Below are 121896 nucleotides of genomic sequence, written 5' to 3'. Positions count from 1 at the left end.
TATCCGAAGACAGAGGCCCTACCGCGAAAATAGAAAATCTAAATTTAATTATTTGCCTCTCAATCACACTGAGAAAAAAAATCGTTTAACAAAATTGAAATTGCATTAACGTTTAATGCTTTAAACAGTTCCATATGAGCCTATCGAACTAAGCAGTAAAGTTAACTGTTCGTACGTTACGTACGTACGTACATTAGTTGATATTGTATATAGCAGTTAATCTTAATGAAATCACTTTAATGTGTGCTCGATAGATCATATTTTTTTCAGTGCACTCAATAAGCTAGAGCTTTTCACGGTAGGCTCTCAGTCCCTTGGCTTTAACTTCTGGATCACTCGTCCCCAAATTAGCGAATTTATAAGTATGTATAAGTTAAAACTATCTTCTCTAAAAAAATTCCGGGGTGTTTCCTGATTTCAATAACAAACATACGTGTGATGAGTGGTTTGAATTTGAATTTGTGATGTATACCCCCAATTTTTTCATACACTGTTCGTCGGGTACTAGTTAAACAAATATCTGTTTATGTCATTTTGCTGGGACATCAGTTATACGCGAAGGAGACCAGCGTAATTCTGCGTCGAAAAGTTAGAAATAAATGTAAACAAAAACAATTCGCTATAGATCCGTAAAAAAATATGCATTTATTTATAATAACAAAATAACACAGATTAAACAAATACCTACATTGAACATAGGTGCAGGTAGCATCTAAAAATACCTTTTTACACATTGAGCTGAATAAAATTAAATCTATCAACATATCCGTGTGTGTCGCGGCCAATCACGCGTGTTCCAGTTCAAGCTAACCTCAAATGGCGCCCGAAAATTGTTTGTACCCTTTGTTTCGGCAAATTCATTCATACACATGCTACGATACGAGAATCCATCTTGTTAGGCAACAGCGTATCATCATTTGTTATGAAATAGCCATTCGAAGTAGGTAGGAACGTACGCTAAGATTGGAGATGAAACAAATTACTGTTTCGGTTTGCGCAGGTGTACAATGTAATCGGTTTTAGCAATCTTTCACTCATTTAGTGGTTAGCGTGATGTTTGGTACATTTCTGGGACTGTTTTTTATTTGTCGTGGTTCTAATGTACCATCTTTATTCTCGATATTAACCTATTTTAAAATGTCCAATAATTTTCTTTTAAAGATTGACTTTAAGTATACAGCGCTGCAAACTTATTGTTATACTCGTAGCACCCATAAAGGATGATTCACGTTAGAACGGGCCGCGTCCGGGCTGGAGCTTCCGACGCTTACTTTTCTATGACATGACAGGCGATCACGGGATACTTTCCATAGAAAACGATGCGCCGGAAGCTCCGGCCCGGACACGGCCCGGTCTAACGTGAGTCATCCTTATTATTTGGTTGAAAACTATAACATGATATCTGACGTCCAACCTAGATTTAGACTAATTTACGTCGTATATTGCGAGTATAAAGTAACGAGGTAGGTAAATCTCTTTCGCGAAGAAGTGTTTTCGATATTTTAATTTTAAAAAGGTTTTCGTAGTACTGCAGAGCGAGAAAACGTTCTGAAATTAATGTCAAATCAATGCCAGCAGCAGACTATAAAGGACACGTTAGACCGGGCCGTGTCCGGGCCGCAGCTTCCGGCGCATGTTTTTCTATGGAAACTATGGAAAGCATCACGTGATCGCCTGTCAAGTCAATAGAAAAGTAAGCCCCGGAAGCTCCGGCCCGGACACAGCCCGGTCTAACGTGAGTCATGCTTTAATCAAAATCCGCTTTCGTTTTAATTATTTAAATACCATTTTACCAGGCACATCCGTAAAAGCATTAAGTAGTAGTAGCCGTAGTGGCATTAAATCCGCCTTTTGTACTGTAAGGTTTTCTTTTGTTAACTAAAGGTTAAATAAATAAATAAATAAATAAAATGCTAAACTATGGATTCATTAAATAATCCCCAAAGACATTTGGCAACAGTTCAAAGATCAAGCAATTAATTTCCAATGACCAATGCCCAGATGGCAATCACTGTATCACGATACAACTAATTCTCTGGTAATTTCACAATGAAAATTGCCATAGAAACCACGGAGAAAATATTTGGGGACTCCGGAGCAACAGTTACGCAATCGGATTGGTTGGCGATGAAATTAACGTCTTGCAATATTAGCTTATTATTTCTTAACGACTGTTATTACGGCTTCCCTTGAGCAGTGTCATTATGTGTCTAAACAAGCTTCTATTTATTTACGTTCCTGATGATGTGCATTTGTCAAAGTTTTGCAACGAGCGTCTACTGTCTTTTGTTTTAATATCGTGAATATTTATTTTTGTAATATTACAATGCTACCAAGAAACAATTAACAATTTGTCATTATTATGCAAATATAGTTGAATGTAGATAAAGGGGTCTCATTATAATCTGTGCGGAAAGGGAAGAGTTGCAGAATGTATTTACATTCCACGACTCTTCTCTTTCCGCACAGACTCTACATACCTAATTGTGCATTTATTTTATATACTGTGTGTTATTGTTTCAGTTTTGAAACCCCGTCGCCAAGCTGTCTACCGCAAATGAGATTAAAGCCATTTACCACGTGGATGCGCTAATAGGTAAGATAATCTGATATCGCTTACTCACATGCATTTGATTGTAGGTACTTGAAGGAAAATTATTTTATACTTACGGCGCGATTCGGGAAATGAATTAGAGATTCACTATATATGAAATATATGTGACGTTCCACGGAAAAAGGTACCTTTATGGCGGTTGGCGCTTACGCTATTATTAACGCCGCTCCAATATTATTGCGGCCGCCATAAGGTACCTTTTGCCATGGAACGTCACATATCTTTACTATTTCATATCTAGTGAATCTCTAATTCATTTCTCGAATCGCGCCGTTAGTTTGATTCTTGAAAATCTTTTGTGTGAACGATAACGGCTCCAATTACAGCTGATTCTTACTTTCATTTTACTGGTACTCAATTCAAATCGTATTTCTTAGAAGAATAAAAGAGACTCACGACGTAATATACAGGGTGGAAAGGCACGACGATCCTTTCCGGAAATGGGAGAAGCTCTATATTTTCTCCATAGAAACTATGTTAATATGGGCAACCGTTTCTAAATTATGACCTTTTAAACATCCACGCAAAAAACTACTTTGTTCTAACCCTAACAGGTGACAGGGTCAATGAACTTACTTGTAAACAATCAGTATTCGACAGGAAATTATGCTAATTTGTTGCCATCTAACCATTTTTAGGTCTGCTTACAGCACGGTAAGAATCATTGCAGGATTTTCGCTTTCTTAGTGGTTCCACTTGTTCAATACTTGAATGAAATAGTTATGTTATTCCTTAATATTAATAATACTAACCACAACATTGTTTACAACGACAGTTCAAATGGTGACATTGACAACCACTCAAAAGTACGCAATCGTCTTATAAATATCTCTGGTTTCCTTGACTGATAAAAAGGTTTTAGTTTCTTAACACGTTTCACAAAATTATTTTCGAATAATTGGAAACTATCTAAAATAATTAAAAATAACAAGTAGGTTGTGTTAGTTGCACCAAATGAACTTGCAAAAATTAAATACTAAGAATAAATCAAGAATAAATACTTCTTCAATACCAAACTAACAAACCTTCTTGCGTGGTAGGAAATAGACAAGACGTCTGATGTTTGAAATTAAATTTTCATTGAACTATACTTATTGAATGTCATATTCTTCAAATAAAAATGTTAGATGCTCGTGGCTATTTAAATTTGTGGGGCTGCACATAGGGGTAAATTCACGATCTACGGGGCCAAAATTATTTTTGCGGTTTTTTGTATTTTTTAACGATTTACGAAGTTGAAACAACTGTTTTATGATATATTTTTTTTATTTATAGGGTGTTTTTTCAAAATTCTACTGATATGTAAAATTTCGACATATGCACAAAAGAGGAAAAAATGAAACATATAGTAAAATGTGTATAATAATTTATTACTTAAATAAAATCAGTTGCCATATTAAGCTACAGTCTCTGCTATGATGTTTTCTTCTTCGCTTCCAGAAGAGCACTCTGGGTTCGGATCGGCAGGCAATAGCAATTCTATCGTCTCTGGCAGGAAAGTACTGTGCTTCCTTTTTTTAACTTTTCTCCTGCAGCTCAGTAAGGGGTCGGAACTCAAAAGTAGGCGATTTAAAATATCCGTGTTGCAGCTTTCTCTCGTAAACTTCCTTGCGAAATCAAGCCGATATGATCGGAAATGCTTGTTACGCGCTTCTGCAGCTTCTTCAGTCAGCTGTCCAATGGGTAGTAATGCATTTTTTATAATAACAGCACCATGAACTAGTATCTTATGCATCGTGGGCGTCATGGGATGCCATCCGTATAATTTGACATATAGTTCTGCTGTTTCCTTTGCGTAACTGTCGTATTTTTCACAGTCAATTTTGTGGCCACTTGATATAGTCTCTAAAATTACTTTTAATCTATATATCAGCTCGTAACTGATTCCAGTTATATCTGATGCTACTTTTGGATCATCAAAAAACCTTCTGCTGGTGTTTCCATCATTCGTGTTGCCGAAATTTGCCTTTGGCATATCTACCAACAAGCCAGTTTCGTTATGAAATCTTGTCTGAATTTCTCGTTTTCTTTCCTCCTCGAGTTGTTTCTCAGCTTCGGTTTTTCTTTGCCTATATTTTTTTACTGGCAGTTTATACGCCAAATGCAGAATACTCTCAAATAATCTTATGCGGGCATGTAGTATAGAGAGGCCGAATTGAAGAGTCTGAACATTAACATCTTTTGTTTTGTCCAACTTGTTGAAATCAGGAGATTTTGCACCGCATATATAACATTGAGTTGTACATCTTGTTCCTGTTGCGGCATTGCAAACTTTTCCGTCAACCATAGCCATTATAAATTCATGTGTTACTCTAAACGTTTTACCACACAAATTAAAATCAGTTGGAATGAGTGAGCTTATACAAGTGTTCACATGATTAATTTCTTCTTGCGTAACATCAGTGGTTTCTTTTATAAATCGAAACCTTATAGGTCGACAAAACCTGGGAGAGGAGGGAGTAGGGTTTTCCCATATAGTTTTTTCATTGTTTTGGCCACATACTAATTTCAAAGGCACGAAGCAGCTCTGAAACAAACTCTTGTCACTTTCCGCATCATTCTCAAACTTTTGTTTGTACTGGGTTTGCTGGGACCCGTCACAGCCCCATTTGCAGATAAGCTTCAGAGATTGGCGTTCTTGTTCTTTTAGTCTTATCAGTACCTCTTCTAGGTGCTCTGATAGTCGCTTAACCGTGAGGTCCATTAAAGGCTGCAATTCAACTTCCGCGCTAGTGCTTGTTACAGTGCACACTTCCGATGGCGGGTAACACTTTTTCTTTTCTGTCTGTAGTTTATTGTAACTAGGAAAAAAAATCTTATTCGTGCTTCGTATAATATCATATTGTGCTCGCGATAAGTCTGCATCAATGAACATTTGCATTGCTTCCTGGGTAGTCAAAGGTCTTATTTTATCTTTCGAAGACTTGGTCCGATAGTATGCTTTTTTATATTTTGTTGCGCGAGTTGGCGAACTAATTATTTCTCTAAGTACATTAGAAGCGTCACGTTTCCCAGATTTTCTTAATTCTACTTGCGTAGCATGTACTATGACCTCCTTGTCAAAGTTAGACCGAAGATCCTCCGTTTTTCTTCTTTTACTTCTTTCGCTTAATTCTTCAAAATGTTTGCACGGCCGGCCTGGTCGGTTTGCTGACCTTTCAGCAACGGGAATCGCGAAAGTGCCTTCTAGCCAAGAATGATTGTTTTTTAGGAATCTGTCTTCTTTATACTGAGCCTTACTCCATCTAGTCTTAAATTCTGACTTGAAATAAGCAAAATTGCTTTTAAATAATTCTATTTGATCATTAGTACAGCCTTCACTAGAAAAAAGTTGATCTCTTAAGGAACACAGTTTTTCTTCCAATGTACGTAAATTATTACTTTTGAAGATATCAAATATGTGTTTTCTAGTCACGATCTTCATTCCTGACGTATTTGGTACATCTAAAACAAATGAACATGTCGATTAAACTCAATCCAAAAAAAAGTTTAAATTTGAGTAAAATGACGACTTATTTTTAAAGTATAAAAATTATGATTTGGCGGAAGCATGCGGAAAGTTTTTTTTTAAATTCTAATAGCCAAAACCATAGACTATAACATGCCATTAACAATTCTGCTCGATCTCACCCTATTGTATTACTTATTAACGAGTGAAGTTATTTTTTTGCGAAAAATAACGCTCAAAAACAGTCTCTCTTTCAGAGCATTAACCTAGCCTCAAAAACAAATAAATAAAGCATATTTTTATTTTTGCTTATAAATTACTAACCTGCTGTTCCAGAATCCATGATTTTTTTCACTCTAGATCACTTAAAAATAAAAAACCACAGTTTTAAAGTTTTGCTTTTATAAGAGCGCCGAGAACAAGTAACGTACACGAAGTGACACGATCAAATTCCGACTGACCTGAAACTAATTAGAAAGTGCATACGAGGGTGGGGGGGTTTGTTATCTAGCCGCTAAAGGGTCCTCTACCGCAGGTAGCTGTTATCGCAGAGGTATTTATTGTTTTGATAAATCGACTTTTGGCCGCGTAGATTGTGAATTTACCCCTTAGTGGGCTGTGTAAAAGATATGGTGTACCAAACCAAACGGAATGTGAAACTGCGGACGAAATGAGACAAAGGCTAATTGGTGCTTTCTGCGGAGGATAAATGACGAAGAGCATACACTATATCGCATGTGCATCGACATACTCGGGTACGGGCTGCGGCGGCGTTGTAATACACGGAGGTACATTTGAACACCGTATGTGAAAAGAAGATAGTATTAAATATTGGAAAAAAGTAATTATCTAAGAAAGTAATAAAATTGTTTGTAATATTTTTGCATGCATTTGATTTATTTGACATTTATGCGTCATTCATACATCATTGCGATACTGTCAACGATCGGAAAAAAGTGTAAAGTCCCGAGCTTTCCCGACGGAGATCCTTAATCTAGCCGTCATGTGCACATGCTATAGGGTTATCACCACAGTTAAAAAGTAGTATTTTTGCAATTTTTATTTTTTACTCAATTAACGATTCTTACCATTACCAATAGTCTCTGTATCACTTAAACGACCTAATACTTCCGGGAAGGATCGTCGTGCCTTTCCACCCTGTATAATGTAATGTTATTGATCTGGTACTATAAAGAAAGATTTTTATGATCAGGTGAAGTGAATTAATATTCGAAAATAAACTTAAAATATTTAGATCACAACGGTTACACCAATATCGCCAATAGCGACTTAAAATACAAGTGAGTGTAACCGTTGATTTTGAATCAATGTTCACTAACTAATGAAAATTAGTTACATCTTATAGGTACTCTTAGCGTTCTATTAACAGAACAGTTACGAGCGCCGATTCATTACCTAGTACCCATCAGCAAACCGTAACTATCGCCTTTCCCCGGTAAAATAAGTAAATCACGTTATATTGCCTTAATGCAACAGAAAATTAATGTGAAAATAATTCCATTATAATACGGTAACATGAGGCAACGTAAAGGGTGATCTTGTAAGTCTAAAAGGACTTAAAGCTGAGTTTATGCCGCTTGTAATAGGTACTAGGGCTTACTTATTATAATAAACGTGGTGGGCCGAGAGGCTTCTACACGGTTTGACCCCGGAGCGCCGATTAGTTGGCTACTAGCGGGGCAAGAGTTGTAATACCTAGTAACATGCTCTGCTACCAGATTGGGGCGCTGGATGTGACTCAGTCATGTTGATCTTGCAGTTTAGAAAGTAAGGAAGCGTCCTACTTTTATAATAATATCCTATACAACCCACCATGTTACAAATAACTCATTGTCACATTCTTCTTTGGGTATTCAACTTTATTCGAATGAATAAGTCAATAATTTAATAACGATCTCTCAGTTTCGTAATTAACTATGCTTGCAAATTTTACGAAGTTATGTTAAATAAGTTATCATGACGTGATTCAGAAAATTGAAAACCATGTTAATTACATTAGTAAATGTAAAGTAGGTATACATGTTCGATGCGTCGATTGACATAGAATTGACGTACAGTTTTATCTTAATATTTTGTTGCTTCTTATTGATTTATTACTGATATGTTATTACACGCACCTCACTGGCAACATTTATAAGTACGACTGTAATTATAAGCTTATGATATCCAAATGAGATCGAACCGACCTCCACCAAGAAGCCTATGTACCTAATCCTAATTGCCTTCTCACCAATTTGTTCAGTAAGATATTTGATACAAGAAATTCTGATCGCATTGCCGCCTCTATAGTAGCACGTCCCATCCAGTCTGCACGTAACGCGACACCATATACCGCGGCTACATGGAAGTGGACACGCATTACATGCCCCGTATCGTAAATGGCAGTGTGCAGACATTTAACAAAGAACGTCGTTTTAACGCTATCTAAAGTAAAGTAGCTTGAACAATGAACATCACAGTGGTACTAAAGTATTTGAACAAATTAAATTATTTCAGAAAAATATTTTAATTTGTTTTTATCAAGTAGAAACACTACTATATAAATTATAAACTGAAATAAATGTCATATACTAAGAAAAAGTGACCAAGGCCTCTAGTGCCCCAGGCTGGAATCGAACCAGCGTCCTCTGCCCGCTCTCTCTGTCTGTCTGCTGGTGGTGTTTTTCTTAGTATATGACATTTATTTCAGTTTATCACAGTGGTAGTTGGCAAGATTAAAGTGCATGTATTTTACCAAAAAATCTCATGTATTTTACCAATGTAGGCAAATCTTACAAGTCTTACAACCTATAAAGTTTTCAAGAATATCTGGCAAATACTAATCAAAGGGCAAAACTCATGCAAAATTTCAACGACTGACGCAGCTAGCTTATTAGATATACTTAAGTAGACATGATTTTTTGGCCGTACTACTGAGTATAATTAACGCCTTTTATGACTGAACTTTGTTAATATCGTGTAACAAATTGCATAAGATACAGTTCCCTATTGTTTTACTGAAAGATAGAATTGCTGAAAACAGGACTACTTAATATTATTTAAATGTACTAAAACTACGACAATTTAATTGTTGAACATAAACAACAACCACAAACATCGTAAACAAGGTATTTAATTATATATATTTATTATTAAATAAAATTATTTTAGGATCCTCCAGCTATTTGCAGAATCAGATGTTTATTCAATATTACATTATAGTGATTTTTGTATAAATAATGACATTAAGTACCTACACTGAGGATACATGGATGGGTTTTCGTATAAGTACCTAATGACATTAAGTACACTGAGGATACATGGATTCTTGAAACTAATTTGCAACTTCTGACCATTTTAATTATTTCGTCAGAATTTTTTAAGGCCATTGTTATGATTGTAATCAATTTTAATTTATTTTCGGTCGGTGTGGGGTCGGTTAATTCTTGACGGCGGTGCCATAATGATGGCGTGTCACGCGATCATAATAAATAATATATAGATTAAGTAGGTAATAAATGCAAACAAATAAGTTTATCTGAAACAAATTAATTAATTTTATAGTGTTTTGCAACAAAGTGCAATTAATCACCTGTTTAATTAACGACATTTTGTGAACCGGTTTAATACTTTTACAAATACACACAGAAACACCCAACACATTAAAATGCATCAGTGGATGTTATTAAATCAAAGTTCGATTATTCAAAAATTACTGATTAACGAGCACAGGAAATAGGTCGTTTTATATGCAATTTCCTCTGATCAATTTGAAATTATATTAATAACCAGTCTTTATCTAAGATATGTACAGGTTACTAACCAACCAGCACGTAAAGGGAATAAATTGAATACTATCCTAATACCAGAAAGTGACTAGTATTCTACCGGCAGTCTATAGAAATTAGCAATTAAAATTATTTTTGCGATTTGGAATTATATTTCATGATATCATATATAGACACATTACAACATCAGGTTTGTTGCTGGTACACTACCTATACCTCCTACAGGATCGCGGGGTTCGTCTGGCATCTTACTCCAAAAATTGTCGAAAGCTCTACTTTCTATGAAAGTGACTGCCGTTTGACCATAAACTGATTTAATTAGGATTATTCCAATTTCCTAATAAATAATAATAGTACATATTTCCTAATAATTTTGTTCTGTACTGAAGGTACTACCTGTACCTACCTGGATATTTTTGAACATAAGCCCATTTTATAAACGTTTGCATAGCGGTTTTTGAACACAGAGGTAGGTACCTAGACGACGTGTTAAAACACGCCATATTAGGTTTCCATATACCTAACCGCAATAATCGACTACTTGCTCAGTCTAACCTTAATTATTTTACTAACCGCCAGTCCTGTACAAAAGAAACAGGATAGCTTCAGGCGTGCCAGAAAGCATAAATTATAGACTCTACAGGCTGGTATTTTATTACGGACGCTAAGTGAAATCACCGAGTTTCACTGTTAAGCTTTGAATGCAAACGATAACATATTATCTTAGTTTATCCCAGCAATTGAATGTTTAGTTCTTAGGCAGGTAATACAAGAATACCTTACAAACTAATCCATTATACATTTTAACGCGATACGAGTACATTGACATTTCATTAATTAATTAATTCATTCATTCATTCATATAATTATTGTCAGGCGAAGTAAAAAATTGCTGGTCGTTACATATTTTACTATAGCGACTTCAATAAATGAACAAATTGACGACTTATTTATTTGGGATTTAACTCTTTTCTGACAAAAAATTGGTGGGCTAGATATAACCAAAAAAGCTTCTTTATTCTATGTTGCTTTGGATCACAAAACCTTTTGTAAGAATAAAACGGAATATCAATTTCCACGCTAAAACAACTATGAAGCGATAACATAAGATGGACACGCGACTAGAGCTTATCAAACAGCATTGTGAATCACTAGCCCACTTTCTTCAGCTAGCGGAGTCGATACATCGCGAAAGCAACGGATCCAAGGTATTTGCGGTTTCCTACAATTGAATATTATGCGGTTACCACACTATGCTGAGGAGCAGTAGTATTTGATGTAATGGAGATAGCAGTAATAGGAGGCACGTATATAGAAGTGAAAATTGAACAACAAATCCACTACTTTTAAAACGATGAGTTTTAGTTAACATAACTTCGTACGCTAAAAGGTTCAGGCTACTAAATACAAGTGTTTAAATAGTATTTGCATATGTTGAAGACGATTGAATAATTTGACACACAACAGCAGTCAATAAAATCACCACAAACATCAAAATCAATTAAATAGTGGAGGTACTAATTTTCACATATTAATATTGAATCTGCATATTTTAGATTCTTTATAAAGCCATTTGGTGTGTCAAAGATGTGGCCGTTTCAATAAAATATGTTGATATGCAAATTCATTAGATAAAGCGGGGTTATAACATGGGTACGTAACGAGGCGGGACGGCGCGCGCGCCGCTGTCGTCTCATAAACTCGTTTGTTAATGCAGTAGCCACGCTTTTCCGTCTCACTGCCAATAACTGGCCCGTTACAGATTACCTGAGCTGATACAGCTTGATGATGACACTATATGTGGCGATCCGAACCTGGCACTATGATCTTGTTTTCTATTTTATGGACCTACTCCTATCTACTATTTTGCTCGTGTTTAATATCGCTTGGATATCTTAAAAGGTTTATTTGCATATTTATTATGTTTTACCAGACCAGGTAGTAAAATGTTATTTCCTGATTTAAGAAGAAATGCGTAATTCTGGTAGAAATGTTACTTAGCTACAAAGCATCCTTATTGCAATAATAAACGTAAAATGCGACTGTAAACCTAACAATAAAACCATTCATTATGTACTTATTTCGTTCCAATTAATGTGTCCACGTGGTACTCGTATAATAAACAACACAGATATAGTTACCTAACTACCATTTGGAGTCTCTACGTGGCAAGTGCGTATCTGCATACATAGCGTTCATTATTTTTCGACGCAAACTGATAGAGATATCGAAAGCAACGGTCACACTTACGCTGATCCAAATTAGGTAGGTACCTCACATATAAGTAAGGTATGACAGAAATCGAGTGAATGACATTAAATAGTTACGACTACAACTTTGTATGGCGCACGATACGTATAGATTGGCTGTAAGTAATGGGCTTAAAGGATGATAGCACAAGTTAGTTCGTGTTTTTCAGAATCAAATAAATGATAAGTGCAGCTTTACCGCGGATCGCCAACATGTATGCAAAAACAAGCCGTTAGATGTTCACATAAACTAAGCTTAAACTATTTCATTTATTTATTGCATTCCATGGTATTTACAGATGGTATTTTAAATTGAATTGAACAGCATGGATCCTGAATAGGGTATGGCAAGTTAACCTTAATAGCTAAATACATACTTAAAGTTACCTTATAAAACATATTATGTATTGCTTAATATCTAGTTAGTTTCATCACAGTAAATAATAATTAAGGAATCTAATTAACACTAATAATAATCAATACGAATTTAAATGCTATACTTGTTTATATAATGCAATGATATCAAATATCAATAATCGAATTTAAGCTGTCGTGAGTCATACTAACACTAAGCGATACAATACCACTAATAATGTCAATTCTTATATAATAATAATAATGTCAATTTATTTATAATAATAATTATGTCAATTCATTTATAATAATGCTTCATTTAATCATTCCATTACATTGAGACAAAGTTATTGGTTTTAGTAAAATTAATAATTCTCAGTCTTCACTATATAGATCCAACCATCTTTAGCTTTTACTAATAAGTATGTTTTTCGTTTCTAAATTATAACATTTCTACGAACATCCAAATCCATTATATCGACAAGTGCCTGAGCACTTTACTTAGAGAAAATGCGCAGAACGGATGCGATTTCAATTATAGGCCGGAAATAAATATATCAGGGAAAACGTCAACGATTTCAATAGTTTTATAATCCAATTATTTCCAGACGCTTCTATAGTTTTCCTATGTTACGGGTACTAAAATAGTAAGACTTTAAACAGAACATAATTATTGAAAGTTGTATCTTCGCTAAATCTATGTTAAAAACATAAAAGGTGTATTATATTATTACGGTTCCTTTAATAAACAGAGTCATTCCAATGTGTCCATTAAGCATTCCAATTGAAAGAATATCACGGAATTCCATATAAATTTTCTAGTGAGTCACGTAAAACAAACAATCGAAAATGATCATTTCGTGAACGCGGGCGCAGCAGAAGCCTCACGACGTGGCGAGACGCTATCGAGATGCCTTAAATCACGAACCACTCACGCGTAAAGTGATTGGAAAAAAAACTTTATCAATTTTCGTTTTTATCGATTTGTTTTAATACAATTTACCGAAATCGCGTAAGACTTTTACCTCCATTTGCGCGAAAGCCGAAATAAACGTGGCCGATTGATTCCTCCGATACGCTACTTTACACGACGCTTTTAACATGATTGGTCGCTCCCGACTACGCGCTCACTTTCGTCAATTTAAATACTAACAAGGCAAGATGTATAAAGCTTTATAATTTTATGTTACTCTCTCTCTCTATCGGACAAGATTGGTCATTATGAGAAATACACGATTTGAGAGTCAGGTTTTAAATCCGTATCGAGCATATATATTAAATTTTATACTCTATACATACAGTCTGTTGACTTGTACAAAACATTTGATAAAACTATTTATGCAGTTCTGGGAAACTGGTAAAATAATCTCTTTCATAGGATGGCACTTGGCACTTTTGTGGGTTTAAGCCTCAAGTGTATGGATATAGGAAGTGTATTTACTGGGCAGGAGTAAGTAATCTCTGTTACGCAAGCTATAAATTAAAGGATTTTACTGAACAATGAATCACATTTACACTGCAAGAGGCTCAGCACCGTTTCTACGGCACGTGCGGCTAATGCCTCGTCTACATCACATTACCTATGTGGAGTACTGACACGAAGATAAGGGGTCTGAACTCGAGACCTTTTCGATCTAGCATTTTACAATTGCGCCACTGTGCCGTGGCGGCCAGATTAAAGATATTATAGACGGGCCGAAAAATTGCAATACTGTTTTATTACGATAGCTGAATTGATACGAGTATACCTATAGTTACTTACTTGCTTAAATCATTCCTTTTTTGCAGCTCATGGACAATTGGTTCTAATTTTTCGACCTTAAATATTATTATACAGTAGGTATATACTGAGTCATCGCCTAAATAAATCGATTACCTAGAATTTTGTTATAGTTTAGTAGTTTAGACTTTACGATTACGAAACACATGTTACTAACCTGACACATAGAACCTTTGTCGTAACTAATTATAAAACATGCATTATTTAGGCAAAATACTTCGACACAACTCTCTTCTACTCATCTCCGGATATAATTTGGTATGTGATACTATTTGTTATCAATACGGCACAGTTGACGTGAAACCATTCATTCTATTACATTTGGTATTAGGAATCGCGTCTACTTTCCTTTAATCTCGCAATGGCGTGTGCTGGGCAGTTTTATTTATATTGGCTGTAGCGCGGGAGCGCTCACGACGCAATAATTGATGCGCGAGCGCGCGTGCCGCGGCGGCGGTGGCGGCAGCGGGCGCGGGCGCCGCGAACCCGTTAGAGCTTTGACGAGTGATACTGTAACGTGCTACTCGTAAATTGGGTGTCGGTGAAAACTAGCACAGGGTGTTGCGGTTTTTTGTAGTAATACATTCTTAAAGCTTAAATGTCAAATTAAAAATGTACCTTTCTGTACGTGATTGGAGTGGCAGTCTATTTTATAATAATCGTTTACATTATTTGACTTTTATGTGATGTCAGTAAAAACAAGTATGAGATGTTGCGAAAAAAAACTCGATATTTATATATTTTTTTAAATATCTCCAAAAAAATTGTCGTGTAATAAAAAGTAGGCCAATCAAATTAGATTTTTTCCAGGAATTAATTCCCAGCAAGCTGGAAATCGTCTCAATACCTTCATTTGGTTCTAAATTAGCGTAATCCGATTCCGTTCCGTCAATGTGCGGCAATGTGCAGTATAAGCATTTTGTGCTGAATATGCTTATGCCGCACACTGGTGGATTCGGGATTCCTCCAGTGTGCGGCACGGCGGCGTCCTTTTAAGTGACTAATACTGAAACATACTATCCTCAAACTCTATTCTCACATTAGTCACAACATAAATAACGTAAGTTTATCTATGTAAGTGTTTAAGTTTCTAACATTATATTTTTTATATTTTTCTGAAAGCTGTTCAACGTACGTATGTAATAACAAAATAATAATATATAACTTTTTGTAGGTATATATAAAAGTAAAACACATATTAGAAAGCTAACTAGTAAAAATTAAATTTATTTAATCTTAGTGTATGTCAATACTTTCGCCCTTCATAGGACGTGATTATCCTTTCGCTTTAAAGCTTATCTGCATTTAATGATCACTGGCAGTATTTATTGAAGTAAAAGCCAATCCTACAAACTATATAGAAATAATAAAATATTCGAATATTAAGTATTTCAAAATCATTGCATACAAACCCATTTTGTAACAGCCAAATCTTTCCTGTCTAGAAAACCGGGCAGAAATGTTCGTTATTTCTCAAACCGATTGCTCAAATGGTCGCGTGCTCCATCGTAAGCCAATTACACAGTAAAAGCAAATTAGCCGATGCTTTTAAATAAATTTATACAATTCGATGACCACGTTTACTGTAGTGCAGTCGTGACTGAATGACGTGTTACTGGCTTGCGGCTTAAAAAACTTAACTGCCTGTATCTAGGTGAAATTTCATAGGTGAAATAGACCCGAGTGACTACGACTACCAATTTGAAAACAATGGTAAAGTTGGAACTCATGTTACTCATGTATAAGTAACATTTTATGAATAAGGTAACAAGTACCTATTTTTTTTCATGTAAGCACTAGTAATCAAATTTTCGTCAGTTAGCAAGTGGCCCAACGGTTAGAGCGTGCGATTAGCAATCCGGAGGTCGCGGGTTCAAACCCCGGCTCGTACCAATGAGTTTTTCGGAACTTATGTACGGAATATCATTTAATATTTACCGGTCGCTTTTTGGTGAAGGAAAACATCGTGAGGAAACCGGACCAATCCCAATAAGGCCTAGTTTACCCTCTGGGTTGGAAGGTCAGATGGCAGTCGCTTTCGTAATAACTAGTGCCTACGCCAATTCATGGGATTGGTTGCCAAGCGGACCCCTGGCTCCCATGAGCCGTGACAAAATGGCGGGACAACTCGTGGAAAATGATGAAGATGATGATAACAAATTAATCTAATTGAGCTTAATTGTTAACTAATTGGTTTAATAAAAACACGTGAAATTAACTAAAAAACTAACAGGTAGAACAAATCATCATACAGTCAAGCGAAACAAGTTTTCCTTTCGGGGCCATTCGGCCACATCCAAAAAAACTCAATGAAGCGCAGCGCCTATTCTTAAATTTTTCGTGTCGGCTATGTCCTATTTTCGCTTTCCTAAGAATGGCCTCGGTCACGCACTGTGTCGATAAAGCGATGCGATTGATTCGCTTTCGCTTCCTCGGAGCCGGTAGCGTGGCGAGATGACGACACGTCGGCCCTTGTGGTCGCCGTCGGTGTGAAATCAGCCTTAAAGTGCTGTGTTTTGGAACGGCAAACAATAGAAAGCCATGGTAGTTGACGGTGTCGCCGGTTGCACTGCGCAAGCACTTGATTCTAGGGCTTCAGATCAATTAGGAAACAAAAGAAGACCGTAAAGGCTTTCAATTTCAAGTTGGCCAGCCGGAAGAGCTCAGTAACGGCATCAACATTATGACGTTCAAAAATAAAACGACGCATTTAAAAAAACAAAATTGAAATGACATTTTACCAATCAAAGTACAGTTATATTTTCTCTCATATTATTATTTGTTTTACTTTTTCTTATCGAAGGTTATCAACTCGACATGTCTGACATTTTGTTACAGAAACGAAGCAAGATAACGATTGTGGGAATTGTTTTCAAAATGTATCATTACATTCATTACATGGATATTTTTTTTTACACTCATAATCTGCAAATTGGTTACTTTAATATGGCAAATTGGATATAATTTGTCACATTGCATAAAAAAGCTTGCAAATGCCACTTCCTTTCTGGCCATTAACACGATGTTTGCATAGATACTACAAACATCAATTAATCATGTTGTAAGGCAGTAAATCATTCGAACTGAAGGCTCAAAAGAGCTTACAAGTGTAAAGATGTGAATTAAAGACGGAGAAACGTCAAACATTTTTTTAATGTGATCGTCGGTCATAACTCGTAAACAACGGTTCTCAAGGCCCAAGAGCCAAACGTGCGATGCATCCATACCGAGCCTAATGAGGCTTCTGCCATCTCATTATTTCAACGTTGATTAAGTAAAGTAACTTGAAAATACCAAATATGAAAGACTTATTAAAGATAATAAAATTTTAACTACCATCGTGGACATTTTTGATCCCATTTTTATGTCGTGTGACACGTTCATATTTTTCTTTCTGTTTTAAAATATCAAAGTAGTACAAAACAATAATATACATGTATGTTTACCGACCTACACTAAATTAATATAGCTATAGGCCATCGATAATAATAATATGTCGACGACGAGTGAAGCGTTTTACTAATAGGTCGTAAGACCTTTAGACAGCACAAAGAGTCTAATCACCGTACCATCCATCTAACCTTCATCGTCGATTAGTTCGGTGCAAGCGCGCCTCTTGCGTTATCTTCGGAACAAACAAATTCAATTAGGATTAAGAAATTAAACTGCCCCTCAAAGGAACCGCTGAACGCTTCCGAACTCGCCCGAATGGGGTCGATGACGTGTTTATCGTATTTCGCATAAAACTGCTTTCATTACGCTACCGCTTTTTCGATAACATTTTTCACGTTCAATCCCAATAGATTATCGTTTCGATGCTTTTATGAACGGCACTTTATACTTTTCTTTACTGTTATATACAACGGAATGTTTATTTAGGCACGTATGAAACACAGTTTTTTATTATGTGAAACGCCGGTAGACCGTTAGTTTCATCCGCATTTCAGAGCTTCCGTGCGTTGAGAACATGTGTGAAATAGTGTTCGGAGTACGTGAGAGCCTCGTTTGTAGACCTTTGACTTGGTCACGCGGAACGGCTGCGTTAATTCGTGATACGGCTAATTAATGCGGCAGTTTACCGGAATCCGGCCGGCCGCGGCGTTATGTTATGGTATAGTTTCACACCGTTAAGAAGCGCGCGGAGTTCAAGTGGCGGCGCGTTGATGTCTAGTGTAGAGTTTTATGGCGGTGCGGTAACTCATCTCCGTGTGTCGGCAGATGCGCGCTTACCGTGTGAATTTATATGATTTATGTCATTGCGTATACATTTTTCTTCATGCCGGTTATACTAGTAGTAAAATGAGTGTAGTTTAAAATGCCAACGTATTTAAACTGGTTTTAACTACTAACAACCAAAATAGTTAAAACCTTTTTAGTTTGTATTTTATTTATATTCACCGATAAGTATTCGGTCCTATTTAATAATTGTTAAAAGATTTATAATTTATAATAAGTAGATAGTATTTTTTTTATAAGCAGACAAACGCCGACCACTCCGCACTAGGTGCCAACATAACACTGTATAGATATATACTCGTACTCGAATTTGTATTGAAATTATGTGTATGGGTAGGTACTAGACACCTGGTCCATAAACTACGCGCAAAGTCATCATCCGTCCATTTACAACATGCATCTCGTCGCCAGCTCCAAATATAGAAACTCACTAAAGACAGGCTAGCCATCCTTACCGATCAATGTCCATTACACGTGCTTTCCATCTATTCGCGTTTAATTGCGACCAGTCGATATAAATACTAATTAGAAGGCTATTCTAAAAGGGGTTGGTTTTCCTCTCGCCGGCTCTCGCGACCGGTCCGGTTGGCGGAAACTGTCGCTTTCAATCGAGAACCGGAGCGATGATTCTTCTTATCAAATTATGGGTTTGGTCTAGGGTTGGCATCATTAGGAACTAGTTCGAGATAAGTATACCTCTGTGTTGTTAGTTGATTATTACATAATGGTGCATTGTCATTTAAGGGTTCTGTATGTGCTTAGTTGCTTTTGTCGGTATAAATATATAACTGACTATCCCAAAGGCTAAAATGGTAGTATAGTGTAGTAACTTTCAGGCCAATTCGAATGTGTACCGCATCAAACCGATATTAGAATGATATTGGAATGACCGCTAACTGATATGATTCCAATATCATTCTTATATCGGTTTGATGTCAGGTGCAAGTTCGAATTGGCATATCCGATTGAAAAATCATGTATACCTTTTCTCTTTTTCTTATTATTACGACTAGCAACATAAAATCGATATAGGTACATCTAGTGACATCGAAAATGAATGTCAAACATGTATAATTCATATCTGAAATATCTAGATATTTCAGGTACGTAGGTACCTAATACCTGCAACCACTGCAATATTCGCGGTGTACGAAATGAAGGATATACCTGAAGATAAGCCGAAGTATATTTCCTGTTCAATGGAAAACTCAACAGACAACCCTACGAGGCGGATAGTGAAAATGTTCCCACATTTTCTCGCGGACCGAATGATATAAATCAGGGTGATTGCAGGCTGCGCGGACGCCGCTGGCCGCTAATGCGCCGTTTCACTGACGTTACGCGCCGGGCGGACCCCGAGGATATATGACCGAAGATGAATTTGATGGCCGCCTGATAACTTGCGAAACTTTTCCCGTCAAACGTGATGTGCGATATATAACCTCTTTCGGAGTCGACAATAGATAGTCAAATACTACAAAAAACTACGTCCATAATATCATGATAAACTTAGACAATATGAAATGAAAACCAGTTCGAATATTGAGTGTAAAAAACGAGTAAATAATTGATAAAATAACTTCCAACCTTACTCAACTAACCTTAATATTTAATAGCATCATGAGTTAATATTATAGCAATAACAGTTACAATAAAACATTTTTACCGCCTATTTATAACTTGAATGTGAGTTTTTTCTCGCATAGTTGGAATCATGCTGTTAATTAATTAAAAATCGATAAAGATCTTCACTCGATCCATCGCTACATCGCGCTTAGCCGGCACTTAAGTTTTTTAAATGACATAAAATGGAAGTATGAATCATATTTCCTTACAATAAAGTAAATTTTGTATTGCCTGGTTCGATTCGATTATATTACTAGTTAATATGTGTAGATAGAAATGTATGTCTATTTATTAATTAATGCTGGATGAGAAACAATTTGATTACTTTTGCAGATTCTTTGACCATCATTTGGCGTCAACTAATGTAAAATATCCCAACTAGCAAATCTATGTGCTATAAAAGTTGAGAGCACGTTTTTATTTTCGCTTTTTGGTGCTATAAAAGGTGTAAAAACAGTCGAATAAAAGTCCTGTAAGCGTTTACTCAACGCGAAAAGGCGCACTTATACAGACTAAAAGTGTTATAAAAATCGAGTAAGCGCTGTATAAGAAGCAAATCGATGCTGCAAGAGTTGAGTAAAAGTGGATAAAAGCGCTTCTAGTGTTTTAATAGCAACGATAGTGCTTTTATTCGACTATTTGTTCTATAAACATTAGCAATTTACTATTACTCAGTGAAAGTGTTCTATAAAAGCAGCCGCACTGCTTTTTCTCAGCAAAAATGTTTCGTAAAAGTAGCCGAATTGCTTTTACTCGGCATTTTAAATGTGTAAGAGTGCAGTAAATGCTTTTATTCAACTAATATGTGCTAAAAACGATCTCAGGTAAGCGATTATATTACAATTATTTTATTATGTTTGAGGCCTAATCGTCTTCACGTGTCTAATAAAACAAAAAGGTACTTAAGTATTTTTTTACTGCTGTCATCCATGACATTTATTTTTACCGTGATTGTGTACATAAGTTTTTACTGTCTGTAAGTACACGTAATACAGTAAAACCTAGCGCGAAAAATACTTTATTGATAAAACCAAAGGCACTGGTTCATATATATTCATGGGCCGTCTATTTTCTTAAATTTCAATAAAAAAATATTAATTAAAATAAGTAAAAATTTGCTTACACGATCTAGTTTCTCTTATATCTCATTAATTCGACTATAAGTCGAGTAACTGCGTTTACTGCTACACTTATAGCACATGATGTCGCCATGTTTATGGATTTATAGTCCGGTGGCCGACTGCATGAAACCCTACCTGATAAAATAATAGAAAAATCCTACTCTGTAGGGGTAGCTGACTTTTAGCAGCTTCAACTGCTCTTGGACGGCCGTGGCTTAACTTGGCAAATTTTGCGCAAGTGGCAAAAAAGTGGTACAAATATTCATCAAAAAACAAAAGTGGTCAGCTACATCCTGTGTTGGCTGGTTCCTGTGTCCGACCGAATTTGTGGTACCAAGTGAGCTACAATTTACCTCATCGAAAAATAGAATGTCACTTGTATGGTAGGATAGCTGCCATTGACATTTTTTTTAATGCGGACGGACTGCAAAAGCTGCCAGGCTAAGGTGAGACCGACCAAGACATACGTCAACAAATTTAATGTAGGTATTACAATCAGTTTTTTTCATTCTATTTTTCGATGAGGTAAATTGTAGCTGTCACGTTGTACCACAAATTCGGTAGGACACAGGAACCTGCCAACACAGGATGTAGCTGACCACTTTTGTTTTGCTGTCCTCAATTCTATTATACGATGGGGTTTTTTTGCCATTTGCGCAAAATTTGCCAAATTAAGCCGCGGCCGACCAAGAGCAGTTGATGCTACTAAAAGTCAGCTACCCCTACAGAGTAGGATTTTTCTATTTTTTTATCAGGTAGGGTTTCATGCAGTTGGCCACCGGACTATATTGAAACGACAACATTGCTGACTTGTGCTGTTAATGTAGTTCAAAACTCTTTAAAAGTACTCTAAGCTGAATACATTTTGAATAAAACCTGTAAATACACTTCAGCTCCTATAACAGCGGATTGAACCCCATTACCCGAATTATGATATAAGCGCGCTGTTACAGCAGCATTGTTGCCAAATGGTTATTGGATTGCTTTTAATAAGCTTTTATAGCAACAGAGAAGAGAATTGAGTAACAGTTGTATTAAAGCGCCTTATTCAGACAATTAGCTATTCTATAGCTGTTATATGATTTTAATAGAACAATTCTGGTGAATAAAAGTGAGTTAGTAGCGCTAACTCAGCATTTATTAAAAGGTGGAATAAAAGTGCTAAAAGATAGTGCTATAAACGTTTATACGACATGATTATAGCACTAATTAGCGAAAATTGCTAAATAGTCGAGTTAACCGCTATTATACGATATATTGGTGTTTCAACAACCGTAACTCGGCTGTTATACGATTACAGGCTGAGTAAATCAATTCTTATACGACTATTTTGCTAGTTGGGATGAAGCCGATGGTCCCGGGTTCGAATCCTGGTAAGGGCATTTATTTGTATGATGATACAGATATTTGTTCCTGAGTCATGGTTGTTTCTATGTATTTAAGTATTTATATATTATATATATCGTTGTCTGAGTACCCACAACACAAGCTTTCTTGAGCTTACCGTGGGACTTAGTCAATTTGTGCAAGAATGTCCCTATAATATTTATTATTTGTATGTCTTTCCCATCACGGAACAATGGTGTTCCGGACCTTTGGGAGGCGTGCGCGGAGCCGAAGCCAACACGTAGAGGCCCTTTTGACACTTTAATGAAATGTAAGGGATACACCGAGCGGAGGCTGCCCTTGCCCGTGTCATGGGACGCACGCAGAGGCAGCACCCGCCAGGGTGTAAGGACTATTGAGAGTTGATGGAATCTAAAATGAACTAGGTTATTGGGTGAAAGCGATGGACTAAGAACTGAGCTATGGGGTAAAAAACCGGACGCCTGCCTAATAAAACGGTATGCAATTTTATTTCCGGCAGACGGTGACTCGCCCTCACAAGATGGGCCCCCACAAAAAGCGACATCTAGGATGGCTCAAGGGCAACACCGGTGTGAGCGGCTCAGGGGTGTCGAGAGGTGTGCGCCGCTTTCTACCCAGTGGCTGTTAACAGCCACTGTGCCAACTCGCGTCTTATGCATATTTCACTTCCACCCCTGGAGCTTATAGCTCTAACGACTCCACTCTGGCCGGCCGGCTAAGGCAAGCCAGAGGCAGAGAATCCTGTCCCACCCACCCTCCTTGCGGGTAACAGAACTCTCCAGGAGCACTCGGGTACGTGAGGTCGCTAATCCCCAACAGCTCGCCACAAGCTGCCCTGCGTTGACTGATTGCACTGGTAAAACCAGCGGGCGATGGGGTCGTCACATCCCTACGCCTTATATTTATTATTATTATATTTTCTTATTTATTTCTCCTCTTAAGTTAGGTAATTTATAATATGAATATAAAAGTAAAATATAAAAACATTTACAAAACAATATAAAATACATATAAACACATTATAAAAAACCTAACCTAGATTGCCGCCGGCAGCGGGGCTTGGCCCAAGCTGCCGGTGGTCAGGGCCGCAGAGTGAGGAACCGACGTACTATACGCGCCGTGTCCAAAATTACCGCCTTCTGCATCTGACCCTTGATCCAACCACCCAGCGAGAGTCTCTAGGTGTTGGTCGAGACTCTTCGCTATTAGACCGTTCACTGAAACGACTATCGGGACAATGATCGTCGAATCAACATCCCACATGGCGGTTATCTCGTGAGCCAAGTCTAGGTACTTACTGGACTTGTCCTTCTCGGCCTTCACGAGATTCTCATCATGGGGGATGGTGACGTCGGCGAGCACGGCCCGGCGCTGCAATCGGTCTATCAGCACGATGTCAGGCTTATTGGCGACAATAGTCCTGTCAGTGATGATAGATCGATCCCAATAGAGCGTGGCACGACCATTCTCGAGAACAGGCGCAGGTAAGTACTTGTAGTACGGTACTTCGCGGTCCACAAGGCCATACAGAAGAGCAAGTTGCTGGTGAATAATCCTGGCTACGAGATTATGTCTGTGCAAGTACTCGCCGTTAGCAAGATGAGAACAACCGGAAATGATATGCCTGAGTGACTCTCCGGGACGGCGGCATGCCCGACAAATGTCGACCGTACCGTCCTTCAGGATATATTTCCGATAGTTGTTCGTCATCATCACTTCGTCCGCAATTGCACAGGCAAAACCCTCGGTTTCTCCGAAGAGGTCCCCGAATCGTAACCAGTTCACCGACGCGAGCAGGTCCACATCGGGTCCCGTGAGGGCCTTGTAGAACCGCCCGTGTAGCACCTTACTCTCCCATGCCGCCTTGCGATCCGCAGTACTTAGTACTACAGGTTTGCGCCAGTTCTCATTTGCCAAGGAGAGCGGCGTGAGGTTCCTGTCTATTGCCACCACATCACGATGCATCCCACACTCGTTGTTAAGGAAATAATTCCTGAGATTGTACACCTCGCGGTTGTGGAGATCCTTGGCGTTTAGGAAGCCTCGGCCTCCACACTTCCGTGGGATGTACAATCTCATAACTGACGAGCGTGGGTGTAGCATGCGATGTGTGGTGAGCAGTGACCGGACCCTCCGATCCAGGGCGTCCAGCTCGGTCTGAGTCCACCTTAGTATGCCAAAGGAGTAAGTGAGTACGGGCATTACCCAGGCGTTGAAGGCGCGCACTTTGTTGCCTCCTGACAAAAGACTGTTAAGGACTTTTGTGAGCCGACTGAAAAAGCGCTCCTTCACCGAACGTCTAATACCCTCGTCCTCAATACCCAACGACTGTGACATACCAAGGTATTTATAGGTTTCTGATTCAGAGATAGATCTGAAAGACATTGTTTCAGAAAGTTGTAAATTTGTTGAATTTACAACCCTCCCCCGCTGTACATGCATAACCGCACATTTATCGACACCAAACTCCATGTGGATGGCACTACTGAAGACTTCGGTGGTTTTCAGTAGCTCCAACAAGTCTTGGCTATTTGGTGCAAATAATTTGAGGTCATCCATGTACAGAAGGTGAGAAATGACTTCACCCTCTCTCCGAAGCCGGTAACCTAGTCCCAAATCCTTCAGCAGGGTGCTGAGGGGATTCAGAGCTAGGCAGAACCATAGGGGACTCAGACTGTCGCCCTGAAAGATTCCTCGTTCAATCCTTATAAAATCCTGCGGACCAGGTCGGTCATCCCCGCCTCCTGGTTGACGAAGGACTGTGGTCCACTACCCCATACACGCGCTTAGGAAGGCTCTCAAAGCTGCATCAACTTTATACAGCTCTAAGACCCTCCCCAGCCATGAATGAGGCACCGAATCATAGGCCTTCTTGTAGTCAATCCAAGCGGCTGAGAGGGCCCCCTTGTTCCGCCGGATTTGTTGGCAGATGGTCATGTCAATGAGGAGGAGCTCTTTAGTACCACGGGACCCAACCCTACATCCATTTTGAGCAGAGGCCAAAATATTGTTTGCGACAATGTGCGCGTTGATTTTTGCTCTCAAAATGGATGTAAGGAGCTTGTAGAGTGTAGGCAAGCATGTGATTGGTCTGTAGTTCTTTGCTTCCGTGGTACTACCGGACTTATAGAGCAGGAAGGTGACACCAGTTGTTAAGGAAGGTGGGAGAGAACCAAGCTCGAGAGCTTGTTGAAATTGTGCAGCCAAGCAGGAGTGCGAGCATCGGAACCATTTTAGCCAGAAGTTGTGCAATCCATCCGGCCCAGGACTTTTCCAGTTCTGGGCCGTTCGGATGGCACAACTTACGTCATCGGGGCTGATGGTGACTGCCCCCATAGGTTCGATGGACTCGCACTCACGCTCGACAACACTCATCCAACTCCCCTCAGTGTGTCCGACAGGCACCGACCAGATGCTACGCCAGAAGTCATTCATGACAGTAGCATCCGGTGGCCGTGAGTCGGACGCACGAAGGTTGGTTAAAGTTATTATTATTCTCTTTATTTATTTTTCGTCTTACGTTAGGGTTTTTATAATATGAATATAAAAGTAAAATATAAAAACACTTACAAAACGATAAAAAATACATATAAACACATTATAAAAAACCTAACCTAGGGTGCCGCCAGCAGCGGGGCAAGGCCCAAGCTACCGGTGGTCAGGGCTGCAGAGAGAGGAACCGGCGGACTATCCGCGCCGTGTCCAAGATCACCGCCTTCTGCATCTGACCCTTGATCCAACCACCTAGCGAGAGTCTCTCAAGATGTTGGTCGAGACTCTTCGCTATTAGACCGTTCACTGAAACGACTATCGGGACAATGATCGTCGAATCAACATCCCACATGGCGGTTATCTCGTGAGCCAAGTCTAGGTACTTACTGGACTTGTCCTTCTCGGCCTTCACGAGATTCTCATCATGGGGGATGGTGATGTCAACGAGCACGGCCCGACGTTGCGATCGATCTATTATCACAATGTCAGGCTTATTGGCTACAATAGTCCTGTCTGTGATGATAGATCGATCCCAATAGAGCGTGGCACGACCATTCTCGAGAACAGGCGCAGGTAAGTACTTGTAGTACGGTACTTCGCGGTCCACAAGGCCATATAGAAGAGCAAGTTGCTGGTGAATAATTCTGGCTACGAGATTATGTCTGTGCAAGTACTCGCCGTTAGCAAGATGAGAACAACCGGAAATGATATGCCTGAGTGACTCTCCGGGACGGCGGCATGCCCGACAAATGTCGACCGTACCGTCCTTCAGGATATATTTCCGATAGTTGTTCGTCATCATCACTTCGTCCGCAATTGCACAGGCAAAACCCTCGGTTTCTCCGAAGAGGTCCCCGAATCGTAACCAGTTATTATTATTATTAAAATATGATTTAAAATGTTATTGCTGAAATTATTTCCTCTAAGTTCCTATGATGTGATTAACGGTGTAAAATTATATAATTTTCATCACACTCGCTCACTAAATGTGGAATTGCACGCAGGTTTAGCGGGAGTTATAGTAAAAGCGTTCTCCCTAGGGAGTTATGAAGTTTCTAGTGCCATAATTAACAGTTTTTTGTCTTTATACTTAATTTTTGTATCGCAAGTGTGATGAAAAACATTGTGGGTAACTCGGGGCGTAATAATATTGCAAACTCGAGTCTATAAATCGCTCCGGCAAGCCGTCGCGATTTAACTTACTCTCGTTTGCAATATTCAACTTACGCCCCATGTTGCACAATGTACTATAAGTTTGCAGAAAGTAATTATGTACCTATTAAAACACCAATTACCATTCAAACTCCAAAGTTTATTATTTACAACTTAGGTACACACTCAAACATTTACTTATATTATTCGCGTTTCATTGTATCCTTACGCTACAATAAATTACCAATTATGGCTTAAATTTCATTGAATGGTCTGATTAATTTAATTTGTAATGTGGATACAACTATACAAAGGTTGAACAAATAAAATTGACAAATGTCTCCAGTATTCCCAGAGGGTTCAGCCCTATGGCTAGGGCTGCAAAGGCTATTCCAATCAGTTACAGTGTTCGTAATGACAGGACCGGGACTTGAACCCATTACGCGAGGGCACGACCGCCGCCGGCTGTGCCAGTCCGGCGACTGAGTGTTGCCAGCACTGAACAAACTGTTGTTTTGATCTAGTTAAATCTTTTCTACCATTCTTGTGCTGGTATTATTTTAACACGTAACGTTAATATGAATATGTAAACAATACCGGAAATTAGGTAAAATGACACAGCAAACATTGTACCTATAGGGGCAAACAAAACAAACCAATAAAATAGAGATTTAAAATGAAAGTCCATGCTCATTTCGTTTACAACATCTAAGCAAATAGGTACTAATGACTCGAGTTAGTTCTACGATTTTTGTTTTGAAACGCATGTATATCTACACCACATGTCATTAGTGCTCTATAATGCGTTCAGAAACCGTAGGAAATGACAAGCTTTATTACAAACAATTTTACTATGAGAACTTTCTTATCTGTGATAGTAGGAAAATTTGTACTTTAATGTACAGTCACCTGCAATAATATGTTACTCTTCGAAGGCCGCAAAAATATGTGACACGCTCTTATGGCTCTACAAATAAGATCGTGTCAGATATTTTTGCTGCCTTCGTTGTGTAACATATTATTGTAGGTGACTGTACATAACGTTATAGATTTTTGTAGGTTATGAGTTTAAATTTGGAACAGCAGTCAAAACTCAAGTAGGTCTCTATTCTAGTATCCAAAGATGTTTTTTAAATATAAACCGCACGATATTTGATCTCGAGTGACATGAGAATAGGGACTTCATTCTTTTGTCTAGGAATTTAAAAAAACTACGGATGTGTGACATGCGTGAAAAAAGTTTTCATTCACCGCCATTTGACGTTCAGTTTATCTTTTAGTCATTGATTTATTTATATTTATTATTTTATTATTTAAATACTGCACTATCAACTATCTTTTAGTTCGTTTTAAATATGTGTTTAGATAAAGTAGTGTATGTAATTGTACATAATTAGGCATTAAAACACTCGTGTGATCCTATTAAGAAACTCACTAACGTTCGTTTCTTAAACCCACACTCGTATTTTAATGCCTCACATTATGTAGCAGTCACATAAACTACTATTCACTGATCTTTTATTATGTAGTGTTAGACCAAGAAAAGTCTGCAGAGATTTTGACAGCACACATAGTGCCAGTGTTTTTTATACGTCATAAGTCGTAATTTCATAGAAGTATGACGTTTAAAATAACACCTGCATTGCGTGGGCTGTCAAAATCTCTGCAGACTTTTCTTGGTTTAACTCTATAACCCTTGTACTTTTGCAAATGTCAAAAGTTTCAAAACATCATATCGAAAGTGATATCAATAAACATAACCTCTTAAAGTCGAAACTGATAATTAACCTGACTCATTATTGTACAACTGATAAAGCCCTTATAACCGTCAGCTGAAGAAATTAAAATCATTAATAAGCTTCCCAATCAAAACTTACGATGTCGCTCTTGACATTTCGTAAATTTGATTTTAATTGTATAATCCTTAATGCTTCTTGATCAATGCGGACGAAGTTTGGTCAAACAGGTCGAGGGTACGCAGCTTGGCAGTCATTAACGGGAACTTTTACAACATTTTCGTCGTAAAGTTATGACAAACACCTCATTTCATTACATTGCCCAATTTCATACGGGTAAGTACGAAGAAAAGTATGAAAACACAAATAGGTACATTAAATTGAAAATCACTTATGATTAGCATTACATTAGACGTATCGCTGAAATGGAAATGATAATAAAGTTATTCATTGATTTCTTTCAATTGTCATATAAAACGACGATAAGGGTAAGAAGAACGTAAATATGTAGTAGTACATATAAGTAGGTAATTTTGTCACGGTATTACCAGAAAATACTAAAATGTCAACAAAATTTAACCAAATAAAATAATGTCTGTTTATTTAACCGTGCTAAAACTACAACCGTAAAATATTTAGAATACAAACGTACAACTGACTCGAAATATATATTCAGATTTGCTTCGCACAAGATCTGTGGCGGCCGCAGCACGGATGATCCACGCAGTGCCCAGTCGCCCATGGGCGCGCTCACGAATCTAGTATTTGCACAGGCCTGCGCCCGCGCCGCCCCCGGCGACGGTCTCTCTGCGGGTTAACATTAGTCGCGCATCATGACGAAACCAATTTCGTCAAATATAAACAATGATATTAAACCGTATGATTGGATCGTTTTGAAGTTAGGATTTTGGTCTGTGCTACAGTGCTTTTACGCAAACGGGACCGTAACGAAAAATCAGCAACTTATAACACATAGATAAATATGTTTTAGGAATTAACTACTTACATGGGCGATTTTAGATACATACGGGTACAGAACTATGGATTATTATATTTTTATGTTTGTTTCGACATAAAAATGAAAATGAGATGATATAAGCCATTGGCCATAAAGTTCATTTCATGTTCAATGGAACGATCCTTTACACATTACTTTTCCTTTTATTGCAAAGAAAACATAACGCTTATAAACAATATGGGTGTATACATTCGTAAATATTCCAATATTACACATTTCACAACGTACCTGGTAGGAATTTTCGATGACCAAGTTGCCATCAATAAAGCATACTCGAACAACCTCAAATTGCTACAGAAGTTAACAATCTAAGATCTCGATCAGATCGCAATATAACGACAATCTTGACTTCGAAATCAAGTATTCAATTTATGCGGCAAACAACTTGCTAACAAATATTTTGCTGCATAGTTTCGCAGTCGGTTATCATAAAATATGCAATTAAACTTTCTTAGTTTAATTATTTGATTTCGCATAAAAGCGACTAAAATCAAGATAATTAATCGATGTTTAAACATATGATCTTTACGTTTATATTATTAAACGTTCATGCCGCATAAAAACAAATATTTTGTAACAAAAGTAAGCATAATTTTAAAACAATAGGAAAAGGTAACTTTTTTGAGTAAGTACCCATACCATATGTAAGAAATGAACCTACAAAATTGCGGACATTGCTCACCTAGGTAATGCACCTTATAATTTATCAATCATTTAAAGCAACAAGTTCCCTAGTTGCTGGAAATTATGCCGTAATATGATGTTAATATTCTCTTAAGTTTCCAATCTGTTGAAACGACATTTATCACTCCTCAGACGCCTCGAAATGCCTCGGACACCATGAATATGAAATGAACCGACTGAATGAACATCATTCAATGTTTTAACGCCAAAACATTAGACACTTTTGGCGGTAAATTTCACAAATATCTGAATTGCTTACTAGCAAAAAAATATTTTCAATTTTAGAATGAAGACAATGTATAGGTGTTTGCATGTTTAAATAGTTCACAATCCTTACTCTGGAATCAAAAGTAGATTTGGGGCTTATAGTTAGCGATAGCGTAATCGAAGTGCATATACATATGTATAGCCAAAGGGTTAGGTGTACATAATACCTTCATACTTACTCTGGTCACATCGATATTCGATGGATTTTTTTCGGAGTTATGTATAATGTAATGGACCTCTTTTCTTGTGGACTGTTTAGCTACAGGAAAAAAGGTTAGTTATTTCTTTTTTTATTATACGTTTAAGGTAAAAATGGAAAAGCAATCAGTCGATAATAGTGATGAAGATATTTATGAACAGCAATTCCGCTGATAGTATAATCTTGTAAATGCGTTAAAGGTGAATGCAAAACAGCTATCCGTGCGTTCCACCCGCCTGCGTTACGCCGGTTGGGTGCGGGTGCGCAATAACGCATTAAACGCTCCGCATTAAAATGTGCGCGTGGGCTGATCCGTCCACATTTCTATGATGAATCGGTCGCCGGCGCCGGCGAGTTACGAAAATTCGCTTCCATTTGCATAATGTACAACGCTCCGTACAGATATGATCCCGGTACACACATTCGAACTGTCGATGGCTCAGTATTGCATTGTTACTAGGCTTATTTATTGGCTATTTTGCCAACAACTGATACAGTGGTAAGTATTATGGGACGTAGTTCGTGGGCATGAACGTCGATTGCTCAAATTTGGCCAGATCCGTTTGGATATATACTTAATTTATGGTTTTATCATAAATTAGGTATCTGAATAGGTAGGGCCAATAAAGTGCATTGAGCGGCATACTCTATTCAGGGATTTACATGAAGTATACTGTAGATTAATATACCTATACTATAAACGTGAAATTGATAGTTAAATAATCCACTGAACAGTATAAAGTACATTTCACAACATGTTGAATATCGTATTATCATCTGAACTCATTGTTTTGTATAGTTAATGAAAGCTGCCTAATCACAGTAACTAGATTGCTCACTTATTTAATTAAAGCGTGACCTCACAGCGCGTCCAGACGGTCAAATGCGATCTTATTGAGCAAGCATATTAGTGTGTCGTGACGGTAACGAACGCCGATGATTGATGGAGGCGCGTGGGCGGAGCGGCGCGCGCGCTGAAAACACCACTAAATTACCACTACACTATTGTGATTGAATAATATTAGCTTGGATTGGTTCTAGTGGTAAAAAAATAATGCAAATCGTGCTATCTTATAAAAATATTAACCTCTTCTAAATTTAAATACCTACGCACTAAAAGCACCTTCATTAAAAGTGTAAAAAAGTATAGGTACTTTAAGGAAAATTGTAACACTCCTGATCTGTCGACCTGAACCATTGGATAACCATTATTTATAAAATTATGTCCAAATCGGTCAATCCGTGTAAAAGCAATCAATAATACGGGTAACGAACGCTCCTCTTTCCACATAAATGTTCAACTAATTTTTTTTTGTTTGTAGATATTTAATAATGTTACCTATTCCAATGAATTTGCATTTGCAACAGTTATATGAAATGCAATCCCCATACATAATTGTTTAATGTTTATGTAACTCTTGATGAGCCCTCTTTGCATTTAAAACTTAATTATAGTATGTAGTTAAAACTTTAATAGCAAGACGCTCGATCAACTTAAAATTCGATTAAATCTTGCAATTAAACCATTATTTATCACTATTTTACGGGCCAGCATTCCTACTATTTTATAGTGTAGGTATATTTGCTTAATTGCCCAGAACCATCTCGAATTGTTTTAGTTCCGTTTAAATTGATCCGTTAACCGTTTCTTGGAGGACGAAGATTGTATTTATTAGTGTTTTTTTTTAACTTATTTGTAACCGTTCGAGCATTATGTAGATATTATACTATATACCTACAGAAAACTCAAAAAAACTTACCTGTTTGTATGGCCTGTTTGTAATAAGTTTGTTTTAGAGCGCAAAATAGTTAAATCAATCATACAATTACAATAAAAAACTCTCGTCGCTTGAATAAAAGTACTCGTAGATAAATCGTGAATTCGTAACTGATGTTATACATATTACTAATACATTGTATTATCTCGATTCACGGCACTATTAAATTGCGTCTATTGTTTGACAAAGACGCCAATTCTGATTTACAATTTGTAAAGTCTACATCTTGTTTCGATACGACCTTGACTCGTGTCTTCAGACATGTACATACAATTGTACACGCGTACCAAAGAGAATAGATAGTATAGATATAGAGGATTATACATAAATACTCAAATGTCTCATATCAACGCAAATCGTGAAATCACGAAATCTGGCGTCACGTGCAACATTCGATGTGTTATAAGATATACATTCGATCGGATTCGCTATTCTACTTAATGCACTACAGATTTAAAGACGTCTAGTCGTGGAACGTAAATTTAATAGCGGATCGTCGCACGCGCACCGCACGCGCCGCTAATGATCGGGCCATTCTGCAATATTCCGGTTATATTGCAATATTTTATTTATTTCACGACCTACATACAGTTTTTATGTAACAGACAAATTCACTTTAGTATTATTATACGAGTTTGCATGCTTTTAGGGGTAATTTGACAGTTTGGGCCTTTGATGTTCTTATATAAGCTAAACTCAACTAGGTACTTGATTCCTGTCCTAAGTGAAATACTATACAGCTAAATAAAAGCCGGATAATAAAAACGAACCTTATTTTTTACAAATCCATGGACACTTTAATTTAGCTACTTTGTTTAGCTTTGCTTTAGCTTTAAGGATTATTGTATCATTATCTGGCATAATTTTTAATGAAAAAAATACGTAAACCGACTTTATTTCAAGACAGTAAATCGCACATCGTTTAAAACCACCCAAGTGCGTGTAGGTCCACGCTTAATAGAAAGTTCCTTCATACAATACAAATAGCCATACAAACAAAAGGGCGTATCATCGCACCACTAACGTCGTTTTAATAAGATTTTTTTCGGAAATCAACACATTAATGTCTCAACCAATCATAATAATTCTCGTGAGAAGTCTATTATATTTTATTCTCTGATTATTATTACTTTTTCTTGTTTTTACAAGCCCGGTACGAACAGATGGACGGAAGGACAGACGGACATAACGAAACTAGGAGGATTCCATTTTTGCCATTTTGGCTACGGAACCCTAAATACATACCTAATATAATTTTACTTAAACTTTGCAGAATAGTTCCAAGTCATATTGTCATATAAGTCTCACCCAAGACAGTAATTTTTCCGCAGACGTTTCTGCTTGTGAAAAATTAAAATTAATGTTTAGTTAGCCATTCAGCATATCAATCAATACTTAACAAGGATTTATTGAAAGTAAAAGTTTTATATGACCTTAGAATAAATTAATTGATTTAATCATTAGTGCTTTAAGTGATGTTAAGTGTTTGTTACAAGGCTAACCTTGCCATGTTCGCAGTATTGACTTTATTCTTATCTATAAAGCCATTAATTGTAATATTCTTTTACAGTACATATGGTCCTATTTTCCCGCACTAGTGCGTAAAATAGCATTTAGCATTTAGCTTTTCGTGCGTATGTCAAAAGTTTAAAGGGCCATATGTACTGTAAAACGTTGCACGATACACGTGCGAATAGGTAATTCGCAACTCGTATCGATTTAAAACACTCCCGAAACTAAAATAATGTTGATGAAATTTGAAGACACAAATGTCTTAGATAGATCGACAAATAATACAAATCGCTTAAAAACCCATCTTTAGTAGGTAGCATTAAATTATCTACGCAGATAATTAAATTTAACTATCAATTCATTCGGTCTGGTGACCTCAAAGCAATAAATCACGGGTCTCATCTCGACGCCGCGGGCCCGGCTCCCAACTTCATCTACGACTAAACACACTGCACGCCGATTTGGACCCACTGTGGTGATGAGATATATAAATGACTATCATTAGGTTTTTATTATACTTAGTCATTTGATATGGTTTCTACGAAACTATGTTAGACGGTAAATTAATGAGATCAACAATGGCATATTGCTCTTTAGATCAAACTCATCAATTTGAGTTTGTCACTAAATTGTCTTCCAGAAACATGAAAGAAAAATTAGGAAACTTGCCTGCTCTCTCAAGGCGTTAGACTCGTAAAAGCTGCAACTCGGACGCCGTCAGAATAGTTGTAGGTAAACAAAATCAAAATTCAATGACAAATATAATTAGGTATAAACCGTGTTTCTTAAAAAAATATTTAGAAAACTCTGACAATGCTCTCATAATATGTTTACAAAATAGTTAGGTACGTACTATTATAGCTTTTCTTGAACAATGTAAGAACCTAACATGACACTATCGGCTTTCTCGTCGGATTTCTACTAGACTTCAACAAGTTACGATACGGATAATTTAAAGATATTTGTAAGGTAGATATGTCAAATTTGACGTTTCCGCGATTCTGGAGGTCCTCTTGAACGATTTCGACAAGTTATGACTTAGATAGCCAAGTCACATCTAGTCGATATCTAATGTAGATCTAGTTGATCTCTAAATCGTTTCAAGATCTTGTGATTATCTCGAAATCCGAATAGGCCTGTAAGTCCTATTAGTTAACTTTATGCACTTTGAATACTAAGTTGACGGTTTTCAACTAAATCTGCTTTAGATTAGACGCAGCAAACAACACATCCTAGAATACTACATATTAGCAACTATGTTTATGAGTTATGAGTTACAAATGTTACAATGGGATAAGTTTATCTTCTTCGAAAGCAAATACTGGGCAATTTTATATATTGTAGAGTAATTTAAAACCGCTAACAAACTAGAATGTTGCGTAGTCCATCTGTAGTGGCCGGAGGCTAAACGCTCAATTACTGCCAACTAATTCACAAAACCTTTTTGTCTCAGCTAGCTTGTATGTAGCATAACTTGCCCTCGTGATTTGTAACAACCATGCGTAAACAGGGGTCTCATTTATATTGGTTAGATTGAGATGAAGCGTATCGCTGTAAGTAAGCGATGAAAAATGCCCTGCGCTTCTTCAGAGTGCACGGAATGTTTATATATGTAACGCTATTTGTTTAACTTCTACAGACACTCTTTAGCCGGATTGCTTTATTACCGGAGGCTTTACCTACATACTGCCATTCCTTCATGTCTGTACGTCGTATTTTGTTCGTTTAGTCAGAATATAAGGCTGTATGAGTTCTTTCAGGATCATTTACTAATTAACTAGGTAAATACTCTGGACACGATTCATCTGGAATAAACTTACAACGTCAATTCTTCTGGAATAAAATGGGCAGTTTATGTACCTATGTATAACCGCCCAGAGCCTAATAAAAAAAGCGTACCATTCCATTGTCAGTATTTTGAATCTTTTTTTTACTAATCGAAATCGCACATTCTGCATATCTTGGGAAATTTTGCGATTTCAATTTGATATAAAACTTAGGTCAAAAATCTAGAGAGAATAGGTATCTGATGGTATGAGTCACATATTAACTCATAGCTCATGTTAACTCATAACTAATTCCAGCCAATTTGTTAACCCTAACAAAACCCATAAAACGAGACAGTTGACTAAAGTTTACCACGTTGATGTAGTGCGCATCAGTTTCAGCTTTCAAACAAAGATTTATTACAAGAAAGCGCCTACACAATCTTTAGAAGCGCTAAAGTTGAAACCATAGACTTATGTTCTTACTTAAAGTTCCAGCTTTGAATACCTGGTTTATCTGGGTCGCTGCACAAATGCGTCTGCTATTGATACCGGTCGTAGAGCGCATTATTTTATACTTTAGACGCACCTCATAATTTCTAATCCGCAGTTCATAAAGTCACATCGGCACGACCAGTTCTTGCCAGTGCTTTGTAACCTAACACTTATTACCAGGCAGGACTGATTGGTATCGCCTCAAAATAGCGTCTGTCGTGTACGGAGAGACTTAAATCTTCACGTTTGTAGGCGTCTTAAACTTGATAGCTGTTCAAGCATTCCTTGGCAAAATATTCTGTTGAATATTTTGCTTTACTCACAAACATAGTTTAGGTATCTGAATTATAGTAGAATACTTTATAGGTGAATAAGCGTCAATTAAACCGGTAGTAATTAAAATAAAGTTTCTTTAAACAAAATTCCCCTACTCCGTAATTTAAAAGCCTGACTGTTTCATAGATTTTTTCTTTATTTTCTTCAGTAACAAAGTAAGAACAAGCCGTATATGACTCATATAAGTTTTTTCTCTCAACAAGATACTCCCTCGCCTTGACATTTAATAAGGAGTCTTTACTGTCTTTATAACGTATATTTATCTCGTTGCAGTTTGGGCATCTACGAATACGGCTGATTTAAAAAGTATTCATCCCAAATGCGTCGTTGAATAATTGTAGAGGCCGACAATGTACGAAAGTTGAATGTTGAATATTGTTTACCATCGTCCAAACTGTTAACTGGCAATTAGTCAACCTTATTGCATAGACCATAAGGTCTACCAATGGTCATTTAATTAGTACAAGTAACGATGAAGATGCGATGCGTGGGCATCGCTGGTGTTTTGGATGATGAACAACAACTCAATTTATTGTATAGGGCTGTCATTAGTTTTTATTGTAAATCACCAACGTAGGTATGTCATGAAAACATGACTAGTAAATACATTGTACGATGGTCTGAATATCTCCATTTCCAACGACAAGGCGAAGCAAAGCGGGATATTTTATATAACAATAAAATGATATTTTGCTATGCAGCTATTTATGTCTTGCCTAATTGGTAAACAAGCAACAAATCGGCAAGGAAAGAAATATATTAATGTAAGAAGAAATATATTTTTTTGGTAGGTACATGGACAGCCCTAGTGAAAACATACAAAGCTTATAAGCTCTTAATAATGCACTATAATTAAGTAATCGACACAGCCCTGGCACTCTCCAAGGCGGCTATCTCCGAAATTTCACGAACAATATTTCAACTAGACAGAATTTTTCTTACCAATGGTTGATTTATGAACGCATTCAATACGATGTCTTCATTGAGTGGCTCGGGGCAGGTCGTGAGTGGGAGTGTCTCAAATGACCCGAAAATATATTCAAAGAAGAACCAAGGTGCTTCCGATGAAGCAATAAATCAAATTCTTTGTGCACAAGCGCTTTAATACGGTCCTTTGTACGCATACACATCCATCATTCGCGATCAACACACGGTACCGAATGTTTTGCCGTGTTTTGACTTGATTGAGAAATAAGAAAGCGTGTAAAATAAATAAAAATCGGTAGTAAATGATTCAATGGAAATAAAACGGAGACCGTCAATTCCGGATTACTCAACAATGCCTCGATCCATTTTTTATTCATCCTTTTAATCACAGTTTTTATTCATCCTTTGCGGATATCAAAGTCCTTCTTTACCAGGAAAATGACTTGTCATCCTTTAATACATAGGCCACACTGAATGTTTTGCACTACTGGCCACTCGTAAACAATTAAATTACGAAATATAATTAAAAAAAATACAGGCATTTGTTTATGGAATGTGATAAATGCTGGCGACAAATCGATCATCTTTTGTTTAAATGTCTTGTCAAAGTAAATCACTTGCGTGAAACATAGCTTTGACGCGAAAAGATTTTAACGTATAAACAAATAACTAAATGTAAGTATAAAATTTCGATGACTATAGTATTTACCCTCATATTGATTACCTGGGTTTTACCTAGATTTCTAGTACCATTTGAAGCTACTAAATTGTAATTCGGCACCGCATTTGATTCCGCTGTCAATAACTAACCCTGATACAGTAATGCGGCTATAGTTGTTCATTAGCACGAGACCGTACATTTGAGTGCACTTGGGTGTAAACATCGGAGCTGAGCTCAGTGGAAAAACGACCTTAATACATATGAATCCCATACATACATATCTCATTATTGCTTCGTACGGAAGCGAGGGCATTCAGACCAGATCGAATTTCAACTAATGCCCGCCTGAAGAGAAATGTTAACTAGCCACTGACTATTTATTAGTGAAGTGTATTAAGTTAATGCGAAGCTAAATGTTCCACTAATTTTACGGAATTGAAAGCTAGTGGCTGTTTAGTGTCAATGAGTTTGCTTAACCCCTTGGCCGCTTTATTTATATGTTGTGTTCTATATGTGATTGTACATACCTACATATTAACTATACTCCAACATGCGTGATTTTAAAATTTGACCAGAGTTTCTACCTACTATAGTTAACAACCCTATAAATCAACCTTATCTTAGTACTAATACGACTATGGCTATGAACTTGTGGTGGTAATTAATGAGTTTTGGTTGTAAACTGACGATGTACAAAAATAAAAGCCAATAAATATATACAATTAGTGTTTACGTTACCTAAATAGGTGAGTAATTAGGTAAAAAAACCTATCTAAATGCTTTTAAACGTCATCGTCATTTTAATCACTTAGTTGCTTTTAACACATGGCTCCAATATGATTACATAAAATATATTTAATTACCGCTATACTACTGCCAAGTGAACAGCTTTACCGTCTCTATAAAATTATTAATTATGCATTTACACTAATTTATTGTATCAATCAATAGTTGATATGGCATAAGACCGCAACTACTTACGTATAATCCGAAAATGGAAATTGTACACTTTGTGAAATATAATTATGTAAATGACCGACGATACCGAACCATAAAATTAAAACTTAGAAAGCTGTATTGTATAATATAAAAAGTATGTTTAAAATCACAATTCTAAAGTACAATTCTTTTTTTTTATTTACTTTCCGGTGTCTGGCATTTATTTAATAGCAGTTGGTATGTCATAAATTGTAATAACTAAACAGTTAAATTTTCAATAATAATTCATCTTCATTAACACTAAAATTCGATTTAAAATTACAAGATCGTTATTTGTATTAATTGAAGATGGGTTCTTTTTTGCTGTTTATCTAGAACGCTAAATTAAATAGGTACATGGAGTTAAGAAAAAAAAACATACCTATTGTTAAAAAAATGTGTGATGGTACATACTAGAACGTAAACCCCCATTATAAAGTCACATTTTGTCTCTAACTTGGTCGTTTTTGTTTTTTTATGAGTATTTTCAGTAACCATTAAAAATATTTATATTTATACCTACCCGAATATAACCTTACACATGTAGAGTAGGTATTCGATATGTACCCATCTTTAACAAGCATCTACAACATCGTCTAAATCTAACAAAACATTAGACCTCATTATTGCCAACAATAGTCATCATTTAGGCACAACAAGGGACTCCAAACTGGTACTTTAAACTAGAGTCTAACTGTTTCTCTGCCTCTATTACTCTCACAATAGGTAACAGTTTCCTTTGTGCCAAAGTCTTTCGGTAGACAGAATGGTACTGGACAGAGGGCACTGTCACAGTGGTTGTCCATTGCATACTTTCACCCGATGCTTCGATAGGGCTCGTTTGAACGGGGCAGTGGGTGAGGCGAGTAGCTAAACCGTATTAATAGATAAGGGAATGGCTGGCGGATTTTCCACCTTACGAGTAATTAATCTGGAGGTGAAACAATATAGTAATTTATTTGAAACTCTCTCTTTAATATAAACGGAGGCAGAGTGTACATTGTTGGCTTAAATTACAAATTTGTTATTAGTTTTATCAAATGGGTCAGTAAAAGGCCACGATTTGTGCTCACCCGAAGTAGGTAGAAACCACTCATGTTAATTAGATCCTGGGAAAGAAAGCGAAAGAAATCTGTAAACTCTGACTAAACTATCGACAACCAAACACGTAGGTATAAGAGGAAAATTTCTATGCAGATTTTTAGTTACTCGAATACTCGTGCTATATAAATAATGAAGGTACTCGTACAAACACGTGAGTTAAACGGTAAAATTTGCTTAATGTTAGTATCACTCACGACAGTTTAAATAGGATTTTTTTTATCGGCAAACCTTTTGCGACCAAACTATTAGGATTATTTTACGAGAAATATGTTACATGGGTATTATCTTACATTAGTCCCATCTCGAGCTTGCTTAATTGCCCAGATGCTAAATCTAGTAAACTCTGGTTAATTAAAATTAAATTTAGTGCTTGCTGTCCATATAAATTGCTAGTGCGGTGAAAATGTATCATCGCCCGCGTTTTCTGTGTTCCACGAGTACTTACTTACATATACGACTAGCGGGAACAAATGCCCACGGGCGCTTTATTTACAGCCACTATTATACCTCCAAGACAAGGCCTGGAACCGAGATGTCCTCGGGATAAAGGTAATAATGTAATTTGCACCCGTCATGTGGGTACAACGCTGAGGGCTGCGTTGACTAGAATGCGGTAATGTAAAATATTGCTGTGCGGGTACCTTTACGTGAAAGATGTTTATAAGTATAGTAGATACTTATGTACTTACTTATCATGTATTGAAAAAAAATGCTACATCTATTCTTCTTGGATACCTACCTATTATTAAAGATCAGTGAAAACTCTGGCGATTATTTGCGTGCGTAAAAGATCACAATAAAAGTTATATTCGCATTTAAAAAAGGTTATTTTCCGCATGATTACGCGGTTTATTCGGGCAATAAAGACGATGTATCAGGACAGCTCGCGTTACGAAATCGGCGGAGTGAAGAGAACATTTCAACATGACACTTAAGTTCCAAAATAATTCCCCGGACCGCCGGTAAACCGCCCACTTAACGCGAGCTTCGCATTTTAGAGATCGCTGTATCAAAGGACGAGGACCGCGCAAGGTTAAATAAAAGGTTTTGTGGGCGAAGATGTGATATTTCCTCTTTAAGAAAGTTTAATTGTTGACGTTGTAAATTTAACATAAAATCGATGCAAAAGCTACAATAGAATTCAAATCCTAAACTGGATTGAGGAGACTGGAAACTGTCAAAAGCTAAGAAGAAAGAATATCGATAGATAATAAACTAAGAAATCCTTCGACTTACTAATTTACCTATGTAGATTTTTCATGATTTTTTCCTTTACCCGTGGAGCGCCCTAGTAGCACACGTGTGACACTTACTCAATTTTGGGTCGTAGCGACTCAGTATCAGACGTGTCCACAAATCAATATGGGTCAAATTGCTTTGCATCAATTTGTTGTATGGTGGACGTTCGACGGGTTAACCAAGTTTAATATTCCAAAAAAATTACTACAAGATATCTTTACGGAATCATATTTAAATCAGGAGATGAAGGAACCCATGTATACGCACACTATTCACTTGCTGATCAAACTGGCTCAAAAGCGGCTACCTCAAGTAAATTTAGAGTGCCGTTAAACTGTTCGCTACTTCTGCAATGTCGTGGGCAAGAGCATGCTAATCATTCCCTGGCGAAATTAATGCACATACATAATACTTATGCATGCAGGCGCTGTGAAGTCTTGGTCCAGATTTAAGGAAGCTTGGACAGTTTACTTGGTTGATAAGTCAAAAGTTTTATTTTGGCAAGATATGTACTTATTTATGTATGTACTTAATGATAAAATTGTAGGAACCAACGCTATGTAAAGACTACTTGTCCAGGATCGAGGAAATGGCCTAGATTCAGAGCATGCTCTTATTGCTTCTCTTTGCAATAGACTGTATATATCTTCTCAGAGTTATGCCCGAATCAGTGCGTGTGATAAGAGAAATAAAAGCTTTTGGAAAGAATACAAGCCGTGCAACGATCTCCGTGAAACGGATTATTCTGCTTAGAATACACAAATAAAGATCGGCCAAGTACGTGTATTGGGTAAGGTCTTGGTAGCTCAGATGGAAAAGCAACGGGCTAGCGATCCGGTGGTCGTGGGTTCAAGTCCCACCCAAAACAGTGAATTTTTCACTTTTAATATGTTTCTAAGCTTATTAGAAACTATAAGTGTTCCGTTTTTACCATTTTGGATTAGAAACCCTAAGAAGTGATGTGATAAAATGCTGAAATCAGAAATCATAAAGAAATTGTAGCACCACAAAGATATAAGTAAACTTAAAGAGCAAAATCAACACATTCAACGTAAATTCAGTATTTACCAAAACAGGTGAGCTATCTCTCGAGACCCAAATCGCACTTCGACATTTAAACGGCCGATAAGTTTTCGACCAATCAACGCGTGCTTTTAATTAAAGACATGCATTACGCTCCCCTTATCATGATGACGGCGACCTTTTCAAGTAAATACTTTATAACATTGCCAACAAAAACATTATATTTTTAAAGGATATCTATATCACTTATTGTTATCGCTCGAATGTTTGTTTTCGGCCAGTATCAATTTAAATAAGTAATTGTCTCCATAACTTTGAGCCGTAATTATTATGCAGTATATAAATTGCTTGACATAATAATTATGAGCGTCGAATATTAACACCGACCGAGATTAAAATGTGAAAGAAAACTCCCACAGTGCCCCAAATTACTTGCGGGTTGATTTACAGTAATCAGTCAATGTTAAGATCTTCATACGATACCGACGTGCGCAGACACTTGTTTTATTACTGGTCTGAGCACATAAGTACGAACATGTTTCTCTTAGCTTTAAAGAATATAAAAGATGACATCAATAAAGTAAATTTTACAGTAAAGTTCATTACAGTTATTTTTTGCAATTGCAACTAAATTATTTCCTTTTTTTTTAATTATTTACTTATACATATTCTTATTCCTTGTGCTGCTTTCATACAAATGTTAATGCAGTGTTGCTGCGAACAAAACTAACCAGACTCTTCCGTCACTTGATATTTAAGAGATGTTGTCGTAAAAGTTTACGATTTCATTTAGTACGGCGCTCTTTTCCGTTAATCTGGTTTTTAATTTATTATCCATAACTAGAACAAATGAGGAAACTAAATTTTATTGGTGTTATTTAAACTGGATTGGAAAGGCATACAACTCATTCGAACACGCTCTCTTTGTAATTAACTATTTGTTTGCATAGGCATAGAGAAAAAAATACATAGAGTGCTCACTCCATCAGTTTTAGTACCAAAACGACTATTATTTTCGTAGTCAACATCTAGCATCGAGTAGCGGAATTATTAGTAGGTACATACTGCTACTTGACAATAGATGTTGCAACGACCAAAAAGTCTAGAGATCAACAATTTTCTGCTAACATTAGGTATAACCGGATTAACCGGAACTCTATTTTCAACTCCTTCTGCTTTTAATATTAGGTGTAAATTGTTGTTCAATACAATTTTCTTGAGTCGCGACACTAGAGAATTCTAGTATCAAGTAGCGGTACCTACTATATTTCCGCTACTCGAAGCTAGATGTCGACTGCGAAAATGATAGTCTTGTTGGTACCAAAACTGATGTATGGAGTAAACACTCTATTCTTACTATATTTCTCTATGGCTTAGGTAAAGCATAGCCAATATACGAACAAAGGCAACACGTGCCAAGTTGGTTAATGAAGTATTGTGCCTGGTCCACACTCATCGCGATAAAATGTTGCTAATTATGTTGTTAAAGAAATGTATAGGTAGTTACGGGCGTTATTTAGATAAACACGGGTATAAATTGTCTTTATTTTTATTTGTTTTCTCGTAAATTCTGAGGCGGGACAATCGGGACCAGTTAATGAAGGAACATTTTGTTATAAACACTAGATATTGTTCCATAGGGGGATGATATTTAGTAATTTTAATGTCGCTAAAGTAATAAATAACTAACAATTGTTTAATAGCAATATAGGTACAAAACTTATGATAAATTATCTGAGTGTTTTAAATATATAAGTATTTAAAACAAGTTCATAAACTGAAAGTGGAAATTTAAAAATAAGTCAAATTAATTAGTTATAGTTTTGAATTAATTTTATTAACTTAATAAAAGCCTAGTAAGACTTGTTACACTTGATTATGTAATAGGCATATCTTTTAGCTATCGCTCGAAACCAACATTATGCGCCAGCGCAAGGCGGGAAGTGCCTTGCGCAAAATGTATATCACGCTTGAAACATTATTAATTTTAAATCGCGGCTGCCCTGCGCGCGTCGCCGGATGCGTGTCCAGCAATATTGATGGATCCACTTTGCGGACGGTTCCCGCATAGCAAATTTCATCTCCGCAACTCGACAACTTTTAATTGGTCCTTATAAATACCACTTCAATTACCAGCAATTACATATCGCACAATGAAAAAGCGAATAAATCGCAATCAAATTTATGCGGCCAATTAAATTAGAGCTGAAAAACAGCGTTCGTAATGAGGCAACCAATGAAAGGTATCTCATTTGCGGTGGCGAATTTCTTCGGAAACCTTTTCGATTTAAACGTTTTAGCTCAAATTAAAGTTTCGTTAAAATACCGCACTCTCAATATTCACGGGTCGCGACAAAGAGCTTAATGGTACATATAAATTTGACAGTGGTCCGTTTTTCTCGCAGTGCCGGGTGCCTTAACGAGACAACTGAATCAAAGACAATGGGTGGTCACTGTCAGTTAATTGATTTGTTTCAAAGTCCGCTGTCTCACGTCACACGGGGGAAATAAAATGTGCAGTGTTTATACTAATAGGCACTCAATATCCTTCGCACGAGGGAGGCAAAAAGTAGCCGCGCGACTCCGACCGCAGGCTTCAACGGCCACAAAAAGAATTGAAGCAAATGATATTTTAACAGGCGGCTCGGTTGCCATAAAATTATATGTTAAACACGGTAATTCATAGTGCATTAGTGCAATATAAATAGCTGGCGGAGTGAGTGCCGATGCCGCGGCGACGCGCGTCGTCGGACCAATTATGTTGTTATCCAGACTTACGTTTTACATCACCTACAATTTATCCTAGTTTCGACGTTTAAACGCCTTTGATTTATTTCGACGAATTTTGTTAAATGGATTAATTAAATTGCGAACGTGTTTCTAGCGCGTGAAACGAGTAGGTATTTCCTTACCTACCTCACTACTCCTGTACTCTTACATAGTAATGTTATAGCAAATTACGATAGATTGTCGTACTTGAAGTTAAGAGTGTGATCTAACAGAACTACATATTTCCACTTTCAGGCCGTTGTTTGTCACATCCTTAAACTTACAGCCTTCAAACTTTCATCTTTCAGTAGGCTATACAAATCTGCCCCATTCATCAATCTTGCCTACTCACAGATCTAGTATTCATTTTCTCTATTCTAGCTCTGGACTGTAGAGTCCACCGTAATCTAAATAGCTTGGTTAGAATATTTATTTAAGGTGAACACTGTGAACACTAACGGTAACGTAATGTACTTAAAAATTCTCATTATTTAAAAGGTTTTGTTTTATATATTTCGTTTATTACTAAAAACAAGTAGTATAACAAAAAGTTTTTTTTTATATTTTAAATCTACATACCCGACATATGTAAATCAAGTTCCTATATTTTTAATAAAGAGCCGTAACAATATCACATGTAGTTAGTTAGGAGCGTTAAGGAGTTTAAAGCTGTAAACATCGATGTAAGACTATTTTAGGTACTTACAATTTACTGTTCCAGACCTCAATAATAGTCCTATAAGGCTACATAAGAAAAAAAAATTAAAGTGTTTTAGGGTACTTAGTCATTTTTGCCTTACTATATAGATTGTGCCCTATGAAGGGTTAAAACCTCAAGCTACCCAAAATGAAAGTTTAACAACCGCTATTCGCCTTAAGCTAGGATATTCTGCAACACTTCGTCCAATTATGCATCTGTATCGCTGGGTTACGTGCGCATTCGCGAGTGAAAAGCGTCGCGCGCGCCGATGGGCCTCCGAGACATCTAACAAGAGCGAGTGTCCGCGGCGAACGACCGTGTGCGGAGAAATCACCGCGTTGTCACCAACCTTTCCAAACAATTATTATAATAAGCTAGTTTTTACTTAGTTTTTTTTATAAACATAGCTGCACTTGATAGTGTTTGGGTAATTACTAATTAGTAATTAGGCTCCAGTACCCTAAGTATATATTTTAAATAGGAAAAACTAAGTAGGTGTCGTGGCGATATCAGAGAATTTGCTCATTTCTTAATATACCATTTTAGAATTGATCACTTCATTCTTCTATTAGGTAGACGATTTATGATGTGGGCAATCGATCATTTCGTGAAATGATTTCCAAATCATTAAATACCATAAAAAACGCATAAGATTAAATATTTGTTGATGATTATAGTTATTACATATTTCTCGTTATTTTATTTCTTGTTAATGATCTCTTGTTACATTATATGTAGGATAATTACTTGAAGATTAATCATATTTTTTTTTATTTTTCAGGTAAATACAACCTCAACGATCACCATGCACGACATGCCTCAGAAAAGGTTATTATTATTACAAAAAATTAATATAACTCAATACATAAATTTAATATTGAAATATTGATTCGCTCCAAATGGTTGAGGAGCACTGGCCAGTTTCTCCGGTGGAACCAGTCCGGCGTCGAAGCATCGGTCCTCTAATCGTAATTAACCAGCCCGTGAAATCGAATTATGTCCACAAATCGCTTTGCAAACATTCCTCATATTGCCTACCATACATTCTACCGCGTTCTCACACATTAATAACTGTCGTAAGGTGCGATATATTCAGTCACTGCAATTTCAGATACATAGCAATATAATTAGTGACTTCTTGGTCCCAAATATTAGGTATGTACCTTTTAATATGTCTCTCTTAGGTGCCCTCTTTTTTTTCTAACAATTAAAAATTCTTAAAAAAAATGTTTTTTTGATTCTAAAAGTTTTGTACGATTTTGCACGATTAGTTATTAAGCCACGGTAGAGCGATCGGGAAAAAATCATGTTTTAATAAGTAATACATATTAGGTAAAACATAAATAGAATAAGGCACTCGTAAAGTATAATTAATGCGGGTCACTCACGGTTTTAAGTCGAGGACTGCTCGACATGTTTTGCTCCATATCGAGAAGCTTCAACAGCGAGGAGTTTTATTACGTCTGTGTCTCACGGAAGTATAGTTATTAAAATTGCTAATCTGTACGAGGTAAATACTACTCAAGCAAGTTACTCCACCTTCGAAAATATTTCAGCAACTCTTCTCTTCATAAAATGCAATATGGAACGAAGACGAAATCACGTTCGTGTAATTTAAGTATGTGTGGTAGGTCTGAGTTTATGATAAAGAAAGTTTCGCTTAAATTATTGAGTGCACGAATTTTTCGTATGCTTTCTGGGGTATTGTGCCCTTCTGAAATGAGATCGGAGCCATTCGGCGTTGAACCGCCACGCCCTCCGGTTCCTTCCTCGTAATGACACGCCGGAGCCACGGAGATGGCATGCCCAGGGCTCTGATTTCATCGGTTGGGTGTAATGATGTCTTCGCGAGTGTGGTCCGAAAGTCAGAAATATTTCCTAGTACAACTTCATGTTCAATTTCCCGGACGAATTATGTGTAAATTAATAAACAAACACGTTGATGCCAGTTTTTTTTTCTATAATAAAATTTTAATTAGTTAATTAGCGTGGTCGTGTAGAATTTTAACGCAGCCTCGCCAGGATGACATAAGGAGTATCTCCACAACTGAAACGCATTCATATTCCGAGCATGAAAGTTTAAAAAAAAAGCTTCTATGACTTAAATGATACATTAAAGACCGAGTAACTGCCGCAAAAAGAGCATTGGTGGTGATAAAATTTTAGTTGCACACATAAATTACCTTCGTTGACAACCTTGCACTATAAAAAAATGTTTAATATTACTTTATCGTAGATCTAGTTATTCTCGGTCGATCGTAAAACACTATATCGGTACGATACTAACAAAAAGCCGTATTACCGTTAATGGTTACTGACATCTTCGGCACATCGTCTGCACTCGACACTGGTTTGTGTAGGGATTGCCGATTTATCGACAGTCGATAACTGCGTGCAACGGAACTCAATATTCTTAGCGTCATAACTACTATCCGTGTAAGCCATTTCATCTTGGAAATCATAACATTAACTATTGCTCGTTTTATTTTATTACTTTTCCTACCGGTACAAAACACATGTAGGTACATATACATGTATAACACATGTGTCGTATCGTACGTGATTCATATAAAATTATAAGAAGGACCTATTAAGGACATTACGGCGATATTTATTACAATTGTTGTAGCGGTTCAATCTTTTTATTATTAGTCTCCCTGGAACCACAAAACAAAAAAAAACTGTTGTCTAAGTTATCCTTCCGCACTTAATGACATTGCATTTCGAATCATTATTGTTCGTATAAAAGAGAATAACGAAAAATTAAATAAGAATAATAACGTCAAATTTTTTAATAAGCACAATCTCTCCAAAAAGAACAGTCAATAAAATAGAACCAAATTATAAAATTCCTAGAATTGTTGCGTATAAACTACACAGCTAAAAATAAAGCATATCGATAGAATCGTCCATCTCTCGGAATTAGTGCACGCTTTCCGGATAGGCAAGATCAGTATGTAAAACAGGTGCGCTCCGCTAAAGGCATAATGGCGTCGGTCCTGGGGCTTCCTTCGGAGAAAGTCTTCCGTCGCTTCTGCTCGAATTGCGCGTGATTAACTTCACCATTTTGGGAACGTGACGCAATCTTGTTATGCGTTGTTTGGTGTCGTGCGATCTGTTTCAATTTAGGAGGTACAGACAGTAGAAGTCAGTTATATGAGAATATCTCGACACCGTGCTTTGTTCCACGCCGCGACATGCTAAGTATTTATAGAAATTGCTCATATATTTCGGTTTAAAGATTCTTTATTCTCATAAGAATTTATAATATTTTGATAATTTATTGTTATTTAATGACCTTATGAAAATGAAAATAAAAATGCAAAAACCGTTTTAAATATGTAGAACCATTTTACAACTGGTTAACTGATATTCATTCATGTTAGGGCCACCCCAAAGTAGCGTCTTTTGAGAGTCGTCGTCTAGTCAGCGCTATGAAAAATGGTGTCGCTGCGCAGTTGCGTCCACGTTGCGTCGAGCAGCAGCCATAGAGTTCACTGGACGCCGACGCTCGAGATGCTAGTGTGGGATGGCAGTGTAGGATTTAAAATTAACATCACAATGTAAGCAAAGCACCTGTAATTTTTACCTAATCATAAGCCACACAGCGAACGGCGATTTTTTCTTAAGTTTTTCCCCCAGACCTGTATGTGATGAAGTTACGATGAAGTAAATGAAATGACGGTTTTTGTTCACCGCCCTTCCAGATGAGTCGGTATTATTAAAAATTCAAACCAAGTTTACTGACAAAAAAAAGAACATATAACGGGGACACCTATAAAATGTTAATAGTCGTAAAAGCGCCAAATTCTTAATTCATCAATAATTTATTAGCCAAATACAGAAGTTCTTGTCGCGACAATTAAATGAAACCTTGAGTTTTAAATAAGTCATAACTCTTCACAGATAATTTACATCACACCTAACGAGTTATCAAGATTTAGAGTTTTAATTAATTGACACTGTTAATAATTCACTCATTTTCGCTCCTAAGTATATCCGTATCATGACATTTTTTTAATTGAAATGTGCCATTATTACTTAGTGGTAAATTAGCTACAAAGCCTTTTTTTATCAAACAGGAAGTAAACCGGTTCTTGCTTCACTGAGATTATTGATTAAACATATTATCGAAGATCACATGCTTGTTTTGACTTCTATGTACTCAACAAAAACGTTAATGCGCTTTAATACTATTATTTATAATAAGTACATATTTATTCGTAATTCATGTCTACATATATCATATATATATCGGTTATTAATAATAAAACTATATCTTTATTAAAAATATGTCAAGCAAACACATTACAATAAATACCTATAAACTAACTTATATACTAAAACTACAAATAAACACAGCACAATACATACATTATTAAATAATCTAAAATAAACCACCCTGAATCGTACCCGGCTCAAAGGTATCGGTTATTGTATTCCCATGTGTAAATATATCGCCAAATGGTACTTTGCACAACCAATTTTTTACAGCTCACAGTTCAGAGAACTATCAAAATTTCCATTTAAGCATCCATTAAGAGTAGCAAGAAACCCTTAAAAGTTCAATTTAATACAATGTACTAGTCGTGCATATATAGAATACACGGCTATAAATAAATACGTTACGACGGAATAGGTAACCTAACAAACAACTAACTAATTCAATTTCTTAATTAGCAAACCTCAATGGGAACCGTTCATAAATAGTAAGGAAAGTACAAACACGAATTTATCTGATATTCTCCCGGGTCGGTAGCAAATCAATAGGGTACGGTGCGCAGGAGCGCGCCGCCCCCACGCCATTGTGCGCCGTACATTACCGCCATCTGCCGGCGCGCTTTCCCGCACTTTACGGCATTTTATACTGTAATGCCCCATACAACGGATATTTACCGTCTTCCTATTTCTAATCGATATCTGTAAATATCAATTTAACCGATGCTTATTGCCCATTGTGTTTCGTTAATTGTGTCTGACAATGTTGGCGGTCAACAAAGCATTGTGTTGTTATCTTTTCAATTAAGTTTCAGAATGTATAGATAGGGTAGAGCGAAGTATGTTGAGCGGTCGGGTAAGTTGAGTCACTGAAAAAAATATTAATACGCAAAACAATAATTTTGTCTGATGGGGTTTTGTCCCAAAGAAATGTTCTATAGAAGTCAGTAGATTTGATCATTCTAAGACCCTGCACTGTTTAAGCATTACAAAGCGGTGAACTCAAATGTGCTCAACATGCCACGTTCTTCCCTACTTCAGGTTCTTAAGCTATTAAAATGACGTAAAGTTTACGATAAAGTTTAAATATCTAAAAATCATATTACTTAACTGCTGTTGAAATTTAGTTTCTAAATACCTATGCGCTCAATGTAACACATGTATGTTGCTAGTGTTGCTACGCCTTTGCTGAGCGCCATATGTAGGTATAACAATAAAATTTGATTCACTCACATGCCAATTGAGATGAAGCTCCTAATCCAGAAATTTTTGAATCCCTCTAACCTAATCTAGTAAGCTCTGAGTCTCTCTGCATAAACTACAGCTACAAATCGCTATATGGGTATTGTGGTTTTCAAGACCATGCGGCAGGATATATAGTGACAATGGTGTTATCATTGAAAGCCACTTATTAATTAAAAACGCATTCCTGTATTAACGCAAAAGGTAAACATACTACACTTTTTCTTTCCCTCTTAATGAGGCCCATACACGGTCCGACCATCCGTTTGATCCGTTCCAGAATTTGCATTGAAAGTAATTGCTTGTAAAATTGCCAGTTTAGTACTGATACCCAATTGGAACCGTCCTGATACACTTGTCAACGATTGAGAAATTGATAGTCTATTCAATGTCAAGGGATTTTTATGGGATGGGTAAAGATCGGGGAGGAGTTATTGTAACCGTTGTCAAATTGATCCTACGTATTATAAAACGATAAACAACATTACAAATTGTCTAATTAACATTACTAACTTATAAATCATTTTTCACCACACCAGCTCGGAAAGGCTTAGTTTGCTTCAAAAACTGATAAGAAAGTTGCATTTTATCCACATGAGGCAAAGTAATATTATGCAAATTTTGAGTTGTTTGCTCATGTTGCCTGATAGAATGGACTTTTAAATGATGGTTTTGGATGATAAATATTTAATAGCATTCATTTGGATTTGATTTGATTTCATTTTATTTGATGTTTTACAGTTGGTATTTTCCTTGCGTTGGTATGGTGAAAAATGTTGTGTTTCACTCGGTGGCAAATTTTGTTTAACCCTCGTCCCTTGAAACCCTCGCAACACTCAAGATTCCACTTCTCGAAACACTCGCTACGCTCCTGGTTCAATTTTGGAATCTTTCGCTTACTCGGGTATCAATATTAGCACGAGCAGTTAAACAACAATTTTGCCCCCTTGTAAAACAAATAACTATTACATCTAAGTAGCATTTCAAAGAAATTTAGGCACATACGTTACATAACTTTATCGATACAGTTCTTCAATCTTAACAAAGCCATAAAATATCACTCAATACAGACCTTTCTTACCTATTACGTTATGAAAAGGTCATCCAGAATTTGAGTAGCTATTTATTTTCGTTCGTTATCGTTAAAATAATTGACAAGCGCAATATTTCGCTTGACAAGCGGCTCGCTCCAACGATTTATTGTTCATCGATAGAAGTATCGTCTGTAGGAGCATTAGCACTTAACAATCGGCTGCCACATCCATATCATCCTCAGGAATCTGCCTGGCATTTGGAACTAATGCCAAGGCCTGCGGAAACCGAATGTGGGCAGCATTGTAAACATTTGTCATTGTTAATTTGCGTTTAGAAATATAGTGTGTCGCAACACGCTTTCAATAATAATTGTCGCCCATCCTCATTCTAACAATGTTTGTAAACCTTCCAACCGTTTGTTAACATTAATAAAAGTCTTAACGTGAACAAAGGCGCACTTTGTAACTATACTGAGGACAATGTCAATGTAGAAATTAAATAATTGATTTTATAAACAATAAGCGATGATTGATAGGAATTCAGATGGGTCCAATGACCCCACAAAGATACAGAAAGCAGATCAGATGGCGAAGCATTAGAAACGCTCATGCCCAGTAGGCGCCCGATGATATCCGATAACAAACTCAATTTGGCTATCCGCACACTCCATCTGCACAGTGCATGCAAATCAACGGCTACCGACATGAATACCTGAGCACCCATTACATTGCATGAAGATCTTGACCCGCATCGGGTCCAGCTATTATACCTGCTCTATTACAACCCTCCGAATGGCCGGCGATAGGGCCCGATAGGCCCTAATGACAGCCCGCGGGTGCCGCGGTGCTCATTGGCGCGCCATTGAACCCGAAGGTCGGCGGTAATGTGTCTGATCGACCGCTGGATTGCGATTCCTCCACTTAATTGTTCGCTACGATTGAGATTGAGACCGCAACTTTGCCTTCACTGCTTGTACCTAACCCTTGCTAACTTCAATCTCTGTCTTATTTGAAGTTTTATTATTATTACTACTTATATTATTTGGAGCCTGTTGTGTCCCACTGCTGGGCAAAGGCCTCCCCCAATTTCTCCACAAATCACTGTCTAGTGCTATGTCTGGCCACTCATTTAATCTCATGAATTGCTTGCCTAAGACCGATAATCACGATTTTCCAGTATCCTTCTGGAAGACCATTTAAAGGAGACATGCCTATATCAAGTTTTATGCCAAAATTTCTCTTTTCTTCCTTGCTGCATCAAGTATTTTTACCTCTGTAATTAAAATAATTGCTAGTACTTAGTATTCAAACTTTGCCAGGATGTTTCGCTTGTAATGCATACAAGCATAGTGTTCAATACCTTTTAAAATATGGATAGGGTTAAATATTTAATACGTTCTATTTCCTACGTTTTACATATTTATTATAATTACGTAATAATATTAAGTAGCGCCATACCATCACATTTATGATTGCACTCAAATCATCACCAGCTTAAGGATAATTGTCGAGTTTCACGTCAACATAAATCAGTCTATACATAGTTACGATATGTACAACACTGAATCTGGTCTCGTTATGGGCACAGATGTTCTAATGGCATACAATTATGATGGCCAAACGACCACTGATAACCCGGCTACTGGCCGATTTACATACTCGTACCTACGTGCTCGACTTACTGCCATAAACTAATATGTTAAAATATACCTACGCAATATAAGGACGTGACTATACATGAATATGGTACAACGCAGTCACTAGTTGCTTCCCGCGACTTGTATCACAAATATTATGGATCAATTCTGCAATTTAAAGCACTATAATTAACTGCATACAATAATAACATTGAGAGTTTTAAGAAGTTAACCGCCGCTATGACCATAGAGGTTTTGCGGGTATACCTCTTGGTATCATCTACTTCGCTCTATTTCCTTTGTAGGTATTACAATTTCTAACAACGTGAAGTTGTTTTGACAGTTAATCTATGTTGTAATGAACAGACATCGTAAATTTTATAGCATTTTTGGTGCAGCGGAGTGGTGTTAACAGAATTGGTATAGATAATTCCAACTGAAATGGTAAATTAAGGTTAATATTAACGTAATTAACGCTAATTAATCATTAGGGTTGAAATTGTTTATACCGATTCCGTTAAAACCACTCCGCTGCACCGAAAATGCTATAAAATTTACGATGTCTGGATATAACATAAGTTAATATGCCAAAATATACGATGTCTGGTAATGAATATTGTTATTTTTCACTTTTCTTGTTGTTATTTTCGTTTAGAACTCAGCATGTAGAAAAATATACAACACTACAAATGCTTAATAATGAATATAGGAATGTCTCCTTTAAATGATCTTCAGCAGGATACCAGAAAATCGTGATTATCGGTAAGGCAAGCAATTCATGAAATTAATTAGTTTGTAGCATACAATACATTGGTATGTATTGTATGTGTAATGATACCAAGCTTGATTAAAACATCTCAGCCATTGTGCACACATATTTTTTTACGTCAAGTAAAATTTAAACAAGTATTCATTATGTATGACTTTTTTACTGTCGATAACACAGTTATTATTTATAGTTATAAGTATTGTCACAATGACCAAATACCTACCTAGTCTATTAAAAGGCTAACATCATACTCAGATACTATAATAACACATGAGTCAAGAGGATATGTCTTGAAATTACAGGTACAACAGAGGTCATACCTATATCAATTTGCTTCTATATCATAACTGAACATATGTCATTACGCGTACATAAGTAATAGGCGATCAATAGATGTAACACGGCTTGCGACAGCAAGGGAGGAGACAGCCTTGCCCGCAATCTTGCCACGATAAACATTACTTGTTGAGATTTATAATGATACGAGCGAAGCATTAAACTGCGGTTTGAAAAATACGTACATTCGCTCAATTACTTTGGCCTGTCTAGCGCTGTTTTACTTGCAAATTAAACTAGTGCTGAGAATTGGGTAGTTACGGCTAGGTACACTAGTATTACTCTAGTATTCAAGCTCTTACGAGTATCTTACTGGTTAATCTATCCTTTATAGGGTTAATTTGCAACATTAACTTTTTATGTATTCGTTAAAATTGGAGTGTTTTTATCTACTCGGGAATGTTGTTACATTCATTTTGTATTCCCACGAACCTTGTAAAATTGCTAACGAAACTAAAAACATAACTTTTTAGCGCACCTGATACATTGACCTTTCGCAGTGAATATAATATATGTATGTATTACAAATGAGGTGATTTAGTGTTATGTTTAAACTATTTATACTACTTATACTACTTTTATAATTAATAATATGGCCTAAACGATATCGATATATAAATAGATAGCCTTATATTATCTAATAAAGTAATCAAAACGTGTAAGTAATGTATGTTTGTATATCCACATGACGTCACGTTTGTATGATAGGTAGCTCTATCTGAATCACCTACGTTGCTGTCATTTATTTGGCCATGGAGGTGTGATATGTAGAGTAGAACCATTACTTAGATCTAGCCTTTTCATAATATAAAAACCAAACAATTATTTAAGGTTCATTCAAAGAATTGGTGCTAGGAAAGGTGAATATCCTTTGCCTCACAACATTTAGTTCCCCAAAGCGACAACAAAACATACTTACACGCCCTTACGAGTATCATCCCAGCGATGAAAGTCACTTCAAATGTAGCCAATGTCACGTAGCCTAAACAATTCCCCGTTTGCTTAAAAGTCCCTCGTTCTGTTCCACCCGATATACCTACATAAATAAACTTACTGTTAAAATCATAAGTTAACTATTCCGTATAAACTCATATAAATAAAGAAGACAATTAGTTTTTTAGAGTTTCCATTAAATGTACACGTAACTTTATATTTTTAGTACTAACTAACGTAATTTAAGTTAATTTCAAGCTTGAAATCGGGATTTTCATGCTATGAACACATTACAAAATCAGGTCAATCATACAATATATAATAAGTTAGCTGACTGACAGACCGGTCGAAGAAGTTTAAAATAAGTTAGCCTTGTAAAACATGCCCAGCACACCTCTGCTCACATCACCGCCACATTTGCTACAATTACATCGCATATGAATTAATTTATGTGCACGCGCAGGGTCAGCTGTGATCCTCAGGAACAATGCTAACCGCTTCATTACCATCGGCTATAACTGGAGCACGTGGAAGGCCATATTGATGTGTGTCTATGGAAATCCTTGCTGTCATACTCATAATAGCGGAGGTTGTTGAGATAGGTTATGCCAATGGAAAGTTTATTAAGTATGAAGAATTTGACTTATTAAATAGGTAGTTTAAATGGTGGTAATTTATAAGTGAATTATTCAACTGATTTCCATGAGGACGCTATTGGACACAAAAATGATGGCCTTAATTAATTTACAAGCTTTCATATCGGTCCTTGTATCTACATATTTGTTTGTCGGTATATCTGTATGTAGGTAATAAAAATTTGCAAAGTAAATTTCACCTTACTTCCTGGAAAGATTGGGATGTATCGGTGATTGATTGAGCTTGTTATAATTGCTTTGTAGGATAACGATGCTTTGCTTACACCTAATACTTATCTCATAAGTATATAAATAATCATAAAAAATACATAAAAAACAAAGTTATTGTCACCCGGTTCAGATTGATAAATTGCAGGCTATATTTTTTTATGATATTAACATTACACACCTGGTATTTAATAACTTGTAATTAAAGTGTCAAATAACGATCGAACTACATAACATCAACCGACGCCGCGGGCGGAACATAATGCACAATATATGGTCAAGAATGGTCTCGGAACTTTAGTAGTACATACTAATAAAAATTTAACTGCTATAAATGATATCCGTTTTTACCCAATTAAGGAATAAAACTTTGCCTTGAAATCATTAAAATGTGGTATAACCATTTTATAGGGCGTTATGACATGATTTTATGATGGTAGCAAATAATTATAACGTCAAGATAAACTTGATGTTGACCTTTATCTTTGCAGTATGGTATGCTTTGCTCTACATATTTCTACTGCCTAATTGTATATTTCAATTTATTTGCTAAATTTATGTACTAACCTAAAATATTAACTACTTCTCATTTGAGCATTGCCAACCTACAATGTTGATAAATATTTGGGGACAATCTTACACAATTCGACCTAGCCCCAAACTAAGCAAAGCTTGTTCTATGGGTACTAGGCGACGCGATAAAGCCCGATCTACCTGTTATAGCTTTTGACTCCTACTAGACGTCACAATTTGACTGATCGATTGACTGTATAGTAAATAGACATCGATCTATTAGTGCGATAACCCCGTAAAATGATAGACGCATTTGACGTGACGACCGGTCTGGCCTAGTGGGTAGTGACCCTGCCTGTGAAGCCCATGGTCCTGGGTTCGATTCCCGGTGGGCATCTATTTTTGTGATGAACACAAATATAGGTCCTGAGTTAAGGGTGTTTTCTATGTATATAAGTATGTATTCTCTATCTGTATAACTAACTATGTAAATCGTCGCCTAGCAGCCATAGTACAAGCTTAGTTTGCGGCTAGGTTGATCTGTGTAAGATGTCCCCCGATATTAATTAATTTCTTTAACATTTGTGTGCTTTACATCAAAATTGTCAAAAACCAGTTCAAATACTCATTGACGGGTCTACCGCGATATAATTTCATTGTTTTACCTTTAATTCCGACGTTTCAGCTGAGTGGCACCAGCTGTGGTCACGGAAAGACTGACGTCCCAACAAATGTCAACGGAGATATAGCGGATGGTGCTGGGCCTAAAATACGGCGTTGCGTGAACAAGAGATTTCCTTTGGCAGGATTGGTCCTTAGGACCCAAGGATGGATTTAAGAAGTGGAGCCACCGAGATTTTTGATGATCTCTCAACTTGATCTTGATATCTACATCATTTAAGCTACTAGGCCAAGTTTAGTATCGTTTTCGTATAAATCGGGGATGCCGAATTCATTTCTGATATCATAATGACACCATTCAGAAGTAAAAACACATAAAATATGAAAAAAATACTTTTTTTAAATTCCTCTTCGCGCTTAAACTGCTAAACCAATTTAGTTAAAATTTGGTACAGAGATAGTTTGAGTTCCAGGGAATAACATAGCCTACTTTAAATCTCAAAAATCATCCTTTAAGGGTGTGAAAAGGGAGGTGGAAATTTTTATGGGGATTCAATAACCGCTGAACCGATTTAGATAAAATTTGGTATAGAAATATTTTGAGTCCCCGGGGAGGAACATAGGATAGTTTTTATAAAAAAAAAATATCTCTTAAAAGTGAAAAGGAAGGTGTAAGATTGTATGGGGAATCAATAAGCTGAACCGATTTAGATGAAATCTATGTCTACATCTTTGATTTACTTGAAAATGATACTAAACTTGACATAGAACCTAAACTTAAACAATTATTAACATCAGACGTCGCCGACGCTTAAAACCCCCCCACCCCCCACCTGCATCAAAAATCTGGGTGGCTCCACTTCTTAAATCCATCCTTGGGTCCTAAGGACCAATCCTGCCAAAGGAAATCTCTTGTTCATGCAACGCCGTGGTTGACCTTTTTATGCTCTGAGCACACTCAACTACCTAACATTAATAAAACACCACTAAACAATTAAGGTAAAAACAATGAAATTATATCGCGGTAGACCCGTTTGTGTAATAAAATATGTGTACAAAACGCGACAGTTTAAAGTGTTATAAATACTCATTGATCTCAATCAATCGGATGTGCAGAACAAAAAATCACTTAATCCTAAATCGGGAAGGCTACATAATCTGACAGCGTCACTTTCACTTGTCCAACGTATAATTTCACAGGCGTAAACTACATGTGGAGTACGTGATAATCTGTGACACATGCTGCATCCGGCAAGCCGCTCCGGCCCGAGGCGACTAATATATTGACCGATGGCTAACTATAAAGCTTAGAGCACATGGTCGCTATTACAGCTCGGCCACGACATTACGCGATTTGCGACGACGGCAGCGACAACCATAGGTGGGAACGAAAGGTCCGATCGCTGTATCTCGCTCCAATCTATGGTTACCGCTGCCGCCGTCGCAAGTCGCTCAATGTCGTAGCAGAGCCGTTGGTGTAGTGGTCGCTGTAAAAAAAACGATGAACATTTTGATTGATGATTGTGGATGATCAGGGTAAAAGCCCCATTTGACCGGAAAATATTAGTTTTATCGGTGTTTCTCAGTGTTTTTTTAATACATATAATGTAAACACACCTGCAAAAATGCATACCCACTTTATGAATAGATCCCTTTAAAAAGTTCATGCGCTTTTGCAGCTCGCTGTACGATGTGCCAATGTATGAGTTTGTAAAATATCTACATACTAACAAAACACATTACTTGTGAAGGTATCGTATGTTGTATTTTTTTGTTTATTATAACTGAGATGTATAGTCTGTCCGCTTTTCCAAGATCAAGTACGCCATAGTAAATCTATGGCGAACTTGATCTTAGGAATCGGACAAGAAATACTTAAGTATTTTTCGGGTAACATTATGCACTATGCCTTACAATTACGTTACACATACGACCCTAATTATTATTCAATTAAGCGTTATCAGTTTCATAACCAAATAATACAGAACGGTTAACGAGATTGCCCAAACCTGTTCCCCCGTGTAATTCACGGCGTACTAATCAGATCTAATTATCGTAATATTTGGAGACTGCGAACAGGTCATAAAGCTTGCTCAATTTATTTTTGCATATATTATTCCTGCGTAACAGTTCTGCGTATATACTTTTTATGCAGCTTAAGTGGGCTTATACATAACTTAACTGGCGAACGTTGGCAACAGAGACTCCAATTTTTTATTGTTATTTTGTTTTACAAGTCATCTCAATTCCTACATATAAAAAGCTAAATTTTATGAACCATTAAGTGTCTACATTAGAGCTTTTAGACATTTATTTGTTTGGCTTTAATAGAATCCCTAACATTGTACCTAACCAATGTAAGAAACATTTGTATCGACACTTCGACAGCGGATTTACACCTCAGCAAACGAATCGCTTATAAATAGGTACTTGGATTATTTGCATTATTTATGAAGGGGACGTCTAATAAAATTCAAGAAGGAGCGAATGGAGGGGAGATATAGGCATGACCAGTTGACCACCTACGTGTCGAAGGTGAGCATACCGAGATAATGTGTACCTGCTTACAATCTTGCAATGTTACACCGGTTACACGAACTAGACCACTACAAGTTTTCTTTAATATGAACAAACTGATAAATTAACTCTCCATGTTTACTTACTTGTTTAATCAATGGTTTCGTCTCTGAATAGATATACTTATTCGTCATAATGATGCAAAAATTTATTTGTGATTCCTAAATAACATTAAACTTTAAACCTAAATTCATTTTGCCTGCGAGTTATGAAAATAAGGTTTACCTACCTATAGTAGCTTTTAAAATTAAATGATTTTAAACAGATATTAAACGAATAGAGGTGGCACATATGTCTCTTTATGGTTCCAAGTTTTGGAAAGCAATTGGTATCCCCACTTATGGAAAGATGCCATCTCTGGCGACCCCTCGCGGCGCGGGCCCACAAGCCTACGTCGCCTGAGCCTAGCACGGCCGAGCCCACGCGCGCGCCTCTGCCCGCTGTAATCAAACCGCGATACATCATTTTAATACTGGACAAGTCGCCGCAAATCCCAATCTCCAATTCAAATGAAATGCCTTCACAGGCTATACGTGCCCTCTAATGGTGCACTATAAATTATCAGACAGCCAGTTTCGTTATCTCCGCTCGTGTATTGAATTTCATAGAGATTACGGCTGGGCAGAATATTTACACAATGCAAATGTTGTGCATATTGTATGGTACTCGTATAACTTTAAGCTAAAAGTCGAGTGCCGATAATGCCATTATTGGATATGTTTTCATTTATGTATATTCGATTTAAATGTAGTTATCGCTTTATCTTACTATCGCCCCATTCAATTTGTTTCATATGTACCTATGTAACTACTTACAGAGGTAGGTATAGTTTCGTCTGATGTATTCGATGATTAAGCTAAAAGACGATGAAACTATTTCAATTACCTGAAACAAAAAACGGCCTTCGTTTATTTCATTATGTTGTACGTCTTAAAATATATACGTTCTCATTCTAGATTTTTATTTATGTACATGTACACATTTAAATGGCCCACTGGGATTCCTTACACACCTTTTACGTACATCCGTCTTTCAACTTCTCGACGTTTTACTGATTCCCACAAAATATTACCATTTTAAGTGCAATTGATCTCGATTAAATTGCAATTACAATTTGAAGTGTTCAAGTTAAGTCCACCGGTGTTGAGCGACTTTATTAGTTCACTCGAGAGCATATTTCATATCTTACGAAACTGAGACGCGTCCGCGTAACAAGACGCGTGCGCTGCGCTGGTCCAACCCTTTAAACGCTACTGGAAAGTCAAATAAGGTCTAAAATAAGCTCCCATGTTTTACGTGTATCGCTTCTTCAAAATATGGCTAATAGATTCAAATAATTATTGGTATAGGTAATTTACAATTCTTATACGTAGTAAACAAATTACGGCCTCACGCCATGCTGATTTATATAGTTGAGTACTTATTTTGATTCTGCTTAGTTTCTACATTCTTCATTATTAAGCATTTACCAAATTGTACAGATCGCTCACTTTGCAATACAACCGCTTAATTAACTAGGTAATTACAGAAAACTAAGCTATAGATATCTAAGAAGAAAAAAGTCCTGATTTCGGGCGTTCCCACGTCAAGCATCGCCCTCGTTCCCACGTGGCAGCAATCAGCCATTTTATTCACAACATAGTAGTCATAAGTGCGCCTGCGCGTTAAACCAATACGCGATTGGTCAGATTCGGCCCGTCTCCTATAAACGTCCATTCTAAAATACATAGCATTCCGTTGTGATTGGCCCATAAAGGAAGTGAGAAATCGATTAGATTATTAATTATCAACGCAACGTTACATTTTATTGGCGATTTCAGAATACAAGACAGTTTAAAATTTAATAACGAGTTTAGCGACGTTTAAAGAGAATCGACTACGCTACAAGACGTAGATGGTCTCGAGCGTGCCGGCATTATGAGGTGAAAAACTATTATTTATTTAAGACAAGATGGGCAATAAAGCAAGAAAGATATAGTGCCAGTGTCGCAAGTCGGACCAGACGGTTGGTGCCTAATCAATCCATCTAAATAGTACAACCATTGAGCTCATATATCGGTGAGCAATTTCATATCTGGCCATAAGGTAGATGTCGGGCTCGTTTCCTAAAATAGTGATGTGAAATAAATCAAAGATCGTGGATGTCGATACTCGGCCGTCTAAAAAAGTCGCCGCCGTGTGAATCTGCTCCGGCCGCGATCGCGTGAGAGAATATGACACGGAATGCCTGCCAGTATGTGACTTACGAGATTGCTCGTACAGATTTTAGAACATGCTCGGCCTAACCTAATAAACCGCAAGTATGTTGTCCGACATCACTAATATGGGATTTTTCATTATAAATGCAAAGCTCATTACATTTGTCTGGCGATAAATTGCACAAACTTTTGTTTTTTGTTCCCTTACTCTGTCGTAACTACATACATATGTATTCGGACAAACCACGGAGTGTGAACGTATTTACAATCATTACAGCAAAATTGTGATAAATATGCAATATGTAATTAATGTACTTTTTTTGAATACCTAATACTCTATTGAGGAATATACTTAACCTATTGGACGACAATGACCGATATATCAGCACCGCAGGTCCAACGCCAAAGACCAATTAATCGGTCACAGACCGAAGAGCAACATAGACCTACGTGCATATGCATAAAGTTCAATTTCAGTTCTGACACTTCGGTGACGTGGCGTCCGAGTGACAGCTTTTGTGTTTGACACGGCATCGAAAAGGTTAATAGGTTATTTATACCTATTTATTGTTGTTTTATTTAAATTTTTAACAATGCATTTTTAATATAGTTTCGATGATACTGGGTATAACCTATCCTCAATATTTTAATAGGTAATGTTTAAAATCAACGTAAGTACCTAATTTAATTTTCTTTGCCTACATACATTTGCCACGCCCAGATATCGCACGCCGGTAATTAGAGATGGGTAGGGGTGAGTAAATACTGAGTATTTACTCGGTATTTACTCAAAGCACCCAATAAGTACCCGTATTTACTCATTTAGGTGGGTAAAAACGATTGCTTATAAAATATTCAAAAAGTGAGATTTAAGAACAAAATTGTCTTTTATTGAAGAGTGCTAACGTGTATTAACAATATCTATAAAATATAAAGCTTATAGGACGCTTAATTTAGGAATAAAAGGTAATTATTAGTGAGAGGCAAATTGTGATAATGCATAGTTAACAATTTTGTTTTAAATAAGAAGGTATTTACTTTAAAAATATGGTATTAAAATTCTATCGATGTTCTAGATAACCGCATGTCGCGCAAAAGTGCGTGTTTACGCGGTACTTACGACCTTTTATTAAGGGTTTTTTAAAGAAAACTCAAAAATGGCTCAACCATTGATGTTAAAAATATTGTTTTTTGTACTCTATTATACGGCTAATCTCCCGATATGTTTTCATATTTTTTCTGAACTTTGGTTCTAAAGTTATAGAGAGATAAACATTATTTTGGCCTTTCGAAACGGTTTTCTTCCAAAAATATTCAATTTATCCAAAAATGTTCTTAGAAACATTCCAGTTATTTTGAAAGACCCATTTAATGATGTGCAGCACGTTGGTGGTTTCTGAATTTTTTTTTGTGACAATTAGTTACATGTATACTGCCCCTCTTAAAAATACATTTCTTACAATTTTGAGTACTTAATCCAGTAGCGGCTTACAAAATACTCGTATATTTCAAATTTATATGCCCCTTTCAGCACTCTAAATAGTTTATACCCACCAATTTGGGTATAAACGAGTAAATACGGGTATATTGAGTAAATACTGAGTATTTACTCGGTATTTACCCGTGAGTATTTACTCACTACCCATCTCTACCGGTAATAAACCGTTTGAACATTTATGATGTGCAGCAGTGCATAAACTGAAACGCACCTCACTGGCCGGCCTGATAGCCATCTACATAAATTAACAACCATTTACATACCTACTACCACTTTACTCTAATTACATAGCACTTCATATATGTACTTACAACTTTAATGTTCATTTCGATATACTTACTTTGTTTCGATAACTATATTTTAAGAATAAGTCCGTTTACCGTAAAGGTATAATACTTTGCCCTTTTACATAACTTTGCCCACCGCGTTACAGTTCAGTAAAAGCGAAATAACTTAAAAATAGAGTTAAAGAAAGTGAATAAAGTGTATCTGTAACTACATTTAAGTTATTTCGGTTTTACTGAACTGTGACTCGGTGGGCAAAGTTATGTTAAAGGGCAAAGTTCTTTTACTTTTACGGTACCTTTATAATAGTATACAAGTAATTTTTATTGTACATCTCATATACAGAAAGGAAACGAAACAAAAACACGATGCTTTAAAAACAAAGGTAAAATAACAGGCAGTTTTATTGCTAAAGACGACCTCTTCAAGATGTTTCAAATTTTTAAGTAATAGAGGAAAACAAAATATAATGTAAATAAAGGTAATGCTAGGAGCTCAAAATGTGTACATAAAAAGTAGCTGGCCCATTTGTTTACTAAAAATAACAAATGTATTGGGTGATTGAAAAAAAAATGTTTGTGGTATAGTTATTAATATGTTAAGTGTTTAAGATGTTTACTTGTAAAACGATTTAGTGATGTAAAAAAACTCATATAACTGTTATTCTTATTGAAAAGATAATTTGTATTTAATCAACTCGTCCAGTTGGCAAATAAATTAGCTGTAAGTACTTAGGTACCTATATGTTTAACGACATACATTTAAATAATGATATACATATATGAACTCGGAAACTAAAGGTCGTCATCCTTGTAATTGGATCTACGGTGACCCCAAGTACATCCATTAGGTAGATACTTTAAGGTTGACTCACGCTAGACCAGGCCGGAGCCGGGCCGGAGCTTCCGGCGCTTCGTTTCCTATGGAAAATTGGAAAGACCCACGTGATCACCGATCAGCCATAATAGAAAATGACGTCGGACGCCTCGGCCCGGTCTAGCGTGACTCATCCTTTAGGCAAATTCACTTTATGTGCAAACTGCATGGAGATTAAACTTAAAAAGATGATCGCGCTCAGTATTTCAAATATAGACATTTTCGTGAGCTTACATTTTCCATGCCGTACCATATACATATCAATCAGCTGCTAATGCCACCAGCCAGTTCGTAGTCGTTATATTTCTTGTTTAACGCCACATCTTTTATAAATGCTACATACAACTGTTAATAGTGTTTAAGAGCCCATCAACGTGTGCAAAAAAGGGGGCCGCTACGTACTGTATTGTGTATTTAAGTACCTTTTGAATACATCAAACTAGTTTTTATGTTGTTGGATTCGTCAATATATGCGTCCAAAGCTAAAGCGGCCGTTTTTGTTTTGAGTTCATAGATCAACGAATCCAGCAACATAAAAACTAGTTTGATGTATTCAAAAGGTACTTATATACACAATACAGTACGTAGCGGCCCCCTTTTTTTAAATACCTGTCGTTAAATTTAAATAATCACGATTATTTAGTAGTGGCGCTAGTGTGCATATTGATGGGCTCTTAAGCAGTTTAGGCATGAACTATGGATGCGCTCGCGCCGCCCATACGTCACGCGGGCGCGCGCGCGGAACGCGCCTCATTGGTAGTTTACCGTACGCTCGCTTACTAAATTAACTCATACGCTCAATGTTTACCCAATCCAACGGCTCAAGTATATAAGCGGTATCTAACACGCTTGTTATGTTTACGTGTTGATAAGTACTGTACCAACCAATAATATCATGATCTTTGTACAATTTTAGAGCACTTTTTTAATATTAACGGGGATATTTCCAAAAATTAATAGTCAAACTAGACAAGGATGTTTGACCTACAAAAAGATTTTTAGTATTACCTAGATTAAAATTAAAAATCATTCTTATTAATTTTTTATCATATCTCAGACATTTATGGCAATTTAGATAAACAGATTCTATTTACCTATATTACCTACTAATTACTACAATCTATTTTTATAATACTATATACAGTATTTTTCGTATTACGTTACAAATTAATTAATCATTAATTGTACCTAGGTATGTAACTATTATATTTGATAAACTTGACTAAAACGGTTAACGACGGACTGGTTAAAAGCTTGGCTGTGTGAGAATGATTCTCATTGTTAAGTATAAATAGATATAAACAGCTTGATAATTTGTTAAGGATTTCGTCCCAAAATCAAGCTACATACTTACCTTCAACAAAAAACTATCGCTCAACTACATTATCAACCGCCCGGATTAGGTAGTTGGTAGACCCGCAGTTTGTAGTTACTTGGTTGGAATCACAATAACAACAAGTTTTACAACAGTAGGTTTACACCAGGGGTCGGCCTTAAGCCCGTATTTGTTCCTCCTGGTTATGGATGCTCTGACATCGAACATACAGGAGGAGGCACCTTGGTGTATGCTGTTTGCCGACGACATTGTTCTTGTCGGAGAAAATGCACTTGAGGTCCAGAGCAGGCTGGGAAAATGGCAAGAAAAGCTGGAAAGTGTGGGACTCAAAATAAGCAGAACCAAAACGGGGCACATGTTCTGCGATTTCGGTGGTCTATCCAGTTTTTCCCATATTGCCTTAGATGGTGTATCCCTACCAGTCTGCTCTGACTTCCGGTACCTTGGGTCATTGATCCAAAGTGACGGAAACATCGACCGAGACGTGAAATAGAATAAATGTGGGATGGATGAAATGGCGACAGGTCTCTGGAACAACTTGCGATCCACGAATGCCCCTTAAACTTAAGGGGAAAATATACAGAACGATCGTGAGACCTGTTGTAATGTATGGATCAGAATGCTGGGCGTCGAAAGTAGCGGATGAAAGAAGAGTGCACGCAGCGGAAATGAGAATGCTGAGATGGATGTGTGGAGTGACGAGAAAGGATCGTATTAAGAATGAGTATATAAGAGGAAGTTTGAAAGTAGCTCCAGTAACGGAGAAAATGAGGAGTACTAGGTTAGCGTGGTATGGGCATGTAATGAGGAGGGATGAATGCCATATAGGCAAAATAATGTTAGGGATGAATGTTGATGGACGGAGAGCGTATGGTAGACCCAAAAAACGATGGATGGATTGTGTGAAAGAGGATATGAGAAAGAAAGGAGTGAGTGCTGAGGAGACGAAAGACAGAGGAGAATGGAAGAGAAAAACATGTTGTGCCGACCCCACATAACGTGGGATAAGGGCAGGGGAAAGAATAAGAATCACAATAACAACAATGTTACCAACAACAGATTATGATCTTAAGATTCTTAAGACATGACCCTCAAAATAGGTAGGTAATCAATCAATCAATCAATCAATTTATTTTGCTATAAAAAAATAAGAATGTAATTTAATTTATTGCCAGTAGAATTACCTAACGTGCTACTACTAACCTATCACTATCGAAAATGAGAATACCTGTTTTAAGCAGTAGGTAGTAAAGAGTCAGACGGATTTGATGGCAGGTTCTAGTGACTCAAGTGTCTATTATTAATATTCATTGCCTTTCTTAACAAACTGAGTCTGACACTTCACACCCTCATCTACATATCACTGTGAGATATTAATACCAAGCTTCAATAGACTAAAACCAATAATCCACTTTAACGATGGTTTTATGCTCTCTAAAAACGACGATTATATCTTTAGCTCAGTACCATAAGGTCCTTTATCCAATATGTCAAACCAGCACATGCCACCATTAGATTCTGAGTTGCAACTGTCGATTTGGACATGGAATTACTCTTCGATAGTTACATAGTATTGGTAGATAAATGAAGCTATTTATCTTTAGTACATTTAAAGCACTGAATTCCTTGCATTTTGAAACATGGATCTTTGTACTGTGTTTTACTACGCAGATCCGTCTGTTTTGCAAATGTATGAAGAAACCAAGATTTATCTCCCTTACATTGTTATTTACAGTAAATTTTGAAATACAGATAGCCTTACCAAATACAAAATTTGTCAGCTATAGGTAAGTATACCTACGTAAAATACAGGTAGGTTAGGTAGGTACTATGACAGTTACATTTAAAAAACTAAATCAAAATTATAAATGCATGTATAATTATAATAATTATATATTTATAGTAATTTATAGTAATAGTATTTGTTAGGTATCTACGTAAAATCCTCGTACAAGCTTCATCATCATCTAATACGCTTAGAAATACCTAACACCTGAATTTACATACCAACGTTAACGCAAAACACTATAATTTATTGAAATATTTACATAACGAACCAGCGAGACGAGTCCACGGTTTCTATCGTCCAAGAACCGACCATTACCTTAACAAGCTCATATCTCAATCGATTACACAATTGCAAACGCTACTATAATACCTTTGATTACGGTTTACTTTTGAAATCTACGGAAAGCTCGTTGTAAGGTTGTGAAAGTGAGTAGTCGATAAGCGATTCAAATGCTAATATATCACTAGGCGGGTCGCGGCGCTCATTGGTCGTCGAGTATTAACATAAATACCGGCCCCGCCTCCCGCGTCACGCTCCCGAAGATCGTTAATTAGAAGTAATTAGTGGATCGTGGTCGTGATGCGCACTAATGTGTCCTAATCGCTGGCCACATTTGTACACATACACAACACAGCAGCCGCTACTTGTGTTGGCTTCGTTCTGACACATTAACCTTTGCTAGATAAGTGTGTAAGTAGTTCTGGGAGGATTTATGTTTTGTGTAGGTATAACTTTAGGTTAAATTAGTTATTATAGTGTTAGTGTATAAATTGATTATAGTTTTCTTACAAGAAAAATAAAGTACTGGAACACAGTTCTTTATACCCTCTTCTGGTGGTCAGTATAAAATATACCCTTTGATACCCAGGCCACAATCGACAAGGACGATTGATGGACACCATACAGGGATTCCGTATTTTGTTAGTAAAATTTAAAAATTAACATAAGTATAATTAAGGCGAAGGTATAAAAAAGGCGAACTTATCCCTTAAAGGGATAAGTTCGCCTTTATATCCTGTGCCATAAATTTGTGTTTTGTACAATAAAGAGTTTATACATACATACATTCATTTAGGTTAACTTAAATTACAACCTATCATAAGGCTCCAGTACACAGTGGTCAAGGATGGTCCATGCCAAGCCATGCTTTGCAAAAAAAAAAAAAAAACAAAAAAAAAACAAAATTGCAGGCTCTGATTGATATAAATCTGTAATAAACTGATAAGTCTCTTCATTGCTCCACAATAATGACATTTTGGGCTATTAATATTTAATCAAGCGGCAAAAATTCAAGAAACTAAAGAAACAATGGCGACTGTGTGAACACCACAGGCCACGGTACGCCACGATTCCTTTGAAGTGTGCCAAAAAACCGACAACTCCCCGATTGCTCACCACGGCTGACAACTGACGGCAGTCGTCCGCCATTGCATGCCATAGCCCCCTGTACACAATGGCCAGGGCGTGGCATGGCCCATCCTTCACCACTGTGTACTGGGGCCTTTAGATGTTAAACTTAGACCAGGTAGACCAGTGTCTGTCCCATATATCGCCCAAGACCAAAAAATAAAAGACAGCGTAGGTAATGACTTAGACCAAAATATTAGCTTTCTCGTTTAAATCGACATATGAGTATCACACTACAATCACATTATAAATTGTAGCTAATTATAACGCGAGCTTAATGATCACAAATAAATGTAAAAATTCGGCTTCTGTAAGTTTAAAGCAACCAATTACTCAACTGTTCAATGCCCAAGTCACATTAAGCCAGCGGTCATTTATATAACCAGGTGCTAAGTGTACTATCATGGACAGGAAGCCAGTCATTAATATGAAAATGTCGAATTAAATCAGAGAAATGGATCTAAGAGTGATCAAACCGGCATCTGCCGTACAGGTAGAAATGAGAGTATTTTTTCCAATTAGATTCCATACACAGTTAGTTCCTGATCGTCATATATCACGACACATGTTACTGTTTCGTATCTTTCAATCTTGCCAATGAAGGAAATCTAAACTTTACTTATTATCTTGCCTACTTGAAAAAAAGGTGTGCACTTAGCACCTAATACTTACTTACCTATTTACTAAATGAAGATATTGCTGAAAGTATGGTATGTTATGTAATCGACTGACAGCCAATGCACATTGCACAATGATATTCATTAGACTTTATTAATATCCCTCGTCCAATTGTTGGTAGGTATAATAAAATACATTTAAAGCCTATGTTACGTCAGTGCAACAGGTTTGAAGTAAAATGCATGAAAATCACACAAAATATATGTTATTAATCATTTTCATGACAGCCGCGACTAAATAATCTGGGGGTCCAGAAATTTTGCCCGTTTACGGATTCGAGTAGCTCATTTGAGTACATGATCAGAAAATGCACCATTCACAAGTGCCCATCTCACGGACTAGGGTCGCGGTAACAAATCATAAACATGCAGCGCGGGGCTCACGAGTCCCTCCAAATAAGGGTCCGGACGTCGAAGCCGGCCCTTGTTCAAAGGATTTATGTCGGCTGCTTTTGGCGCAAATTAGCCGCCTGGCGAGTTGTAGGCGTGAGCGAACAAATTTGTATCAGCACTCGGAAGATCCTGTCCTTAAATCAGTCGTTTAAGACGTTACACGACAAGCCCTAACAATTTATACAGCTTAAGATGCTATCTCTGAATCACTCATTTAAGAAAACGAGAGTGACTTGTAGTGTCTCTATCAAAGGCAGGATATCGACTAACGGCTCGATTCGGAAAATGAATTAGATTTCTACTAGACTTCAACAAGTTACGATACGGAAAATTTAAAGATATTTGTAAGAAAGATATGTCAAATTTGACGTTTCCGCGATTCTGGAGGTCCTCTTGAACGATTTCGACAAGTTATGACTTAGATATCCAAGTCACATCTAGTCAATATCTAATGTAGATCTAGTTGATCTCTAAATCGTCTCAAGATCTTGTGATTATCTCGAAATCCGAATAGGCCTGTAAGTCAATACAGTATTTTACACAATACAACTATTGATAACATAATCCGGTACACATTTAACGGTTTTAGTGATTTATCGTAACAAACTTGGTATTATTGGTCCTATGGGTACTTAAACACCGACGTCAGTTTTAGGTAGGTAATGTTCTAATTTAGTCAAATTATAGGCCAGACTTGCGATTGCGGTATAAATCATTCTCCCTTTAATTTATGATTATGAGTTAATCAGTTCCTTACACGCTTTTCTACTTATTTATTGACTGTGATAAACTGACAGGAAGCTAAGGATTTAATCGTACCTTGCCTGTCGAATCGCATTTCAACACTGAATGAAACTTGAGCAAAGCTGTGAGTAAAGCGTAAAGCGCTGTTATTCGAGATCGTGACATCTTAACGTTGTCAAACGTCACGGTCATCCGTTTCCATTACACTTTCCCGTCCATCTATCATGCGTAATTAGGTTGTATTGAATACGTAATGCTTGTTTATCCATGTAAGGTGAAATTATCGGTAGAATAGATCATGACAGAGGGACACAATGCTCGTGACGGTACGTGGGAGACGCGTGCGCCGATCCATCACTGGAATGAAGTCGTCCGATTTATTGCACCATGATCGGTAGATATTACTTTTGATATAACATTACCGTTGATAAGACGTGGGCCGTAGAAATAAGAGGCCGAAACTAGCGTCTTAATTTATAGTTTACTGCTTCTGTGACAAATATCAGAAATTGCAATTCAATACTCTGCAGTCCATAAAATTAACCCAAACACCAAAATCACCGTAAATATAAATATGGCCTACAGTGGCATTACAGAAGGGTCCTTATGGCTCAAATGCAATAAGGACGTTTTCATCTGAAATTTCAACAGATTCTGATAGAAACGTCCTTATTGCAGAAGAAGTATAATTACCCTTCTCTAATGGAAAGCCACAAACTGCTTTTCAGAATGATTTTCTTCGATACCTTCGAATCTTCGATATTGAATATCCACCCTAAAACATAAAATAATGTTTATTGGAACTTGTCTCCCATTGTATATGTGCAGTGCAATGCTGATAGGTACAAGACTCATAAATTGTAGCCCTATAGTAAAACTACGCCCATAAATATTTATTTATCACAAAGTGAGAACTGGTGACGGTACGATACTCCAATATCTATTAACATTGCGGATATAATTAACTTAAAATCATCGCTGTTTCGGTAGCAAATGCTCTAGTTTTGATGTCGCAAGAGAGTGGGTGTGCATCGAAGGTGAGCGTAGGAGCCGACATCCATCAGGCCACCCCCGCCTGCAGTTGCGAACTCACCAATATTTTAGGATGCTAATGTGTCTCGAAAATTCAATACACTTTTGGCGTTGAAAATACACAGCCTTCACAAGTTCTTATCTTCGTCTACTTGTTACCTAATCGACTAAAGATGAATGTTACGTTGTTTCAGGTCGGTGGCGCACGAGCCCGATGAGCGCGTGCGCAGCGGCCGCCATGCGCGAAAAGCACGCGGCGCCGCGCCGCCTCGCCTCCCCGCCCACTTCGCCGCACGATCATGTCTCCAGCCCTCTCGGCTCGCCGCGCGCCGACGAGCCACTCGACCTCAGGGTCACCCATAAGCGCCCGCAGCGTCTCGAAGATGAGAACTGCAATCTCATCACGCCCTCGCCGCCGCCGCACCCTACGCACCCAGCTCACCCGGCCCATCCGGCCCTGCTCCAGTTCTGCCGACGGTTGCCTCTGGCGCTGCCGGCACCTTTCGGCCGCTACCCATTCTTGCCGGCTGCAGCGGCGACCCTGCTCGCCCCGGGCGCTCCTCGTGCACCGCCAGTACCCCCCAGCCCCGGTGCGCCAAGAGCACGGGATCGCTACACGTGCTCGTACTGCGGAAAAGCATTTCCGCGCAGCGCTAATCTAACTCGGCACCTAAGAACGCATACCGGGGAACAGCCGTACCGCTGCAAATACTGTGAACGCTCGTTCTCAATATCGTCCAACCTACAGCGGCATGTAAGAAATATCCATAATAAGGAACGACCATTTAGATGTCGTCACTGCGACCGCTGCTTTGGACAGCAAACGAATCTCGACAGGCATCTTAAAAAGCACGAAGCGGAAAATGGCGACGATAACCGTCGGAGATCACCTGACGAGACGTACTTTGAGGAGATCAGGTCATTTATGGGACGAGTGGCCCCGGCGCGTCGCGTCGCCGCCGCTGCCAACGCCGCCGACCACACCTGATAGTGGACCAACATCATCCACCTTTTACTATAATCTGGTCGAAACATCCAAATGACTCTTGTGTAGACTTTACTGAACTTTTGTTGGTGTGTGTGTTGTATCTCAATCAAGCTTCCAGTGTCTTCAAGCTAGACTTGAAGGGTTGTAAATTATAATATTACGACAAAGCAAATAGATGCTCTCAAACATGAAATGTTTTAAACAGCTCTCTAAGACATCCGACTAATTTTATTAAGACAGTAAGCTAAAGCATAAAGTTATTCTCATAAATTATCACATGATTGTTACCTATTTTATTGACGTAATTCCGAGCATCGCAGTAAGTGTTACTTGGTTTCTGGGAAGCAACTGGCCTCTATGTAGGCTTAGATTATACTCCGAAGTGATATCGCGTCGTGTAGGTAGTGTTGTAAATAGTGTGGAGCTCTCGTTGAAAGTAATTTAGTGTCCTTACCGAATCAATTTACCGGTAGAGTTATAGGTATTACAAACCTGCACTAGATGTACGTATAAATAATTGCTCTTGTCGTGAAAGACATTAAATAGGTATTTTGCCTAATTATTTTAAGGCTCCAGAGTGTTCGCTATATTTTAATAACAATTTATTGATACAAATATATGTATAGTTATTGTCTGAATGTATGTAAGAATCCTGTTAGTATTTTTTGTAAATTTTGCTTTAGTCGTTATAAGGTAATTAGTATTATTAGTCTGAGAGGAAACGCCGGTTACCAATAAAATTATAACTTGTTGTTTATTAAAGATATAAATATTTTTATAAAATGTTAGAAAAGTTATTAAAAATTATCTAATACCTGGGAATTATATATACTTACTACTGCGGTTGCGTAAATTATTTAATCCAGGGTTCACCGAACCCTTCGTTAAGTTTCACTATTACGCGAATTATAAGCATATTTTGAGATTGTAAATTAAGAATTTATCAAAAAGAGATTATACAGCATTCGAAGAAAATTATTTAGGTATTCTCTCCAAATTAAGATTAAGATTATAAATCTGTGATTTAATTGTTATCTTTTGAGCTAAAATTGGGACAAGATAATCATGTTTTCTCACACCCCATAAAACATTATGGACGCAGTTTCTCAAAGAACTAATCTAAACGTTCCTTTAAGTAGGTATAGATAGATCTCTATTATTGTTACGAGTATAAAGTTGGCTAGATATGCCTTTACTGCCTTGTCAATCTCACTGAACGACTAAATATTATGTTATTTATATGTATTTGACATTTGTTATTACTGAGATTTTTATAATGCTAGTTATTCTTTCCCTTTCAAAGAAGTTGGTATACTCTCAAACATGATCACTCAATAAAAACAGATATTGATATTTAGTACATGTTTAAATAATACGACAGAAAGCCTTTAAGGCCTTTATTTTGAAGAGTAGGTAATTGTACGACTTAATCCACCTTTCCGATTTCATCTTCGGACGTCCAATTAAGGAGATCGGATATATCCGTACGTCGTCGACGATGTAAATATAATTATCATTCGTCATTCTAAGTAAAAGTACTAAGTCTATTCACTAAAGTAAAAAATACAACTTACGTCCTTTTAAAATTTCGAGATATGGATTATTAAAGCATTGAGCTTTTAAGGCTCTGTCGTCATTTCTCATCATGTGGGACTATTTGTGACCTTCCATCAGAGAACGGTCCGTATGCTTCATGCAACAAGGACCTATCAAAATTTCTGTTGGAATTTCAGATAAAAAAGAGCTGTGCAATAAGCATAGGGACCCTTCTGCGTGGAAAGCCACATTTAAGGTCAATCCTGTCAGTTTTTAATTGAAAGAAACCTTGTGTTTGACAGAATCCCAAAATTATTTATCCGACTGAGGAGGTTACCTTTTTAACTTTGTACTTACAACGTATCACAATTTGTCGTGCCTTAATCCGATAGTATACTCGTACCAAATGTCTTACATTCTGAAATATTCTATTTAACTTATGACTAGGATGTGCTAAGAGATAGCGATATGTTGATGTCATTTTGTACTTTTGATACCTACCTATTAGTCGTTCAAAGGTCACCGATTACCTTGTCAAAATGAAATAAATAGTTATAAAAATAATTTGTTACTTTTATTACCCAAATACTCCCGCATCCACACATATGTACCTATATCGTAAAAAAATTAAACACAAGAGAACAACAGAAGTCACTTAAAAAGAGCTCAAAGTGTGTAGGTACCTAAAGTTTGAGGATACAAATACAAATACATACCATGCAATCAAGAAAGCCCTTGATTTTTTATCGCAAAAAGTAATTGATCGGTTCTTTTATATCCGTTACTCAAAAATCAGAGAAATGCGCATAATCCAAAAACCTACTAATTTTCAAATCAACGAGCGCCATCTTGGAATCGAAGGGCGCCTCCGGGCGCAGCGCTTGCGCAGCTCACGAGCGCGTTTACGATATGATTATGCTTTATTGCCATTAATTTGCGACAAACGGCACCGCCCGAGAACCCTCGAGACCGCCATGTTGGCAAACCATTGAATTTATTGATCTAATTGGATGAATAGACCACCTTTATTTAGGCTCTAAATGGCGCCAATTTAAATCTTTAAGCCAGTTTTACAGCTTGAAATGAACAATAAAGTTAACATAACAATAACTTTAATATGCGTCGAATCTAATCTACACTGAGATCTTGTTAGGTTACTGATAGTGGTAACTTTGCAATTAGAAAGGTAGAAACGAAATTCAAGGACACCATAATTGCCTTTTCGTCACTACGATTTATTGCGATGAAATAAGATCCGTGGTTGTTTTAATTTACGGTAGAGCTGAATATATCAAGGGGAGAAGGGATCTAGTTTAGAGCTAGGGAATGTATCATTGTAAACACAGGTTTCTAGAATTGAATCACTGGCGAAGCGGTGCCAATAACGAGGGACGCGACAAGGAATCGAATTTATTTACAATCTTAAATACGGCTATGTTTATTCTATCTACACCACAAACACTATTAGCAGTGAACATACAAGTCCGATAATCTTTTCAATACCTAAGACTAAGGAACAAGAATAGGGTTATATTTTTTGTCTGTATCGTACTCATATGTGAGTATGTCTGTGTTGTTTGTATACCCTGTAATACACACACAAATCCACACACTGGCTCTACACATGCAAATCCGTCATAACTATTAAAATGTAAGAGACCAAATACCTATATATTTGGTCTCTTACATTTTCTCATTCTCTTCCCCATCTCTTCCAAATATTAAGCAGCCTATGCTATGCCTATTCCGAGGACTGCAGCTTTCGAAATCTCAAAGTTGATAAAAATCGATACAGTACCTACTATCTTTAAAATGGCAACAAACCGGCAGAGTTACATTCGGGATTATAAAAAAAAACTAACAATGGTAATTATAGATCAAGACATTTATATTATTTATTCAAATTACATAATATGTGGGGGAGGTCGACTGCCCAATGGTCCCCTACCACCCCTATTATATACCTATGTGTTTTTATGTGTAACAAGACATGGGTATCAATATTTTTTAAATCTTTTCTTACTCTTGAAGAAACAGCAAAAATACGCGTATGCGGCATGCAAAGATTCCGCTACCTAGTTCCCTTGCAGCTGACCAAAAAACAAGTACGAAAAATCGACAATTTAACACCGTCACTCACACAAACAACAAATGTGACGATTCTGTAACATGTGTATCAAAACTATCTTCAAGATTTTAACGTAATTGTTTGAATGCATTTAAATACGTAAATCATAACGCACCTACAAAAATCCACTCGCCCTGCAAACTCCAATGCGTGATTCGCCTATAACTTAGACACTAGGCCAAGTGGTCCAGGGTGGGGCAAGTTTCACAACGATGGCACGGCGCGGCTTGTTAGGCGCGTGCGCCACCGTTGCGTTGCGTTACATTATTTATTGCTTATTGAAAAACTACCGATAGCAGTTTACCACTACAGTTGACAACTAAAAGAGCCTATAATCACTAACCACCCAAAGAACCAAAGTTCAATTCGGTTCTAATTTCTACTTTTTGCGGAACAATTTTAGTGACGCAAAATTTGTTGCAATTGTCACGGTCGGTAGAGCTGCGTAGATGTTCTTTTTGATTTCTTAAATTTTACGACGATCGGTACGTGTTTAATTGATAATACCTAATTGATTTATTTATGTTTACCGTTTAATCTCAATCTTCTATCTTCTCTTATAAAGATCAAATAAATGTAAATAAGTAGTTTAGAGTTTCTATAGTTACTACTATAGAAACTCTAAACTACTTATTTACATTCGAGAACAATTAAAATAAGTACAGCAGTACAGTAGTACTTATTTTAGTTGTTCTCGACTTCAAAATGTAATATTTTTGTCCTCGTGATTACCTATTCCACAACAATAGGCAAACCATAACTGCTTCTCGAATTACTTAGAAATATTTACGATTAAATATTTATCGAAGTGTTTTTAAGAAACTTTCCCCAATAATGTAAAATAACTGCAGACAAACAATGTCGTATAGTAACAGCACATTACATATATGATTAATATGGTAAATGATAATACAGTCTCTCGAAATGTACCTACTAATAATATGATTACAAAAACAGCTTGCCAATCATTTCAAAAAATGTTTTTTCGAAACCTATGATAGTAGTCTCATAGACATGGTGACATATCACTGCTCAATCGGTAACCGTAAACAGCATTGCCCAATCTATCCATAACATTGCTCACGGTAATCCAAATTAGATTACAAGCATAACTGCAGATGTCACTATGGAATCGGCTAGCGAGCCTGCGGTCAGTTACCAAACAGTTTTTTGGGCGCAGTTTGCGGTAACGTATAGATATACAGATACTTTTATAATGGAAAAGGCATACTTAAAATCTAATTTTATATATTGTGAAGCCGATCCTTCAGCTTCAAGCCGATAATTGGCAGAAAACGGCGCAGGATCGGGAAAAGTGGCGTGCTCTCGTTTCAGAGGCCAATATCCTCTTTGGATCGCTGAGCCATATTAGTTAGTTAGTTAGAAGCCGATCCTGATACAGAGTATAAACATATAAACAAATATTGTAGAGCTACTTGCATATACGTACTTATAACTATCACATACCGGTTTTCGAAATAATTTGATAGGTACTAGTTGCAACGAGGCCATTATTATATTCGAATTTTGAAAAATTAATCTTGATTGATATTGATGTGACGTTGACATTATGCGCTGCGAGTAATATGAAATGTACATCAGTTTTTTAACGTTCGATTATCGCTCTAGTCTGGTCACTTCTTGGAACACAACAGTATAACTATGACAGGATCTATAAACGTTATTTACACGTACCATAAGATAAAAAAATATTGACAACATGCAAATTCAAGTGCTTTGCATGCTTTGACATTCAAATTCAAGTTGCCAAGCGGACCCCAGGCTGCCATGAGCCGTGGCAAAATGCCGGGACAACGCGAGGAAGATGATGATGATGCGCTAAGTCATTCAAATGTAAAGCCAAATGTGTGTAAAACAGCTTTGTTAAAAAAATAAAAAAAGTTAGGAAAAATTTATAATTTTGCATTCATTTGGTCACTATACGCGTTTGAATCAGTTCTGAGAATTGTTATTTCCAGTAAGTAAATACATGTGTGTACGAGGACAGGTGACCGATCCATCACTTGTGCTCAGCGAAGTGGCTAATTAACCCAAAGCAAGGTCGGTGATGAAACACGCCTAGCACCCACTTGTTTGCCACAATAAAATAACTATTACGCAACTTGATATGGCTATTACAATACTTTACACAAATTACGTAAGCGAAGTAAGTCAATAATTACTGTGGTTCTTCTGCAAATACATTTTAATGAGAATTAATTCCATCCCAATGCAATGCAATGCAGTGGCAATCTCCCGCAAACTGATAACTTTTTTTATTTTACATACATAGTCATAGAAAGATAACAACAGATCTTGTCGATTATACAGGATGACTTCAAATTGGTAATACAAAATCAATGTTTTACACACATCTTCCCTAAACTAAGCCCCTCAATTAAGTCTCATGCTTTTAAAATAATCAAGAGTATTTTTATTTTAAGTTTAATTTATCCCATTTTTTTAGTCTTCACATGGTTATCGTAACATAATGATAGACAAAGAAGTTTAAGGAACTTCAAATGAACACTTTCCTCGTTGGTTATCAATCACCTGCCAAAGTATTTATGAAGTAAACGTGTTTTGATTAGTAATTATCACTTGTCAAAGAAAATAAGAGTGACCAGTATGTCAGTTAGGTATTTAATGTGGGGTAGCCACACTTCGGGACTTTAATTATTTGTTTCACTCTGTATATATTAAATGTTAATACAAGTAATTGTTACTAGGCAAGGTAATATAAATTTTACCTTGTGGTTAGATATTCACCAATAATATTTATTGCCTGACAATAACTAAAGGTATTAAAAATACGTTTTTTATAAACAAGTTTTATGATAACAGGACCATTTCGAATATGATGTCATGCACAAACTATCAAAAAACACATTCAAATATTGCTTTATTGTATGCGTCCAAAACATGCGACTGCCGACCTGTATTGTATACTCGTAACAGCATAAACGGCAGATCCGAGTATGAACATTTCGTGGCGACCGGCACCCGATGTGTTCAATTAACGAAATATGTGTTGGGGCACTCGCTCGAACCAGATTTCCTTCTTCGCGCGACTGCAAAGCAAAGGAACAGTAGGCCCATTCAGCACACTGTTACAACTACTATGAAAAGTTCTAAAAATTAATTTAAAAAGTTTCATGAGTTACTTTACCATGTCCTTCACAGTAGGTGTCAAACGTCTCAAGTTGTAATCAAAAGTTGCAGGTTAAGAGTTCGGAATACAGATATTTATTCTACTCTCAAATTGCACTGGTTGCCGAGTTTGCAATTATTTTACGACAGAGATGATAATCGAATTACAAAGAACGAGCTCTTGAATAAAATTGTACATATCAACAAATAACAACAGTAGGTATGTGTATTATGCTATCTGGTGTATACTTTCTCAGCCCTTCACGTACATACACGGGTTTTCCCAAGGGTCTACAGCAGGGCTCTCCAAACCCCGGCCCGCGGGCCAAATGCGGCCCGCGAAGCGTTCCAATCCGGCCCGCCGACAGCGGTCCAATCCGGCCCGCGGGAGCCAGGCTCCAGGTGTTCACAGCCCTAACAGCAGCAACCCCCCCCGGCCCGAAATGCTGTGTGCCGTGGCCCGCGCGAAAATTCGAGGTGCAATATGGCCCACAGGTAAAATAGTTTGGAGACCCCTGGCGGCTTAGCACGGTCGCGTTTTTATCCCTTGTCACCATGCCTGTCACGTTCTAACAAGTATATAAGTGCAAAAGGGACGCGCATAGTGATAGTCGATAAAAATGGAACCGTGCTGAGCCCGCGGGTCTACAGTATGGGGTTCTTAAAAAAGTGTACAAGATTTTAAAGGGGCAACGCATATGTCTTTGCATACGTCCATAGGCTACGGTGACTGCTTACTATCAGGCTGGCCGACCGTCCGTGAGTGGCTACATTTCAGCAAAATCATAACTTGACTTTTTCAGTACCGCTTTGAACATATACGTAGCTCTATAATATGCCTTCTGCGCCTTGATATATTACGACTCGGTCATGTCGCTCCGGTTAAGGACCCGCCACCCCATCTTCGGACCTATTAAGATGCCCTCCTTTGGGCAGGACCTCATGCCTCGGGAGATATTTTGATGAGGCCGCGATAAATTAATTATAGAGTCGCGTCGGAACACTAATAAAGTGGCAAACTTGCTTATCGATACAGCCTAGATTTACTAGCTAGTCTGGTAATGGTCCGGTATAGTTTGTAACTTATATTTACCATAAAGTTATCTTTTGGAAAACTGATTGAAATCGATTCGTACGGTAGTTAAGCAACTAATTACGGGCACATAAAAATTTGAATATCGTATTTATGGGTACTTGTAGATAAGGTTTGTTTACACCCACGAAGACTTGTTGTTTGTTAATAACGAGTTTGACGTATAATCGTATATATTAGATTAGATATTTATTGATTATTAATTGTTTACAAAGATAATCGAAATCCCAATAAAACTTATTTCAACCGACTACCTATTACCTATTTGACAATGTAGGTACTCATTATAATCATACAAATACTTATTACATCAATAACATGCAATTATAGCCTACTTATAGCCAGCTAAAACATTTACTTCAACCGCTGTGAACCTCTATAATTATTGAAATTTAACTCGGACAAATTCCATTATCACTTCACGAAGAGCGTCTCTTTGTAACATCTCAAAACTCCTATCACAACCAATTTATTACTTACGATATCAACCTTACCACCAGCAAATAAAGTTCGAATTTCAAAACAATAGCGAGACGAAGACGCGAGATTGAAAGAGTTAAAACCGCATGATGGTCGTTGTTATGCATCATTTTAATGCAGTTACCACAAATCGAGAAACTTAAGATAAGAAGTGGTCCAGTGCAATCGATAATATTGGGGCCGAGCAATAATTATACGGTAGCAGGGGAGATAAGCGCCGACACTATTGTGCATAATATCGGCCAGTATGACTAAATTATAGCGTAGCCAGTAAGCGCTTATGCTCTTCGTACCTGTCTGGGACCGGTATCAGGGATCCTCGCAGAGCTACCTTCGATAGGTGATTTTTCACATGGATTTGCATTTTAGTAATGTATAAATCCAATCAAGGGCTTGTACAAATTAACAAAACAAAAATAATTTATCACTACACCTTCTCCACCGCGTCTGTCTGTTTGTGTGTATGTATGTTCGCGATAAACTCAAAAACTACTGAACGGATTTTCATGCCGTTTCACCTATCGATAGAATGATTCTTGAGGAAGGTTTAAGTGTATAATTTGCTAACCCGTGCGAAGCCGGGGCGAGTCGCTAGTTATTTATATACTTACATAATATCCAAATATATATTTTTAGGTAGAAATAAATTTACATCAATTTTAAAATAATATCCTAATCGAATGTGGATTTTATCTGACATAACTTTAGACTATAAGTTAAAAGGGCAGGAACCCTCCACCAATACTCCAGTTGGCGACGCCGCAGGATCGTCACCCGCCGCGTTGCATATAAATTCAGCGCCGGAGCTGTTTTTTCCACTTTGATCCTTCCTATACGAACCAACAGTTTTTTTTCCAAAACCTCTTTAAAAAAGTTGTAAATAGTGAAACAGTAAAGCCCGTATGTGCATAGGATTCAACTCAAGGAAACTTCCCGTACTAGTTTTGTGTTGAAAGGCCCTTTTTAATAGACCCGTAGGCAAACTAGAGCATATCTGTAAATTGGTTATATAGGACGTGAGCTTATTCTTGTAGCACGTAATTACTTATTGCAATAGATTAAACACCGTAAGTTTAGGTGTGGCCAGTGAAAACCACAGGATATTCGTTATTTAGTAATTTTACGCTACCACGTACTGTATGTATCTATTCCTATTTCATAAACCTCAGGAACTGATTAGCACGTTTGTGAAATCTGGATCATTATGTCCAAATAATTGTGGGTTACGATTTCTGTCGGTGTACCTTCATACTCTAATGCTTGGAGTATTTCAAGACAGTAAATAATACAAGGCAATCAGTGAATCGATAAAGTTGCCTTCATTTTCGTTATCCTGTTACTATAAAAAAGTAAACATTAATAACTTTTTGTCGATCCCCTGCCCAGTCTCTCGTCAGCATGTTCAAAAATAATGATTTTAATTAAGAGATGATTTTGTTTTAAATATCGGCGCCAACAGCGGACGCAATCGAATCAATCTCTTCGCCCATGTAAATCATCGGCCGATATATTCCGGACGAGTTTTCGCAACGCACCGGCTCGCGGCCGATTATTGCCGCTTCGAATTAATTCGCATCGTTGTCATATGATTTAAATTCACGCTTAATTAATGAACGAAAAATGTGTCGGTTGTCTGGCACTTTTACAAGGTTTTATTACAGTTTGTTAGCTTCACAATTCTTGTGCAGTTGTTTCTTAATACTTTCATCGCCTTTTTATATGGACCCAATTTTTCTCATAAACTTACCTTTTAATGATCTCTTGTCGAAAACAAAGTAATACTTTAAAAAGCAAGAGATTTTTTAAGTACTTAAAAAAAGCTTATCACGAATAAATGAAATAATAAAATGAAGTTCGTATTCACTCACATGATTGATATTTTTCAGTGACCTCTATTATTATGATAAAATAAGGGTGACAGCGTGCAACTACAGTTGCATAAAGCATGTGAGAGGGTATGTAGTACGTCCGGTCTTAGCTATCGCGCAGCCTGCTAAAAAGGGGTGTAACTTTACGTGTCGATTTGTTAAAACGAAGTTTTAAAATACCGTAACTGCAATTTAATTTTGGATTAAAATTGAAAAATGAATTAATTCGCCAGTGAAAACAAGAACGGTTCCTTAAATAATGAGGTGCTCCGGCCAGGTCATTTATATTGATGCACCCAATCACCCATCGTTATAAGTTATATAGGACAATAAGCGACGACAGGCAAGTGTTGTTGTCTTTATTTTAATGATTTGTTAGTAAGGGACAACAGTACCTAAGTCGCAGCGTGGTGGCAGAATAAGGCGTGGGGCGTGGACTCTTAATTACGAGTTATATGATAACACGGCTGCGCCCGCTTCCTTGATTTTATCGCGATAGCAACACGATCGATCCCAGGCTATGGAAAGTTCAGAGCATTGAGACATTTTTATAATGTCATATAAACATAGCGGCCAGAAGGATCTATAATAAATCTTGACTTTATAACATACGGAGATCTTGAAACAAACTATCGTATATCGATAGGAGATGCCATAGACAATGCAACAATCGTGTATAGACATGAAACTGCGTTATTTTAAATTTGGAATTCTTAGCTTCATTATTATTTTTAATAGAGTGTGATTTCATTCGTTCATCAAATCATCATTTGTTTCATTCGCCTGACGCCTCCCCTGAATCAAAACTGATAAAGGCAAACATGATTGTATAAACCAAATACTTTAAACGTGGACAGATTAAATTATGAATAATATGTAAAATATTGCAAAATCTTTTAGCACAAAGGCGCAAGGAAAAAGAAGTAAATAGGTATGATCGTATTAGACTTAATTGACATTGCATTATGTTAGCATGAGGAATCCCAGGTGCACAAAGTAGCAAATGGATAAATCTAATAACTCTTACACATATCTACACTGAGAATCTACAGAAAGTAACAAATTAGAATGAATAAATAGAAGGCAATAATTCATAGATATCTTCTTTTTAAAAGCTATGCCCGGGGCGCATTCCTTCAAACATCTGTCTCTCAATAACTGACGTATTGAGATACCACTGGCTGTATGAGAAATAATAATATATACTCTTACCAACCACTCCTCAAGGTATACCTTAGTGGCAAAGTGATTACGTTTAAAGACTATCATTTGCACCAGACTTTGGTTCGAAATTGTTGGCAATTGGAAGGTTTCTATAAACCTCGAACTTAACACATAATACAACAAAGTGTTTCTTGTTTTAAGTTTCAATCATGAGACATTTAAGACATTTAAGAGAAAATTTGGAGTAAGCACATATTTTCGATGTATACATATATATTTTGTATAAGTGGCTCCTTTATAATTTCTACCGCTTTGCGAGTTAAAAGTTAAATGTTTTAAAACAGGACTTGGTGCCACGCCCACTATAGGAGTGCTTACCATAAGTATTTAGAATAAACAATTATTATCAAAAACTTAAAACTAAAATCAAAAGAAATTATAATAAACGATGACCAATTTTAGAAGTTGCAGTTCTTGATGTAGTGTTTTTTGTTTTTTACTTACCTACCTACTTAATTCTACTAAGCGCTATTTCCGCACACCATCTATATTAGCACCTTTGGCAATAATATGCAACGTCAAACATAAGTTTTCGTTGAAGATACTTTCTTTAGTTTCTATGTAGCTCGGCGGTATACATAATGGTGGTACCTATATAAATACACGGGCTGATCTAGTTGCCGCGGGCGATGTTTTCACTCTCTATGCCATCCCGGCACGGAGATTTCTACGCCAATACAGTTTTTCACCTGACCACTAGTTTCAATGGTTGTCATGAATTGACGTATACCTAAACATTGAGCTATGATTAGTTGACTACTTACAAGTGACTAATGATTATGATATGATTTTGTACCTGTTATTGAGTCCGTTGGAAGTCTAATTACGTCAATAAAAATATGGACAATGCTAGAGCTTATAATAAATCGTGACAGTTTATTATTATACAATATGTAAGTAACATTTGAGACTATGAAGACATTTTTGGATATTTTTAAATTCCATTCCAAGGAGCATAAAAATTGATTGAACGTATTTATCGACATCAGATCTAATAAATGTAATAATAACTTGTGTCGATAAAAGTGGCAAAATTAAGACCTTCACCTTTTTGGATTCGCTTAAAATTGGTTCACTTTAATCGAATATATGTTAAAAGAAGCTAAGTAGTTCAAGTTAAACAATATCACGGCTGAACAGTTCAACTTTCTCGCGCGATGGGCGCGTCGCCGCCGCATGCGTTTTTGTTGCCGCAAAAACCTCGTTAGTGGCCCAACAAAACGACCGCAGCGTTTGCGCTTGTTGGTCGCAATCAGTCGAATGTCATATTTGGATGACTTAGAGGCAAAAAAATTGCAAAGAAATATGTATGTCAAATCAGATTTTTTTAACGTTCTTTCAGATACATTTTATTTTTTAAATACCTTTCTGGAGCCCAATTCTTGTTTCACGATTTGTTAAGGTTTTTATCTTGTTCTGATACGACCTCGGGTCGTGTCATTAACCATCGCGAGCGCGGAGGATCGAGTCTGATTGAAGGCTTCGTAGGAATCTGCCGAATCCTACACCCGAACAGGTGACATAGCCAAGAACTGTTGTGTCGCCAAAATGATTTTTAGTTTTTAAGTTTTTATTATTGTATGTACGACAGTCGGTAAGATAGTATCTATGGGCACTTGTTGCCAGGCAAATGCTTAATCAAATAAAAAAATAAATTATTTGATTTGATTAAACATCTAACAAATTATTAATCAGAATCTGCCTCCTCGACTAAACACGACTACCCGGTAAATATTACTCAACCATTGGTCTATTAAATACTGAAAGCACGTAGAAAGAATATATGTATTCATCACCTCGTTACCTCAGCAGGACTAAACGTTCTTACCGACAACATACCTACTATATAACATCTCGTTAAAAATCTTTTTTTTTGTAATTGCCATAATAGAGCTACCTCAATCACATAAACGTCGCAATTCTCATTACATCCAGCTGTTTTAAACTAGCTCTAATAAATAGTTATCGCAGTATGTCTCTCGGTGACTATGTGGGTAATCTGGGTTCCGAGACATACCGATCGTACCCGAGCATTCCCGATTCGTAACTTATAAATAAACGATTATCATTCGCGTGTCTGTCGCGCTTCGAAACTCCCCTGCGGCTACGGGAATGTTCGGAAAATTATTGACGATTGAAGCAACATTAAACTTACTGAGAATAAAGTTTCTAAGAGCGAAAATCTAATTTTGCGTACAAAAGATCCAACTTCATGTTTTAGTGCAATGAATTTTCAGTCCAGAGGCATATTCGGAAACGTGAAACCTGAATGAAATTTTACTTTTATTTTTAAAACTGTGCGTAACACTCGCCCAAACATGAATAAAGAAGAACCTTTAATGATATTTTTATGTCACATCTCACCTACATCGTAAATGTGTCCCAGAGATGACTGACACTAAACAGCAATATTTTTTTTTTGCATTTAAGAAATATTTTAAGTATCAATTACTTTTTTGCCGAGTACATTTCAGTTCCGAATTGGATGTCCATCTGTTTTGTTTGTCGATAGTGTGTGGGTGGGTTGCGGCTGAGATAAGTGACTGTCGCATGGAATTTCGTATGCATCGCGCGTCGATTCACGCTATTATAGTACTAGGATACCTTGATGCGCTAGAGTATCAATTTTAGATGTCATAGATTATGACGTGCTCATAAACTTTATGTAATATTTTCTCTTCGACACAATGTTCAGGGAGCTACATAAATACCTGTCTCCTGCAAAAAAAATAGTGAAGGTTTTCAGAAGAATATTCTAGAGCTAACGCTCTAACTGTGGAATGAACTCCCTGTAGAGGTTTTCCCAAGAAACTGCAGTATGACATAATATATGACCCCATTCAAAAAAAGAATGTTTTCAAGGGTCAGTAGGTACATACAACGCCCCACCTGTTACAAGCGCTAAAAGGGTAATTTGCTGTTTTATAACACTTAGGTTTAGTCAGTTCAATAAAACTGTTTAGTGTTCAATAGGTACTTATAAATTATCAGATGTATTTATTCCATACCCTATCATAAAACAACCTTGCAGTGTTAAAAACTTTAACACCCATAAATATGTATCACAAACATGAACATTCTACAATCATACAGTTTTTACACACATTACCGTTCTATTGCGAATAGTCTTTGATAGAACAACCGTAGACGGCATTCCAACGCTCTTCAACTGGATCGGTTTGAGTAAGGCTAGGTTCCCATTGCTTATAATTCCTATAGAGACAAGTGAGGCGAACCGCACATAAATACCTACCAAAATAATTGTGTACCAGACAAGCGCATTAACGGCGACTGATAAACTCAACGGCCATGATAAATAAGTAAGGTATGAAAAAGTGACACGTTTGCGCACTTTTTTTTATCTGTGCTCTAGAGCATTCTAAAGAAGTATTTAAAAAAATACATCGAATCGGAAGGGAAATGTGTCAAGAGGGGGCGTAAAGCCAAGAAATTAGAAGGGAATAAAATATAATGGCGCGCCGCGGGAAACTTGCGACGGAAGACATGGCCACCCGCGGGTTTTAACGTTTTACCTCAACTACTCTGAAAATATACATCTGTTTAAAATTTTGCTCACTCGGCAATATCACTAGCTATTTTATACTAAAATTATACTGCAGTGGTTATGCAGGGTACCGATATACAGTTGAATTTAAGTTAATATTAGAATTATATTAGATATGTTATCGTGATTTTTTTCGATCGAGACAACTTTGTTGGAGTCTGCCCTAGAAAATGAATCGTCAAATATCAGCGAACGGCCCGGCTTAGCGCGGATTTCAAAGCGGAATACGTACCTTGTTTTAACGGATTTATATAAACTTAAAAACACACAGACTATCAAAAAAATGCGAGTACAAGAGAGTTGTTTAGACAGACTCTTAGAGACTAAATCTTCACTCACCTTAGTTAGTATTCATCAAGAAATTTCACATACCCTCGTTGCATTAAACTGGTCAGCCTGAACGTTCGACTTTCCCGCCCTCGATATGTGATTTCAATAAAACCAAAGTACCTAATGCGTTCTCGCAGACCGAGATGTTACGAGAACCTCTACTGATAAAATCGATACCCCAAGCCACAAATACATCTAAATAGATCATTGGATTAACGACATTATATCAAAGACAGCAGAGTAAGTTTTGCCGTGAGGTTTGATGGAGATTTAGAGAAGAGATAGACTAAATTGCAATACGGGAATAGTATTTCGATGATGCATCGCGTCAGTACATGAGTTACAGTGTCATACTGTTTGTTGAATGAAGCTACGATCTTATAAAATGTTGAAGTATGTACATATGTTAATATCCAAGGTATGTATTAAAGAAAAGTTATACCAAAACTATAAAATAATGGCAGCAGCAGATTTTGAGTTATTATTAAGATATTTGCAATTCTTAACATTTTGGACATCCTGAATAACGCATAAATTGTAGACGAATAATTATAAGTGAAGTATAAAAACAAACAACATTGTGACAAATACTACCTACCTAATCTACCTATACCTAAGAGTGCCTTTAGATAACGAGCCAAAGTATGTCAAAAATTAAAAACATGTTATATACGAGTATAGGAGGAAGGAGAGGAAGGGGGAGGCCTATGTTCAGCAGTGGACGTCTTATGGCTGAGATGATGATGATGATGATAAGAGGAACAAGGAACTTAGCACGAAAATGATAACCAATGTACGCCTGTATTAAATTCACCAATGTGTCTCCGCGGCCTACACAGCTCGAGGTGATAATACATCATACGGTTACATTATTCATCCGACGACTTGCGATTTTGATGTCGCAAGTCTAGCCTGCGCGTTTTTGCCGCGCTGATACGCGATTTATCTAGGTAATACCTTGATCATATCATTTGATACTGTACTACTACTGGTCAGTGAAATTAGAGGAAGGAAAAAATGTTAAACTGTTCAATGTAGGTATCTTAGTAGAACTTTTATTATGAAAATTATCAGTTTATCATCCTTAACTACGTACGTCAGGTAAATTATTATAATAAATTTCGATGCACATAATAAAGGAATTATTGGAATATTCTCTCACATCATAATTAAAACGTTGTTCGTATGCTTACAACAGAGCGTACACTACTAGTACACAAGTGAGTTGCGACACGCCTGCACGACACGCGCACGGCGACATCTCTTCATTTAATTGTTATCGCCCACGACTATCTGTTATACGTAATTATTTGAACCCGCCCAGTTACAGGCTGATGCTAAAATTGTATATGAAGCTAGTTTTTTTTTTACATAAAACTCAGATTCATTGTAACTGTCGCGAATAAAAGCAGAAGACGTCCATTATCGGTCCGTTAGTCAAGAGCTTAGCAGAACAGTTACCAAGCCTCTGATCACCCGACGCACTTTGCTAACTCCTTATAGAGGCGAAGCGCGTGGCCCCAGGTTTTCAACCCCAAACGCCGTAAATATGAAGCTACTATTGATGTTGACATACTTGCGACGCTTGAGGCTTTAGACTGAGGATGAGGCCTCACTAGTGCCAACTTTGGTATCTGAAATAGGCTTATTATTAACCGGGCAGCTAAAATATATTGATATATTTATAGGCTCTGTTTTTGTTGCCAATCTATTAATTTCAGTACCCATTTCTATTTTTTTAAACAACTCAAATTCGATTAATTAGTTGACCGGTTAAATACGTGCCTCTGAAATATAAGCGTGTTTTTGTTATGTTTTTGCTCAATCTCCTTCGTTCGTACTCATGTTATATCTCAGTTTGTTACACTAATGGCGGGGTGTCCTATATCGCGATTAAAGCAAATCGGCTACATATATAGCCTAATCACTTCAATATGTAGGGTAAAGTGCCAAATTGGCTGATAAGAAGTATGCCAGTAGGAATCTAGTTCTATAGACACAACCAACACTGATTTACAACATTAATTGATGTAATTTGTTATGGTTGCATGCCCAGCTAACATTTCAAGAATGTTTATAAAACCACTCATCTACTTAATGCCCACAACAACACCCACAATTAAATTAAATAAACAACATAATAAACCTAATTAAACAGATCACAGCGTATAACACATTCCATGTGTCCTACTCGTCTCTTCCGTCCACAGAATAGCTTTCGTGCATTGTTTTGTTATGAACCAAAACCGGCATAAGGAGATCTCTAAATTATATGCACCTAAATACAAGTAGGAGATCAAACATATAGCTACTTATCTGACCAGTTTAATGCAAACTTCTAGTTGGAAATGCCTCGATAGATATGTGGTTTCCAGTTAGAGTGGTTGTTTTACGCATGTTAGTTCGTGACTGAGGTAATGCCGTACGGTCGGTAGGCACATATTTATGCATTCAAACACAGCATCAATCATTCTAATGAGCTGGCGGGCAGTAGGCAGATACGGAGCGGGAGGGCATCACGTGTTGATAGTGATGGTCACAGGGTCTTCCTCTGACTGTCGATGATTTATTGTTTTGTTGTCTATTCTTGGATTATTGGAGACTTGAACTATTGAAATACAAAACCACCACAGCCACGCAGGAACACCGGTAGTCGAGCGATAAGGTCTAGTGCTTACAAACCAGAAAACCTTTTAACTGGAACTTGAATATAAAGTACCTATGCAAAATATCATTGGGCAAAATATATGATTGAACCGGACAATGGCCCGTCAGATTTCCCTGTTGGTTGGAAAGTCAGAAGGCGTTCAGTCGCTATCATGAAAAAATGTGACTGCGCCAATAACTCGTAAGTTAATGTGCATTAACCACGTTGGTAGTCAAGTACGGCTACCACCAGTTTTGACGTTGACATAACGCTCACGTCTACGTAATTTACTTTCTGTACATCTCGCTTGCACTAATATGCCAGTACGAGCGAGATGCATAGAAAGTAAGTTACGTAAACGTGAGCGTTATGTCAATATCAAAACTGGTGGTAGCCGTAAAGGATAAGAAAGCAATTCATGAGTAAAAATATTAAAATTGAAATTAAATTCGATATGGATTTATGTACTGTCGAGTCCTTGAACTAACGCCAGTATGCGTCGGTATTTTCCCAATTTTGTACCTATTGTGAATAGTACCTATCTGTGTAAGAGTTTAAATCGATATCGATGTTCTATAGAAACTATCGAGCCCTATTTTACACAGCAGTGATATTCAACTAACAAGTTTAGCAATGGAGGAAAGAAAGCTGCCCGGAGCGTCCGGCGCTATTCACAAATTGGCACGAGCTAGGCACGCGTTGTTCACACCATCCAAAACGTCCTAAGCACCTTGTATATTTACTGAAAAACAAACTCTCACTGCTTTAGCAGTAAGTGCAGAGTTGGATAGACATCAGCTGGTGTATAAGTGAGATGCATGAATAAGATAAGTTACAGAGATTGAATGGCGCGGTGCAATGATACCGTGGAGCCATTAGTAGAAGCGAAAAGGATGGAATTCTTCCGATTGTTTCGATTGTTTATTCTTTATTTAACTTTTTGTTAAGGTTAGAGGATTGTTTATCGAACATTTTTGTAACATAACATTTAGTAATTCACACTATCATCGTTAGTCTCACAGAATAATCATGGAACAACTTATTTCGTAGTTTGTACACATTACATTAAATTTAGGTAAAAAAAATTAAGTATACCAAATAAAAAAAATTGTACAAACGCGCTTATTAGTACGCCGTAGATTTGTTTGTGTATTACAATAAGAAAAAACAACACTAGAAATAACATTGTATCATTAACCGTTTTTAGAACATGGCCTGGAATGAAGAAATTACCCTAACTAGATATATCAGCGATCACATAAACAGTGCACTTAAAGATTGAATTCGTCCATCAAGCCGGCCACAATCAATCGCAATCATCTAGTCACGAGAGCAGCTTCAGCCGTCACAAGCGCGTGGCATTTTTCCAGGCCAATTATTGTCGCAAACGCTTTCATAATTGCCGGTATAATTAGAAGCCCTATACTCCAGTCATCGAGGGCTTCTAAATTAAGATAAATCATTCAATAGTTGCTACTTTTTGGTAACTCACATTTTTTTTATGCCTGATTTGTAATGCACCCTAAACTAGTTAGGTACTAATTCTAGTCCTAATTCTGAACCCTTTATTCCGAACGCTTTTCGGCATACTGTGGTACTTACCTCATTTATGAACCTGCAATTAAAATACATGACTATTCTTCTCTGACACAATATTTTTAAAGCGACTTAGTACCTACCTACTGCGACTTTCACCTCCTGCGTCCATTTTAAAGACCATTTCAATTCCTGCAGCTGGGCACCATGGGCCTGGGCGCCTGTGTTCAAAAGGCTATGTGCTTTTCTAGAGAGACTGCTTAATTTTCGAACAGTAAATTATAGGTAAGTAAGATTTTTAGACAATACTCCAAGTTATATTTTCCATTATCATATTTGTAGTATGCTATGGAGACGCGAGAGCCCGGCGGTGACGGGATCGTCAAGTTGTGATTATCTTATTGTTTAAGTGCAAATGGTAGGGTGTTGTTAATGCATATTTATTTATTATAATTATTTATTTAATTAAATTCTCGTAGATAGATAAATCAATCGTAACACTTTTAATAATTTTGCATTGAGGGCTATTACGTTGACGCCTATACATACTCCATAAACATGTACAGTAAGCTGCAGATATATCTGACCCCCGTGCAAACTTCCAAGAGCGGTGATGTATAAAGTTCTATAATATAGCCGACCGTAAAAACTGCTAAGTTCTCATACGATTCTCAAATTTAACAATTAAAATTTTAGTAGGACTACAACTATTGCATATCGCAGCTCCTTATCGACTGGAGTATTCGTCCACTTAGACGACGACGGAATAAATAAGCTGTTAATTAAATTTCATAAATTAAATATAAATGTCTGTGCGCATAGTTTCCGTTTTAAGATCGAGAGTTTCAGCTTTTACAATATTGGTATTACTTCTTTAGATATTTAGGCCAAGTTATTACTTATTTTATGGAATTTAAATAGAGTAATAATACCTTGGTCATAACACAATATGATGTTTATTATCAAGGAAACAGTAGTAACTATTACAATAGTTATTTGTTTTACAAGGGGGCAAAGTTGTTGTTTAACGCTCATACTAATATTGATACCCGAGCAAGCGAAAGATTTCAAAAAAAAATGGAATCTTGAGCGTTGCGAGTGTTTCAAAGCACTAGAGTTAAACAAAATTTGCCCCTGAGTGAAACACAAAATTTTTCACCACACCAACCGGAAGAAAATATTACCTGTAAGATATGAAACAAAAACAAATAAATGTTATTAAATAATTATAATATCATTCAAAATCATCATTTAAAAGTCAATTCAATAAGCAAACATAAAAAAACAATTAAAAAATTGCATTTGATTACTTTGCCTCACATGTGAATAAAATGCAACTTTGCTATCAGTTTTTGAAGTGCAAAGTAAGCCTTTCCGAGCTGGTGTGGTGAAAATGTTATTTAAGCTAAGATGATGTAGGAAATAATAAAATGAGACAACGTTGTCTTTGATTGAAACTTATTATGTATACCGCTTTATATCTTATATTGTGAAATCTTTCCAAATGTATCTACCATGCATGCTGGAAAGGACTTTTAACTCAATTTATGTGATATTCAAGTGTTTAAATTGCTTTATTTAAAAAATATAGATTTTAAGTAGGTATCCTGTAGTATACTCATTAACGTGAATTACGTTTTTCAACAAAAACCATTGATTGCACCTTTCCAGCTTATATGCATTTACCATTTCATAAAAACATTCATTAATCAACATACTTACCGGGTGTGCACCAATTACAGTAGCATTACCTTCATTAAAATCACTAGAAACCAACTTTCTTGTAATATCGCCGCTTCAATATGACTCTTCTTTGTCCATAATTACCGTAGTCTAAACATGATTGCTATGTAAATTCGTAATGGATGGGTCATCAAAGCACTATCGCAGGCATTACTAACCAGGCCTGTCACTCGGCAATTTCGTCTCATTAATCTTCGATTTAAATGCTACAAGCGAAGGCTCTCAGCGAGCGGTGCGGTGGCAAGTAATCTATACCAATAGTTTAAAGGAAAGTTGATGAGTTTGTGTATCTGTAAACTAAAGAAAAAAATATCAATGCAGTGCAATTTTTAATTATTATCCTGTAAAGGTTAAAAACAGGTTTAAAGTTTGTATGTAGAAGATGTAAAATTAATGGGTCTCTATTGTTTCCCAAATAGTTTTAAGTCATAATGTATTGTTTGTCCGAATTTTCGTTAGTCATAATTGGTTTTTCTCAGAAACGCGTAACTTTTCAGGATTGCCATAAAACAAACCTAACCTAACCTAACCTATCTATAGAATAACCTTACGAAAATCCTGAAAAGTTAACGGTTTCAGTTTTATGACTAACGATAATATGACAAACAACATATTATGACTTAAAACTTTATGGGAAACAAAGGGACCCCAAAATTAATACATATTGTAGCGTAAATACATTACATAACCTAGGTAGCATTTATAAAAATATAATAAAATTAAATGAAAACTAATATCCTAGTGAAAACTTAAATATCTTTATTATAAAGTCGTTGTAACGAATCAAAGTCGCTATAATCAAATTGTATATATTGCTTGTTTCGTTTTCGTACAATAAAATTTTTAGTACTAATACTACTACTAATAAGTATTCTCTAGTATTCACTGAATAAACTTCTTGCTCATTTGATTCTCATGTTAAGATACGATTTAGCTATGGGCCCGATTCGGATTTTGAAATAGACATCTATTAGACATCTTTTAGTCATCACCAAGATACGATAACGATATGTTTATGATCTAACCTGTCAAATTTGACATTTGCGCGATTCTGGAGATACTGTTGAACGATTTCCACAGGATATGACTTAGAGATCCAATTCACATCTAATAGATATCATACTCTATCTAACGTAAAAGTGACATTGGTTGCCCGAATTGCGCTGCAAAAGAGAACTAGTTGATATCTAAACTATAACGTATCTAGAATGGATCTAGTACGTGTCGTCTCTTGTGAATATCTTGAAGTTCGAATACGGCAGTATATCTACAGTACCTAACTTATGATATAAGTTGTCTACGTATAGATTATTTGTATGGAATTGCAAATTTTGTAGCTTATTATATTAAATACGGCTTTTGCATTTGCGAATACATAAGTATTTAAGATCAAGTGACGTTTGCACTTTTATGTTTGCCCAACGGCAAGATTCTGTCTGTGTTCCCATCTGTTTCCACCCAATGTTACAAAGACGGGGACACATAAGAATACCCGAGGATCGCAGGGAACTTGTAATCTTGTACATGTTAATAATAATAACATAAGATCGGCCGGTGCGAAAACCCTTACGGAAGAGGCCTATGCACTTAAGACGTTTTCTATCTAAATAAATTACCACCCACAAATGTTTAAGAGTTTATGCATAGATAATGCGAACTACATTTAAAGGAAGTTGTATAAGCTGACAGTTCAACATATTATCTAGGTATTTAAATTTGTAAAATCAGAGATCAAGATAAGTATAAACAAACAGAGATTAGTAGATTAATAATGAATTAATTTTAGTGTCACATTTAACACTAATTGAGCTCCCTTCCGAGGTTTTCCCGAGGGTCTACAGTATGGGGTTCTTCAAAAAAGGAGTGTACAGGTTTTTAAAAGGTCAGCAACGCGCATGTAACACCTCTGGAGTTGCAGGCGTCCATAGGCTACGGTGACTGTTTACCATCAGGCGGTTTGCCCCGAAGTGGTATAAAAAAAGAATTAGAACAACATATCCTGTTTAAATCCGGATAGCCGTACATAATGTTTTATTACTTAAGGAAAAAGGAATAATTTTTAAACAAGAATGCTCGCGTTATTCCGCGCAGTTTCTTCTTAGGTTCTTCCGTAACGTCAAGGATTACCCGGGACCGGCCCAAGAATTGCCTTAATGATGTCAAAAGCCAACATAATGTGGCGTCCTTAAACGGGTCTCTCGGTTCGTTACTGTCGCCCGACGCCGGACGCCGAGACGTCTCACTGCCTGGGATGTTGGTTCCATGGCCTACCGAGCGCTCAACTTCGGCAAAGCAGTATACATGTGAACTCAGATTATGTATAGTTGATGATGGTGATGATGCTCTCCTGACCGATTTCGGCCCCAGCGACTGTGTGCTCTGGACTAGGCAATTTTTAGCTCGTGTTATTAGAGTGTAGCTGATCCACTCTCTGATGCGCTCTTAGGTGGCTCACGTACCCTATCTTCTTGCTAAATACTCGAGCGCATTTTGGGCACGTCAGCACACCACCTACATAGTTGTAGGAAATTGAGGTTGGCGGCCGAGCCTTAAGCTCATCACGTTTTTTGTCGAGCTCACTGCGGCGCTCCGTCTCAAAAATGTTAACTCTATCATTAATGAGGCGCCGCCATTCGGGCCGCTGCGCTGCCTTCCGCTCCCAGTCAGAGGGCTCTAGTTGGCATCTCTTCATATGTCTTTTCAGAACATCCTTATATCGTAAGTACTGGCCACCGCTTTTACGCTTACCATTCTGGAGTTCTGAAAAGAAGATACGCTTCGCCACTCTGTCTTCCGACATCCGAGACACGTGCTCACACCACCGCAGCTGCCGCCTCATCAGATATGTATAGTTATAAGAACATTGAGTTCACACTTATACTGGTTAATTGAGACTAATACTCGGAGAGTGACATAAATAGCAGTTCTGCCCGCGCTCGCGCCGGTGCACCGCATTAACATCACTTAAGGGCACCTCCATTATGCGAATACAGAATATTCACAAACCCGCGGACAAACTTTTTTACTGCGAAACTGCGCTCGTAACAGCTTCTCTCGGAAACGTGTGGCATTATAAAAATGATGACGTTATGCACAATAAAAAGTTTTATAAAGGAAATAATTCACCGTGTCCTCTCGCAACAATCGAGGTAATAAAAGCGGTTTTTTTATTGGTTCGATCTGCGAGGATCGGGCAACGGGACGGCCTCGGGGCAACCTACACTTTGTCTGTAGAATTAAGGCTTATTGGGAACATATTAGTAGATACATAGCAGAGACATGCTGACGTGACCGCGGACGAGATTTGACGACCGATATGGCAGGAATTAATGTTAGTTGATCTCGGAGGCCACACTTACCAGAATACGGCGATTGCACGACCTCGGCGATCTTTATCTATACACGTAGCTACAAACTAAAATGATAATGTCTCCATTTTATATTGACTGTCTAATAATTGAAACCATAATGAACATCCTGCATAACACGTCAATCAGCATAAACTCGTCAAATTGTTTTTAAGTTGTTTCTTATTTTTAAAACTGCACACCCGCATCCGTGTTTTATTTTATTGAATGTAAGGAGGTAAGTATACTTTTTTTTATAAAAGCTGAATGAACGTAGAGCATTTGATTCAGCTGCACGCGCGTTGGCCCATTACCATACCTTATAATTAGACGATATCAGTTCGATGCGATAGCAAGGCGGCCTCTTGCGAAACTTGCTTAGCTTCTAAGGGACCATATCGAACTCGTACAAACACCAGAACGTAATATGACAATATTTATTGTTGCAACTTAAACCCTTATAGAAAGTACGATAAGCGCGAGGTTCACGTATACTCTAATTCAGCTTACGCTATTTCATAGTGGTCGTTATGGCTGGACTATAGTGGAGGTTGAATGGGCGAGTGTATTTAAATCGACAAAACAGTTTGAACTCTAATCACCAATAAATAAAGCATATATTGAATGGAGAGGTTGAGACGTATTTCGTTTTTGCAGACTGGCGGGGCACGCATTAAGTAGAATCAGGATGCTGTAAGAGTCCGGACGCGGCTCTAATTACCGCCGCCACTCAATATTGCAAAATGACCGAAGCCTATTCTCGCCCGTACCTTTCGGCTATTACACCCGATCTATTGTTACACAAAACACATTTAAAACGCTGAATGGTGTCTCGTAATGACCTGGGAGTGCCGCTACTACGACCGCGCCTAATATGCAAACAATAAACAATTTGAAGCTTATCCGATCGATCGACAATTACTAATTAATCTCTAACACAATCCCAATTAATAGCCGTTATGAAAGGTTTAATTGCTCCATATTACAAGGAGGAGCCATAAATTTTATCAATGACAGCTATAAATGAACAACTCGAATTAAGTCGTTATAATCAAATTATTTTGAATAGTTAGATGAAGTTTTTATTAAATGTTATATAGGATGTATAATTTATTAAAATCGACGTGACTCTACATTAATTCTGCCCACTCCTCCGGGCTTTGTACGTTAAACGCTTTTCTGAAATAACTGCCTACGGTTTATCTAAACTCACACTAGGCCAAGCTATTACTTCTATACCCGTCAATAACTCAAATGCAATTCAATCAACCTATTGACATGATCATTTGTTGCATTTTTGCGCTTTCAGCTGACACACATTTTCGAATAAAGTTGTTTCAATATTTGCACACATAATGATTTACAACTTAATGCTGTTTTTAATGAGTCCCTAATTTTGTTGGGCATGACTAAATTACGAGGAAAGTTAAGATAATTGAGGTTCGCGGAACTGATGTGTCGATCGACGAGCGAGGTCGCACCGTAACCCCGCTGTCCGATTATGTTTTAATCTCGATTTTACATTCGACATGATCTGACATATTACTTTAAGAGCATGATTTGTTTATTTCTTTATAGCTTAAGACGCTCTCTACTCGTAAGACGTCAAAAAATTAAATTTTTGTCAACACAAAACACAAATAGAAAATAGGTACACAACTGATACATATTTTTGTTTAGATACGAGGCCACAAAATACGCAAGGAACACAAATTAATTCAATTGTATCACTCCCATGATTCTTTAGTAACTGTATCAATCTATTCTTAAATGCCATATTAAGAAGGACAGTCGCCATATATGAATATTGATTCATAGAAGAAAATGGCTACTACGTTTGTATAGAGAAGCGATCGGCCAGTACCTATCCTCATATAAGTATTTTAACTTAACCAGTATCAAAGTTGGTAAAACTTTTATAAGTACATAAGTAGTAGTTTTCAATATTTAATCAACGCGCGGTAAAAAGCTAACAAATATTTTGATTAGGTACATGAGCAGATCTCATTTTCCGTCAAATCACAGCATCAAAGGTAATCTATTTGTACAAACAAGTCACAAAATAACGATCATGCTACAAGTGCTACAACAGTCGGCCTCTGATATATTACTTCACAAAGGCATCATTATATCGAATGTAATGGCGAGAAACAAAATCGGTCTGGTAAGGGCAGACACGAGTGAGCCCGAAGCTCCTCCAAAAACGCAATTTAAAAACTACATTTACCCGAAGAGCGGCCGGACGACTTCGGCCGATATTAATATCGGCGTCAGCATCATTAAGGAATTCCTTTTATTGCAACTTTAAATAAGTCCGTCCGCCGATCGCCTTTATTAAAACAGGCTACCTTTCTCCAAGGTTTTGCAACGTCGCCCTTCTTTTAAAGCGGTTTTTAATGTACGACGACGCAATTTACTCGCTGTGCGCCAACAAAAGAAATCCTTATCAATTTTTGTGGTAATTTTTGCACGCTTTTTGCTTAATAATCACTTAATCTGCGGTGATTCGGGTAATTTATTGGACGGTTTATGGCCGATCGGCTCATCGGTAAACACGACCCGTCAATAATGAGCTTGCATTAACCGCATCTTTATACGCGATTCGACTCTTGCTAATGATATTGCGGTAATTTAAAAAATATTCACCACTTACGATATATTTTTAGATCCGTAATCAAGCGCTACCATAATACTGTAAACATTAAAGAACGTATAAAACAGGTGATTTACTTTATTCAACCGCATTTTAAGTGTCAAGTCTGGAGTAACCCGAGCAGCGCCTACCCGTGTCTGCGGAGGGACAGACAAAGCGAGCAATCTTTTATTTGTTTGCTTTAAACAAAAACAAGTCGACACGAAGGCACCCGTATAAATCATTGAATCTCCAACGAAATCTTTGTATGGATTTGAAAACAAAAACATACATAGGTAAATTAAGCTTGTGTGAATACTTAACAATAATGATCAATAAATCAGTAGAATATCGGACGATAAATCGGAAAGTAAGTATGAATGATATTGAGCCATTATATTTATATCGATATAACATCGCTCAATGTTGTTTATGATTACCAATTTATCTCGCCAACATATATGTTAATAAGTATTTCCTTTTGATTCAAGTATTATTAAAGAGGAAAGTGCCTACTTACTCAGTTTAAATTTGTATTGTATAGCAGCTTAACATTTATTTTCTTTCATGTAGAATTGTAATGTATTTATTGATCAATAAATGTAACTAATGTATTATTCATGACCTAAATTGGATAAATATACACGTAAATGTACTATATGAAATTGGTTAATTCGTAAAGTTAAATCGATCGAATAGATAAATATAGGTAAATAATCAATATTTTTATCAAGAACATATACAGTTAATAAATACTCAATACGAACAAAAAAATACACTATCAAATCTAAAACCTGAATCATCTAATTAATTGCTTCCCGAGCGTAAAACAAAAGAACGTTTAGTTATAATTACCTATCGATCAAAAATATAATGTCAATTAGCGCGGCAAATTTGACTTGCGACATTAATTAAGTTTATAGGTATGTATTTTAAATAGGTATGCATGTAGCATGTAGGTATTTGATACATTTCAAGTTCCAACTTAGTTTTTTAATGCACATAGTAAATTTTTTCAGCGCTGTTTTTATTTAGTCCTTTCAAAACATTACAGTCGTTTAGTAGGTAATTTTGTTTATGTGCCAATAAAAAACGAAGGCTTATCCACACTACGTTATGTGTACGTCGCTAAGGGTCGACTATGCCCATATCACGAGCGCCTCCGACTCGTGCTTTATCAAATTAGCTGGTCGTTGTCGTTGCTGTTGTTGGCCGGCCGCATTTGTCACGGCAGCCTCCTCAACAATTCATATCTCATAACGTTGACATAATTAATTCTGCACCGCGGAATTTGAGTCATGTCTCACATAAATTACGAGAAGAAGATTTGTGGGCTCCGCGACTTATTAACAAAATCGGTTTTGCTATATGACTCAGTATTTGATATTTATTACATATTTTCTTTGGATTATTCCTCATACAACGTATTCAACGATACATATTTGTATAGAAGGATAATATATAGAACTAAGCAAAAAATTGTCCAAGCTTTCGCAAGATATTTTATACTAACTATTAATCACTCGATTGAGCTGGAAACTGAGCGATAACTCCGACCAGACGTCTCTTACACCCATTGGTCGGCATGTTAACATCACTTATTCATAGGCTCGTAGCTCGTAGGTAATGCATAAATTAATCCCGTCGTTGCATTAACTATTTAATAAAGCTTTAGGACGGTTACATTACGGAACCAATGGCAAACCGGCTACATTGTTTTACGCAAAACGGCCAAAATTTTATGAAAATTCAACGTCGATTATGCGGCTCACGTCACGAAAGACAAGTGCGGGTTTTGGCTCTAAAATTACGTCGGAACCAAACTGGAGTCCGATTATGTAAGCGAATGCAATAATTCTCGGTCACTCCACAGATAAAAATGTTCCGCACAGCCAAGGTCCGTCGAAAACGCTGCCCTGCTCCAATTTATCAAGCGAACACGCAAATTACCTCACTACTTTATACGTCGAGGGCTTCATTATTTTACGTAAAAGTGAAAAAATCCGCGCACCGCACTTAATGTCAGGCGTGCTCAGTAATTAATTGAGGCCTCCCAAGTAATAATTCGGGCAATAAATGTGAATGCTGAGCTTCCTACATGGTGGCTCGTGAAGCGCGACATTTCGGGAATGTCAGGCATGGGAACCTCCCGGGTGGTACCCTCCTAAGCTTCAAGCTGCGAAATGATTTCTATTGCTCATTTTTTAAACAGATTTGTGTGCGTAAAGCAAAATTCGAATATTTCTGAAGCACAAAACGTGAAAAGTTTAATCGGCGAGAGCAAAACTGTAAACTTTTGTTAATGGTTCGTGTTAGTTGATGTTTCTTGGTGTTTAAAAAATACAGGAATTTCATTAACATATCCTTCGAACTAAAACGTTTTGGGATAGAACATCCGGAAATAAATTTATGGTATGTAATGTATACTTGTATTCTCAGAGGCCATTTAACGAAAAATAGTACCCATCAAATCCCTGCATTGTAAATTGTTTTATGCCGAACGAAAAGAAAAACTTAAATGCTACATTGTATTTACTCAAAGCCGATGTCTCCATAAAGAGAAGTGGTGCCGATATTGCCGCAATTAATCCATCTCAAGTGCCTTTTGTTAACCTTAAACAGACTGTTTAAATACTCTTTTATTTACAAATTATTCATAACATGTGTTGACACTTCAATCTTTTCTAGGGTTCCGCACCCGAAGTGTGCCAACCGGCAAGGTTACCGGTAAGGTTAATAGGTATTAACAAGCTTCCACTGTATGTCCGTTCGTCTGATTGTCAGCGTATCGTGCCTCAAGAACCTTAATGCGTAGAAAATCAATTTTCACAGTTTGTTTTTAACTAAAATCAATGAGGTGATTTTCATTTATAAGTACTATAATATAAGTTTTATGTCTATTTATCGTATCTCTATAAAGGTTAAACATGTCTACAACCAAAAAAAAATATGATCAAGAAAACTTAACTACAATTGATAAGAACTGGTCAAACGTGGATCTTAAGAAAAACTATAAACAAATTTTAAACGAGTGCGGAACCCTCGACTCGGGAGTCCGACTTACACACTAGTTTTTTTAGGGCTCCGTACCCAAAGGGTAAAACGGGACCCTATTACTAAGACTCCGCTGTCCGTCCGTCCGTCCGTCCGTCCGTCCGTCCGTCTGTCACCAGGCTGTATCTCACGAGCCGTGATAGCTAGACAGTTGAAATTTTCACAGATGAAGTATTTCTGTTAACAAGAAATACTAAAACCAGAATAAAATAAAGATTTAAGTGGGTCTCCCATACAACAAACGTGATTTTTGACCGAAGTTAAGCAACGTCGGGCGGGGTCAGTACTTGGATGGGTGACCGTTTTTTTTTTGCCGTTTTTTGCATTATGGTACGGATTTAGTACGGAACCATTCGTGCGCAAGTCCGACTCGCACTTGCCCGGTTTTTTTTTTTACATGGTTAATGTAAAGAATATCCCGAATCAGGAATATTCAATCGCAACCAATCGTTCATATTTTAACGCGTTTCATACTTCGGCGCGCTTGTCGCCACGAGTTATGGCGCGATTGGAAATAAATTACCCAAAACTTTGCGCTGCGGGTCCGCGTGTCAAGCCGACAGGTTGCTCTTTATTGCGCCGCCCAAGGTAAGAATGCACTAAGAATGCAGTGACAATGCGTGAGATTCTTGCTCTTATTACATTTAGATTTTGGGTGGGAGCAACACCGAGTACTTTTGGCAGAATGTTAATCTAATGACAATGAAAAAAAAACAGGGTAAATACAATTTTCTTTGTTTGTATGGAAAATTGTAATTAAACAACAATCTTAGCGGATGATGCTGCCCGGATTTGTTACTTTTGCGACAGTATGCAGTCGGCAGCAATGTCGCGCCGCAATATTGTTATCTAAGAAGTCTGTAGTAAATTAAACTTCGATTAAGAGTCACTGGTCACTTTTGTGGATTTTATAATGGACCGGAAATTAATTTAATTAAGTTATTGTATCTTTAAGGTTGATTTATTAAGCTCTTTACATTATTCAATTTGTACGTCCTTTGTTACACTTTAATCTGATAATATAATTATATTATCTTTTCCTTACACCGAAACTACATTATTCCGGAGAGCAGTACAGTGACCATTTAATTGATTAAGTACCCTTCGCCCTTGCCTTGAGATGAATTAAAAGGCTATAAATTCTCACTATCGCTTTGTCTTGCGCAATTTTGTCGAGGTTTTGGGTGACAAGTATCGGCATATGATTATGTATATCTAAGGATAGTCCTGGGGGCATAGCCAAGTTGACAATCGTTGATAGAAAACGCGAATCGAAACTTAAATAATCTAGAAAAATAGCCACGTAACATGACCTGTTATCCCGACACATTTTTAGGGTTCCGTACCCAAAGGGTAAAACGGGACCCTATTACTAAGACTCCGCTGTCCGTCCGTCTGTCACCAGGCTGTATCTCACGAACCGTGACAGTTGAAATTTTCACAGATGATGTGTTTTTGTTGCCGCTATAACAACAAATACTAAAAACAGAATAAAATAAAGATTTAAGTGGGGCTCCCATACAACAAACGTGATTTTTGACCGAAGTTAAGCAACGTCGGGCGGGGTCAGTACTTGGATGGGTGACCGTTTTTTTTTGCCCTTTTTTGCATTATGGTACGGAACCCTTCGTGCGCGAGTCCGGTTCGCACTTGCCCGGTTTTTTATTTTCGTTTGATGTGTACGATTGTTATCTTGGCTAGGCAAGTAGGTCTTCAAGTACGTTGGCTGTCACTATCTATTTAAAACTGACTTACTAATTCTAATTACCACACTGTTAAAAATTATGTAATTTTAAATTAAATTATGTAATTTTACATGCAAAAAAATTACATAATCCTGTAAAATTCCCGAAAAATCTGGGAAATTTACAGGATTATGTAATTTTTTTGCATGTAAAATTACATAATTTTTAACAGTGCAATATCAGCTCAAGCTCGTAAAAAATAGACGCTTTACGTCAAACGGCGCAAGCTCATACGTCGGGTAGTCACGACGCGCGCTATCCGTGACCCGCCGACAAATCGAGATGAATTGCCCGCGCCCCGACGATACCCGTATGTGTCTAATGTGCTAGGAGCATTTCAAAACAGCCCGGCGGAGACAGCGCATGAAATCGAGTATTAGCTACTGTCTGAAGAAGTATGAGCTGCTCCATGAAATCGGTGTTGCAATGCGTGTCTGATAAGATAACAGCTTCACAATATTGTACGAGTAAAGTACCTATAAAACAATTAATTTGGAAAGCTTCTAAGGTAAAAAAAGCCGATGTGATACCCCTCTTTTTTGTCTTTGTGATGGAATATTGTTTTCTTGCCTATTTGAGATCAACTCAATAGACTAGCTAGGCCTATTTGAAATTAATGAATATTTTTGAGTCTACCATAATGCTTTTAACCAATCTGACCACTTTTATACTCTGAAGCTTGTACAAACCTGTAGAAAGAATCTTTACTGACAGCCTGTTAATTTTAATGATTTCCGAAACTCTGATAATGTTTCTACCGGGTATTAAATTGAGCGAAAGCCTAAAGTGCCCCGGACAAGTGCACCGTTTCACCACAATATCAATCAAAATCAAATCGGATCTTTTAATCCAGCGGACGTCGATGGACATTTTACTTCAATTAAGGATGTCGGCAGACGAGAAAGGTTGAACAGAGCGCAATAATCAGATTTCGTACAGAATTAACACTATATAACAGGCACAACGTAACACGGCACACAGGATGCCCCAGGGCTATGCAAAAGAGCCTAAAACAAACTTTAAATCTTGTGAGTGGATAGTGCAAATTGATCGCTTGTATTGAGAATTAAAGTAGATTTAACTTCGGTAGCACAGTTGGTTAAGAGCGATTGGACCGCTGTTCCAAAAGGTCGCAAGTTCAAGTCTTGCTTGAAGCGGTGAGATTTTCCATTTTGCATTTAATTAAAAAATAAGTAGTTTGACTAACTTGCTTTTAAGTCTCTTAAGTAGATTTCTCACTGGCTATACTTTTTCAGTGATGGTTAGCTTTTAGAAGGTCTTGTCGAATTTTCTCAATACTTATCTTTTTTGCAATATTTTTGCTACAAAACTGGCATTGTGACACAATAAGAAAGTATGCAAATGCCCACATACTTATTACAAGTAAATGCAATACGTGTGGCTTGAACTTCATATGATTATGTTCGACAATAGATTTACGATAGATCCGTCACAGGAACTAAGCGACTCCCTCATAAAATTACTACCATTTTCTCGTGATTAACCTCAGAACTGAGTTACTTTTCACAAATAACAATTATTATGAACTCTATCCGAACGAATTACAGCATAATTTTGCTGTTAAGTACTTTACGAAGAAATTTTGATTTAGAGCTCCATATCTGCCAAGTACCGGACGATTATTCACCTATCGTTCTTTCCACTTCGTATTCCTCATTGGCATTGTTTTGAAGTTTACGCCTTATTTTGTAGAATATAAGGTCCTCTTTTCAATTTAAGCGTCCTGTGAAAAATGAGGTTGTTAAGGTTCTGAGCAGTTATGTGCATCTATCCGCGGACAAATAGGTTTATTGGTTACTGTCGTAATAAAACTGTGTGATTTATCGGTAACAGTGGCAGAATGCTCTACTCGCTGGATATTATGTCAGCAGCCGTGCCAGCGATGCGAGCCTTGCCCTGATTTTGCGAATTTAATGCGATATAAGCAGATGGAAAATGTACTTCTTAATTGAAAACGGAATTTAATTACATCGTAACAGGAATTAAGTGTTGCAACACCTTCGCAGTCGTTATTAGGCGCACGGTGGCGAAGTCGTAAATATCGACGGGTTCCTATATCGGAGATGGCGCCATTTACTGAATAATAACTCTATTTTAGTTTACTCTACATTATTTAAACTACATTATATTACTGCCTTCATATTGTCATATTATCTGTTCATTAGTATTGAAAAATGTCGAAAATATTATTTGTGATACCGGTAGTGTCATAAATTGTCAGGGGCTGCTAAAAGCATTGCTGAATTATTCCAGTGCAATATATCATCTTTACCTTTTATCCAACTATATATGGTATCGGTTAGGGTCGGTTCTATTCGAATGTTTGTTTCTTTTAACTAATTTTAGTTACATATAATGTTATTATTTCAAGGCAACGCAATTAAACGCATTATTGAAATATATATCTAACATAATCCTTATATAGTAGTATCTTTAACTTACCAAATTACGTCTAGATTTTTGTAAGTAGATTTTAAGATTTTCGCTGACTAACTATACATATTTGTAATTAAGTAAATAAATATTAACTAAATCCGTAAATAATGTTTTCTTTAAAGATTACAGACATAAATTGTTCAGTATGCCTATTTTTTTGTCCTAATGTTATGAACAACTTTTAGATATCTACCTAACACATTTTAAGTACCTCGATCTCAATTTTTTTGTAGGTACTTTAGCGTAATTTACAGACGTACGTGTCGGCGTCCCTTGCAATTTTTTATCAGAATTCAGGCAAAAGCGGCCAGAAGTCACCTCGAGCCAAGGTAACGGGCATCATCGTATTCGCAATTGGTTGCACGAGTATATGCAATCCGACAAAGAATCCAGTGTTAAATGATCTCTAGATCTGTAAAACCTCTGCATAACCGGAGAGCGGACTAATACTGTTTTGGCTATGCTTTCAACTTGCCCGCTATCGGTGGCTGATAGGAATGACACCGCAGACGGAGTCGAACTTGTGCAAGTCACATCTCAACAGGATCAGAAGCAAGGTCGCGGTTATTCGTGCGTGACAATACGTGAGCCTGCTAATCAAGGTATTGAAAGAAACCTGGGACCCTATTCTGAGAAACATCAATATCTATTTCGATTACGGTATCGTTAAACGATTGACATTCACTTTCAATATCAAAATATTTCGATGGCACAACGCCACCAATACGCCAGTAATAAAATAATTTAATAAAGCATCCTATATACACACGGACGTAGGTTATGAAGTGAAATCAAACAACAAAATGATTCCTTTTTCGGATTCCGTACGAAAAAGATACAAAGAAATCCTTATGGTATGACCCAAAGTCGCTCAACGAGCTATGGAGAGGGCTATGCTCGGAGTTTCTCTACGTGATCGAATCAGAAATGAGGAGATCCGTAGACGAACTAAAGTCACCGACATAGCCCACCGGATTAGCAAGCTGAAGTAGCAATGGGCAGGCCACATTGCACGCAGAGAAGATGGCCGATGGGGTCGAAAAGTGCTCGAGTGGAGACCACGGACTAGCAAGCGCAGCGTAGGACGTCCACCCACAAGATGGACAGACGATCTTGTTAAGGTCGCCGGAAGACGCTGGATGCGGGTCGCTTCCAACCGGCACGTATGGAGGTCCAAGGGGGAGGCCTATGTTCAGCAGTGGACGTCTTATGGCTGAGATGATGATGATGATGATGACTCTGTCTGTCCTTCCCTCACATTACTAAATATGTCGGCTACTACATATTATAGTCACCTCTTCCAAGTATGCTATAGTAGAGCATAGTACAACACTTCTTCAACAAACTGTGCTTATATTTTCCCCTGGCTGGCTGGACAGAATAGCAACAAGAAATGGTTGACCCACCCAGCCCTCGGTGCGCAAGTTAAATTAACACGCACTTAACCAGTTTTTTTTTAATTTACTTAATTGTTAACTACCAGCAATCAAACGCAACGTTTTTAGCAACTAAGGTAAGTAGAAAATGACTGGCAACTTTCCATTTCGCATACCGAAGTGGAAATTGTTTAGATGACAGCCCGGCGTTAGTAATACACAACATCAGTGCTTACAACAGTCAGCGCGTATGATTAGCGGTAATTACCATAGCTTATTAGTGAGATGTGCAATTGCCAGCTCAAAGGCTGATTCAAAGGCTGAATCTGACTTGGCTGCATGATGCATGATACGTGTTATTTTCAATACGCGAGCGCTTATTGCAGATTTCTGCACCCATTTCTTATTTAGATCTTTCAAGTAAGAATTGTAAGCAAGAGACATCTGAGCAGCTTTCCAGCTGCTTACTACCTAGGATTACCAGTGCAAGGTTAGATTGCCTGGGGTTAAAAGGGGTCATGGTAAGTTGGCGCACCAAGTTAAGTACCCAAGTTGCCATACTAATTGTAAAGAAAAGTGGATACTTATGTTAAGGGATCCGACATAAACTTTTTAAAATATTGATTGTAATATCTATATTATAATATCCTAAGTAGGTATGTACCTACATAATAGAAGCCACAACATTTTAACAAGCGCCACTGAAAAAACATGTACAGATTTTTAATTGATGTCTCGTTTTGCTTAAAAAGTTTAATGACGAATGAGTAAAATAGAAACCCATAGAGCGGTGTTCTGCCTTTTGCCTTTTGCAGCGAGCGAGCGAAGCGAGCGAGCAAGACCTTCCTGGGCAGAGCCGACTTGGATATGGTTAGGTTAGAAGCAAAAAAAGGTTAGAGCAAAGCTCCCGCCTTAGTCTTCGAGATTTTTTTTTTTTCATCAACCCAAAAAATGTAATTACACAGCAACTTTCGGGTCAAATATCTCGGCCATTTTTGATTTTAGAGGAAAGTTTATTAAGAAAAAAGTGATTATTTCAACAAAATGTTTTAGCACCCCTATGTTTTTCTCATTTTCTCAAAAAAAAAATTAAAGTCCCAGAAACGGCCCCCCTTTGGTACAGTACAGTCTGACCAAATGAAACAATTGGTAAACAATAAACAAGTAAGTGTATATTATGCCAACTAAAACATTCTACGACATGAAAGTTGGCATTTTGAAAATTGGCATTATAAAACACAGACCAAACGTTTAGTTGGTAAGTGTGCGGTTGGCAAATGAAAAAAAAAAGATTTGAAAAGTTGGGAAATGAAAATTCGGCGAAATAAAAATCCGCCAAACGTGAGTTGGGAAGTGATAATCGGCCATACCATTTTCGGCGATAAATAAGAGAACCCCATAGAGCACAGATATCTAATTGAAGTAGAACATTGCGAGCTTGTTCATGAATATTGATTGCTCCTTTTAAGTGCAGTTAACTTGGGTAATATTCCATACCACTGACAACCCCGCGTAATCACCCAGGAATGTCGAAATTGGAGTAATACGTAGAGCATCGAAGGCCGATGCGTGGGCGCGGTTTTTTTACCTCTAAAGCATACTCGTAAATTTTGGTATACGCTATACAAGACGAAACGAAACGGAACATGTCGTTATTTATATTCTATACCTATGACACAGAATAAATAATAGTACTAGGTACAGAAGACTCACTCTCTAACAAAACGCGTCTGTTACGATCAGCACAGATATGGCCGCTAGGTGGCGACAGCGCCACGGGCGGCTTATGGCATACCCCAAAATTGGGGCCGAACGGATGTACTTTTAGCTACCTGTAGCAAAGCGACGAAATCGCGGAGTGAGCCACGCCTGCCTATGATTAAACATAAATTGAATAATTCATGATTTATTAATTTCGCAACTAAAGATATAAAATATATATTCAAAATTATCAAAACAATATTATAATACCTACTGGTTTCGGACCGCGACTTAGGCCGACAACTCCTTAAGAGCACTTTACTCCAATGTCCACTCCCTGAAAACATGATAATTATGGCTTTAGTATTAAAACATGTTTCCACAAACCCAAAAATTTCTAGGTTATAATTACCTATGTATAAGTGTATTTTAGCCAAATGCAAAATACAATATTAAACTACAAGTACGCGCCTTCACGTGTATACCGTACTTAAAAGTGTCAATTGTCTTATTTAAAACATGGCATGCCTTTCATTTTATTAAATTCACGACATAATAATATTATCTCATTTCATGTAGGTAACACTATCCTGCTTGGTATTTACCCCGGCAGCGACGTCAGAGGGACAAAATAAATAATAATTAACACTATGGGCCCGATTCGGATTTTGAAATAGACATCTATTAGACATCTTTTAGTCATCACCAAGATTCGATAACGATATGTTTATGATCTAACCTGTCAAATTTGACATTTGCGCGATTCTGGAGATACTGTTGAACGATTTCCACAGGATATGACTTAGAGATCCAATTCACATCTAATAGATATCTTACTCTATCTATAGTGTAAATAACATTATTTGCGGTATTTGACGTCTGTCACTCACAACAGCAATACTACGTAAAATGTTTTGCACATCGAAATCACAAAGGAAAACAACTGCACTGCGAACGTTTACGTTCTACGTCTTTTTTTTTTAATTTTAGGGTTGGCCGGACACCACCGTTATGAATCGGTAGTCGTCTAAGTAAATCGATATGAATTTTTCATTTCGCTTTTAATAAAAATAAGGAAAAGGTGGATAATTAACTGTAAATATGGATATATTTATCGTCACTTAACAGACAACAAATTTGACACAGAAATAACATAAATAAACTTTAAAATAGATCCCCAGTTAGTTTCAATTTTGACAATGGGTGCGACCTACTCGGTCGGTGTATTAAATACACCGACCGACCGGTAGCTTGCGGGAAAACCATATAATTCTAGCTTTATTTAAATCTCAAATAAAAATTCATTATACGTCACAATTCGATACCTCAGTCTACGTGCCATCCAATCGTAATCGCTTGCTGTGACAATCGATTTGCGTTAGTTACATCTCTATATACGTCAGTCATAATGTGTCAAATACCGCAAATAATGTTATTTACACTATAACGTAAAAGTGACATTGGTTGCCCGAATTGCGCTGCAAAAGAGAACTAGTTGATATCTAAACTATAACGTATCTAGAATGGATCTAGTACGTGTCGTCTCTTGTGAATATCTTGAAGTTCGAATACGGCAGAATGTCTTGTCGGTTGTTTTAACGAAATAATTGGACACAAAAGTAGACCATTAAAATTAACCTTGTAGAAATATGTGAAATCTACGCCGGTAGTATCTAGGTATGTATTAATTATTCCTTCGTATGTTTCTGTCCCTAAATCTGTCAGCATCTTCAGACTCAGATTAGGTCCAAACAAATACAATTTAGGAAATAAAAAAGTATAGTATTAGCACTTCAAACCCATTTTGTTGTAAAATTAACATATTTTTTTAAATTAAAGAGCAAAGGTGAATCGGTCCAAACTAGCATTGCATTTGACAAAGTGTGGAATGTCATCATTAATGTCAATTTTCTATACAAAATGTGACGTTTTTATTGCGTTCAAGACGATACAAAGTTATCTTAGACGGTCTCTAAAATACACAAGAGATTTTTTCGTAAATCACCAATGTAAAGTAACTGATTAAGACGTCGTGATAGACACTTTTTACATAAGTAACATTTCATTTCTTCGTGCCTGCTACGCCTCGTTGGTGGACCTTAGAAATCGCTAATAACAGCATTCAAGTGCACAGCGGGATTGATCTGCTTCAGTTGGTAGAGAAATTTCGATTCACTGACCCATCATCTGAATAGTTAATTTGCTCTTACTGCCATATTTTTTTGTATGAAACCGATGACAATGGTGAAAAGACGAAAATGTCTAATTGAAGTAAGTATAAGGTATTCGTACAAGTTTTTTTTTACGTTTATTATTTCAGCTCAGAGCTTTGTCGACTGACAAACGTTGACACTACAGAGTATAGTGCGACATAAAATACTAGAAATTAAATAAACGGAACTAAAAAAAATCCATACTAAATTGTTGCCATGTTTAGGCATTTAACGTCAAAAATGTGACAGTTACGTAGGAAGTGGCACCGTCAATAATTTACAATTTCTTGTCGGACTATAACGCTCATTGAAATCGTGCAGGAGAATCAACCACAAAAAAATAACCTCTAGCGTATAGAGTCAAATGTGGCCAAGCTTTGATTAAAAATGTTTTTGTTGGATCAAATGCTACAATACTAAGTAAGTAAGCATTAATTATTATTGTTACATTTGATCAAAAAAAAAAAAACATTTTTAAGCAAAGAATTCACGGCCATGTGTCCTGACTCCGGATATCTCTGTGTTTACATCTTCTCGCATAATATTCAAATAGAATTAGAAATAGAGGAAAATTGACAAAGTAAATTATGTAGTCAGTACATTTACTGCCATCTTTCGACACAAATTATTAACACTTTGACAATACCTATTCCTCTAGTCTAAATTCTCTTTGTTACATTAGTAAAACATGCAAGACACAATTCTCCTTTATAATTAGGTACCTGGTTTTCCCTCTCGCTCATAAATATTTTAACAATAACAGCAATCCCAGTTTTTGCAAAACATCATCGTGGCATATTGCATTATCCTTTTCCTATTCCTCGGACCTCGAGTGTCGCAACTGCCAAATAATAATTTTCAGACAACAAGGTGACCTTGTCGCGTCTTTGCAAATACCTGTCACTCATCAGACACTTTCGATTGCTCTAATGGATTACACGCTTGACCGGATAATTACGTTGGCGACATTTTTTGCAAGTATTTTTTATCCTCGGATAAGTCAGAGGCGGGCTGACCTTGAGGACGCGGAAGGCAAAACATGAAGAATATTTACTTAGTCTTAGGTGCAAGTGGTAAACTAGTTCACGTGTTAAAAGCTTTGATAAAACCTATTTAGTACAAATACGTCCACTTTTCAATGGATATCAAAGCGTGTTTTTACCGATCGAATTAGCCTAGCTACCTTTTTACATAAAGTAATTAAAATACCTCATATCTTTATTGTGAGGAAAACTTCTAATCAATTCTAACGTGTTTTTATTCAGCCTAACACCCACACCCCTAAGCCTAACTTACATAGATCTTATCAGTGCATTGATGGAGAAAATTAACCAAAAATAACAAGTGGATGAAGGCTAAACGATTATCGTATAACTCGTACATTTATGTATAAATTATCTATTATATGACGTTTACTATTATGTGTCAAGCAAGAGGTTTCTTAAATATTTATATGAATGCTTTAAAACCGACGGACAAACATCGAAGTAATCCCATATGTGTTCCGTTAACTAAACTTGGTAAATTGGAATTTTCCAATATATTGTACCTATATAAGTACATCAGCGCGGATATGATGGTCGTTCTTGTCTACGTGACAGCGTGATAAAATGGTATCTGTCACTTTCTATCCCGCGGTGTTAAAAAATGACAGTTATTTCATCACGTGGATAAAGCCATCCGCCATCCATAATACGCCTGCAGTACCTACAATTGCGATAAACGTCCCAAACCTTTTAAACATCAGAATTTACCGTTAGATTTGAATTTTGCTTTGTAGTGCTTGTTGTATACCATTGTGGCACAATTTTTTAGGCACAGTATTCCAGTCTGTTACTTTAGGAGGATCCCTCGTAGTAAATATAATACGAATTTAATTGGCAAACTATTAATCTTAACAGACTAGTGCCAGCCCGTACCATGGTTGAGAGGTGCGTTTCCATACTTCTAAAAAAACGTGTTCCAATTTCACGCAACATAAACTTCGTGATCGCTTTTTGTCCGGTATGATGACAAACCACTATACTTCCTACTCAAGCCTATTGTGGTGACCACTAACTCATCGATTTTTTCTATTCAGCACATCAGACCTTGCACTTTCGATTTTTATCGATAAAACTGTCGGAAGAGTAGATAATTGATCTAGAAGGAAAAGGCGATATCTGAAGTCATTTTTACCTTTTATTCCTTGCATAGTTAAAATAATACACGTAATGAATGCGACAATTTTATGGTCTTCATTGGAAATTCCACTTTACCAAAAAGAAAGAAAAGAGCACGAGTTACAAAAAAATACCCAAATCAGTATAGATATGCCTATAATTTTAAAGAATCGTTGGATTTCTCCAAGATTCTATTATCAGACCCTGACTTGATGACAATGGGATCAACTATGAACACCTTCAAAACAAACAAAAAATCGAATTCAATCCAGCCGTCGTTAAGAAATCGGGAACACTCATAAATAAGTGTTTAGTTTAAAGTTTATATTTAAAAGGCGTATACATATAAGGTTTACTCGGGTAATTCCGAATGTCGAAAACTGTCGGATAATTCCGAAAAGAGACTTTTATTATGATGGAATTAAGGGTGATTTTCATCTGAATTTCGGAATTATCCGACATTCGGTAATACCCGAATACACCTTATGTATGTTATTCTGTAAGGTATTTTTTTATTTTGGTTCTTTTTGCCTGATTTAAATTTTTTATAAATAAATAAAAAAAGCTAAAAAAAATCAATGACCCCACGACTTGTTGAGCACTCCTTCCTTTTTAAATTCTGTTATAACGATTTTTCTTTTGGTTTAATGTAAAATGTAAAATGTACCTAATGATATTAAAACGAATTAATTCAGAAACATGTTCATAAATCTATTTTTTTTTGTTCTTTAAATATTTACAAGCAAAGGACTGACCTGTCTTACTTAGATTTCTATTAATCGTAGTGTCAATTGATCGGTGAGCGTGATGTCAAATAGAACATTGCGGTTTTTACTGTGGTGTTGAATTTGGAACTTTTCTTGTTATTGGAGCAGTAGGTTAGGCCGGTGGTTTATGATGACGAAGAGGGTTTTAGTGGTGATCCCCTTCCTAGTAGGTATGTAAAGGTAAAAAACCCAAAGTTTAAACCGAAGCTCACTGTGAATACACGGTTTATCTAGAAAGTTCAACTATTCAACTAATAAATAAATAGTACCTACCTATTATTACCTATTAAAGTAATTGAGAACTTTTTTAATTCCGCTGAAAAAGCTTTTTTTTTGTTTTTACCACGCTCAACTTTTCAAATACTATTATTATAAATGATAATGAGTGATGATTCGTGTGCCAGTCAGTACGTATTTCAACTGCCAAAAAGTTATGAGAGCTCTAGTAACACTCTACTAAAAGATGCTATTTCCAGATAAAACAAGAAAGCAAATCTGCAAGTCCACTATAGTTGATAAACAATAATAAAAAAAGTTAAACACCTGCTTAAGCCGCAACTATTTACAAAACGACCTGCGAAACCCTTTTTACCAAAAACCGCAAACATGTTCTCAGATGCTTTTTAAAAGAGCCTGGAATACCGTCCTTGACGAAGAAGCCTTAAAAATGTCTCCAAGGTGGTCTGCCTTGAGACTAATTACTTTCAACGGCCTTACATTGCTGTAACAAGTTATTTGACGTTTTCTAATATTGATTATGAATAAATTTGGAGAATACATTACAGACACCTAACTTACGTAACCGTAAAGTAGAAAGTAGGTAGGCTTTTTGTGATTGGTTTCAGTGCTTAAATTGATTATTATGCAAAATTCTGTGCACTAAAAAGCTGGCGATAACTAAGCTGACAAGCTGGAATTGAAAAGATATTATGAAAGCGCGGGTTCGAAAATAAGATTCGTTGACGAGGTTTTTGTCGAGTTACACTTTTTAATGTATGGAATTCATAAATTATATTTAACCAAGCAGAGACGTATTTGTAGATTCATTCGAACACACTAATCAAATCAATAAGAATTTACCATTTTACTTCTTTCAGCAGAAAATTTTATACGGATTAATAAATAAATATATGTAAATAAATCATGATCATGTGTTTCTATTGCAAATTATATGGCTTTGATAGAGAAAAATCGTTTTTTTTTTTTTCATTACTCAACCAACAAATCTATACGACTTTTTAAACATCATTAAAAAATCACTACATTATTCAATAAATTAACCATATAAAAAGCCTTTGATAACCGTAACAAAAACAGTCAAAGAGCCGCCGGCCGCATCAAATTACACCGCTGCTAATGAACCGGGGCACAATGTCGGACATTAATAAATTTGTCGCCGGCTTATAGATAGGGTAAGAGTGCGATTCGCGGACAATGAGCGGAGCTGAATTATAGCACTGATAGCCCATTAGTCTCTCTGAGGCTACAAAATAATGGCTGGCGGAGATAACATCGCGCCTGGAACCGGCTGGATTAGAAGCGCTAGGTTCGAACGGTGGTTTGAGCTAAGTTTACTAATTTGTCAATGCAGAGCTAAATATCGAAGTAATTTCAAAAATAATATTAATTATTTCTCTCGTTTGTTGGGAGTTCTTTAATTTTTTTTTCAAAGGCTTTAACTCTAACCTGTTGCACCAAAACAAGAATTTGTTCGTATGAAAAGTTTGAGAGCTGTCTTTGCCGTCTCCATGTTTTAACATGGATATGTTCGTTGTGCAAAGTATCATATCATATCATATCATATCAACTCTCCCTTAATAGCCATTAAGGGAGAGTTGCACTTTGCACAACGAACACATCCATGTTAAGCCTACTCTCCCTTTAAGCCTAAAGGGAGGTCAAAGATTTTCAGTTTGTATGGTACGCTCTACAGCCTAAAGACTTAACAGAGTGATATGAAGTACCTATGAAGTATCGGTAAAATCGTAGATATATTTACATAATCCCCCAGACAGCCAATTTAAAAATATAAATGTAACAGTTACCACCACGTCAAATCACATCCAGTACAGCTACTTGCTTGTGCAGAAATAATGGGAGCCCAAGTGCCGTTGGTAATTCACAGAGCGATGCTATCACTTGTCGATATGCCCCTTTTTATGACCGGCAGATAGAGAAAGAGCTGGCAAATCTACTACTAGAAAGGTTTATTGGACGACTCTGATTGTCCCCGGAAGATGAATTCGAGCGCAGATACAGTGAAAGAGATGTTCTCTGGATACCGGACTGGCATTGGATTCTAAATCTGTTTGTCTGTCGAGATCTTAGAACCTATTTTAGTGAGAACATTTGAGGAACATGAAACGACGGTCCAAGATTATGTGCCTCACAATATTACCGAATGTGTAATAGACTAGACATAAAAATTCAAAATCGCTCTCCTTCTTGATTCGACTGGCAAAGCATATTACTTTTTGGCAACCGGGTTTTTTAACCTGATTAGACCCCGCTGAATCCGAATTTGCCGGTTGCTCGATCGAAATCTTGACCGGAAGTGAGATATTTGACATTAAAGGTCCCTTTTTTTAGTTTTTCGTAAATAACTCTTAAACGGTGGCGCATAGCAAAAATGTTTTATTATATAAGTAATCTGCATAAAATTGCCTACAAGAAAGATTTAGTAAAATTTTTCGCTAGGATCAATATTCAAAGAGATATTAACGCGGGAAATTTAATTATAACCACTTCTAAGGTCCCTTTTTTTAGTTTTTCGTAAATAACTCATAAATGGTGGCCAATATAAAAAAATGTTGTTAAGGTGGTTCTCCTTATGCGAATTTCATACAATTTTATTGGTCAATTTTCTCTTAATACGTAGATTTACAGCACTTACAACCTTGATGTTTAGGTAGTGCATAATCGTCTGACGTCGCCAAGTTAAAAATAATGACCAATTATTCAATATTTTTAATTAAAAACCATTTGAAAAATGCGAAGATTTTAGTTAAGCGCTTGTTTGTGTGAGTGATCTTTACACTATCCATGTAAAACAAGATGGCGAGATTCAGTTTAATAATAACCAACATAGATGTCACTTTAACACAGGTGACCTAACTAAGTAGTGTCTAATTTACTCAATAGATGGTAATAACGTAAGGGTATATAATTCACAAAATATGTTGTAATAGTTTAGCTTACAAACCATTTCCGTTAAAATTTGATCCCTACATTAGTACATGTAACTACCTAATCGGAGGTCAGGCCAGATTTGCTTTCTAAGGGTTTCTAGGAATTTTCGTTAATCAATTATCAGTTCAAAACTGGGATTGGTAGTAAGGTGATAATTTTTCAATGATTTTAAATAAAAATTATATATTCATAAATTATAAATGAATTTTCATTGATTTTACAAATTTATAAGATCATAACATTTATAATAAATTATTATTAAGTCCGCGAGAGTGTGAAGGGTACTTATTCCATAGATAAGCTGTGCGTTTTTCTGCATACGTTTTTTTAAACTACCTACCTACCGCTCTATTTTTTTCCCGTTCACCGTAAATTAGACTATTGTACGCAAGAGTATTGTGGTTGTGGTTTACTCGCTGGATTTATTTATACGGACGCCTAAACTAAAACTCATTAACAGGCTTTTATTAGGTCGACCTGTATGTAACTAACTATGTACTTAATGGAATCTAAGGTAACTAATTTAACCATCTTCCAAGGATTGTAGCGTCATGAAAATTGGCAGCTGTATGTAGTTCTGATGACAATACAATAATATGGTACTGTCGAACTGATCTGATGATGGAGACAGGAGGTGGCCATAGGAACTCTCGACCTGTATGTAACTAACTATGTAATGGAATCTAAGGTAACTAATTTAACCATCTTCCAAGGATCGTAGCGTCATGAAAATTTACAGCTGTATGTAGTTCTGCGGGCTCAGCACGGTTCCATTTTTATCGACTATCACTATGCGCGTCCCTTTCGCACTTACATACTTGTTAGAACGTGACAGGCATGGTGACAAGGGATAAAAACACGACCGTGCTAAGCCGCCTGATGACAATACAATAATATGGTACTGTCGAACTGATCTGATGATGGAGACAGGAGGTGGCCATAGGAACTCTGTGATGAAACAACGCAACCTAATTGTGTTAGGGGTTTTTAGAATTTATAATGAGTATTAGTTGTCTGTCGTAAGAAAAGTATAGTCAGCGATAAAAGCTTGTACCAAAAATGAAATTTTTGCCATAAACTTATTTTACATTTTCGGTAAGTACCTAATACATGTCAAGTCATTACGGTAATTAGTTTCTACGTAAGCATTTTTTGTCTTCGGTACCTACCTGCTCTGCTATTATTATTATTATTTTAAAAAGTTTAAGAGAACATGTCGACATTCGTACTTTTTTGGAAAGCTGAGGAACTCATTTCTGTATTTTGTACGCAAAGTGTCATACTTTTTTTTAAATTAATGCCTTAAAATGTTACAAAGTTTGGGGAAAATTACAAAAACATTGTGACTTCAAATCCTTTTTTTTTGTAAATTTTGGAAAGTTTTGGCAATCTTTTTTTATTTCACGTAATCAGTAGTTTATTGGCTATTAGGTGAATGTTTTTTTACGTCCAAATTTGAGTAGTTTTTTCACAATTACCACTTTTTAGTCGAAAGGCGGGTTTTGTAAACAAAAAACTAAAAACTCATATAACTTGAAAACCAATGAGTTTTGACCCCTGGTTGACT

General features: G+C 36.9%; 1 protein-coding gene and 1 non-coding gene across 2 annotated transcripts; both read left to right on the top strand.

Annotated features, from left to right (window-relative positions):
• The first annotated feature begins 2514 nt into the window (after positions 1-2514).
• LOC134797642 (transcription factor hamlet-like) lies at positions 2515-74646 on the top strand. The gene is made up of 2 exons (XM_063769975.1): positions 2515-2596; positions 73593-74646. The coding sequence occupies exon 2, from the start codon at positions 73613-73615 to the stop codon at positions 74384-74386; it is 774 nt and encodes a 257-aa protein (XP_063626045.1). The 5' UTR covers positions 2515-2596; positions 73593-73612; the 3' UTR covers positions 74387-74646.
• Trnaa-agc (transfer RNA alanine (anticodon AGC)) lies at positions 42724-42796 on the top strand. Its single transcript has one exon. It is a non-coding gene; the product is annotated as a tRNA-Ala (tRNA).
• Positions 74647-121896: the final 47250 nt, after the last annotated feature.

Source organism: Cydia splendana, chromosome 15 (genome assembly GCF_910591565.1).
Source record: "Cydia splendana chromosome 15, ilCydSple1.2, whole genome shotgun sequence".
NCBI lineage: Eukaryota > Metazoa > Arthropoda > Insecta > Lepidoptera > Tortricidae > Cydia > Cydia splendana.
This window is presented reverse-complemented; position numbering and strand designations above follow the sequence as displayed.

Coding starts and splice junctions, on each gene's coding strand:
- LOC134797642 (XM_063769975.1), top strand. CDS start 73,613: ATGAGCGCGTGCGCAGCGGCCGCCATGCGCGAAAAGCACGCGGCGCCG.